The sequence below is a fragment of the Neomonachus schauinslandi genome, chromosome 9 (genome assembly GCF_002201575.2).
Source record: "Neomonachus schauinslandi chromosome 9, ASM220157v2, whole genome shotgun sequence".
Lineage (NCBI taxonomy): Eukaryota > Metazoa > Chordata > Mammalia > Carnivora > Phocidae > Neomonachus > Neomonachus schauinslandi.
This window is the reverse complement of record NC_058411.1, coordinates 132423791-132567969: the sequence shown is the minus strand read 5'-3', so window position 1 is coordinate 132567969 and position 144179 is coordinate 132423791. Positions and strand designations below refer to the sequence as shown.

The 144179-nt window shown below is 46.7% G+C and overlaps 1 protein-coding gene across 3 annotated transcripts; it reads left to right on the top strand.

Moving 5' to 3' along the window:
- The first annotated feature begins 74220 nt into the window (after window positions 1–74220).
- On the top strand, window positions 74221–137016 carry ST8SIA2 (ST8 alpha-N-acetyl-neuraminide alpha-2,8-sialyltransferase 2). Of its 3 annotated transcripts, XM_021680518.1 has the most exons (6): window positions 74221–74318; window positions 107304–107366; window positions 110780–110908; window positions 114684–114941; window positions 120996–121289; window positions 136469–137016. In XM_021680518.1, exons 1-6 carry the CDS (start codon window positions 74221–74223, stop codon window positions 136752–136754), a joined length of 1128 nt encoding a protein of 375 aa, XP_021536193.1. In that variant the 3' UTR covers window positions 136755–137016. The 3 variants fall into 3 exon arrangements, with proteins under 3 accessions (XP_021536193.1, XP_021536194.1, XP_021536195.1); XM_021680519.1 differs by lacking the exon at window positions 107304–107366 and having other exon boundaries at window positions 136469–136754; XM_021680520.1 differs by lacking the exon at window positions 110780–110908 and having other exon boundaries at window positions 136469–136754.
- The last annotated feature ends 7163 nt before the right edge of the window (window positions 137017–144179 follow it).

Here is a 144179-nt window from a genome sequence, read left to right as displayed (position 1 = left end):
TAATTGCCAATGTAAAACCTTCCAGTTCTCTTTCCCCCTGGCACAGTGACTGGCAACTTTAGGGATCAGAGCCTTCTACCAACCCATAATGGATATGTAGCATGAGTGGGAAATAAACCGTGTTTGTTTTTAATTTTGAGCCACTATTATGTGGGTTGTGGCTAGTGCAGCCTCTTCTATTCTGATTAAACACATATTCATAGGTTATTTCTGAAAAGATAAACAAAAATTTGGCAACAGAAAGGGAAGTAGAATCAGGAGTAGGAGGGGTTTTACACTTTTGTTTGTTGCACTATTGTTTTGTTTAGCAAGCCCATGTAAGAATGCCCTTCTCCCTCCACCACCCTGAAATGGAAACTAATGAATGAATAAAACATAGTGCGCAGGCACTCCGCTGGGCATCATGCTAGCTAATTGGGAGACAAAGTTTGAAGCCATGCTATTTTCCTGGCCGAGTTCTGCTAGGCTGATCTTCCTGAATCTTCTCTGGTCATCTACATCTTGCTTAAACAGGCCCTCCTCATAACATACAGGGCTTCTCTTCTACTCAGAGCCAGGGAGGTAGAGGGAGTGAAGCCAGAATCTCTCTGGCATGTCAGAGAGTCCTAATCAAGCCTCACCATTACCCTCACTGGCAGCTGGTGTGGAGAGAGCTCAGGAAAGGCTGAGAGGAGGCTGCGAGCCTCTCAGCTCACTGTGCAGACAAGCAGAGCTGCAGCTGGGCCACGGAAGGGACCACTTCCTGGCCACTGGATGTAAGCCTAAAGCAGGCTGTGTCCTGAAAAAGCTTCTGTTATGAGTGAGCCCGTATACCATCCTCCTTGCTGGAGGCTGAGGGTTCAGGTTCATTATTCAGCTACGGAAACCCAACCACAGTGGCTTAACCAAATAGGTTATTTTCCTGCATGAGCAGGAGCCCAGGGGAGGCTGTCCAGCAGTGATACAACAGTCCAAAGTGCCATCACTGTCCCAGGCTCCATCATCTGTGAAGTGTAGCTTTCATTCCTCATGCTTGACATTTCACACCTCCCATCAGTATCCCTGGCCAGAAGAAGAAACAAAGAGGAAGCAGGAAGGAGTTGACAGCTATGTCAAAAAAGCACAAATTCTCTCTGCAATCCAATTTATATTGGCTGGAGCCAGCCAACCCTAACAGTTAAGAGCACTGACTCTAAAAATTAATTGGGTTCAAATCCAGGATCCACCATTTAATAGGTGTGTTTTGTGGCTATTTACTTAACCTCTCTGTATCTCAGTTTTCTCATGAGTCAAAAGGAATAATAGTACCCAAATAATAGTACCTACCTCATACAAATGTTATGGTAACGTAAATTGCAAAGTGCTTATAATCATGCCTGGTTCATCGTAAGTGCAACAGGAGTGTTTGTTAAATAAACGCTTGACCACCCTCCTGCAGGGAATCTGGGAAGGCAAGTACTTTAGCTGGGTATATTACTGACATGAACAAAAGCAGGGCCCTGTTAACAAGTAGGAAAGGAAGAATGAGTCCTGGGGAGGTGCTCAGCCTATCTGCCACAGCCAACAAGATGGGCAGGGGCAGAATTGAGTCTAGACAGGTGAGGTGAGCAAGAGAAGGAAGAGTCAGAGAGCTCTCTGAACCAAAATCCTTCAGAAGGCTTGGGAGAGGGGGAGGCTGGGAAACAAAGAGCAGTTCATCAGTCCAGAGGCTTAGTCAGAACAGGGCCAGAAGCTACAGGAAGAAAAGAGGAATGTAATATAAGAGCTCCCACATATTGAACACCTCTATCTGCCAAGTACTTCACACATTAACTCATAGAAAACAGTTATCCCCATTTTACAGATCATATAACTGAGCTGTTAAGTTTTTCAATAAATTGCCCAATATCACCCAGCCTGTAGGTGGTAGTACCAGTCCTAGACCATATATCCATCAGCCACCCAAGGCTTGACATTGAGCTTCTGTCCCTGAGGTTTTCAAGGACAGTCTTGAGTGAAGGGCTGGTCCTCCGCACTGAGTAAAGATCTGCAGGTACCTGAGATCATCCTATGCAACACTGCATTTGTCTTCACCCAGTGGTGCTTGGCTTTAGGGGTATGCTGTGATTTTAGGCAGGGTCTGGATGGGGAGGTCAACCAGGAGACCAAAGTGTGATGTTCTGGAGGCCTGGCAAGAAAAGGTGCTCAGGAGGAAGGCGCTAACTAGGCCTACGCCACAATTTATATTTGTGATAACACAGAATAGGTAAATATAATAGTAGGTATATCTGGCAGTGATACTTGCAGAAGTTGGTTCTTTAAATTCAAAGCAAAATCCTATTTAGCAGGGGGAGCTGCGGGACAGGAGGTGGAGATTGGAAACAGAGCACAGATTCCAGAAAGAAGAGGCAAAGGGAGGGCTCGACAGGGGTCAGGCCTTGACTTCAAAGATGGCTCCTATCTACTGGGGACAAGGGGGCAAAAACAAGGCTATCAGAAGAAAGGTCTAGGGGCATCTGGGTGGCTCAGTCGGTTAAGCAGCCGACTCTTGATTTCAGCTCAAGTCATGATCTCAGGGTCCTAGGATCAAGCTCCATTGTGGGCTCCGTGCTCAGCGGGGAGTCTGCTTAAGGATTTGCTCTCCCTCTGCCCCTCCCCTCGCTCACATGCTATCTTTCTCTCTCAAATAAATAAATCTTTAAAAAAAGAAGAAGAGATGCCTAGGCTCATACACACAGGGTGATACTCAAGACATCACACAACCAGTAAGGTGGGCCACCTGAGCAGGTAACTTGCTAGACTAGAAGTCTGGAGACCCTGCTATGCCAGGAACACTGACCCTTTAGTTGCTGGATGGTAAAGAGGTCTGGGTGTCCAGGCGGATCCCAGGGAAGGGGGTGGGACAGCCAGGTAATGCAAAGCCATTTATGTGGTGGCAGCAAGTTTCCAATTCCTAAGGAAGCATTTCAGTATTTTAGCAAGTAGCATATCTGTACCAATGCCTTCTGGTGAAATGTCAGCCTGCACTTAAATTCCAGACACCATCCCCACCACTGTGGGCGTACATTGCCAGAGGACCCCTGTCCTGCTCAGAAGGGCTCAAGAAAGAGCAGGGCCTAATTCACAGGTACAGGGCCTCAGTGCCCACAGACCAAGAGGTAGGGCTGACCTCCTTCCTCTCTGTTCTTTCTTTAAATTTTCCAGTCTGTAAAGCAGAGGGTAGGAGTTGTCTGCTTTTTGTTTTCTGCTTTGAGATATGTGTGGGGATCCGGTAGCTGTTTGGGAGTCCCAACGAGGACTGAGAGGCAGGCCCAGGCGAGTTCCAGAGCCCCTGCCTTCCTGGCACAGCTAACATGGAAGCTACACCACTCGTGCTCTGCTAATTGCTTTATATCTTCAGGATTTTTCATAAAAACTCAATTCTGTTTCTCCTGAGTCACCCTCACCCCCACCCTCAGAAGCTGCTTTCCACCACCAACAATTTCAAAATTGATCTTTGCAATGACTCCTCACTTAAATCAGCTTCTGAGTTTTAAAGGGTGAGAAAATGTCTCTTACTCATTTAGACTAAAATAATGTGCCCATTAACCGTGTTAGAGGCATGCAAAGTCTACTGCCTAGAAATTATCCATTAGCCTCATTTCAAGCTCTCCCACGTGCCAGCCTTCCTCCCCCACTGCCTCGGGAATTCCTATCTCAGACTTCATCTTGGCGTTCCCCTCCTCCAAAGACTAACCTTCCAAGGTTCTCCACTGCCTTAAGGGTAAAATCCAAAATCCCCAGCTTCAGATCTGACCTTAATCTTTTCTCTTTCACTGTGTCACTCTCTTACTACCAGCTTGGGAACTCCAGACTCCAGTTCTACCAGACATTTCACAATTTGATCCCATTGATTCAGTGCTTTCCATCTGGAGAGATTTCACCCCTTCTCCACCTGTCAAATCCTAGCTGTCCTTCAAGGTAGGGACTTCACTCCAACTTTCTCTAAGCAGTCCTTCCAAATCCTCCCAGCCTGGAGGATTACATGCCCCATGCTCTCTCCTGCTGCACCTTGTTCTCATCTGTTACAGCAGCCCAGCACATCTCTCCTGGGCCCCAGCTAATCAGCTAATCCTTTATTTTCCAGCTATGTCTAATCTCTGTTATTCCTTGAAGGCCACTTTCTCTATTGTGTTTTTGGTGCCTCTGTATATGTTCATTCCTGGACTACCCTCTCTCCCCTAATCCATCTAGCAAACTCAAACTCCTCGTCCTAAAGCAGTGGTTCTTGGCTTTGGCTGCAAGTTAGAATCAAACAGAAATCATTCAAAAAGACTGATGCCCGGGCTTCACCCCACAGCAACTAAATCAGTACCTCTGGTGGTGAGATCCAGACATCAGCATTTTCAAAGCTCCTCCAGGTGATACCAGTGTGCCGCCAAAGTTGACAACACCTGTTCTGGAATCATCTTAAGGTTATACCTACTTCGTTCAGGTTATTATTTGTATCCTGAGAGCTTTAGCTTGATGCCTGTAACTAAGTTTTTGTTGAATGCCTAAATAAATAAGTGGATAGATGGATAAATGGATGGAATGAAGGAAAAGGGAAAGACGGACAGATGCTGTGCTACTCAGGAAAAATCCTAGGCTGCTTTCCACTGCTAAACTTAACCCCTGGAAGGAAAGTATTAACCCCACACCCCTAGCAACACAACTCCTCTTGGTTTGTAAACTGGCCCCATACACTCAAGGCTAGGTAAGAGAGATGAGGCAGCCCACTCCAGACTGGTATGTGGCAGGTTCAATAAATAAGGGAGTTTACAAATGAGGCTGGTCTTGGGAGTCCACAAGACAAAATCTCCACACCTGCCTACCAGAATCTTAAAAGTCTGTATAGAGGCCTTAATGGGATTCAGTCACACATACCATCCAGATGGTCTCAAAAGAACCTTACTCTCTCAAGGCTACGTCATTGAAAATGGTTCTCACGGTGTGAACAGTGGGCTGGGCAGACATTCCAAGAACAAAGGAGGATTTGAGGATCCCCCAGTTGCCTGGGTCTATCTCATGGGTCAACCAGTGGTGAGGTCCTCTCAATGACCAGCCCCAACACTCCTTTATACAACATAGGTGCTGAGTGAATATTTGTAGAATATTTACATTTTTATTTAAATTCCAGTTAGTTAACATACAGTGTAATATTAGGAATATTTGTAGACTTAACTTAAGCAGTGCCTTCACTTGGTTGCCAGGTTATCCATCGAGAATTATTCTCCATCTTTGCCTACAGAACACTCAGTCTTGACCTAAACCAAAACGGAGTATGACTAAAACTGAGGTCGATAAAAGTCAACCTTCTAATTTGCAGGGGAACTTGAAATTTTCTGTTTTAAATTTTTCCTTCAAAATGCTTTCTTAAAATTTGCCTCCCTGGGGGCGCCTGGGTGGTTCAGTCATTAAGCGTCTACCTTTGGCTCAGGTCATGATCCTGGGGTCCTGGGATCAAGCCCTGCATCGGGCTCCCTGTCCTGCAGGAAGCCTGCTTCTCCCTCTCCCACTCCCCCTGTTTGTGTTTCCTCTCTCACTGTATCTCTCTCTGTCAAATAAATAAATAAAATCTTTAAAAAAAAATTTGCCTCCCTACCACTGACTTCTTTTGCTAGCAAGTATCCATAAATCAATAGAATGATTGAACATAAGAGCAGACTAATAAAGGAAAATCTCTAAAATATGATCAGAAAATAACATCCAGAGACTGTTTCTTCTGGTTAAGTTAATCACCTTTCCTTACCTTCTGTCCTTCCTTCTTTCCTTCCTTTTTTCCACAGATATTTATTTAGCATGTACTAAATATTAGCATTATTTATTTAGATATTTATTTAGCATGCCAGGCACTGCTAAGATTAATGGTATAATACCGACACGGTCTTTTCCCACAGGAGATGTACTCTGAATATGTGAATATTCCATGATTTTCACAAGGTATGCTGTGACTTCTAAGACCCCAACTCTTTGACAAGGTGAACAACACTGACACATTAATATTTCACAGCCAGAGCTCAATTAAATATAATCCACACATTTAACTGTCAATTTAAGTGGCTCATGCTTGGTGAGTGAGAAGAGCCCCAGAAGGCAGGACCAGCTGGGCTGGGCTTGGACGTTCACCCTCAGAACCCTACAGTACCTTGGGAACCTACCAGCCTCCACAGTCAGGCCATCATATTCCCAGATCTTCCTGGGTTCTGTGCTGTTGGGCCCTCAGTCGTCATACCAGCAGAACCCCTAAGAGTTTCTATCTCTCTAACCATATCCATCTTGCTGTGGAAAGACACCCAAACCTTAAGGCTTATTAAGAGAAAAAACAAAAGACTGTCATGGAAAACCATGGATCAATCAAGTGAGCTGGACAGAATTGTGAGCAAGGAAAATCCTTCCTAAGCCCAGATTTCTCAACTATCCCAACAACCAACAAAGGTGGTGGTGCTCACTCAAATCTGGTAGGAAGCAGGTCTCTCCCAAACCTGCTTTCCATTCTTATTGGCGCCCCAGACTTGTACTTGTGGCCTCAGAAGTCCTAGCATTTCCACCAAGCTGCTCTGTCCACAGCATCCTTGTGCCTAAAGCCTGTTCCTATTTACCAACAAAGAACCCAATGCTGGGCTTCTGGTCTACCTGACACCTCCCTGCAAAGCCTCTGCCCTTCCTCCTGAGGTCTGTGTGCTACAACTTCCACTGCTAAGGACAGTCTTTTCCTCTCCATGGGACATTCAGTCAATGTATTTAGTTCTGTGAACTATTTACTGATCTGCTGCCAAATTCTAGCCTTGAACAAAGCTAGACTTCTTAATTTATTGATTTTACTGAGTGCTGAACCCCTCCCTCCAGTATCTGAGGAAACATCCATTTTACTTTGGGGCTCCTCGCCACTGTCTGAGGCACCATGGAAAGTCACTCCTGATCTCAAAGCCTGGATTTCACTGTGGTTCACCTAGCTAATTTCTGTGTTGCATACAAGAGACCTGGCTAACATCCAACTATGGTATGAAGCAGGGGGAAAAAGACCTACCGTCTGCTCACACTATGGTCAAGTCATTCTTGGAGGATTCATCATTCAAGTGGAGGAAGGAATGGAATTTTCCAGAGGCCACTTAATTGTACTCTTATAGACTATGGTATTTTAAACATTAATACTCTGTAATAAAAGAAATTAGGAGAAATTTGGATTAATCAAAGGCAGGAGTTGGAAGAAAGGACACATTATAAAGATTGATGATTTGGGTTAGATAATCACAGACTGCTATGCATTTGTTCAAGAAAGTAATTTTTAAACTGTAGTCCTAAGACACTAGGGTCCCAAGGGGGTGCTTCAGGTCATCAAGGATTCCATACAAGTTTATTCAGAAATTCTGTAGAGTTACCTGTTTCTCAAAAGGTCTAATAAAAACTTGCATATTCAAAGGTTACGTTTCAAAAATTTTGCTGTTATTGGGACCACTGGTGGTTTAATTTGTGTGCTAACTTGTCAACTTTACAGTGAGGATCATAAATATGAACATACAAACTAAATTTACTTGTGTTGAACACACAATACACACAATGCACGATATCAAGAATGTGTGGGAAAAAAATGTGGCCTAGAATATTTATTGTTTTCTCTTATGTATATGACACTGAATGAAATAATTATTTGTGAATCAAAAAAAAAAAGAATGTGTGAAAACGTTTTCTCATTTCCCTTATAGCCAGCACCCAGATTCCTCCTGGGTAGGGAGTTGTCTTTACTTGCTCATTTTTTCTTGCAAGCCCCACCATGTTTATATTTATTTGTTTGTTTTGTTAACAAGTTCCCTTTATTCTCAGAGCCCATTAGTCAAGTGGCTGCCATTGTCCCTCCACAATCACTCCTCTGGCACACTTCGGCATTCTTCCTTCTGTCCAAGAGGCAGACCTGAGTGGATGCACTAATGGCCTCCTGTGCCCTTTGGCTTTTTGTTGAGCTGGCCAATGGGGAAGCTCCAGCTAGAGCACCAGGGAGGGAAGAGCATGAGGTCCTGGTAATGCATCCCTGCTTCTCTCCAACTGGGTTGCCATGGCCAGCTGGGTCCTTCAGCTGCTGAAGACTACTGGCAAGCCTCCCTTTACAAATGTCTCCCCTCCAAGTCTCAGTAGCTCCTCCCTCCTCCAGTCCCTCCAGGCTGAGTTGAAATAACAGCTCGAGTTCCACTAACTCTGGGTTTCTGTACTACCTCATATGATTTCCCTGTACCCTCCCACACCTTTGTGAACAAACCTATCCTGAATTATCTTAATTTGGGTGTGCCATCTACTTCCTGCTGCAACCTTCACTGTACCTCCACTCCTCGTCCCCTTCCCATGATGGAAACCATCCATGTGCATTTACATGCTTCTGTTTATATGTGTTCTTGCAAAAACGGTGTTTTATATACACGTATTTGAACTTTCTCATAAATGTTATTGAGTTATAGATTTCATTCTGCTTCTTACCTTTCTCACTAATTACATTTTTAAAAGTTCATCCTTGTTGCTATGGCTACAGCTAATCTGTTGTCTCTAAAGTGCTATCCCCTGCTCTGCTATGTGCACCCTCTACATTTACCTATCCAATCTCTGGATGACAGATGGACACCCAGGTGGTCTCCAGCACCATAACCAATGCTGCAATGAAGAGTCTTATACATGCCCCTTGGGGACCTGTGTCAGAATTTCTTTGGACTACACAGAGAAAGGTGGAATTGCTGAGTCATTCTGTGTGCATCTACTTAAAATAAAAGTAACCAGCTATGCTCTTTGGCACATGTACACCATCTGCCCTCCTGACAGCAGTGCCAAAGAACTTCCATTCCAAAATCCCCACCAACACTAGGCATTATCCAGCTTTCTAGTTTTGCAAGCCTACTAGATATAAATATCTTATTTTACAATTTGCCTTTGATTATTAATAATTTAAGCATCTTCTCAGATATGTTTGGTTTCCTCATCCCCAAATTGTATGTTCACATTGCTTTGATTATTTTTCTATTTGGGTTGCTAGATTTCTTATTTATCCACAAAGAGTTCCTTATATATTATTTTTAATACACTATGGTTTCAGTTAGCTAATATTTTATGTAAGACTTCTTATACCTATATTAATAAATGAAATGGGAATATAAATTTCTTTTTTCCTATTGTCTTTGTTTGGAGTAATTTTAATAATACAGGAATTAATTGTTCCTTACAAGAATCTGATGGTTTCTCATCATTACACCCTGGTCCACATCACCACTATTCTGCACCTGGATTACCCATAAAAGATAACTCAATGCAGGGGAGTAGAAAGACACTGGGTTTTGGAATAGAGCCCCCACGTGAGGTGTGATAATTAACTATTTTCATATTCACCCTCCCTATTAAACTGTATTTCCTGTACCCGGCACATGTATGCATAAAATAAATACTTAATTCATTGGTGAGTTGGAGACCTGTCCTTCTGCTTACTAGCTTTGTGATTTGGGGAACTTAGGGAGCCTCATCTCTATCATCAGGATAATAAGACAAAACCATGTCCCACATTTGTGATAAGGGTTAAATAGAACAATGCATGTAGGGTGCCCAGCCCCAGGGTCTGATGTATGATGTGTGGGTGGAGGGCAGCTCAGCCTATTTAAAAATAGAGCTCAGGACAACCGCTGGTCAAAAGCAGGGCTGATGTTTCAGGGTAGAGGAAATCCACATGAACTAGTGCATCCGCCTACATAAGAGCACAGATCCAATAGGAGAGTACCCTCCCTAACTTTCAGGGATCCCAGTACTGATTAGCATGTGAACAGAGCCCTAATTAGAGAAGAGCCCCAAAGGGAAGGGAAGAGGGAGTCTCTCTTCTGGTCCATGGGCCTGCTCCCCACACCTCTTGCATCCATTTGTCTCCACTGATTAGTGCATGAATGGGGCATTGGTTACCAGGCCAAGCTATTGTGCAGCCTTTCAATGGAGTGGCTTCATGCAGGGATTTATTAGTAATTAAGCCTTGAATAAATGTTTTGTAAATGGGGTCTCTCCTGATGAATAGGAAAGGCTTTGAGAGTTGAGAAAACCTCAATGATGTGGTCACACATCAAGGCCTGCAATGTATGCTTGCACTTCCACATAATTGTATGTTTGTCCACTTCAAGGCTTCCAGAGCCCCAATGGGTAGATAACAACCAGTTACAAATGTAGGTCTGCCCTCCAGGTTGTGTCCTTTCCTGAAAGAAGTGGGTGTATTTTGTGGATTATTTATCTTAGCTGTTGCCGGTACAATGGTTCCCTCACTGTATCTTTCTAGAGAGAGAGATGCTGCACAGGCAGGTCATATACAAGAGTTCCAAGGTCATGGGAGAGATCCACTTCTCCAGGGTGCCTTGGAGTTACCTTCACACTTCACACTGGGCTTGGTCTGGTCCACAGTTCTCAAGGAGTGATGACTCTTAGCCTCCTGCAGTGTTCTCAACCTTGATATTATTAACATTTGGAGCCAGATAATTTCTTATTGTCAAGGGCTGTCCTTAGCATTGCAGATGTTTCACAGTATCCATATCTCTATCTACTAATGCCAAGAGTAATCAAAAAACCAAAAAGGCAACAGACATTGCCAAATGTCTCTGGAGGACAAAACTGCCCCCAGTTGAGACCTACTCCTTCTACTGGAAAGGATTTCCAAGTGATTTCAACAAAAATACTGGACTTGCTTAGGAAAAAAAGTCTGTGGATCAATAATTTTTAAGGTGATAAAGGGAAAGTTTGTTTTAAAAATCTATTAATTCATGCCTTTGTCTATTTATTCCACTCCTCATTGGGGTCCTCCCCTGTTCTGGCACTGTTCTGGGTGCTGGACATCAACAGAGAACAAGACACACAAGGTCCCTGCCCTCATGCAGCTTGCCTTCCAGATGGAGGGGCAGACTGACAATAAACAAGTCAACAGATGAACAATTTCAGGTTTAGGTGAGTACTATGTAGCTGATATGATCAAGAGTAACCTCAGTGATGGAGTGGGTCACTATTTTAGGTAGGAGGTCAGGGAAGGCTTGAATGATAAGATGGAGCCAGCCAAAGGACTCTTCAGTGGGGAAGAGTTTTCCAGGCAGACAGAACGGGGAGGGCAAAAAAAAAAAAAAAAGAAAACAATGGGGGAAGAGGGTCAGGCAGGTTGAAGGAAGAGTCTGGTGTGGCTGAGCTAAGGACTAAGCTGCAGTGTGGGAGGAGGTAGAGTTTGGAGAGGAAGTCAGGAGACGAATAATGATCTGGATTGTTCTTTATGGGAAATTACCCACCACCACCATTCCTGCCATTACTCCTCCTAATACTCCAATTCCAACTCTTCTTTGGTCACAAAAGAGCCTCCAACCCCACTCTCTTGCTATCCACTATTTGAAGTTCTTACTCTCCTTCTTTCTCAGCTTACATCAATGGCCTATCACTAGTAAAACTTCCTTTTATACATCTTCAACCCCCTTCCCTTCTTTCTGCCATTGCACTTATCTAGCAAATTCCAACCCTGCTTAAAAACATCATGTTTTCCTTGGGGTTGCTGAGTGTAACTGGAGAGAAACACTCAGGAAGACTTGTTTGACGTTAAAGTTATGCTCATAACCTCAAGGGAACCGTCAACACTACTGGTTTCCCTACCCCAGTTCCTTAGTCAACTCGTCATCCCTCTCCTCAAGACAACCATTCCATACCTTGTCTTCTCACCTTAAACCACCTACATCTTTCCCTCTGCCTCACTTTCAGCTAATGAGGGTGCTTTCTATTTCTCTGAAAGAACATAGCTTTCCAAGAGAGGGTCCTCATCTTGCCATTCCTAAATCCACCACCAATCTGCACCTGCACTCTTCTATCCTCCTATAACATAGAGCAGTTCAAGAGCTTGTCTATTTACCAGGAGGTAAGGATCTTTAATTATTGCTATATGCCCAAAGTGCAGAAACAGTGCCTTGCTTAATAAGTGCTCAGTAAAATTTTTTTAGTGAATTAATGATTTGGTTTTAAGCAGGAGAATGACAAAATACACTTTATGTTTTTAAAATTTCACTCTGGCTGCTGTGCAGAGGATGGGTTTTAAAACAACAGGTAGAAAAGCAAAGTGAGTTAAGAATTGCATTGCTCCCAGCCTGGATTAGGGTAATACTATTGGTAACAGAGGGAAGCATATTTTGGAAATAGAGCTGATTTACTGATGAAAAGATGTGGGGATTATAGGAAAGAATCCAGGAAGAATCTTAGGTTTTGGCCTTAACAATTGCAGGGATGATGATGCCACATACTGAGATGGACAAGACTGGAGAGGAGCAGGTTTGAGGAGGCAGAGAAGTAAGAATTTGGTTTTGGACACATGAACATGTTAAATTTAGGATGGCCTTTGGAGTTATCCAATTGGAGGACTAATTTATGCTGTTAAATATCAGGCTGGTGCTCCAGAAAGCCTTGAGGACTCTCTCTCTTGCTATGTGGCTCCATGTCCATTGCAGGTCAGCAAAGAATTCTGCTCACTGTACACAGTCGGGGGTCTAGACTAATAGAGACTTCACTCAACATGTTCCCCCACTACTGGGAAGTCAAAGAAGAGAGAGCATGACACACCACACACTTCTATTGTCTAATCCAAGCTGTGACGTTGTATCAAGAATTTGCCCATTTATTTTTATTTGTTGGCTGATTGTGAGGTGTTCATTTTATGTGCCAACCAGATATTTGGTCAAATATTATTTTAGGTGTGTCTGTGAGAGTGTTTCTGAATGAAATTAACATTTGAATTGCTAGACTGAGTAAAGCAGACTGCCCTCTCCAACATGGGTGAGCCTCATCCAATCAGTTGAAGACCAATAGAGCAAAAAGGCTGAGCAAGAGGGAACTCCTCCTGCCCGACTGAGCTGAGACACAAGTCTTTTCCAGTCTTTGGACCCAAATTGAAAAATTAGCTCTGCTTGGTTATTGATCTTGCTGACTTTTGGGCTAGAATTTATACCATCAGCTTTCTTGGTTCTCAGGTTTTGGACTGAGACTGGAACCATATATTGGCTCTCCTGGGCCTTCAACTTATTGATTGCAGATTTGGGACTTCTCAGCCTCCATAATCATGTGAACTAATTCCTTATAATAAATCCTTATAATAAATCTCTTGATATATATACATATATATATCCTATGGGTTCTATTTCTCTGCAGTACCCTAATACACTGATCCAAAGATGACAGTGCTTCCCAAGATGGATTTCTATTGTCCCTTGTGACATTCATGTAGATGATTGTCATGGTTCTTCTATGGGTGAGTAAATAATATTAGTACCCATTTATTGAGTGATTGTTATATACCAAGCCACAGGCTAACCTATTTACATGTAGTATTTTATTTAATCTGCAAAATAACTTTATAAAGTCAGTTTTATTAGCCCTATTTTACAAATGAGAATATTGACATTAATTAACTAGTCCCATGTCACAAAGCTGGAGAGCTGTGGAGCTAAGGTTTGAACCCCAGTGTCTCCAACCTGAAAGTCCATACTGTTAACCACTCTAAGAAAACAGAGCCATTGAAACTGAAAATGACCTATTGAAAGGCCTATGGTGAACAGTTTAGAAAGGTTCCAAACTGAGAAGATCATTTTCCATGGAACACATTTCTATTTCCTAACCCTTTCTTTGGAAGTGGAAGCTACCCTTGGCTATCACTCCGCCAAATCTGAGATTCATTCCTCAAGTTCCTGGAATGCAAAATGGCTCTGCAAACTGGTAACGTGGAATTGGCCTCTCTCAAATCCCCTCACACTTCATGATACATCATTAACATGTTCTACAGTGAGTTACTTTGATGCAAATGAACCTTCCTCACTGGTATGTCCTCCACTGGTAGGAGATCAGACCCACAAGAAATTATTCATTATAAGATCAGTAGCAAATGCAAGGTTGATGGTTGATATTTGTATTAGTTTACTATTGCTGCTATAACAAGTTAACACAGTCTCTGTGACTTAAAATAACACAAATGTATTCTCTTATAGCCCTGGAGGTCAAAAGTCTGAAATCGGTCTTACTGGACTAAAATCCAAGTATCTGCAGGACCAGTTACTCATGGAGTTTTTGAAAGGAGAATCTGTTTCATTGCTCTTTTCAGTGTCTAGTTGCCACCTGGAATCTCTGGCTTGTGGCTCCTTGTTACATCTTCAAAGGACACCACTCCAGTCTCTGCTCCCATCATAATGTCACCTTCTTTTCTGACTAGCTCTTCCTGCATCCCTCTTATAAGAGGACCATTGTGATTAGGTCAGGACCGCCCAGGTCATCCAGGATGATCTCCCCAGTTCAAGATCTTCAACTTGATCACAGCTACAAAGTCCCTTTTGCCATGGAAGGTAACATTCACAGGCTCCAGGGATTAGGACACAAACTTATTTGAGCAACTATTATTCACCCTACCCACAATGCTTGATCAGAGGGCATCTAAACTCAAGAATAGTATTTCTGAGGCACCTGGATGGCTCAGTCGATTAAGTGTCTGCCTTTGGCTCAGGTCATGATCTCAGGGTCCTGGAATCGAGCCCCACATCGGGTTACCTGCTCACAGGGAAACTGCTTCTTCCTCTCCTCCCTGCTTGTGCTCTCTCTCGCTATCTCTCCATAAAAAAAAAAAAGTACTTCTCCAATAATTTCCTTGCCTCCTTCTTCAGATTCTGTCACATTCAAAACACCCTTAACCAAGTCTCAGCTATCGGTCAGAAGATTATTAAATAGTCCTTTGTAACTTCTGTAAGTTACTACTCTTCACTGGTAAGACATGGCAATCAAGATTTGATTTTTGCCCCCTTCATTTTTGAAACTGAAAACTGTAAATAGCATTTTGTGAACTGGGTCTCAAAATAAATTAAAGAATATTTGTTCTAAGCACAATGCTTAAGTTAGGCCTTGATTTTCTGGACCCTCACTTTTATCACCTCTTTTCCCAATCAGCTCTGGCCACTGTAGCAATGACGAGAACAGAACAAAGATCAGCACTGTGTACAGCTGCACATCAGACATTCCAGCTCAGCTTACAGTGCTTATTTCCATACCAGGGCCGGAAACAGGTAAATCCCTTAAACCAGACAATATTGAACATGTCATGACTGACAATTCTCTGAAGCTGAGACACCCTTGAACCATAAGGGAGAGTAGTTAGTACTGTACCTTCTGAGTAGGCTACAGTATAATGAAGAAATCAACCCTAGAGAAAGTTAGGTTACACCTACTGAATCCAGGGATAGTAAATTCCATTCAATCAATCAATCAATCATTCATTCCTTACTAATTAAAAGCCTGATAACACCCACCACTGTGCCAGTGCTGGAGAAATAAGAGGCAATATTGTAGATATGAATTTATGGTCCCATGAGACTTACTACCTTTTATTTATAACTTTCTGTGGGCCAGTGACACAGAGGAATTATTTGGAATGCAGCTCTTGTACTTACAGTCCTCCAACCTATACCCCAGAGAGTTTATACCAGTCTTCTGATTCCAGAGGAACTGGTGGATGGAGTGAGCACGGAGAGGATTCAAGTCAAGAACAAGTCAAGTGAAACATGTGTTCCCCCACCCCCAGAACCTATATGAGGGCTTTGGGATACTTGGATTATATCACACCTTTTGGGGTTAGGCATGTGCTGATTCAAATCACTTACTGAGAGTGTAAAATTATCAGATTGAGTCCATCTGCAGAGCAGCTTCCCATTCAGTGTGTTTTGTACAATTGTTTCAGCAGAGCTCTGGACCCAGCTGTCCAGAGACAGGCCATCATCTGAGGATGGCCATTATCACAGGTCAAAACTCATGTCTCAGAAAATGTGGTGTTATCTCTCGAAGGCAGGAGGTAAAATACATTTTGTTCTCATCACAGGGACAGGAAAATTCCCTTTCTGAGAAGGCACTGCCAGGAGCTGCTGTATGCAAGGAGCACAGGGCTGACCCTTGTTGATTGTAGAGACAGGAGTGAAGACAGGGCTGGCTATTTTGAGCAGCAAAGTGTATGTAGTTATTTCCATGGATGGCCATTAATAATGGTAAATTAGACAAAAGCAAAATGCTTCATGATGTCTGGCTGAATTATATTTCTGATGTAATGAAATTCTTATGTCAACATCTTGAAGTCTAGAAAACAGACGGCAAAGCACACCCTACACTCATACCCTCAGCATCTAAGGACATAACGTGTATGGCAGACACTAAGTTCCCACTTTGAACTGTGGGTCCAGCTTTGATTCATGCCACCTCTTCTGAGTAAGGGAACCTAACCAGCACCACCCCCCAGCCCTAACCTTAGGATGGAGTCTCAGGGGCTTAACTTGGGGCAACTAGAATGTTTACCTGACGTGGCCAAAGGCAAGAAGATTTAGATTGTGTGCAAGATACACATGAGAAAAGCCATGAGTGAGGAAGATAATAGGTAGCCTTTTCATTCATTCATTCATTCATTCATTCAGCATTTCATAAATATACATTGAGCACCCGCTCTGGGCCAGGCTCTGCAATTGGTAATGGGAACTCAGTGATGAACAAAATGCTGTCTGCAAGCTCTTCCGAGCTGATAGGCAGGATGGTTTAGCAGGAAAAGCATGCACATTGTAGGCAGTCAGGCCCAGGCCACTGTCGGAGTAGTTGGTGGTTGCCCCGTCAGCACCCACCCTTCATACTCATAGCCCATACTCTATCCTGAACTCCACTTTACTCAGGCCTGGGGTTTGAGAGGGCGTGATAGTACTTTCATCTCTGGAGATGGACCCCATTTGCTGAGGCTAATCACAAAATCCAGAACCACAATCAGGCAACAGGGCCCCTTCCCTGGATCCCATGGTTCAGAAAGTCTAGCTCTGACACCTGCTTCAAGTATGCATTTCACTATAAGATGAGAGTCTGAGTGACTGAGGGGACAGACCCACAAGAAGTCTATACCTCCCATAAGAGACCACACACTCACTAACCACACCCAAACTCCACTCCCTAGGCCTGCACCAGCCTCTTTCCCAATTCTTCCTCCCACAGGCAGATTGTGCTGGCAGTGGGCACATACCTAGACCATATGTGGAATTTGGACACTAGAGCAGAGCTGTCCAACATGCGTGTGAGCCCTTTGCAGTGTGGGATGGAGCATGGGATGAACAAAAAAAAAAGGTGGACTATTGCCTAGAAGCCTCGGTATACTTGCCTGGAAGCCATAAAGGTTAGTGCAAGCCTAAGATACCCCATTGTCATCAACCCTGCAAATGACTCAGGAGTGGGCAAGGAAGTGAGGTTAGTTCAATCAGAGTGAACTTCAGGAATTTTGTGGATTGTGGAGGAAGGAACCATATAGGACTACTCTTGCCTAACACCAGCTCTACTCCTGAAGGTTTTAGGTTTTGGAAGTCAATCAGTTCCCTTTATTATTTAAGCCAGTTTAAATTGGATTTTCCATTTCTTACAACCAAAAACATCCCAATAGGGTCCCACTTCTATAAGCTACCAGCTGTGTTATTAGAAGTCAGCGAGTCATTTTCATCTCAACTAGGTTCAGTTTCCTCAAATGTACAATGAGGATGACAACCTAAATGTCACTGGGTGCCCTGGAGGAAAGAGTGAAATCATGAGTGGGAAAAATTGTCTAACATGGTAACTGGCATGTAGTAGGTGCTTAGTAAACATCACTTCCCCTTTGATCAATGTTGATGAAAGAATTCAGGCGAACCTTCTAGGGTAAAATCGTGGCATGCCACAAACCTTTACTAGACTCCTTTCAAGCATTAGGTTCCACATCAAGGGCTGATGATCCAAAGATGAAAGAGTCAGAGGCTCTGCCCTTAAACGGCAGACAAGCTCATGGAATGGCAGGCAAGAGAGACAAGTGCACAATCGTGCCAGCATGTAATGATGTAATGATCTCCAAGACCTACCCAGGGCCTGGCACAGAGTAGATGCCCCACTGTTTGTTAGATGGTTAACATGTAACCCCCTGGTAACAAACCAGGGGTTAAAGAACAGGTTGGATATGTATAAATAAAGAGAAATCTGGAAGGCATTTTGAGTTAAAAATTGTTTCAGGTTGTTATTAACAGAAACCTAATTTCCATGGCTTCTACACATGGAGATTTTCTCTCTCCTGTAAAACTCAGAGGTCAGATTCCAGGGCTTGCCATGATAGCTCCATGGGACCCTTGCTTTTTTTCTGTTTCTGCTTGGCTGTGTGTAACCTCCCTGTCAAGGTTATCCCAAAGGTCCTTGAAGGCTGCAAGAGCTCCACCCATTATATCCATATTCCAGGCAACAGTCAGGAGGAAGAAGAAAAGGTAGAAAGACAAAAGGGGGCTTACTCCAGCTGTCTGTCCTTCCTTCTCAGGACACTCCACTTAAAATCATTAGCTAGAATTTAACTCTGCAGCACACTTAGTTACAATGAAAAAAATGGTCAGCTAGGCACAATGATATCTCCATAATATAGATCCATTGGTAACAAAGAAGGGGAGGATGGAGGTTGGGGCAACAACCAGCTACTACTGTTGCCAGGGGCACCATAGGAGCAGAGATAAAGAGGCTAATAAACAGCCCATTACCAGGAGCAGGGAGAGGATCAACTTGGTTGGAGTGGAAGGTAACAAAGAGATGGCAAGTCAGGTTTTAGGATAGGCCAGAGGTTCTCAAACTTTAGCAAGAATCAGAACTACTGGTTGTTGCAAGTGTTGTTCCAACACAGATTGCCAGACCGCACACCCAGAGTTTCTGATTCCATAGGTCTGGAGTGGAGCCCAGAACATTTGCATTTCTAACAAGTTCTCAGGTGATATCAATGCTGCTGGTCTGGGGACCACACTTTGAGAAGCACTTTTGGATGAAATTAGGACTTTATCCTCTAAGCAACATAGAACCCCTTAAAGCTTTTGAGTTGGTAAAAATAATAATAATAATAATGGATGAACTGATTTGTGAAATCTCCATCTTTCAGAGGTCTGTGGGATAGGCTGGAGAACGTGGAGATGGAGGCTGAGGCAGTGGGAAGGTGGGAACGAGATCAGCATTTGGGATGTGCTTGAGCTGGCTTGACTGTATTATATACAGCAATCCCATCAAGATGCTGACCTCCAAGCCCATCTGGATCAGCTGTGAGCAAACCAATCAAGGTAGCTGCCTTATGCCCAGAACAACTCTAGTACTAAAGGAGTGTTGGTATTGACCGATTTAAAAAAAAAAGCAAAGATATGTGTCCCTGTCTCCTTACTATACCCAATTGCAGCCCAAAGCAGCTTAGACTAAGAAATGAGAAGCAGCTGAGGGACCCACAGACAAATGATGATCACGATTAGAAGTGATAAGATGGTACGAAGAAACGCGGTCACCGGATCCCCATTCCTTCCAGCATTGAGTCTCCCCCTACTTTCTGTTTGTTTTGCCCAAACCTGAGTTTGGACCTCCTTGGGGATACAGAATACCAGTTGAGGATTTGGACCAACCCAAGTGTAACCTGAGTTCTACCTGTGAAACAGGATAGTGGCCACTGTCTGGGAGACCTTTGTAAATTAGTAAATGCACCTCTGGGCACAGCTTGACAACCAGAGGGTGGCTAGATTTCAACCCCCATTTGTCCAGGTGGCCAAGCACCCTTGTGCAAGACACAGCTTGTAGAACTTAAGAGGTGGACCTTCTGTGAGAAGTGACTTACCTTCAGGAGCCCTGGGTTTCTCCTCTGTTTGATGGGATGGTAAGGCAGAGGCCCCAGATTTGTTGGACAGATTGAATGGAATAAACCAGATAAAGAATTGGGCATATAGTTGGTGCCCAACCAACACTGTTTTCCTTCCAGATTTCCCTTTGAATCAATGAGGGCAGCGGATGGGTTAAACCTCTTGGGCTGCCGGGGAATCATCTGCTCCTCCAAATCTTGGCACAGCTGCCCCTGCTTGGCATTTGCAGCACTGTGCCTGCTGCCTCTCCGCCAGCATCTCATTGTCTGGCACAAGGAAAGAGTGCCCAGCTCCCCCTGCGATGAGGAGACCAGCAAACGGAGACCAGCTGAGCTCCCGCAGTCGGCACATTAGCTCCCTTAATACTGCCAGCTTCAGGGGTCACAGAGCCCCTGATTGCAAGTCTAAAATCCCAGTGACTTCCCTCCCTTTTCATTAATTTTCTAAGCTCCCACGTAGCTGAGATAATGCCCTGCCAGGTGCAGGGACTTCTCTAAACCACTTTGCCCGCCAATCTAACCTATAGTGGGGTCCCTGGGCAGCTTGCTCAGGTGCTGGAGAGGCCAGGAAGTGCAGGGACGTCATTTCAGCAAGCCCTGTAGGTGTGAGTCGATGTGGAGAGCTTTCACCGCTGATGACTCTCTTTCTAAAGGGGTGAGCCAAGAGTCTGAAGTGCCAAATCCCAATTAAATCACAAAAGAAGTGGGAGCAGCCAGAGGATGACTGGGGAGGGGAGCCACTGTCACTGATTCTCCAAGGGCCACTTACCCCACTTGCCTGAGGCTGAGCAAGACTTGCTGGATGGGGACTTCTCTCAGTCCACACATTATTGTAACAAATGCAGAGAACCAGTCATGGGTTGGGCATAAGCAATCCAGAGATGAATGAGACCTAGTGAACAAGCTCACATTTTAGTCAGGAGGAGAGACCTGTAAATGAAGCATGGCCGTGCAATATGACAAATGCTCTAATAGAGATCAGTATGGGGTGTCATGAGTGCACAAGGGATGCCTAGCTCTGCCTTGTGGCAGTGTAGAAGCTTCAGAAGGGAAGGGGCATTGGGGCTGGTTCCTGATGGATGGGCAGGAATTTGCAAGACAGAGAAGATGGGATTAGCATGCCAGGTACAGGAACAGCACAGGACAAGCACAGAGTCCTGAAACATGGTATGGGTGGAGGAACATGTAGGGCAATGAGCCAGGGAAGTAGATAAGAAGGGTCTTTATGTCAATAGTCCTGGATGCAGGAGTGGGCAAATGAGAGAGAAGTCTTGCAGACCAACAAGTAAGAAGAAAAAAATCATTGAACAGCTCTGTCACACCACACACACACATACCCACACACACACACACACACTTTCCCCATCTCCATTTTGCAGGACTAAAGAAGGGCAGGCTGGTAGGATGATGAAGCTCTAGGCACTGCATGCTTGATACCATATCCAGGCTAGCAAGAGGCAGAGGATAAATCCTAAACTCTGAGATCAGTGCAGAGGGCAAGGAGCTGGAAATAGGAGTTCAAGTTGAAAGAGCTGCAAGGAGACAATGGATGGGAAAAAGAAGTTCAGCTGAGCAAGAGGTGAGAACATCTGGGACTTTACTACGCCCAGGGCTTTTTATCTACATGATCGCCTTATGCTGTATCAGTGAGATGGCCTGACGGTTCTCTAATTACCTATAACTAGATTGATTTGTTATCAAAGACCTCCCCATGCCCCTGACCCCTGCCTGCATGTAGTAGTTAGTGTGTGGAAAGGCAGCAGGCAGGAAGCTACCAGGGGCATACAGTCTGAATCTTATAGGTACAAGGTGGTCTGGGTTAATGGTTATGGATTTTATAGGGTCTGGCCCCACTCAAGGACTTTGAGTGGGGAGCGTGGGAACCAAATGCAGGGCTTGGAATAGATGTGGGATATTCTCCAGCCAATCAGAGGAAACCAACATCATGCCAATTTGATTTCTCCCAAAACCATGCGATGGAGAGAATACACAGGTGAGCCCCACCAGGGATGTGAAGAACCATGCACCTGGGGCTTCTAGGAAAAGGAGCTGATTTTTTACTGTGTACTAGTGATGTCTAAATAGTCCAAATGGTGTCCCTGAGACCCTAAGGGCAATAGGCTGGGGGACGGGCCATGGCAATTCAACCCAATACTTACTGCGTGATGCCTACTCTAAGATGGGCACTATGTGAGACATCAAGAAAGAGGAGAACAATACCAACATAAGCCTTCCCCCCCCCCCCACCAAGCCTACAGTCTAGTTGGGAAACAGAAAATTAAACCATAGTTACAACTGACCTGTGCCAGGTCTACAATTGAGAAAGCATGGGTAGCCAGGGAAACCTGTCCCAGGGACTTAGTATGGGGCTGTGCAGTATGAAGGCTGTCCCAGGCAGAGGAAAGCATATATAGGGCTCTGAGATCAGGGACTAGAACAGATGAGCAGTGAAAGAAGGGCCCAAGTTGGGCTGGGAAGTGGGTATGGGCCAGAATGGGGTCCTGAAGCTGCTGAAGGAGGTAAAGCAGGGGAACAGTGTCACTATCTGGGGTAATAATTTACCTTATGGAAAAGGGCTGGAGGATAACAAGATGGCAGACAGAACATTAGTGAAGGGATTACTATATAATTAGACCGGGAAGTACAGTGGCTTAAGAGACACCTAGGAAGTAGGATGGGCAGGATTTGGATATTAATCAGTGATGGAGGCATGCAGGTGAGGGAGCTTGTAGTAGGCTGGATAATGACCCACAATGATACCAAGTCCTAACCTCTGGAACCTATAACCTTATATAGCAAAACCTTTGCAGATGTGATTGAGTTAAGGATTTTAAAATGGGAGATTATCCTAGATTATCGGTTGGGTCCTAAATGCAATCACAAGTGTCCTTATAAGCAAGAGGCAGAGGGAAATTTGACACAGAGAAGGCAGTGGGACCAAGGAGCAGAGATCAGAGAGATGTGTCCACGAGCTAAGGAATGTTGACCAGAAGCTGAAAGAGTCAAGAAACAGGTTTTCCCCTAGAGCCTCCAGAGGAAGCATGACCCTGCAGACATCTTGGTTTCAGCTCAGTGAAACCAGATTTTGGACTTCTGGCTTCCAAATTATGACGGAAAAATTTTCTATTGTTCTAAACTACCACATTGTGGAAATTTGTTGCAGCAGCCACAGGAAACTAGTAGAGCACTGAAGAGTAAAATCTATCTACCAGTTTCCTAGCTTGGGCAGCTAGGGGGATGGTGGTGCCCTCCTTGGAAACAGCAAAGCCCAAAGGAAAGCAGGTAGGAAACGGGCTCAAATGACCATGTTGAATGTGAGGGTTCTGTGAGCCACTGGAGAGTAGGTGTCTAGTGGGTGGTTGGAAATATAGGTTGATGCTCATGACTAACGTCTGGGCTAAAGTCTACACTGCGTCAAGAATCACTGGTGTAGAGAAGAGAAGAAAGCTTAAACCAAACACCGTAGGCCACTGGCACCTACAGCAGTGGGTTTCTAAGGGTGGTCCCTGGACTAGCAGCATGAACATCACCTGGGAACTTAATAGAGATGTAAATTCAGGACCCACCCAAGACCTCCTGAGTCAGAACTTCTAGGGGTAGGGCCCAGGAGTCTCTGTTTTAACAAGCTTTCCAGGTGATTTGAATGCATGGGAACATTTTTGAGAACCACTCGTTTAAAGGACCACCTTCAGAGACAAGTTCTCCCCCCAAAAAAGAGATTGAGTAGAAGTAGCGAGCAAGTTATGTGGAGATCCAGGAAAATATGATGAACTGGCATCCAAAGGAGGCCATAAGTTTTGTAAAGAGACTAATACCACCAAAAGGTCAAAGAGATAAGGGCTGAAAATTACGTATAGGTTATAGTCACCAGTTGGTCTTTGTTGGCCTTGACAAGAGCACTGTGGGGTGAAGGATTGCAGAGACCTAAGAGTGGGTGAAAATGAGGATGTAGAAGCAAAGAGTCAAAAAGCACTATTAACAGAATATTGATGAGGCATAGGGGTGGAAGGGTGGGACCGATAGCTAGAAGGGAGATGTGGACCCAAGGGAGATTGTTTTCCATTTATTTTTATTTTTCAGGGTGGGAATGACTTCAGAATCTTTAAACATGGAGGGAAAGGAGGCAGGATTGAAGGAGAAGTTGAAGATTCAAGACAAAAGGAGGATAGAGCCAGAGTGCTGAGGAAGCAGGAGGGAATGAAGTCCAAAGCACAGGAGGTGGGGCAGGCCCGGATGCAAAGGAAAAGAAGAAAGTTATGTTCAGGTACAAATCCTTTTGCAGGTTTGCAGAAGCCTGAGGACATTTTGAGGACGTTTGCTTGTGGTGTAACTTTTCTCTGGAGGTAGTATTTAAGATCACCTGCTGAGACAGGGAGTAGGAATGTTCAGTAAAGGTCACTGTGAACAACAGGACAGGGAGCCAAGTGGAGAGAATAGTGCTAGTTCTGGGCCATGCCATAGCTCTGCATAGAGCTGAATGTTGGAAATTCATCAAGGTTCCAATTTGCAGGCTTGTGTGATTATCTTTGTCTTCCACAATGCTCAGCAGAAAAGGCTAAGAATGGAAGTGGCACAGGGTTCAGGTTTTATCAGAAGGGTAAGGTGGAAGGATTTGAGTTGGGGATGTTGGCAAGAGAGTGGCTGACACCATGGGTGGGTTCTGGACTGGAAACTGGGCAGGGCAGGCAGGAAGCATAGGAGCTGTATGGGACAGGGAACATAGATAAGTCAAGCATCAGGGAACAATGATGACTGTAACTAGTGACAAATGTGGACGAAGATGGGGATGGGGTTGTGATTCTAATGGAAGCAGACTGGAGTTACACTCAGAGGAAGTATTTGGTCAGGGCCATGCAGAGGAGCTGGGCTGTGGTCACTGAACTCAGAGGGGTATGGTATGATGCTGGAGAGACCCCTCTTGGGTGGGAACTATCAAGGCCCCGTGGTGCTGTGCTGCCCCCCTGCCATCTGATCCCTGCCAGATGTGGCGTTGAAGGCCAATGAAGTCAAGCTTGCTTTATTGTTGTTGCTCTTACTGATATGATAGTAGCTGGTGTGCTGGATCCAAACTACATACCATGAACTCAACATCTGGAACTGGCTTCATCTGAGCCCGCATTTTGGAGACAGTGGTGGGGAGTGGGGAGAAAGAAAATGTATCATCATCTATTAGAGGCAGCAATTTCTCTGTTCTTCTTCCACTCCCATTCCCCACTCCCTAACTGGCCCTTTATTCCCTTTCAAGGGGTTTCTTCACTCCCTTCTCCTTCCCAAGCTGGTGCTGAGCTGGGAGGGAAGCCAGCTTAACCTCGCAGCAGGGAGGAGCAGGACTTCTGGTCACCCACTGTCCTCTGGGTCCCCGTGCCCTCTGCTAGGCAGACCCTCCTCTCATCTCCTCTCTGGGTTTTTGTGCTAATGTTCTCTGAGGCGGACCTGTGACTGTTTCTTGGGGATCTTGTCGAGGTCCAGAGTGGTCTGAAGTCCTCTGCCTTCATTTAGGAGGCCCCCAGATGCTGGGACACTTCCTGGCAACATTCTGGACACTGGGATGTCTCAGGATTTTGTGTCCCCCACTGGGGCATGCAGAAACTTTCTGCAGCCCCAGATGCCACGGGTGGGCATAGGGGACTGGGCGCTATTTCAGGGGCAAACATCCCCACCACCAGTCTGCACCCTATGCCTCAGTGCCATCCTAGGAACAGGCCTTGTGTGAGAGACCTGCAGTTTTTCTGGGGGACACTCTGGGAAACAAGGAGCAAGCCCTCTTATTCTGGGACTCACTCAAATGATCTGGATGTTTCTACAAATCCTCCTCAGCCTCTCAGAGGAGTTGGGGAGGAGCAAGGACACTTCTCTGACCTCTTGCCCTTTGCATGCTCTCCCATTTCTCTGCCTCCCCAGCAACGGAGGGACCTTCTACTTCCCCTTTCTGTCTAGTACAAGCTCTCCTTCAGACAAATCTTCCCTCCTTTGCATCTTTGTTCTTCCCTTCCTCAGGCAATGAGGGCAGAAATGTTGAAGAAGAAAAAAACTGGATTACTGAGAAGAGAGATAACTTTGAGCGGTACTTTGAAAGTATTATTCCACTTGTACTAATAACTCATAAAGTTACTTACGCATACTGTTTCATAAAGCTGTATGAAGAGCCTACAAGGGAGTATTGTTATCACCATTCCACAAATGGGGAAACTGAGGCTGGGCAAGCCTAATAATATGCCCAGTATCACACAGCTCGTAAGTGAGGGAGGGAGGCCTCAACCCAGATCCATCTGATCCAGAGCTTGCGGTCTTCACTATGCTACCCTGCCTTGACTAGTCCACCCAGATTCTGTCTGTCTCCAAATCTGAGTAGACATGGGCCTAGTTTTTACTCTGTGTTTCTGGTGTCCCATCTTCAGCACTTCCCCCTAACAGCAATTGGAGGATGGAAAGGACTGGTTTACCATCTCTCCAGGGGTTGAACTATTGGGAAAGAGGACTGGGTTGATATTCATCCAGGTTACCCCAGATCAGTCATACCAATTATCAAAATATGGAAAATTGAATTGTTATAATATTTCTATTCCAACTGGTAAATAGCTGCTGTCCTCAAGCCCCATAAGCACCATCCTCCAATGCCTTCTGGTTGGTTGGTATCCAAGCCATACTCATGGATAAATATATTGAATATCACCCCTAGAAGGAGAAAAGAAAAGTTTCACTCTACCAGAAGTGGACATACATGTATAAATGCTCCCTTGAGCATTTATATCCCTTGGTTCCATAAAATAGTAGTCATTTTCTATAACATTAGTGAGACAACTTGTGTGAAAGCACAGAGCATACTGCCTACCACATAGCAGGTGTTCACTAAACATTAACTCCACTATAATCGAAGTTATGTTGCTAAACGACTCCCTTGAGGGAGAGTTTGGAGCCCAGCAATTCCCAGAGTTGATAGAACTGACACATTCTTTTAAGAGGCAACAATAGAGCCATGTTCATTTATGTCCCTGAAGTAGAGATATGAATCAGATGTGGCTAGAATTGGAGCAATTGCCTGGCCATCAGAACTGCTGGACCTGAATGGGCCCTAGCTGATAGGCAAAAGCAAAGTGAAAGAGGAGAGATTTGTGCCAATAGCACAAGCCAGTGTACTCTCACCAAGTCCTCCCCATGAACGGATATTGGGCGCTAACATTTACTGAGAGCTTTGTCCTCTTTGAATCCTCACACCTACTATAGAAAGAGTGATGGCATTCCCATTTTTTGATGTTTGGAAACTCAAGTGTAGAAACCATTGGAAGCTTGTCCAAAGCTTGTTACCTTGTACATAGGTATCAAGACATGAAGTCAGAAATCCCACCAATACTATCTGCTTCTAAAGCAGATAGTCTGACCCCTCCACTGCACACCCAGATATCCCCCACTGCTGTGGTTTAACAGACCTTTTACAAGGAGATCACAAAAGTAATGATCCAAATATTCACATATTTCAAATTGGACATGTTTTTAATAGAATCCACCTACAACCCAGAGAGTCCAGCAAGGTCTGTGATGATGGGAACAAAGCATAATGAGATGCAAAGAACAGCATGCACACCTACACCTGCCAAGGGAAACAAGGAAAGAAGGTATGGGTTGACAAGACCAGTGATAACCAAAGACCTCTCACTGCCTCAAGTGCTTCCACTGTGGGTGGAGAATTGTTTGGTGCCAAGGATATGCTTTCTCTATCAATGGCAGCCCTGGATGAGCAGGCTTGGCCTTGGCATGGAAGGGAGCTGTGAGTGATAAGGCAGGTGAATGCCCATGGTGAGGCTGGTGGCCAGATCAAGCAGTAGGAGCCCACATCCCTGGACCGTGCAATGTTTTCAACCAGCATTAACTCAGAGGGGGTGGGCAGAGGTGCACACACAGGAGGAACTGTAGCCTGGTGTCTGTCTACATGCTCACACAGCATCTCTAATATCCAGCCTTTGCTAATGTGTGCGTGTGTGTGTGTTTGGCTCTTCTTGGTTTTCATAGTGCTCTCTCAGACAGGATGGCTTTTCAATTGGATGAGGATTTTGAAGACATTCTGGTAATCCAGGTCAATGGAGTCTAGTCTTTTCACTATCCAATGAAAGAATGAGATTCCTTTTTCTTTTCTTTCTCCCTTACTAGAATTAGCTGCTAACTGGTCTCCCTGTCTCCAAGCTGGACCACTGCATCCAGCCTTGAATCTACTTCCTAAGATGCCTTCATAAATACAGATCTGTGTTTGCAGCATCCTGCTGCCTGCTGTAATATGTCCACAGATGGATGATGTTCTGAACATGGAAATGTGGCCAAATAAGTTTGAGGAAGTGCTGCAAACCAGACCTCTCTGTGTTTCACAAAGAACAGTGGTCTACTAAAGGGAGGAGAGATTTATTTTCCTGTGTTTTTTGGGTCTTCTCAATAAGTTGGACTACAGAAATATACTTAGCCCTCTTTAAATATCTGCTAAAATCTTAGACTACATCTTGTAGAACAAGCTTTGGAAAAGGTATGCCTGAAAGATAATACCCAGACTCTTTAATTTGATGTTCAAAACTTTCCAGAATTTTGACCTAATATTCTTTTCCAATAGTGGTAAGAGTTCAGGGCCATGAATCAGACAGATCCCAGTTCAGATTACAATGCTGGCATTTAATTGCATGTGACCTTGGCTTTAGTTACTCCTCTACTCTGTGCCACAGGATCCTTATCTATAAATGGCAGTGATTGCACTTACCTTGAAGGTTATATAAAGGACTGCAATGAGATCATCAATGTAAAGCCCATGGTAGGATATCTAGTCTATAGAAAAGGGTTCAATGAATGGAATTTCTATGGTTATGATGATCCTATACAGTCTCTTTGCCAACCTGCTGTGACTCACTCCAACCAATCTACTTGCCTTTTTCCAAATATTGCCCTGGAGTATCCAAATTTCTAAGTACCTTCCACACTTGATCTTAGCCAAAAGGCCGAGAAGCGATTTCTAAGTACTTTCCACATGGAAGGCTTCTCTCTCTTCCCCATCTCCATGAATCAAAACTCTTCCTATTATTCATAGCACAAGCAAATGGCAATCACACATTCAGCTTCCCTTCTTTGTAAATTAGTAGGGGCCTTTTTCATTCCTTTCACACCTAGTTTCTGTATCTATGAGGGCACTTAATCCTCCCAACCAGTGTGGCTTTAAGTCCATGCCTGCCTTGTGATGCAGTGAGATGGGCTTAATCTTTGTAGCTAGACAGCCTTGAACCCCATTTCCCCAGAAGGGTGGCCCTGTGACATTGGATAAGTGTGTTCCCTATCTACAAACTGGAATGAGGATTCTGATAGAATTGTTACAAGGACTTAGAGAGATAGCACATAAAGTATCTAGTGCTAGCATTAATTCATGTTCCCTCCTCTCAATATCTACCTTACCCCCATCATGCAATTAGGTACATAAACCAGCACATGTTAGGGACACAAGGAATAGTGAACTGACTGGTCAAGTAGCCTTGATAAATTGATAGTATCTTTTAAATCAACATTGATGGTCATACCTACTTACCTAGTCTCTAATTTACCTTGCTTTGATCCAAAAAAAGAGTGAGACCATTTCTGAGCGCACAGTACCTGGCTTTCCTCTAAAACTTCTACGGAATCAAAGAGCCCTGATCGTAACACAAGAAGTGAAATAACTGCCCAGGATACTGAATACATATGAAGACTTTTAGTGGTTTTCAGCACCAGAAAAACAACACTGCTATAAGACATAACTTACTATGAACATCACTGGTAGTGAAAGCCTGCATTTTGTGGTCCTGGCTCTACTCATAACTTGGTATGGGACCTTGAGCAATAGAGTCTTACCTTCTGAGGGACTCAGTTTCCCCTTCAGTAAGTGAGAATATTGGCTGGGAAGATGACAAAACTCCCTACCAACTACCAACTCTAAAGACAAGGGAAAACCGTGGGATCTCTTTCTAATGCTTCACTCTCAGATATGTGTTAATTAGTTCCCAGTGTGGCATTTGCTATGTCACTCTAGGAGCATCACACTGAGAGCATCAGATTAGCTGTGTTGCCTTACATCACAAAGGACCATGCTGGACCACCAGCTCAGTCTAGATCTGCCTGTGTGATGTGGGTCACAGCGGCAGGAAGCTTTCTCTGAACATGCTGGGAAGTCAAGAAGGAAGGCAAAAAGATAAGGTTTCTCCTCTGTACTGATCTGGTGACTTTGTCTTGTTTCTGGTTCACTCAGAGCCAATAAATTAATCCCCTAGGGTGACAATAATGATTAGGATTTTTGTTTTATGGTTTGACCACATGGTAATCTCTGTAGAGGAATGGTAGAAATCTAGTCACTAATGGGTGAGAGATGACAGATTATCTGATTTGTTGGTCTGTTAGACTAATTTTAAGTTCTGGTCAATTAAGAACTTCATGTACACAAGAAAGGAGATCAACTCTTTGAAATCTGGGCCAGCAAAGTCTTGTGTTTTGTATTTACTTTTTAACTTCTGGCTGAAGTTGTAGAACTGAAGCTACAAACCCTCTCTATATGACTGTCTATAACTGAGAAAGTCTTTGACATCTCACTGTAAGAATGTGAAAAGAGCTAAAATGCTCCTCCAGAATATTGATAAATTCAATTGTATTTCTTAATTTAAAGGAGCACTCTTCTGATTTGTTTATAAACATAAATAATCATATAAGTGGAATATTCCTAAAAATCCCACAAAATTAAAACACTGAATTTCTGATACTTTAATATGCTACACATGAAAAACAATCCTTCTTACACAAATTGTTAGCTCAGAAACATTCTGAGGATCTAAGCTCACATTATGGTAAATTTTGGCAAATCACATTACTTAAGAAAAATCAGCTATGTCTTTGCTTTGATTTAGCAGTGTTAAGTATAGTACAATAGTACATTTCATCTTACTTCAGTTTGTTTTTGCAAGAAAAAAATCTTAAGTCTAAATTTACACAGGGTTGCTAACCAAATAAGCTAACATTACAACCAATAATGTTTAAGATTACAAAAAAATGTAAATTTGTGTTCAAGTAAATTGAGTCATTATCTGACAAAGTTTTCATACCAACAGTAATTATATTTTATATTGAACCAGTTTGGATATAATTTCCAACATCTTTAGGTGAATTAAAACTTTAGAAAAATATCAAACTGAGCTAATTAGTGGATAGTTCTTAGATAACCTAGATATTTTCTAAAATAGAATACTGAAACATTAATTGCAAAGTATAACAAAGTTTATGTACTTTTGCTTATTTTTATATGCTATACAGTTATATATTCAGGTCATGTTAATAAATATATTCATCTTAATGTGTAAAAGTGATGTCTGTGGCTAAATAAAATTATATGTATCACAAGCTTTGTTAGTCTGCTAAATGTTCGTATATGATAGATAATTCTCAATTATCTACCCCTCCAATTTTCTCTGTAAAGTAGAAGTTACTTTATTTACAAGTCATAATTAATATGGACAGTTGACAGTTGAGACTATTTTAGAGGCCATAGTGAGAAGTGCCTCTGTGCTTTCATTTTTCAAACAAGTCTATTCCAGAATATGAAACAGGGTAAGTGAAGCACAAAACTTGGAAAGTGAATTCTATTTGCCTTGGTTTATAATACCTAAATCTGAAGAGAAGCCATGAAAATGTTAACATTTTGGCAAACTTCTCTTGTTTTGAAGGGGTAACTTCCATGGTTTATTGACCAATGTCGTTATCCATAATATAAAAGAATATTCTTTACATCTATGTAATCTGCCTAGACAGCAAAGGTACTTTATCTTATCAGAATAATTTTTATGCTTCTGCCTGTGCTTTATGTTTACTTTATTATGTCCTTGATTATTAAAAAAACAAAGGTTCCTGACTCATGAAAAATGTTTATGGTATTTTCTAGACCTCTTTGAAAATTCCCAGTTGGCCACTGAAAAATTACAAAGGTTTGCTCTTTCACCTTACAAAAAGACAGATGCTGAAAATAATTAGGTTTGTTTGGTGTGAATCATATTCTTTGATTGGATTCACTATTGTGAGAGATGCATTTGTAGAGTTGTCAGATGAGGAGGGCTGCCCAGCCTTCCCTGCCTGAGACAAGTTCCTGCTCCTCACACAGAGGAGGCCCTGACATGGCCCTGCCCTCTGGTCTACACAACAGTAAAAGTGGCCTGGTTTCCCTCTTCCATCTTAGTTTCTACAAGGTGAGAGGATGTAGGCATCCAAAAGATTTGGGGTAGGTAAGAGTCCAATGACTGAAGGGGATACAGAGAAGCTTCTCTTGAATGCTTTCCCTCCTCCCCATGCTCACAGGACCACCACCTTCCAGTTGCTTCCTTCTACAGTTGACGCTTGAACTGCAAGGGTCCACTTATGCATGCATTTTTTTCAATAAATACAGCATAGTATTACAAGTTATTTTCTCTTCCTTATGATTTTCTTAATAACATTTTCTTTTCTCTAGCTTACTTGATTATAAGAATATGGTATATAATACATGTAACATATATAAACAATGTGTTAATCAACTGTTTTGGTAAGGCTTCTGGTCAACAATAGGCTATTTGTAATTATGTTTTGGGGGAGTAAAAAGTTATATGCAGGTTTTCAACTTTGTGGGAGGTCAGCACCCCTACCCCCTTCATTGTTCAAGGGTGAACTGTATGTGTAATGAGAGTGACCTTTAGAAATCACAGAGAAGCAGAACCACTAGGGTGGGTAGGTGGATGGGGGGTGGGTAGGTAGTTGGGGGGTGGGTGGGTGGATGGATGGATAGATGCATAGGTGAGTGGGTGGATGGGTGGGTGGGTAGATGGGTGGATAGGTCTGCTACAGCAGGAATTTGGTCTTACACAACTTAAATCCCCGTAGGCTGTTGTCTTCTTATCTGATGCTGCACTTGAAGTCCTCAGGGCAGGCAGTTGGGAAGGGAAGATGGATGTAATGTGAGGGAGAGAATGGAAAAGCTGGAACTCACAGGATGGACTAAAATCTATGTCAACCCTGAAGAACAGGTGTCCTGCAGAAGCTGGCTTTAGGGCATGGGGAAAATACAGCTGTTTTTGCACACCATAAGAAACTGGATTTCTCAGGTTCTGTCTACCACATTTTCCAAGACATTTTTCTCCCCTGGTAGTTAGTCCTTAAATAGATCTAGGGGTTCTATCAAGTAGGCATCCCCCTACTCAGGCTGAAAGAACAGCTCACAGGGGCCTACTACCTCTCGCTTCCTCTCTGACTGTTCTCTCCTCCCCTCAGCCTGTGGAATTGTTATCAAGTCTGTGTTTACAGAAGAGAAAGAGCTGCTTGGCAAACAATCTTTCAGAATTTTTCCACCACACTCTTGGGCAGTGGCTCCTTAATCTTTAAAACCAACCATATGATGTCTTTTCCTCTGGCTCTGCTACGGTCATCACCTTGCAGGACTGAAGTGGGCTCACATCTGACTGCTGGGGCTGAGGGGCAAAGAGCAGGTGAGGAAAGGTGGAAACAGCAAAAAGATCTTGAGGAGCAAATGGGGAAATTCAAAGTAGAGGGGGACTTATCAGACTTATTCCAGAATTTTCCCCACCACCCAAATACTCAAAAACAAGGATTCCCTGGGCAATAATTTCAACAAATACTTTATTCCTTTTCAGTAAAGAAACAAACCTACTGCACACACTGCATTTGAATCCACTGAGACATTGCCTCTGACACTGAAAACAGCACATGGGCACTGTTGTTGGGAGAGGAAACCACCATGGACCCTGAACATCCCTGCATGTTCTTGCTAGGTGTGCCGGGAATCTAAGGCCCCAATAGTTATTTACCTGGGCTACTTCTCAGGGTTGTATCTGCAGCAAGTAACCTTGAGGGAGAGATAGCATCTCTTTCCACAAAGGAGGATTCTTCCCCTCACTATAAAAGCAATGACTCCTCCAAGCTCAGTGTTCCTTTCCTGTAACATGATCCACTGCCAATGAGGCATCCATCCAGACCCACCTCTGTCACTTTCCCCCAAAACCCATGGGACTGAAGGTCATGGTGAACTGGTACAAACATGAAGCAGTGGCACAGATTTTGCCATGAGTAATAAAGTCCTTTGTCTCTAACCCAGGAATCTCATGTCTTCTACCAGCATCCATAGAAAAATGATGTTAGCTTGTAAGTGGGGTAAAATCCCGGACACTGACAAGTTTTTTTCAAAGTTCCTTTCAATGCCTTCCCTCAAAGGATACATGGATCACTGTGACCACCATCTATGTGTCTTAGTGTGACACCCCCCCCCCATAAGATCCTGCTAAGTGACATAAAGAAAAGGAGAAGATACTGGTGATAATAAAAACTAAAGCCATGGTAGAAATCTACTGTCCACCTCCCACTAGCTGAGCTCATCTGTCACCCGTGCCTAGAAACCCAAAAGCATGAAGACAGAACGGACAGTTTGACGATGCACTGGTCCAGCATGGGTGGGGCCAAATCAACTGGCTGATATGGGCTGTATTCTTGGTGGTTTTAGAAAGAAGTCATCTACCCATCCAAACCAGCTTCTTAGCTTGCTGCTAGCAAATTGCTCGCCATTCCCAGACTCCTTGCAGCCTTTCCAGACGAGTTTTCAAACCTAATTAAGCTTAGCATTATCATTGTTTTTATCACATTAAGCTCCCACTTGGCCCTCAGCAGCAGAGACCACAAAGTCAGCACTGCATCTTTAAACAGAAACAACAGATTTTGGTTCAATTAAAAATTCATTAAAATGCAAATTAGTTTGTAAATTTTTTTCCCTCCTTCTGATTCCTCAACATGGCTTTTTAATCATAGCTGGTGGCGCTGGAGAGGTGAATCTGTAGCTAGGAAGGAATAGAGGGGGAGAGCCAAAACTCTGGAGCCCCTCTCACTGCTACAGGATGAAGGATTCTCTGAGAGCTTCACCCCCCTCTTCACTCCTCCATCACCCTATTTGTTCCCCAGAGGGGACTGGTTTCATCCTCACTGTCCCCCTGTACTTAACTGATAAACGCAATCATTTTTCTGATCTCAAGCTTACTGAACAATGTTATCTTAAGGGAAACACCAGGATAAAATGAATAACTAACCTTATCCACCTACATTCCCTGGCTGTCCTATAATATTTTGGTAATGCTTTCAGGGAGCCTTCTCCATTAATAGCACAATGAAGTTTGACTTGGACTCTACAACGACTTAAAATGACAGCTAACCTCCCCAGTGCTTAGCCAAGTAACGAAGTAACCTTTTTGCCCAAAACCTTCAAAATCACAGTGAAACATCTACAAACTAGTAACAATGTCTACTATACACAGGGCCTATAAGGCTTTACCTGCAATTTCTCACCAAGCTACCCAGCAACTTTAGTAAGCTCCCTATTTGCTATGCTCCGCCTAAGAATGGGGAAACTGAGGCTCAGAGATTTGGGGGATACTTGCCCAATGCTGAATCACTAGAAGGCATTAGTCAAGACCTGACCTCATGTGCCTTGGATTCCAATTACCGTTACACTAAATCCATGATCCTTTGTTTCCATTTTCACAGAACTTGTCCAGCTTATTGTTTTGCTCATTGACCAGCTGTTACATTCAATTGATCCTAAGAAAGGTTGGATGTGTACACGGATGCTGGCTTTCAAGAAGACAATGCCGTGCTGCCTCAGACGTGAGGAGGGATGTTCTCAGTACTCTGTATGCCGTAGGAAGCAGGCAACCACTGCAAGTTCATTAGATGCCCCTAATTGCTAAGAACACATTCAGGAAGTATGGTAAATGCAACTTAATTGAGAACTAATTAACTTGTTATAGTTATCTCGTTACATGCCAATTAAATGTCTAAATATTCTTTTCTTCTCAGATAAAGGAATTTAAAAAAAAGAAAATCAGTGAAGAAGCTGGATCCCCAAAACAAAGAATTCGGGTAGTAGGGCCTGGGTAGATATCAACCCTGAAGGGGCAGCAATGGGGCCTCCTGGTCCAGAAGAAGTCAAGGTCATTAACACCATTTTATTTATTTTATTTTTTTTTATTTTTAAGATTTTATTTATTTGCGAGAGAGAGAATGAGAGACAGAGAGCATGAGAGGGAGGAGGGTCAGAGGGAGAAGCAGACTCCCCGCCGAGCAGGGAGCTCGATGTGGGACTCGATCCCGGGACTCCAGGATCATGACCTGAGCCGAAGGCAGTCACTTAACCAACTGAGCCACCCAGGTGCCCCATTAACACCATTTTAAAGGAAGATGTTCAAAGGCAGTGGGCAGATCTTGACTTTGAGAAGAATTCTCCATTAAATCTGGTGTGAAATGGGATTTGGCCTCAAAGGCCCCAAGAGACAGGACCTGGCAAGGGCTGTTCCTACCACCCGGCTGCTGTCTAGCTATTTAAGGTTTGGGCTTCTTATCCCTTTGTTTGCTTTTAATCTGCCCTTTTCTGTGAAAATCCAAGGAGACCTTCCACGTAGCTGTATGCTGTTATCAGGAGCATATTGCCAGGGCAGGGCTCAGTTTCAGCTCAGCTCCCAAGTAATCATTCGCTCTTAATCTGTTTTCAATGGCAATGTCGTTTAAACATCTCCTCTACAGAGTTTCCAGAAACTCTTCCAAAGAGAATCAGCAGCGGTGAGGGAGTCGAGAGGAGCCTCGCCAGAGGGCCAAGAGAAAGAAGTCCACTCATAGCACTCTACCTTCAGCCCGGATGTTTCTTTCTAAAATGACATCCATTTAAATCATGGAGAAAAGTAAGTTCTGTTTTTTGTTTTTTGTTTTTCTTGTCCTGTCAGAATCTCAAATCAACATCCAGGTCCTGGCAAAGGAGGGAGGCAGATCCTGTTCTCACCGCCTCACCCCTGTCGGAACTGATGGGCAGTGAGTTGGGGCTGTCTTACTGAGATCGGCTGGCATCGCACGAGGAAAGTGCGTGTCTGGTTCTCCATCTTAATGAAAAGCAGGCATGGCTGCTCTGAAACGTTCCCCTTGACCCCCACAACCTCTCCAGTTTGACAATTAGCACCCGTTCCAGGGCTTTCTGGCTCCCCGTCTCGCTGAAGAACGTCCCAACTGCATCATCCCCACGGTTTTTCCATTCTTACTTTCTCACAGCCGGTGTTCATTCTCTCTTCTGGGGGCTGCTGGTGCTGACATAACTTGCAGCATTCTAGAGAGAAATTCCGATGCTGAAGGTCCATTCTCTAAGGGGAGCTACTCACCCAGTCTGCCCTCAGGCTGGCACTCCAAGCCCCACAGTCCAGGTGTGTTTCTGCAGAAGATCTTGATGGTGTTCCTTAGTTCTGGCCTTTCTGAAGACAACAACAGAAGAATTAATTGAAAACAGTGAGCCCACCCTACAGAATGAAAAATGATAATCCACATATTATATAGTCAGCTTAAGTGGTGGCACACACAGCCGACTATAAATAACACACAGTGAGATTCTGATATGAATTTCCAATTTCTTTTCACTACACAACGAGGGCAACCCCTTCTTAGTATCACCAGAAGCTTGACTGCCATCTGATTCATCTGGGTTTGAAATTTATTTTATTGCCTATGTCTGGCTACTTTGCTTTCACTGAGTCTCCAACTCCGTTCTTGTCTCACTTCAGTCTGTGCTGGGACATGGCTTCTTTGTGTGAAGCCCTTGCTTGATTCTCTTTGCAAAAAACACTCAGTCTCTGCTTATGCATTTGTTCAATGTTCACTTTAAGTACAGAGTGTTTATCAACTGTATTGCTCTGCAAAGCGCCTGCCGCCGGTTACTCATTACAGGGAATGGCTTCGCTTCCTATTTTGCATGGCCCTGCAGCTTTCTCTCTGTGTCTCTCTCATTTGAGCATTCTGTTTTCTTTGGCCAGCTGCCTCTGTGCTCAGTCTGCAACCTGATGATCGTGGCATATTTCAAACTCTACTCCTGGAGGGTGGGGAAGGTGACTACCAGTTTGGGACTGACATGAAAAGAGCTCTTCCATCACATGGCAACGTGGTGACTGTGTTAAAATCCTCCTGGTGGAAGCAGCACCCTGGTAACGGGTTTAACCAAAGTTCTGAGGATGGAGGTAAAGGTGGGGGTCAAAGAGAGGTGTGGTTTCTGCCAGAGAATGGTTTTCTCAATCCCAGCTGTATATTGCAGTCCCCTGGAGTGCATTTGAAAATTCTGACACCTCTGTCCCACCCCAGAGAGCCTAACTGAATTATAGGAAAGAGGGAGCCTGGATCCCAGTTGTTTTAAGTTCCCCAGGTGAGCCTGAGAACCACTGGACTGCAGGTTTGAGCCAAATCAGAGTCATCAAGTTCACATTCAGGGGAGAGCAAGGCTCAACCTCAAGTCCAAACAGCCAGCAACAGGATTGGAGTCCACAGCGCAAAGCCAAGAGTTCAAAGTGGGGCAGAAATGAAGCACAGTATTTTTAAAAAGCCAACCAGACAAGAGCCAAAAGGACCCACAGTGGCCTCTGCAAGAGCCATGGCCTGGTGGGGCCCACAGCTCAGCCTCAGAGGCCAAGGTGTCTGGAGCTCCAGTTGGTCAGCTTGGCTTAATATCTGAGGCAGGACCCATGGGGGTCTGTGAATTCTTACTTACACCTCTTAGGCACCATTCTGCCTGTGGTAGTTAAGGGTTGAACAACCACTTCATGCCACTGCTACACAGATTATGACAAATACAATGGCGTAAAGTCATAGCGTGTTAGAGCCCCAAGAAATAATGTAGTCTGTCTTCCTCTATTACATCAAAAGGAGATCAGAGCCTGTTTCTCCTCCCTGACAGCTCCATTATAAAGACTCAAAAGACTCAAGTCAGATGTTCATAGACAAGCATAATGGCTTAGAATATTAATAAGAAAGTTTCAGTTATCATCAACTCCGTTACTACAGGGTAGTGGGAAATGGGAGAGAATCCCGAAATCAACCTTTCCTGAACATCATTGTGTTTGAAAAGTGCCCAAGGGGGAGTGTGTTAAAAATGCAAAGTCCTGGTCCCACTGCAGAGAGTCCAATTCAGTAAGTCTGGGAAGGGGCCCAGGAATCTGCATTCTTACCATGTGAGATTCCTTACTACCTCAGGGATTTCTGGTGTATGTGGTTCTAGAGCCAGGTTTTAAGAGATCCCAGTTCAAGCAATGATATCATCACCTGATTCCTGAACAGAAAAAAGCAATATTCCAAATGAGCCGTCATCAACATGGTTGTACATTGGAGCCACCTGGGCAGCATTTTGAAAAATACTAATGCCTGGGCCTCAACCCAAACCAATTAAATCAGAATCTCTGAGGGCTGAGGCCTCGAATTAGTCAGACTTTGGTATAACGATGTTGTATATCAAACATCTCAAAACTCAGTGGCTTAAAACATTTACTTCTCTCTTGCAAGTCTGTGGCTAGACTGGAGTCAGCTCACCTAAGCTGGGCTCAGCTGGGCAAACCCCGCAGACTGCAGGTTGCATTCAGGTCAGCTCTAAGTATATTTCATTCTCTTTAGACCAGTGGCTACCTGGGATATGTTCTCGTGATAGATCACTGGAGTACGAGAGACAAGCCAAACTAAGCACAGGTAAGGTTTCTGCTCAGGTCATGTCTAGTAACACTCCATTGGCCAAAGCAAGTCCTATGGCCAAAAGTATTCTGCTCAATGGTCCAAACTACCACAGGGCTCTATCCCAGACAGATTAAATAAAAATTTCTGGGTGGAGTAGGGATAATGAAAAAGCCCCCTAAAGTGTGCAGCTGGGGTTGGATTCTTCCTTCTAAAGGATGATTCAGGTCCCAGGCCAACCCACAGATAGGCAGTTAACCCTGCATGAAGGAATGACAGGGCTATATAATTGGAATAAAACATGAGAAGTAACACCATGGCAATAGAATTATTAATAATAGAGAAAATAATAAAAATCAAGCAAAGTGCATTATTTGTCCATGTCAGCCCTTCATATATTTGGACACAGTGTTCTGCACTGCCAACCCCCTGCTCCTTCTCTGAGCTTTACGCTGCCTGTTCTACTGATCGTTGTCCATATGCCATGCTTTCAGTTTTCCACCATCTGACCTCACTCTTCTCCAAATGCACTCTATACATTATATGTGCATCCCTTAAATTCTGGATCCCCACCCCCAACACACACACATAATATCCCACAGTGCTCCTACTGTGGCCTTGATACAGAAATAAATTAGCCTCTCCCCTCGTCTTGAGACCAAATTCTTATTAATTCAGCCCAAGTGAGACCAGCAGGGAGGGGGCAGCAGCCACCCACACAGCTCAGGTGCAGCAACCCTGGCTCACTGTCAAGACCAATCCCTCAGCCAGTTGCCCTCGCCTTGGGGTCTACGCCCAGGTCTGCCTCTGACTCCCTGAGTTTCATTGGACAAGTCGCTTTCTCCCATCTCGATCCCAGTTCCCTCCTCTGGAAAAATGGGTGTCTGGAGATGGCCATGCCCTTCCTACTCTAACCTTGAGTATGGGCTTATGCAGACACAAGAGTGGCCTTCAGGGGCGCCTGGGTGGCTCGGTCGTTAAGCGTCTGCCTTCGGCTCGGGTCATGATCCCAGGGTCCTGGGATCGAGCCCCACATTGGGATCCCTGCTCATCGGGAAGCCTGCTTCTCCCTCTCCCACTCCCCCTGCTTGTGTTCCCTCTATCGCTGTGTCTCTGTCAAATACATAAATAAAATCTTAAAAAAAAAAAAAAGAGTGGCCTTCAGAAAATGACATGGAGATCATTCATCCAACTGCCTTTGCCCTAACCAACGAGGCCCTGTGTGGCCTGGCCCTGTCTCCCGCTCTGTCTCCCCTCTCCCCATGCTTTACCATGTGCCCATCATATTGGCCTCCTGGACATCCCTAGTACACACCACATTCTTCCCTCTCACCAGCCGTGACACCTCCTCTTTCCTCTGCCTGGGACACTTTTACTGGGGTCATCAACCATCTAGGTTTGCCTAAAACTGCCCTGCTTCCTAGGAAATGCCTCTGTCTCAGGCAAATAGGAGGGTTGGCCACCCTACTGTCCTAAATATTCATGTGGCTGGCTTTTCCATTTTCTTCAGGGTCTGCTCCAATGTTACATCTTTAGAGAAGCCTTCATAGACCACTGGTATAAAATGGTCCACCCAGCTTCTTTTCACTTTTTTTTGAGAGAGAGAGCATGTGTGAGCAGGGGATGGTGGGGAGGGGGCAGTGGGAGAGGGAGAGAGATAATCTTAAGCCAGCTCCACACCCGGCATGGAGCCCCACCTGGGGCTCAATCTCATGACCCTGAGATCATGACCTGAGCCGAAATCAAGAGTCAGATGCTTGGGGCGTCTGGGTGGCTCGGTTGGTTGGGTCTGCCTTCGGCTCAGGTCATGATCACAGGGTCCTGGGATCGAGCCCCACATCAGGCTCCTGCTCAGCAGGGAATCTGATTCTCCCTCTCCCTTTACAAAAAAAAAAAAAAAAAAAAGAGTCAGATGCTTAACCAACTAAGCCACCCAGGCACCCCTCTTTTCACTTCTTATCACTTACCGTATGCTGAACTTGACTGACATTTATTCTCTGTCTTCCCCTTCTATATAGAGATCAGAGGGCTAGTCTTATTCCCCATTTATAGGAAAGTCTGGCACATAGGAGGCATTCTGTAAGTATTTTCTGTTGGAGTGATTTTAGGTAAACTGAACTGGTGTCTTTTCTTCTCCAATCACAGATTGGAGTTCAGGGGTGTTGCTTTCAACACCACACTCTCCTGGAACATTTTAGGAGACCAACTGGTCCTTGAGTCCCAAGAGCTTGGACCTTTGCTCACATCATTACTTGTTTAACAACAGAACAAGCTGCCCAGAGATGCAATAGCTCAGGCAGCAAAGAGAATTCCATTAGCTCTTTAAACCTGCAGCAAAGTTTCATGGAGAAACATGGGACCTGCTAAGCACAAATTTAAAGAGGGGAGGTATGGTATGCCCAAGAATTGGAGAATAGCTCAGGAGCATACATCTGCTCTTTAATCGTAATGAACATGGCAACCAGGTATAAAGTGCCAATCCTCAGAGTCTTTTTCCTCATTGTATCCTCACACATCTATGAAAGTTAGATGACGTTACTTCATTTTAGAAATGAGGTAACCAAGAAACGGAGAGAGCAGGTAATTCACATCAATTGGTAAGTGGTAGCAGATATTTGAAGGAAAATCTGTCTGACCCTAGAGCCTTTTGTCTTCTCTCAAGACCAAGTTGCCCCCTTATTTCACTAGCTATGCAGAAACTTAAAACTGTAGTAGGACGTTTCCATAATAACTTGGAAAATACCATGTTGTAATGTTTCATTTAAAAAATAGGGTACAAACATATGTGTGCTTTCTTAACATTTATACTTTTAAATAGTATACATAGGAAAAAGTTTTAATCTAAACCAAAATGATACAGTGGTTGTCCTAAGTAATAGGTTTTTAAGTAACATTTAAAGTAGTTTCCAAATACGTGGTACTTTTACACTCTTAAGAAAATTGATGTGGTTATTCAAAGGGAAAGTTGCCAACACCTTGTTTACCTGTGATGAGGTGGGAGGAGAGCCCTGGAGATGTCTGATCTGTAACTTCATTCAGTTCTTCAGTGGCTGGAGGGCAAGAGGAGACTGGAGAATGAAAGCAGATTTTCAAGTAAGAAGTTGGACATAAAACAGAGAAAGGTTGGGGGGATGGGCAGTGTTTGGTTGTCATCAAAACTAAAGCAGGGTCTCACTGACAAGGGCCAAAGACCCCTGTGGTCTGACCACCCTGAGTTAGTGCCCCAGGATGAGGCCACTGGCAGGCAAGGGTCTTGAACCAAGATCATTCCAGAAAGAAGGTGGAGAATGAACTTGCTGCTCAGCCCCCTTTCACTCACAGGACAAAATATCAGGCATGTTTTCTGTTTGTCTTAGGTATTTTGGATCTGATGAGTTCCCTGAGAAGCTCTCAATATGGCTCAGCCATTAGATGCTCTGATGAAATGTATACTCAACCATGAACAAGCTTTGTGTGCACTTTCAACTCAGTCTATTTTTCAAAGGCTTAGAGAATAGTGAAAGAGGGAGAATAGTGAAAGAAGGACTTCTCTGTAAGGGGAAATTTTATTGTTTAGGATTTTTAAATAATTTCTATGAAATAGAGTTTTTTGAACCCAGGACCATGTATGATAAGTGGATTTCTATGGATGTCAGAATTACTGATTATAGATTTCTTTCTTTCAAAAGAAAGGAATTAAATGTCTCCCTTTGAACAGCATCCTTATGAGAGCAATCTCACTGAGGTCATTTCTTTTTTTTTCTTTTTTATTGTTATGTTAATCACCATACATCATTGGGTTTTGATGTAGTGTTCCATGATTCATTGTTTGTGTATAACACCCAGTGCTCCATGCAGAGTGTGCCCTCTTTAATACCCATCACCAGGCTAACCCATCCTCCCACCCCCCTCCCCTCTAGAACCCTCAGTTTGTTTTTCAGAGTCCATCATCTCTCATGGTTCATCTCCCCCTCCGATTTCCCCCCCTTCATTCTTCCCCTCCTGCTATCTTCTTTTTTTTTTTTAACATGTATTGCATTATTTGTTTTAGAGGTACAGATCTGTGATTCAACAGCCTTACACACTTCACAGCGCTCAACATAGCACACACCCTCCCCAATGTCTATCGCCCAGTCACCCCATCCCTCCCACCCCCCACCACTCCAGCAACCCTCAGTTTGTCCTGAGATTAAGAATTCCTCATATCAGTGAGGTCATATGATACATGTCTTTCTCTGTTTGACTTGTTTCGCTCAGCATAACGCCCTCCAGTTCCATCCACGTCGTTGTAAATGGCAAGATTTCATTCCTTTTGATGGCTGCATAATATTCCATTGTACATATATACCAAATCTTCGTCATCCATTCATGATGGACATCTTGGCTCTTTCCACAGTTTGGCTATTGTGGACATTGCTGCTATAAACATCGGGGTGTGCATACCCCTTCGCGTCCCTACATTTGTATCTTTGGGGTAAATACATAGCAGTGCAATTGCTGGATCGTATGATATCTCTACTTTCAACTTTTTGAGGAACCTCCATACTATTTTCCAGAGTGGTCGCACCATCTTGCGTTCCCACCAACAGTGTAGGAGGGTTCCCCTTTCTCCGCATCCCCGCCCACATCTGTCGTTTCCTGACTTGTTAATTTTAGCCATTCTGACTGGTGTGAGGTGGTATCTCATTGAGGTTTTGATTTGGATTTCCCTGATGCCAAGCGATGTTGAGCACTTTTTCATGTGTCTGTTGGCCATTTGGATGTCTTCTTTGGAAGAATGTCTTTTCCTGTCTTCTACCCATTTCTTGATTGGATCATTTGTTCTTTGGGTGTTGAGCTTAAGAAGTTCTTTATAGATTTTGAATACTAGCCCTTTATCTGATATGTCATTTGCAAATATCTTCTCCCAATCTGTCGGTTGTCTTTTGGTTTTGTTGACTGTTTCCTTTGCTGTGCAAAAGCTTTTTATCTTGATGAAGTCCCAATAGTTAATTTTTCCCTGGCTTCCCTTGCCTTTGGCAATGTTTCTAGGAAGAAGTTGCTGTGGCTGAGGTTGAAGAGGTTGCTCCCTGTGTTCTCCTTTAGGATTTGGATGGACTCCTGTCTCACACTTAGATCTTCCAACCATTTGGAGTCTATTTTTGTGTGTGGTGTAAGGAAATGGTCCAGTTTCATTCTTCTGCATGTGGCTATCCAATTTTCCCAACACCATTTGTTGAAGAGACTGTCTTTTTTCCATTGGACATTCTTTCCTGCTTTGTCAAAGATGAGTTGACCATAGAGTTGAGGGTCCATTTCTGGGCTCTCTATTCTGTTCCATTGATCTATGTGTCTGTTTTTGTGCCAGTACCATACTGTCTTGATGATGACAGCTTTGTAATAGAGCTGGAAGTCCGGAATTGTGATGCCGCCGGCTTTGCTTTTCTTTTTCAACATTCCTCTGGCTATGCGGGGTCTTTTCTGGTTCCATACAAACTTTAGGATTCTTTGTTCCATTTCTTTGAAAAAAGTGGATGGTATTTTGATGGGGATTGCATTGAATGTGTAGATTGCTCTAGGTAGCATTGACATCTTCACGATATTTGTTCTTCCAATCCATGAGCATGGAACGTTTTTCCATTTCTTTGTGTCTTCCTCAATTTCTTTCATGAGTATTTTCTAGTTTTCTGAGTACAGATCCTTTGCCTTTTTGGTTAGATTTATTCCTAGGTATCTTATGGTTTTGGGTGCAATTGTAAATGGGATCAACTCCTTAATTTCTCTTTCTTCTGTCTTGTTGTTGGTGTATAGGAATGCCACCGATTTCTGTGCATTGATTTTATATCCTGCCACTTTACTGAATTCCTGTATGAGTTCTAGCAGTTTTGGGGTGGAGTCTTTTGGGTTTTCCACATAAAGTATCATATCACCTGCAAAGAGTGAGAGTTTGACTTCTTCTTTGCCGATTTGGATGCCTTTGATTTCTTTTTGTTGTCTGATTTCTGTGGCTAGGACTGCTAATACTATGTTGAATGGAAGTGGTGATAGTGGACATCCCTGCCGCATTCCTGACCTTAGGGGGAAAGCTCTCAGTTTTTCCCCATTGAGAATGATATTCGTTGTAGGTTTTTCATAGATGGCTTTTATGATATTGAGGTATGTACCCTCTATCCCTATACTCTGAAGAGTTTTGATCAAGAAAGGATGCTGTACTTTGTCAAATGCTTTTTCTGCATCTATTGAGAGGATCATATGGTTCTTGTTCTTTCTTTTGTTAAGGTATTGTATCACGTTGATTGATTTGCGGATGTTGAACCAACCTTGCAGCCCAGGATTAAATCCCACTTGGTCGTGGTGAATAACCCTTTTAATGTACTGTTGGATCCTGTTGGCTAGTATTTTGGTGAGAATTTTTGCATCCATGTTCATCAAGGATATTGGTCTGCCAGATGTTGGTGGGGATGCGGAGAAAGGGGAACCCTCCTACCCTGTTGGTGGGAATGCAAGCTGGTGCAGCCACTCTGGAAAACTGTATGGAGGTTCCTCAAAAAGTTGAAAATAGAGCTACCATATGATCCAGCAATTGCACTACTGGGTATTTACCCCAAAGATACAAAAGTAGGGATCCGAAAGGGTACGTGCACCCCCACGTTTATAGCAGCAATGTCCACAATAGCCAAACTGTGGAAAGAGCCAAGATGTCCATCAACAGATGAATGGATGATGAAGATTTGGTATATATATACAATGGAATATTATGCAGCCATCAAAAGGAATGAGATCTTGCCATTTGCAACTACGTGGATGGAAATGGAGGGTATTATGTTGAGTGAAATAAGTCAAACAGAGAAAGACATGTATCATATGACCTCACTGATATGAGGAATTCTTAATTGCAGGAAACAAACTGAGGGTTGCTGGAGTGGGGGGTGGGGTGGGAGGGATGGGGTGACTGGGTGATAGACACTGGGGAGGGTATGTGCTCTGGTAAGCGCTGTGAATTGTGCAAGACTGTTGAATCTCAGATCTGTACCTCTGAAACAAATAATGCAATATATGTTAAGAAAAAAAAAAGAAGAAGAAGAAGGTAGCGGGAGGGGAAGAATGAAGCAGGGGAAATCGGAGGGGTAGACGAACCATGAGAGACGATGGACTCTGAAAAACAAACTGAGGGTTCTAGAGGGGAGGGGGTGGGAGGATGGGTTAGCCTGGTGGTGGGTATTGAGGAGGGCACATTCTGCATGGAGCACTGGGTGTTATGCACAAACAATGAATCATGGAACACTTTATCTAAAACTAATGATGTAATGTATGGGGATTAACATAAGAATAAAAAAAATTAAAAAAAAAAAAAAGGATATTGGTCTGCAATTCTCCTTTTTGATGGTGTCTTTGTCTGGTTTTGGGATCAAGGTAATGGTGGCCTCCTAAAACGGGTTTGGAAGTTTTCCTTCCATTTCTATTTTTTGGAACAGTTTCAGAAGAATAGGTATTAATTCTTCTTCAAATATTTGGTAGAATTCCCCTGGGAAGCCATCTGGCCCTGGGCTTTTGTTGTTGGGAGATTTTTGATGACTGCTTCAATTTCCTTAGTGGTTATAGGTCTGTTCACGTTTTCTATTTCTTCCTGGTTCAGTTTTGGTAGTTGATACATCTCTAAGAATGCATCCATTTCTTCCCAGTTATCTAATTTGCTGGCATAGAGTTTCTCATAATATGTTCTAATAATTGTTAGTATTTCTTTGGTGTTGCTTGTGATCTCTCCTCTTTCATTCATGATTTTGTTGATTTGGGTCATTTCTCTTTTCTTTTTGATAAGTCTGGCCAGGGGGTTATCAATCTTGTTCATTCTTTCAAAGAACCAGCTCCTAGTTTCGTTGATCTGTTCTACTGTTCTTTTAGTTTCTATTTCATTGATTTCTGCTCTGATCTTGATTATTTCTCTTCTCCTGCTGGATTTAGGCTTTATTTGCTGTTTTTTCTCTAGCTCCCTTAGGTGTAGGGTTAGGTTGTGTACTTGAGACCTTTCTTGTTTCTTGAGAAAGGCTTGTATTGCTATATACTTTCCTCTTAGGACTGCCTTTGCTGCAACCCAAAGATTTTGAATAGCTGTGTTTTCATTTTCATTGGTTTCCATGAATTTTTTTAATTCTTCTTTAATTTCCTGGTTGACCCATTCATTCTTCAGTAGGATGCTCTTTAGCCTCCATGTATTTGAGTTCTTTCCAACTTTCCTCTTGTGATTGAGTTCTAGTTTCAAAGCATTTTGGTCTGAAAATAGGCAGGGAATGATCCCAGTCTTTTGGTACCAGTTGAGACCTGATTTATGACCTAGGATGTGATCAATTCTGGAGAATGTTTCATGGGCACTAGAAAAGAATATGTATTCCATTGCTTTGGGATGGAATGTTCTGAATATGTCTATGAAGTCCATTTGGTCCAGTCTGTCATTTAAAGTCTTTATTTCCTTGTTGATCTTTTGCTTAGATGATCTGTCCATTTCACTGAGGGGGGTGTTAAAGTCCCCCACTATTATTGTATTGTTGTCGATGTGTTTCTTTGCTTTTGTTATTAATTGGCTTATATAAGTGGCTGCTCCCATGTTAGGGAAATAGATATTTACAATTGTTAGATCTTGTTGGATAGACCCTTTAAGTAGGATATAGTGTCCTTCCTCATCTCTTATTACAGTCTTTGGTTTAAAATCTAATTTGTCTGATATAAGGATTGCCACCCCAGCTTTCTTTTGGTGTCCATTAGCATGGTAAATGGTTTTCCACCCCCTCACTTTCAATCTGGGGGTGTCTTTGGGTCTAAAATGAGTCTCTTGCAGACGGCATATTGATGGGTCTTGTTTTTTAATCCAATCTGATAGCCTGTGTCTTTTGATTGGGACATTTAGCCCATTTACATTCAGGCTAACTATTGAAAGATAGGAATTTAGCGCCATTGTATTGCCTGTAAGGTGACTGTTACTGTATATTGTCTGTGTTCCTTTCTGGTCTATGTTGCTTTTAGGCTCTCTCTTGGCTTAGAGGACCCCTTTCAAGATTTCCTGTAGAGCTGGTTTTGTGTTTGCAAATTCCTTTAGTTTTTGTTTGTCCTGGAAGCTTTTGATCTCTCCTTCAATTTTCAATGACAGCCTAGCTGGATAGAGTATTCTTGGCTGCATATTTTTCTCATTTAGTGCTCTGAATATATCCTGCCAGTCCTTTGTGTCCTGCCAGGTCTCTGTGGATAGGTCTGTTGCCGATCTAATGTTTCTACCATTGTAGGTTACATATCTCTTCTCCCGAGCTGCTTTCAGGATTTTCTCTTTGTCTCTGAGACTCGTAAGTTTTACTATTAGATGTTGGGGTGTTGACCTATTTTTATTGATTTTGGAGGGGTTCTCTGTGCTTCCTGGATTTTGATGCCTGTTTCCTTCCCCAAATTAGGGAAGTTCTCTGCTATAATTTGCTCCATTATACCTTCTGCCCCTCTCTCTCTTTCTTCTTCCTTTGGGATCCCAATTATTCTAATGTTGTTTTGTCTTATGGTATCGCTTATCTCTCAAATTCTGCCCTCGTGATCCAGTAGTTGTTTATCTCTTTTTCTCAGCTTCTTTATTTTCCACCATTTGGTCTTCTATCTCAGTGATTCTCTCTTCTGCCTCATTTATCCTAGCAGTTAGTGCCCCCATTTTTTATTGCACCTCATTAATAGCCTTTTTGATTTTGACTTGGTTAGATTTCAGTTCTTTAATTTCTCCAGAAAGGGTTTCTCTAATAACTTCCATGCTTTTTTTTAAGCCCAGCTAGTATCTTTAAAGTGATGATTCTGAACTCTAGATCTGACATCGTACTAATGTTCGTATTGAGTAGGTCCCTGGCAGTCGGTACTACCTCTTGTTCTTTTTGTTGAGGTGATTTTTTCCGTCTTGTCATTTTGTCCAGAGGGGAATAGATTAATGAGAGAACAAAATGCTAACAGGGTAAAACGTCCCCAGAAAATATACTCTAAACAAATCAGAAAAGACCTGAAGCCAGGGGAAAAGAAGGGGAAAGAGAGAAAAAAGAAAAAGAAAAAAAAGATAAAGATAAAGATAAAAATAAAAACAAACAAAAACAGAACAAAACAAAAAAAAAACAGAATATGATCAAATATGATCAGGCTGGTACATAGATCAGTGCCACACACTAGATTTTGGGTGTATTTTGGTCTGTTAGAAGAAAGAGCCTCCCAAAATTTTAAAGAAAGAAAAACTTATATATCTACAAAAATAAGGTTTGATATGATGAAGGGATGGAATATGACTGTAAAGATGAAAATTATAAAAAATTTTATAAAAGGAATTGATAAGTTGTTTGGAAAAAGAAGAGGATTTAAAAAAAAGAGAGAGAGAATGTGAGCAGGCAGGGGAGTAGAAAAAAACCATACACTAGAGATTTAGGGTATATTTTGATCTGTTAGAAGAAATTATCTCAAAATTTTAAAGAGAGAACAACTTATATATATATGCCAAAAATATGGGTAACTACTATGAAGGGATAGAATATGACTCTAAAAATGAAAAATAAAAATGTTTTTTTAAAAAGGGATTGATAAGATGTTGGTTGAAAAAGGGAAAAAGAAAAATTCAAAAAAAAAGAAAAAGTTAAAAAAAATTAACTTTGAAAGACTAAAGAATCATGGTAAAAAAGCCATGGATTCTATGTGCATTATTCCCCTAGTGCTGGAGTTCTGCTGTTCTCATTGATCGGTAAACTTGGTCTTGGCTGGCTGTTCTTGCCGATCTTCTGGGGGAGGGGCCTGTTGCTTTGGTTCCCAAATGTCTTTGCTGGAGGCAGAATTGCCCCACCCTTGCCTGGTCCGGGCTAAGTAATCTGCTCGGGTTTGCTCTCGGGAGCTTTTGTTCCCTGCAAGCTTTCCGTGCAGCTTTGGAGGCTGAGAGTGAAAATGGTGGCCTCCCAATCTCCACCCCAGAGGAGCTGAGAATTCGGGGTCCCGCTCCTCAGTGAGCCCCCAGAGAAAAGCAGTCAGTCACTCGCATCTCCCCGGTCTCCAGCCACACTCCGTGCTCACCCGGCCTGTGACGGAGCGTTTCTATCTCTGGCACCCGACCCCGCGCGAGTCTCCAAACCCAGCAGATCCCTGCGGTGAGCTCCCGTGCCTCTCCTCCCAGGGGAGGAAGGGGAGTCTCCCCGGATCTGCAGCTTGTTGGATCCCTGCTGGAGGAGCAGTGGCCCGACTGTGCCGCGGATCACGGTTTATGGCAACCCCGAGCTGAGAGCCTGCGCCTCGGCTCCGTCTCTGCAGCTGGCTTCCCCGCTCCGATACCTGGGAGCTCTGCCGCACTCAGTCACCCCCAGTCTTCCTGCGACCCCGAGGGTCCTGAGACCACACTGTCCCGCGAGGGTTCCACCCCCCACTTAGCCACTGGAGCGACGTCCTTCAGTGGAGCAGACTTTTAAAAGTTCCGATTTTGTGCTCCGCGGCTCTATCACTTGCCAGAAGCGGCCGATGGAGGCCCCTCCCCCGCCGTCTATCCTCCCGAATATTGCCTCGGATTCACTTCTCCGCACGTCCTACCTTCCAGAAAGTGGTCGCTTTTCTGTTCAGAGAGTTGTTGCTATTCTTTTCTTCAATCTCCTGTTGAGTTTGTAGGTGTTCAGAATGGTTTGATCCCTATCCAGCTGAATTCCTGAGACCAGACGAAATCCAGGTCTCCTACTCCTCAGCCATCTTGCTCCATCTGATGTCACTTCTTATAAGAGTGCTAAGTCCATCATGAAGGTCCCTACCTTCATGACTTCATCCTAACCTAATTATCTCCCAATGGCCTCATTGCCAAATACCATTTTATTGGGGGTTGGGGCTTCAACCTATGAATTTGGGGGAGACACATTCATTCCATAACATTCGGGCTCACCACTCGGTAGCTAAGGGGTCTCAGGCAGGCTATGTAACCTTTCTGAGTCTCAATTTTGTCACCTGCCAAACTGGAAGAGTTGGACAGTTAAATGAAAACCTCAACATAGTTCATCCCACATATGTTATTGGTGGAGAATACTTTTTTCACAGACAGAAGCACCATATACACAAGTAACAAGGGCAGAATTGCTTCTGTTAAGGCAAACCTTCCATCTGGGTCTCACTTCTCTCTGGAAGCAACACTAGGACCCAGGACTTCAGAGAACATCATTTAAAAAACCGCTCATCTGGGGTGCCTGAGTGGCTCAGTCATTAAGCATCTGCCTTCGACTCAGGTCATGATCCCAGGGTCCTGGGATCGAGCCCCACATCGGGCTCCCTGCTCAGCTTGGACCCTGCTTCTCCAGCTCTCCCCTGCTTGTGTTCTCTCTCTCACTATCTCTCTCTGTCAAATAAATATATAAAATTCTTTAAATTAAAAAAAAAACGCTCATCTGGCACAAGTCCACCACACCTGTTGGGTGGTGATCCCACCCTCACTTCCAGGGTCCTAAATATACAATGCACATTCATGTGAAGACACTGTCATAACCCAGGCAAGCCTGGATTCCTGGGGCAACATCCATACTCTCAAGACAAGTCTCTTTCTCTGCACCACCATTTTATCCCAATGCCCTATATTCTCTCTTCAATGTCTGTACCATGCCTCCCTCTCCAAGAATGGACTTAGAGAGATTCTCAGCCCTTTTCAACTTGTGTTTAACCCTCACCCCTCCACAAAAAAGGAAAAGGAATCCAAAAGATTTATTTTTTTCACATTCCAGATTAAAAAATTTGGAACAGCACAGTGTCTGTATGTACCATGGGCCTCAGTGTAGACAAACTTACTAGATTTAGGAGTCTTATTTTCTCTTAAGGAGTTGTACAGCAGGTTAAAAAGTATATGATTCATAAGTTTTGCATTCATTAGTATCATTTCTATGCTGCCAAATGCATAATTCTGATTCACAGTCCCCACTGAACCTATAAGGAAGAGGATTCATTTTATCCTTTCATTTTATTCATTGCTTTTCCTTCCCTTTCAGTGTTTCCCTAGGACTGTGTCGTGGGCAAAATTTTGCCTGTGGTTAGATATGGGATTACAGCAGTGGGAGTTGGGAATCTGGGTATCAGTCTCCCATTGGCTGGTACCTACACCTGGGTGGGATAAGGATGTTTCTGAGGAGAGTTGTGGCCCCAGCCAAAATGTTTCTAGCCAAGGAGAGGAAGACTTAGCCCTAAGGTATTAGGACTTCCTCCTTAATGTTTTGTGTTTTTGCTCAGGAGCCTAGACAATGTATTTTCCCTTTAATCTGAGTATCCTGAAATTTGTAAGTAGTTTCCATCATGAATAGCAGTTCACAGAAGAAATGTAAGAAAAGATGTTCATTCTCACATATAATGAAATAATTTGCATTTAAAACATCAAAATACTAATTTTTTTCCACCTAGCAGATGGCAAAGATCAACAAGTGTGATACAATGCTATATTAACAGGTGTGAAGAAACATTTTGATGGAAGAGTATATTTGCATAGCTCTTTGGCAATGGCCACCAAAATATAAAGTGTGTATGATCCCTGATTCAGCAGTTCTGCTCCCAGGACTTCTTCGAACTCCAGTGGTCCATGTGAACATGGCTGGAGAAAACCCCATCCTTATACAGACTGGACTCCCATTAGGTTTACCCTCAAATCTTAAACAGGAACCCAGATCCTGCTCAGAGATTCTACCACTCTTTTCCTGGTCTCATGACTTCCTGCTTTTTGAGATGACTACATCATACGGGCACCTGACTTCTTAAACCTCCAACTTCTCTCAGCTGGAGACCCCTCCTCAGTCTTCATGGAGAAAGAGATGAAGATCCAAACTGGTTTTCCCAATTAAAAAATTGTGACAGTTCTATCATGGGAAGGGAAGACAGCATAGGATTTGCCAGTTAGTCTCAGAGGTAAATGGGTTTAAATATCACATATTAGCATGAGATTTTGGCCAAGTCATAAACTCTCTGAAATTCAGCTTCCTTGCCTAAATAGCCTAGATCCTGGCCATGCCCTTAAAGAAAAGAGAAGAATCAAGAATGACCAAAGTCTCATACAGATAGATGGCATTTAAATCCATTTACCCCTAAGGCTGACCCATCACCAGATCCTGTGCTGTCTTCCCTGCACAGACAGACCCTCCACAAATTTTCGGTATGTTTTTTTCCTCTGGGTTTGTTTTCTTACAGTTATGAGAAATAAACTAACTTCCCTAGTTACCCTCAAAGCCTCTTGTCAGGAAGTGCCTTTCTTTTATTAGAAAAGAGATCTTATTAGACAGAAACAGGGATGAGGCCCCAGGCAGGTCTTTGTATCTTCAAAAGCAAAGGCCTTCTACTAATTTCCTCCCATAAGTACTTTAACAGAAGGGGAACATTCAAAGACATAACAGGGAGAAGAAAGATCCACACTCCTTCCCCTTGGTTGTTTCAGGTTAATAAACCAGTATTTGTGCAAATGAATTGACTCTGATGACCACATGAATATGAGCCTGCCAAAAAAGATTACTCCAAAAATGAGCATAACATGGACAAGTCAATGCCACACTGGGATGGGGTCATGATCTGCCTGTCACTCACTGTCTTCCTAAAGACATCAGATAGCATTACCTCCTAGGGTCTGGGCCATCAGATGGGCAGTTAAATCTGAATTCATCCAGTGAGGATGCAAAATGCACTTGATTTAGTCAACTCAAGAGAGGCTGAAAGCCAATAGTAGGTTTCATAAAGGTTTTAAAATTATCTCCTGATCAAAGAGGCTGTGAGCCCCAGCCAGCATGCACCTGCAGGAACTGGGAGAATATCTGTGGGTGCTTGATCAAGGGAGCCAGACATAAGATTGGATTGGACTGAGCTCTGGGAGTCATTACTGTGTATGCTTGCCATGGTGTAGGGCCCTTCCTCCTGGGACTCAAGCACCTCTTCAATCTAAAACTGACTGAAACCAAGAATAATATTTTATTGAGGTGATTGCTCCCAGCCTTCTGCTCATCCATCCTTGATTTCTTCTGTCTGTACAGCTTAAGAGTACCCTGGTTGGATTCCATAAATTTCATCTCTAGTGCTATTGTGTTCTATTACCTGTCTCCATAAAGTTCTGAATTTTCTATGGGTCAAGCCTCTTGGATGCCACTCCTGCCCCAGTCCTCATCATAATAAATGTCCCCACCTTATCTTCATTGTTCCAGGGCCCTATCATCCCCGTTGTTCTCAATGTGCCCAGCTCAGTGACAGCTTCTCCTACCATCATCCCTGGCTTACAGAGGAGTGATACCACTGAACTTTTTAGTGATGCTGGTGCCCCCTCACCATTGGTCTTAGAAAATGGTATCTTCTTTGAGACTTCCTTAGAACATCTGTTAAATCTCCTGGCTTTATATGGTATATATCCACTCCAGTCCTTCCTAAGGGACCAACAGCTATTAACTTACATAGCTGTATACCAGGGGAAAGAGAATACTCAAATGTTTGGAGGACTGTTGGACACATGATTAAGTTAACACTGACACTCATAAACCTAAAGCATTTTAGTTCTCTCATTCTCTGCTAGGGTGGGGAGCATATGGGGGCCAGGTAATAAGTGGAGGTCTGGTCAAGTCCAGTAGATCCTCTGGGTCCATGGACACACCTACTAGTCACTTCTGGGCCCCAAATGCAGATTTAGGGTTTACATACTCAGGAATTGATGCACCCCTCATACTGGGTTCTTGGTCTATGGGGTGCGAACTATCATAGTGGGGAACTCCAAGTGGAAGCCTCTGGAATGGTATTCTTATTTGGAGGTAATTCTCCATAATTCTGGCATTTCTGTTCATCTTTTGAGCCAAAGGCCCTGAAAAAATGTTTCTATAGCAGACAGCCTTTGAAGCTAGAAAGAGTGTCTCCCTAAAGATAGAAATCCTAGGAAACATTCCAGGATAATAAAATCTCCCTCCTCCTAGGAGAGGATTTTCTTACCTTCCAGGATAATAAGCCTAATCTTTCTCTGGAGAGAAAGATGGGCATGTTTGCCAGCAACCTTTATAAGATTTGGCATTTCCTGAGCTCAATGTTTCTTGGCTGTGACACAGACCTGTGTGTGCAGCATCCACTAGGCCCAGTCCACATCACCCCATGGAACTTGGAGGGTAATGGGAATCCATGCACACAAGTTTTGCCATGACTAATAGTCTAAATTCATTTTGCCTCATTGTTCTCTTACCAAATTTACGGAAATGTCGAAAGCAAATTTTAGGAACTGCTTGACTGCTTGATTTGACACATCCTCCTCCTCCAAAACAAGATAGCAAATCTTTCCTTAGCATGGCAGAAATTAGTGACACTCTTAAAGACCTAAAGCTGGGATTGGCAAATTACAGCCCATAGGCCAAACCCAGCCTACCACCTGTTTCACTAAATAAAGTTTTATTGGAACACAGCCATGCTTATTTGTTTATATATTGTCTATGGCTGTTTTTGCACTGTAGCATTGTAGTAGTGTTAAACAGTTATAACAGAGATTATGTGGCCACAAAGCCTAAAATATTTATTATATGGTGCTTTAAAGGTTTGCTAAGCCCCCATCTAAGGATTGCAGGGTATGCAATCCCCATCATATGTCGAATGAATTCATCAATCTGGCCCCTGGAAAAAAACAAAGGGATCCTAAAAGATGACAATAAACTACCACAAACTCAACCAAGAAGTAGCTCTAATAGCAGCTGTCATGTCAGATGTATTGACTTTGTTAGGGCAAATTAACATGACCTCAGGTACATGGTGTGAAAAGAGAATCTGGAACAGTTTGCATTCACATGGAATGGGCAACAATATAATTTCATAGTTTTGTTCCAGGGATATAGGAACCCTCCTGATAAAAGAGATGTGGACGATTTGGACATCCTACAGAACATCACATCTATCTTCTACATTGATTACATTGTAATAAATGGGGCAGATAAGAAAGAGTTGGCTAGCACCCTGGATGAGTTGGTATGACACATGCTCTTGATGGTGGAAGGTAAACTATGCCTAAGCAGGGCCTGCTACATCAGTACAATTTTTAGGGTTACAGTGGTCAGGGGTATGCCAAGACATCTCCTTCCAAGTTGAAGATAAAATATTACATTTTATATCGCAGCCATGAAGAAGGAAGGAAACACAATGCCTGGTAGGCTTCATCAGGTTCTGGATGTTTCATATTCTACACCTTGCAGTACTGTTCCTCTCTATAGACTGGGTAAATTGAACACTGTATACTTTGAGTGGAGCCCAGAGACAAAAAGGACTTTGCAGCTGGCTGGGCTATAGTGAAAGCACATTGTTATTTCAGCCATATGACCCAGAAGAACCTATAATATTGAGTTATTGATGGTGGGGAAAGGTGCTGTGTGAAGCAAATGGTATGTTCCAGTTAAAGAACCATAGCGCAGATCTCTAGGATTCTGGCAAGGCCTTGGAATCTGCAGTGGAGAACTGTATACCTTTTGAAAACAGCTCCTAGTAGAAATGGAGCACCTGATCGTGTAAACATCACAGGTGACCATGAATCCAGAACATTCCATTATGATCTAAGTCTGTAAGACCCACCATGTCTTAAGGTTGGGTTGGCCCAGTAGCAGCCCATTATAAAATTGAAAAGGATAAGACTGCACAACAGTGTGCCCAGGGGGGGCACAAGAAAGCTGCATGAACAGAGAGCCCAGATGTCCATAACTTCTTCCTCAGCCCATGCCTGCAGCTGTATCAGAACCATGGATGACCAGCTAAAGGAAGAAAAAGCCAAACCTTGGGTTATAGATGGATCACTACTATGGGCTACATGCTTGTGTCCCCTCAAAATTCATATGTTGAAGCCTTAACCCCCAATATGATCATATGGCGGGGGGGTCTTTGGGAGGTAATTAGGTTTAGATGAGGTTGTGAGGGTAGGGCCATTGTGATGGGATAAGTGCCCTTATAAAAAGAGGAAGAAGCACCAAAACTCCCTCTCTCTGCCATGTGGGGATACAGAGTGAAGGCAGCTGTCTGCGAGCCAGGAAAAGAGCCCTTACCAAGAACTGAATCTGCGAGAAAATAAATGTCTATTGTTTAAGCTACACAGTTCACAGTATTTTGTTATAATAGCTTGAGCTAAGACAGCTTGGTATGTGAGTGCAAGCCAAAAATGGATGACAGGTACATGAGAGCCTAACTCGGGGGTGAGGGGTGGTGTGCCTTGAAAGACAGTGGTGAGGACAATTCTTCCAATGGGTGGCACTTCCAGCAGTGTAATTCATTGTACTTCGTACGGAAGGAGAAGTGGCCAAAGGTGAGAATATATATATATATGGCTCATGGGTAGTGTGACTAGTCTGGCTGGGTGGTCAGGAGTCTGGACAGAAAGATTTGGAGATTAAAAACAGAGAGATTTGGGTAGTGGCATATGGATGGACATATGGCAGTGGGCACAAGGTGTGAAGAGCTTTATATCAAATGTTAATATCTACCAGTGAGCATCCACCATGGATGAGGCACAAAATAACCACCAGGACAAAATGACTCAGCCATTTGAGTCATCCACCCTAGGTTACAGGTCACATGAATAGAGTGGCCACAGAGAGGGGTGAATGCTATGCATGGTCCCAACAGCATGGGATCCCACTTACCAAAGCTAGTAAACTGCTGCTGCTGCTGCTGAGGGTCCAAATGCCAGCCACAGAGAAAACCCTGAGTGCCTAATATGGCAACAAACTTAAAGGAATACAGCTGGCCACTTCAATTCTTCCCTTCTGGAAGAGCTAAAGATTCCTTTTAGGAGGAATAGATGTATATTTCAAGTATGAATTTGCCTTTCTTGCTTACATGGCCTTGGCCAGCACTACTTTCCGAGGGCTTAAAATTTTTGATCCACTAATATAAGATCTGATATAACATTGCATCATAAGAGACACACTTTGCAGCAAAGGAGGTGACGAAGTTGGCTTATATGGAATCTACTGGTCATATCACATAATGCACCACCCAGAAGCTGCCAGGCTTATAGAGTAATGGAATGGCTTGCTGAGGTTTCAGTCAAAGCACCCTTAGATGCAATACTCCACGAGGATGGGGTACCATTCTCCAGGATGCAGTATGCACATTGAATTAAAGACCTGTATATGGCACTGTGTGCCCAATGGGAAGAATGCATGGGTCTGGGAACCAAGAGGTAGAAGCAGGAATGACCTTATTTAACATCCCTCCCACTGGAGAAATTTGTGTTTTCCCTCCCTGTAACTGGGTTCTTCAGAGTTAGAAGTCCTGTTTCCCAATGGGGACACACTTTTGTCAGAGCCAGAGCAAGAATTTCATTGAATTATAAGCTGTGGTTGCCACAGGGGCACTTCAAACTCCTTCCATCCAGAAACAAACAGGTGAAACAAGGAATCACCATCTCAACAGAGAAAACTGTCCCTGAATGTGAGAAGAGGTAGAGCTCCAGGTGATCTACTTGGTTACTTTCAGTCAGTCCTCCCTTCCAAATGTGCAGGTGAGCAGATAAGTGCATGACTCTGGCCTGAGGAAGACACAGTGATGAAGGACTCAGACCTCTGTGTCACTTTAGCAGGTAAGCCACCGAGACTAACAGAGGTGCTAGCTGATGGTGAGGGAAATCTAGAGAACAATGAGTTCCAGATGGGCCCCAAGACCAGCTGCTATAGGTCCTTCTAATCTTCTCCTACATTTCCTACAGGAAGGGAGGAGCACACTGGGATCTTGAGAATGTATGTGAAGAAGTGGATCTGAGTGGTACAAATAGCAGACCATGGTCACAGAGGCATCCACCAAGATCTCTGTGGAAGAGAGGACCTGTCGCAGCTGTGGGGAGTACTGTCAGAGGATAATTTCCAGTTGTCAACTCCTCCAGGTTTTCTCAGCTGCAGAGAGTGACTTCACCCAAGGGCATGTCTTTCCTAGGGTAACACTTCCAATAACCCATTGTGGGGAATATAAATATCTGGCATTTTCCACCCAATGGGGAAAAACTCTGATTGGCCAAATATGATCAAGGGTTCTCCAGACAGTTGACCAAGCTTTTTGTTAGGCCCACATAGCAGTTCCACTCCCCCCACTACCAGCCCAGCCTTGCTTCCTTTCCCTCTTTTCCACTGTGGTTCACAGAGAAATGAGGTGCCCAAAACCCTGTTCAAGGAAGGACGTGGTGTCCAGTGTGGAAGATACAGTCAGCAGCCTCCAGTGTCAGCTCCTTCCAGGTCTGTGTCAGGGGCAGAGAGCCACCAAGTAGAAATCACCCTCCTCTTGGGGACAGCCTGCATCCAGCAGCTCAGCAAGCAGGGCTATAGAGGTTCTGCCATTTCAGCCCCATTCAAGACACATCTCCTGGACAATATTTGCTCCAGAGTCCCCCTGCCTCTGAACCGCCCCAGTTAGATTGAGGCTGTATTGACCTGCACTGCAGTTCAATTCGCTTTCTGCCCAATCCTGCTCCGTTCTCCTTCTTTCACAGGTGTTGATCCCTGATAAACATCTTTACAACCCAAACTGTGTTCCAGAGAACCCAACCTGTAACAAAGAGAAGGGGGAAATATGAATGAAAGTCACCCCAAATCATAGTTCCCACTATAACTATAGAGTATGTCTCAGAAACATGATAGCTCTGTCATAAGTATATGAAATCAGCCAAATAAATTGTAAACTGTTAAGTCACCCTTCTGTTTACTCAATGACAGTGTCAAAATCTCAATGTTTTCATCAGAATAAAATATAAAAGCCTGCCAGTACCTCATCTAAGTGATGTGTAGTCCCCAAACATTTTAAGATTGCTACATTTACACCATCCAGACATCCACTATTCTCCTATATATACCTCCAGATCTCTCACCCTGAGTATTAGTTATCTAGTGCTACAGAACAAATTACCACAAGCATGACAGCTCAAAACAACACACATTTATTATCTCACTGTTTCTGTGGGTCAGGAATCTAGGAATGGCTACACGGCTTAGTTGGATCCTCTTTTTTAGAGTCTCCCACAGGCTGCAATCAAAATGTTGTCCAGAGTGGGGTCTCAACTAGAGGCTCAATGGGAAAAGCTCGCTCGATGGTTGTTGGCAAGATTCATTTCCCTATGGGCTATTGGACTGAGGGCCTCAGTTCCCCACTGACTGTAAGCTAGGGGCCACCCTCCATTCCCTGCCAGGTGGGCCTTTCTGACATAGCTGGTTGCCTTCATCAACATAAGCAAGCCAAAAAAGCAACAGAGCCCAAAAGCAAGACAAAAGTCACAATCTTTTGTAACCTAATCATGGAACTGACATCCCCTCAGTGTTGCTGGATTCTGCTGCTTAGAAACAAGTTACTCACCTGAAGAGGGTTATACAAGGCTGTGAATACCAGGAGGCAGACCACACCATGCAAATTGTACATGTTAGTGTTTGCAAAAGCGGGATCATATGGTTTTATAATCTTCAACTTCCTAAAATGCAAACCAACTTCTATATACATAAATATCACCAAGTTATGATTGTTAATGACCACACAGTACTCCATTGAATAGCTCTCACATGATTTGTTCATGAAGGCCTACTGCTAGCCATTAGGTTGTTCTCAATATTTCATTTCTATAAATGACATCGTTATAAACATCTTTGTTTCTGGACATGTCCACACGCATTTATGTATTTCCTTAGGAAAAAATGTCTAAAGATGGGCGGAATTATTGGGTTGAGGGCATGTTCTTTTTAAAGATTTCTGTTACTTTATGAGATGTTTCCAACTCCAATTAATGGACTTGTTTGGCTAACGAGAGGCCTCCATTCTTCTCTGTAACTCATACCATTAACTGCTCCCAGACTGTGCAGGAAGAGCAGACCTCCCAGGGGTCTGCATACTTCTATTCTCACTGACCATCAATTCACCTTACAGAACAAGTGTCTCCTATAACAGGGCTTCTGCATATCACTAAATTGACCTCCAGCGAAGTTGTTCCAATTTACCCTCCTGTGAACAGGATATGGGATTCTCCCCGTTTATTGAAAATCTATTATATGAGAAGGTGAGGACCCATCATCAGTGAAGTATGCACATTCTGGGTTCTTTTTCCCAATAATGTGGGCTTCATGTTGATTCAGTTCCCAGATGCCCTTGGAGCCAGGCAGAGATCACAAGTGTATGAATCAGACTAGATCCAAAACAAGTGGTGGAGCCTATTGAGAGCTGGGAAGTCTGTGGTACCCTAAAGGTTTCCAGACTCAAAAACATTTTTAAACATTTTGCTGGTCCAAGAAAATATTTGGGAGGCTTAGATTAAACTTGGGCTATGAGTTTATGATCCATGATTTACACTTGAGAGAAAGTTGGTGGAGAACAGTTATTACATCTGAACATGGAAAAAAAAAAAAAGAAAGCATTGCCTAAGCAAAGCTAATTGCCTCATACAGGTGACCCAAAAGCAATAAATATATCCTTACTACCAAAAAAAAAAAAATCTCATCCAAAATGGGCCAGTAGGTACTGCAAGATGGACAAAGTGCACAAAAATTAATAAGCTTTCTCTTCTCGGGAAGCAAAACTAGGTGTCATAAAAAGCATAAATGAATGAACAAACGATGACAGCTTTTGGGTACAGCGTTCACTTCCTCCTTATCTGCCACAGGAGCAGAGCTCACCCGCTTTCAGAACCTGGGAGCAGTGGGAGACGCACTTATAAATACTCCCACACTTGCTGTGAATCGTAGTCGCTTCAACTCCGCATCCCTGGGGGACTGACTATACGAATCCATTAAGTTAATGAGGGGTTGGGTGCAGCTACATCTGTGCCACATGTGACAAGCGTCACCCCGTAAGTGAATCAGGGATCTTTTCCAAAGACTCTGGGGGGGGCGGAAAAGCCCTGGCGTCTATTTCTTCCCATCAAGGCACTGGGTACAGTGCTGGGCTCTTAAAGGGAAGATGCTGAATAGTGCCTCATGGCCGGTGCGTGAGCTGTGAGGACACAGACGCTGTACTAAGATCACCCTCTTCCTCCATGCCCAAAGAAGTGGATTTTCTATTTTATGTACCTGCCTTGGGGGAGGGGGAGATGCATGGAGAGAAAGGCTGATTCTTGGTCAGGATAACTGGGGAAGTGGAAACATTTCGTATTTTCTAACTCTCCGATTTAAACAGCTAGAAACGCACATCTACTGTAGTTGTGCCCAAATCAGGGACAGTGCAAGGTGTTGATCTATTACTGATTTTCACTGATAGTGTGATGTGTCCATCTATCATTGATCTCCATTATTGATTATCTGAAGAAGTGCTCAAATTTCATTTCCTCACCAAGGCTAGAAGGGACATTAAGAAAAGGACCCCTCTGCAGAGATAACTGGGATCATCCAACCAGTTTCTGGTGATTCATGTCCATCTCCCATTTCGTTTGTTTTGAATACTGATTTCCCGAGATAGTGTGTCTACTTCTTATCCCAGTTACATGCTTGAAACTGGCTGATGGAAACTGGCTTCTGTGGGTCTAACACAGGTCAATAAGCAAAATGCAAGATTTTTGTCCTCTGGGTGATTGTGTCCTTTCTCTGTTCGCATTCTCTCGATTTCTCTTTTGACCCTCCCTGGCCCAGCATCTACCCGACACAGGCTCAGCCCTGCAATGCCACTTCATTTTGGAGACCCTTGTCTAGCACCATGCCACCTGGTGGCCCCTCTCTGCTGTTGCAACAGGACAACAAAAGCCAGGAAAAGACCACCACATGCGTGAGCATGAATAAACCCAGGATTGACCCATGCAAGAAATCAAATGACTTGGGGGGGGGGGGGGGTGAGAGAGAGAGAGAGAAATTCCTCCTTTTGTGGAATGGCCCATAAATTCCTAAGTTGTATGAAAGCACAGGAAGAATTGATTCTGTGGAGACTGTTTTACAAACATCAAAACTATACTCCTCTCCACGCCTTCTCTCAAAATACCTTTTCTATTGTATTTTGTCAGCGGACAAGGATCACTTTTGAGTGGTTAACCACTCCCTATGGAAGCCTTCTCTTTACTGGCTTCTGAAAGCGAGACTGTAAAATGGTTTTCTATTATCTAGCAAATTATGATGAATCATCAATATTATTGATACTTAAGAGTTTATCCGTTCAAAGGACTGCAGCCACCTTGGAAGGGTAATTCCTGCTTCAGCGGGAGGGGACTGGCTCTCGCAATGGCTAGCTGTGCGTTACAGTCCCAGATCCCCGTGGGTCGTCTGCCCTGCAAGGAAAAAAAAAAAAAAAAGAATGAAGTGGCAATTATCCCTTTTTTTTTTTTTTGATTACGCTTTGGTAATGACAACAAAAATATGTGTTTGGTGTGATTTTTAAATTTCTCCACCTTTTAAAGTGGATGCTGCTGAGTGATTTCCACCCCATCATTATTTGTGGTCAATTCCATTCTAGAAACAGGGAAATAAAAGTTCTTTTCTTGCCAGTCTCACCTTTCCCATTGGTTTCCTCACGCCATGCGAGCCCCTAATGGATTTTGAAAGGAATGCAGCGTTGCTTTGGCTTCCCGGTTTGTGGAAGGGGCACAGCTGTGGTCTGAGTGGTGGGACCCCCATCCTGCAGGAAGGGCACGGGCCCCTCCCAAAAGCTGGCGGACAGGAGGGAAGGAAGGGGAGGGGAAGATGTGCTCCCCTTTGCTGGGCCTGGAACCATAAGAGAATATTGTCTTTTGACATGAGCCTCGCTACAGAACATAAAATCTTCCTGAAATACGTGAGTCAGGAAGTGAGCAATTCAGGTGGAAAGGGAGAAGGGCAATTCTGGAAATGGGAGTGGTCCTTAGAAAAGCCAGATGAAGTCCCTTATACCTTCCAAGTTTTTAAACTACAAAGTAAGTACTACAGGACCCATCTTAAATGGTCCAAACTGGGGATTATTCACACAGAGAACGAGAGAAAAGGAAGGACATTGTCAAGAAAGTCTTCTGAGTCCAGCCATCAGTGGTTCCTTTTTGACCTTCCCTGTGCACTCAAGAACCACACTCCACACACACAGCTGAATCAGTGGACTGGAGCCAGTGGGTCCCTCCGGTAAAATTTAGAGAGTTTGGCCGAGGATCTTATGGGCACTTAAAGAAGTATAATAACCCGCTATGGGGCCTTTCTGGATCTGAGACCCTGGCATTTTCCTTTTGGAATAAAACTGAAAGATCAAGCTTCCTAATCTCTCTTGGACATATGTTCTGCTGTATTGGGAAAATCACATAACATTTTTCTGACTCAGTATGTGAGTAACTTAAATGGTCATTGGGGTTGCTGTTATGTGCCCAATCTACCTCTAGTGATGTCACATGGCTGGAGGCCACTGCTGCTCCCAGGGCCACTCAAGAGAATTTATTAAACTGCTTTCCGACCGAAAGAGTGACCCAGAACTTATTTGTCATCTCGATGAATTTCCAGAAACCTGCAAAATGGACTGTTTCCTCCCTTGGATCAAGTCTATAACTGGGGTTCTGTTACTGATCAAGGTCTTGCAAGCAAATAAATCATGGCCATTACCAATAATATGTTGATCCAAAGGCCGGTACACAGCCGTAAATCTCCATAACCATTTGGAATTGTCAAAATTATCTCCCTGTTGGTAAACATTTACTCTAAGCTTTAGTTATTTTTTATTTTATTTTATTTAGAGAAGAGGAGAGAAGGAGGGGGAGGAGGGCAGAGGGAGAGGGAGAGAGAGACTCTTAAGCAGGCTCCACACCCAGCATGGAGCCCGACGCAGGGCTCGATCTCTCGATCCTGAGATCATGACCTGAGCTGAAATCAAGAGTCTGACACTTGACTGACTGAGCCACCCAGGCGCCCCCTAAGCTTTAGTTACATGCAGGATCTTAGGGCTCTCTGAAAAATACTTGTAACAAAAAAACATGCAACAACTGGGTCATAAAGATCATCTTTCCCTCCAAAAATGTTAACTATGATAAATGTTAGGTAGTAATAATGCCCTCTTAGAATCTGGAAGAATTTGAGACAATTTGGATTTTACAGTTTGGATTTAAAAATAAAAAAACTCTCTGGGGAAACTTATATTATTGCTTTCTTTTTCATCTCAATAAATTTCCTCCCACTGAAAAAAGGAGGGGAGCAGATATTCCAAAATATGAAGTAGTCACATAGCTGGCCTCAAGGTGAGGATCATTCTGCTCTCAAAGAGAGCTTTGCATAGTGAGATGACCTGATGGCCCAGCCAAGGACTTTATGTGATGACTTGAAGAAAAAGGATGTCTTGATTATGACCCTCTTATTTGTCTTTTCCCCTCTGCCCCTCATTTTAACATATCCTCAATATCGCTGCCTGCCCAAAACCATTGGCAGCAGAGTTTGAGCCATGGTGAGGTAGAGGGGAGAGTCCGTCTCTTCAGCCCCAGGAGCTGGGGGATTGGGGCGCCATGTGGGTGTGAAGTATTGCCCTACTGTCCCTGCACACAGCTCTCTGAGTCACCCCTTTGCTCCAGAAGCTGGGACTTGGCCGTGATGCAGAGCAATCTACAGAGAAGCCCAGGTTAGGTGATGATCAGGTGACATCAGGTAAGAAAATAGGAGAGAGACACATCTCCAGGGCTTTCTGATGCTAGTGGGCAAAGTTTTGTAAGACTGTGTATTCCTTCATCAGAAACGGCAGTATGAATATTAGTAGCTGCTCACGAAACATCAAAGGAAGGTTGGAAATTGTTTGCAAAACCAATTTTCTTTACTATGTGTGTTTCTATTGGGTTATTAAGAAAAAATATTAAACTCTGGCAGGACAAAAAATTCAGTGCGGAGCAAATAGGCACCACAAATTGTAATGACTTTTTTTCCTGATTACAGAGTAATTTATGGTCATCGTAGAAAATTTATAAAATGGAGAAAAATAAAGATCAACCCAAATTTCACCATCTGGAGATAACTGCTATTTGCATTTTATATATGTGTGTGTGTGTGTGTGTATCCTTTCTATTTTTGCATTATCCTAAATAATAAGCAGAAGTCCATATGTAATGAACACTTACTTTATGCCAACATGCTCCTAAGTACTTGAGTTATATGATCTTAGATCATTTTTACCAAAACTCATGAGTTAAGTGTTATTATCTTCTCCATTTAATATCGGGAAAACTGGAACTTAGATCCAAAAAAAGGAAAAAAGCTAAGTTCCGAACAGCAATCTGTGTGGTCTCAAAATCAGCTCAGAGCAAGAACCACTTGGAGTGTGGTCCAGGGACCAGTGTGTGAACTGGGCGTTCCTGGTCCACGCTGAGATGCGCACAGAAATTGAAGACAAGCCTTTAGAAACATTCACAGCAGTTTCACGTGTTGCGGCATCTGTGTGATCAGTGACTCCCCTCGATGAAGAGTGTGGAGGTGCTCGACGCACATGGTGAGAGGCCCATGATGTGAAATGCACACAGTTCCCATGGTAGGACACCTGTTGTTCTGCAGTTGATGAGATTTAAAAACAGAAAAACCCTGGTCCTGTACACAAAGAGTTTGCAAAGTTCTGCTCTAACCCGTGTTTTTAAATGCAGGTGTTGCTATAATTCAGCCGCGGGGAAGCCCATGATCAGGAGGCCGTGGCCATTGAAAAGATAATCTGTTACAGCTCCCAAGAGGAGGGCGCAGGCCATGCCACACGGGAACACACACACACACACACACACACAGAGGCTCCAGGGTCGGTCAGCAGGCAGAGGAGTGGGAAAAAAACGTGGGCAAGGAGCTTCCTGGTGGTCGTCATGGGAAGGAAGAGGCGAGTCAGGGTAAACAAGCTTAGGATTCACTCTTTGTAATTTTGGTGGGCCCTGGGGCACAGGGTGTGTCCCTCGTTGTCTTTTACGGGGCCTTGGGGTGATTAGGGTAGGGGGAATAGTGCCCCAGAGAGTGACAGCCTATACAGGAGGTGGATGGGGTGTGGGTTCTGGGTTGACTTGTTTGCAGATGAAAGGCACACTCCCAGACAAATCCCTTACTCTCTCTGGGATTGACCAGCCCCAGGAGAGTACTTTCCAGGGCCAGGGAAGGCCTAGATGTCAACTCATTAGAATAAAAGGATCTGCTTAGCACAGATCAAGCCTCCTAGGATACCTCCCTACGGTGGTAACGAAGAAAGAGTGTGGCAAAGTAGGGCACTAAGAAACAGGAAGCTAGGACAGTCTGAAACACGGCTTCAGGAACAGCTCTGTGGCCACAGACTCGGGTATTTCTGGTCAGGCCACACAATCATCTTAAGGCAGGGCTTATGCGGAGAGAAAAACCCTGCGGTGGTCTTTTCTGTCCCCCATTGTGGCAGAGCCCGCCAGGTGCTCCTCACATCTGCCCTTCCCCTTCTTCCACAGTGGGCTTCTCAGCTGAGTGTGCAGAAGGCCCAAATCCCCTGCAGCTAGGTGTGGCGGCAGGACAGTGTTCTGGACCAAGGGGAGTCAGCAGAAGCACTGTGCGGTAGGTTTCGGGAACTTTCCTTTCTTTTTATCTCTTCCTCCATTCTACCCCTGGGAATCTGGAGGTGATGAGCGGTGAGGCAGGGCCTCATCAAAGGGATGGCAGACAGGAAAGCTGGAAGGACCTGAATCCTAAAGACTTTAGGGAGCTCGATGGCCAAACCAGCCCTGGCTGTCTACTGGGGGCATTTGCACGTGAGAGAGAAAGAAACTTCTTTTGAAGAAGCCATTGGCATTTGGGGTTTACGTTGCTTAACCTAATCCAAATATACTCATGCAGCCAAAAACCACTGTCTCTTGATCTTCCTGCAGTTTTCCAGTCTGCTTTGTCAAACCAGACTGGGGGAACTGGGAAGAGAGGATAAACAACACAAAGACTCCGTGTGGGGTAGGGAGACGTAGAAGAGGACTCCCAAAGGGACATTTTACAAGAAACCTACTTGGGGCCCAGGGCACTCTCCTCTGGCCAGTGCACTGTGCCAAGATCCTAGCAGGTTCACATTCCACTGAATGCTGCCACGGTTCAGGAGACTCTCCCATCTGGAGTTTCCTTTAGAAATGGTATTTCGCCAAGCATGCTCACCAATTCATTGGGATTGTGCCAACCTCCTGTTGCTGCTGGTCACCAGTATCGTGCTAGAGGCAGTTCCTGCTGATTCTGAAACAGAGCCATTATTAGAAATTAAAGCCTGCAAACTTCCAACTACATAAATGTATTAAAAACAAAGGCCATGCATGCTCAGAACTCATCACTTCCAAACTTTATCTTCTAACTTTTACCATTATCCATGCCCTTGAGATTATTGCATCTATTGTTTGTATGTGGTGGGCATACCATATCATGGCCGGCCAGGGCATACCCTTCCCAATGTTGCCTTCAGTGACATAATGATGGTGGCTTGAAACTGGCCATGGTGGGAACACGTAGTCACTGGATAATGTGGGGCCAGAAGAGGAAGAAAGCTGCTTACTCCTTGGGAGTTTACAATCTCATTGAACTGTCATGGAAAATGACATGGGAGAGTGTAGGTACAGGAAACCTGGCACGGAGCTCAGCTCAGAGACAGGAGAGACAGAATTTTGCTCTCAGCTCTGAAACTAGCTAATGAAGTACTGTATGGTGACCGACATAACGTAAAAAAAATTGGGGGGGGGGGGCGCCTGGGTGGCTCAGTCATTAAGTGTCTGCCTTCGGCTCAGGTCATGATCCCAGGGTCCTGGGATCGAGCCCCGCATCGGGCTCCCTGCTCCGCGGGAAGCCTGTTTCTCCCCCTCCCACTCCCCCTGCTTGTGTTCCCTCTCTCGCTGTGTCTCTCTCTGTCAAATAAATAAATAAAATCTTTTTTAAAAAATTTTTTAATTAAAAAAATAAAATAAAATGAAACTAGCAATGGACCTGTGGGCCATCTCTTGATCTCTGGGTCCCAGGGTTTTCCATCTGTAAAAATCCCACAGGACTCCAAGCTCCATAAGGGCAGAAACTCTCCCTAGAGTTCACCACTGCATGCCAGGCTTCTAGCATAATTCCTGACACACCATAGTTGAATGAGTGAATGGACAGGGGTACACCCTCTCTACCAAACTGCCCAGCTCTGAGATGCAGAGGTCCATGATCCAAACAGAGGCTACAGAAAGTGACACAAGACAAGACGGAGAGCCAGGGATGGCTGACCAGGGCCAGCTTCCTTAGATGTTCCTGGGGAGGGGGTCATGCTGGAGTTTGGGCAAAGTTGGATGAGCTGATTCAGAGATCCCAGTTGTAATTTCGCTGAAGCACTGTTGAGAAACGTGAGAGGACATTCCTTTTCATTTATCTCTGCCACCTGGTCCTTGACTTCATGCTTTGGTTCAAAACCACCTTTAATCCTGACTGAAGAATTTGGAAAAATCCAGCAAAAAAAAATGAACCACTGCCCCCACCCCCCACTCTTCTATCACTTCCAGCTCCCTGTGGAGCTTATTCCCACGTCCCTCAAGGTCTCTTGCAGATAATCCCAGAAACATTTACAGCACTTGCCTGGGTATATTTCTTTTCTTTCTTCAGCTAATATACAATTTTGCTATTTACAAAAGCTACAAATGGAATGCAAATGTGCCCGTTTATTTTCCCATATTGTTATCACTGGATTCTGATTTTGAAGGGGGAAACGTTGCATTTGTGAGAACATTCAAATTTAGTGTAAATTTCAAAAGGGAAATCTGGTTCTCTCAGTTATGGGAGGTACAGGAATACAATAGCCTATTAGTCTATTCCAACTAAGATATTCTACGTCTTTACACACACCCCCACAGCCCCCCCCCACACACACTGAACAATTCATAGCTCCTCCTTCGGAGATGATGATAAAGAAGACTGTTACCACTCTAGTTTTTTCTTAAACATTCTAAATTGCTTTCTGAGCCAGTTCAAAGGTAGTTTGGTACTGGGTCAGAATTTTGGATAAGAAAAATTATTATTTATTATTGAGGTTTTTTTTTTTTAAAGATTGGATTAAAAAGACTGCTTTCTTCTGTGTGGAGAGATGAAAATTGAGATTTATGATTACGGTCTCACCAATGATGGAGGGTGTGCAGTGAGTGAAGATAAATTTGTTCCCTGAATCCTGACATACCAGAATGAAGGGCATTCGGTAAAAATCAAAGGTGGTGCCTATTTACAAATCCATTTAGAACTGCCCAATGGGCTGGAGAGGACCTTGGCATTCCCACAATCCCAGAAGTCACCGAGGCCCAGGCGAGGCCGGCTGCACTGAAATTCCCTTTCTGCCAACAGAGCTTATCTTGGGCAACTGAGCCCTGTCTGAGCCTCAGTTTCCTCCATTGTAAAATGAAGATGATGGTACCTGTGTAAAAGGATTGCCAAGAGAAGTCTTTATTACCCCCAAGACGTAGTTCAGATGAAAACTCTCCATATCTGGAGTGAAAGGCACAGAGAAGTTAGTTGATGTGTAAATGATACATATGGTTTTTGGGTTTTCAGGACCTTCAACTCTGGTTGGGGGTCCCCACTCTTGAGGTCAGCGCCTAGAAGGAGAAGCATGCCCTTAGTCAGAGTCGGAGACAAGGAAGAGCTGCTGATTGCTGCGTGTGATTCCAAGGGACCCCTTCTGGGCTCTGCAGAGCTCCCTGCTCCTCTATCCCTCATTCATATGAACTTCCCAGAACCCTATCAGTTGCCTGAATAGCTAATCTACTCCATTAATTTGAGTTAAAATGTTAGTGGGTGGTAATGACTTTTAATTTGCTGCCACTCCCATATAACTCTTGCGTTTTAACCCAAATATTCAATAACTTAACCTAAAGAAGTGAGTACTGTGAGTTCTCCCAGTTTCTTAGAAAGACCAACGCAGGAAAGGGGACTTGTTTAAACAGAGGGGTCAGGACAGCCGAGCCAAGTGTGTGCCCATGTGGCAGTTTATACCGCATGAGCAGACACGACACTTGATGCCAATCCACTCATCTTCCCTCTTTCCAGACCCCAGGAACAAACTCAGTTTTCAGAGACAGCCTCGAGGCAGTGAGCATGTACAGACCACCATAAAAGGAGCTGGCCCACGTCGATTCAGATGCAAGTGCTGCTTCCAGACAGCATTCTGTGGTCAGCTATGACCAGGGTGCCTACCACTCTCCAAGTAAAACCCCGTCTCAGTGACTCTCAGTGCAAGGATAGGCTCAACATTACAAAGCTAGCTCTTTCCCAGCAGGTGTACTTGATGGATGTTGCTCTGTGGCTCTCGTTATAAGGATTTCTCTAGAAGGGATGGAAGTGTTCAACAGTTTCCACGTTTCCTGTCCACTCATGATGACTCTTCTCAAGTGAGTCCAAAGAAGGGAGGCCCTGAGCCTTGGATGACAACTGGGTCACCTAATAGGAGATGGGTACACTCTGTTGTAACAGTTGCGATCTGGGTGAATTTAGGATCACAGCAATCTCTCCATGATGTTCAGCATAGTAGGAGTGTAGTTGGTTGAGAAGCAGAGAGCAGAGAAGAGGGAGGCCAGCCAGTTTCTTCTTGCTCTCTTGTGTGGTCTTATTAATCAATTATTTTTTTTAAAGATTTTATTTATTTATTTGTGTGAGAGAGAATGAGAGAGAGCACATGAGAGGGGGGAGGGTCAGAGGGAGAAGCAGACTCCCTGCCGAGCAGGGAGCCCAATGTGGGACTCGATCCAGGGACTCCGGGATCATGACCTGAGCCGAAGGCAGTCACTTAACCAACTGAGCCACCCAGGCGCCCCTTATTAATCAATTATAAGCTATGCAGGAGATCATAGCTGTACTGTAGCTTGCTCACATCCCACACCATAATTACAGCTGTCTTCCTCCTAAAGCATGAGCCACTAGAGGGCAGGAAATGCCTCTCTCTCTTTCTTTCCCTCTCTCCCTCTCCCTCTCTCCCTCTCTCCTCTCTTTGTAGCTCTAGCCCCAAGCACAGAGTGTCTAGCACAGGGTAAGTGCTCAATAAACATTGCTGAGTAATGAAGTCAATAAATGAGTGATTGAAATATGGAGCAGCATAACAGGTGCACCCTGTTTTTACCTCTCCCTGTTCAGATACCACAACCATTCATCTCAGAAAAACAAGACAAAACAACAACAAATACAATTCTACAACTCCTTAACCACCCATCAAGCAAGACAAGGGAAAGATCAAGGCACTCAGAAAAATTGGAGACATGATGGTTAAACCATGTGGTCAGCCACACTGATGGTAAACCCTCTTTTGATGACTGTTACCACCTCTAATGGACCGGGAGACTGACATCCTACATTGTACTCAATATCACAAAATCTCACTCCAGGAAAAATAGGTGGTATTCCAGAGGAGCTCACTGTAGGAGTGGAGGTACACAGATTTTGCAAGGGGCTAGGAAAGAAATGAAGTGCGGTCATGGGGATCAGTGCACCCCTCCTCTGGGGAAAAGACATCTGTTCCCCACACCTAGAGCTTTCCCCCTTTTTCTGGGCTGCTTCCCTCTTCTGCTCTCCAGGCAGGGTGATGGGAACTACTCTTGCAGGGGAGAACTTATCTTGGCTTCCAGGGTCAACAAGAGCTGTCCAGCAGCCCCCTAACTTGGAAGACTTCCTCCTGTCCCTCCTTCCTACACACAAAGAGGCAGAAGGACTCTGGGCACAGGCAGCCCTCTTACCCCACCCCCCCCCCAAGGGCTTCTAAAGGGACTTAGACACTGACATCCCCTCCCCAAACCCTGTGAGAACTGGTTCTGTGTGGGTGGTCCTGGGGGAAACAGCCAATCTGCACCTCTCCCCTTCATTCCTGAGTCCTTTCCAGGCAATTAGGATATTCCATATAGCTTCTTGAACAGGACCCTTTTCCCCAAACTCAGACCTCAAGGACCCTTTCATAAATCAGATGATCACTTCTGGGAAGTTACATTTCCTGATTTGAGGATTGTTACAATTAGTGCAAGAAAAAAAAAATAGGTAATTATCTAGTTCCAGTAAAACTTAATGGGGCCTTCCCAGGCTAATGGTTGGTGCAAAATGTCATTTGAGTTACATTGTCTAAGGCTGGGGAAGCGAAAAATATTAGGCTTGGGGGGCATTACCCCTTGTGGGAGCCATATTTTCTAGCAGGCCTTTAGATCAAGATAGGAACCCCGGGGCGGGAGGAGGGGGGCGCTACTGATTTTGCAAGGAGAGGGCAAGAGCTGGGGAGGCAAGCCCACCCCAGAGTCAGAAGGGCCAGGGCTGAGGCAGGGCAGGGCGGATGCTGAGTCTGCCATTGTGGGTACAGCAGCCACTCCAGAGTTCTAGCCAAGACTGCGTGACCTCAGGCAACTCGGGGAGCCTCTCCGGATCCAGTCTCGGTTCTGTCAGTGGTGACCAAGATGACCGCCCGGAGGGGGTGGTTTTTAGGGGGCTGAGCACCTCGCCCACAGATTGCAATCAGCATCTCCGCTGAAGTTGGCCTATCTTGGATATCTCTTCTCTCCTCCCCTTCCCCCACCACCCCTCCTAATTAGTCAACTGCCGAAACATCTGCCTGGTTGAAACCGCCTCCTCGCCGAGCGCCGGGGGCTGTCCCCAGGTGTAGGTCTTTGTGTCGCCAAAACTTTGCGAGAAAGCGAGGGCGCTGGACAAAGGGGAGCGCGGGAGGGCGTTTGCCAGCCGGCTGGGGACGCCGGGCGGTGCGCACTCTTCCCTGGGTTCAGCTCGCTACCCGGACGCCCGCGGTGCCCCGAGCCCAGCCTCCCTAGGCGGGGAGTGGCGGTTTCTGGCCACATCCTAGCGCCCTGGGGAGCTGAAAGAAGCCAGGCGGGAGGAGCAAAGGCGGATGGCTGGACCTAGGAGTTGACTAGGGTGGGAGGAGGCGAGCAGAGGCGCGGAGCAAAGCTGTCAAACTGCACTCTGAGCCCCGCGCGGGGCGGAGGAGGGAGGGGAGGGGAAAGGGAGGGGAGGAGGAGGGAGGGGAGGAGGAGGGAGGGGAGGAAGAGGGCGGGAGCGGAGAGGGAGCGAGCGAGCTCGCCGCGCCTGAGCAACCCCTATCTGCCGCTGTCGCCGCCGCCGCCGCTGGCCCGCACTCGCCCGGAGCGCAGGGTGTCTGCCCTGCTGCGCGCCGCGCGCGGAGGCTCCGGCGCCTGCCGCTGCGCCCTCCAGCCCCCGCTCCTCGCGCCGGCCCGCGCGGCTCCCGGCGGGCGCGAACCCACCATGCAGCTGCAGTTCCGGAGCTGGATGCTGGCTGCGCTCACGCTGCTCGTGGTCTTCCTCATTTTCGCAGACATCTCGGAGATCGAAGAAGAAATCGGGTAAATAGCTGCGCCCAGGCCCGTGCAGAGCCCTGGCGGGATCTCTCCCCCCCCCCGGTACTCCGCCCCCCACACCCGCTTTGTGTGCGCCGCGCCCCCCTATCGCTCAGCTGGAGAAGTGGGGGAAGGTTTTGGCCCGGGGAGGCGGTGCCGGGGGACCGGGACGCTTTGGGGAGCGGAGCATGGGGGCGCGGCTGCCGTGGAGTGTCCCCAAGCCGGGAGCACGGGCAGCCTCCAGCTGGCCCGCGTCAGGGAGCAGACTCGCCTACCCAACCCCCCCTTCCCTAGCGTGTCCGCGAGCGATGTCGCCGGGGTCGAGGGAGGGCGCCGGGGAGTGTCTGGGGTGGGCGGAGGGGCCGAGAGTGGAGGAGGCAGGAGTTTCTTTGTCTCCAGCTCGGCCGCTTTCTCGCCTTGGCAAAGTGGGCAGGGGGCGCGCGGGGATCTCTGCGCTGGGGGAGGGGATCCCCGGGTTGGAGCGGAGGGCGGTGTCTCTGCACTGGCTCGCGGTAAGGGGAGTGTCCCCAGTACCTACGGACTGGCACACGATCCTCCCGCCGGCCGGGGAGCCCGGCGTTAGGGCGCCGGCTGGTACCGCTAGCGGCGGAGCGCGCAGGGCTGGGCTGAGACTCTCTCCCTCGCCTGGCTTTGGACGCTCAGCTAACCCCACGGCGCCCCCTGCGCCCCCGGCTTCCCGTGCGCTCTCATTGCGGAGACGGAAACCTTTCGGGAAAGTCTGTATCGCCGCCGGGTGGTCTTCGGGGCCCCCAGGCGCGCTGTCTCGCCCGGGCTTCTCTCCCGATCTCTCCAGAGGTGGGGCGGGCCCGCGAGCCCCTGCCCTGGCGCGGGACTTCGAGGAGTGCGCGCTTGCGGCGCGGGACGCACCCGCCGTCGGTCCTGGAGGCTGGGACTCGTGCCCCGCCCGGCAGCCTCCAGTACGCTCGGCCGGGTCTCTCTGCTTCGGCGCCACAAAGAGCGTCCAATCCGCGGCGGGCAGGTGGGGAGGCAGCTAGGGTTCTGAGGGGCCCTGAGGAGAGCTTCCTGGCCCAGGGCAGGGAAAAGGTGAGGTCGCCGAGTGGGCAGAAGGTCCCCTCCTCCTTGGGGCTAGAGCCGAGCCTGGCGCCCTACTTGAGTCCCGCCCCGCGTGCGCCCCCTCCTTTGTCCCATTTGTTTCATTCATTATCAGCTCGAGTTGGAGGGCCCGCTACGCTGACAGGTCCCTCAAAGGGAAATGCCAGGATCCCGAGGCCCTAAGGACCCAAACCTGGGGCAGGCGCCAACTTCCTGCTTTCTTCTTTTCTCCCTGCCCCTTCCCATCTCAGAAACCCAGGAATTCCTTCTGTGAACTCCACCACACTTCAAGAACCCCTCCCTGTCTGCCTCCTCCTCTTCCTCATCCTCGGTTTCCCCAAAGCTCCGAAAACTTTCACAAATACGGTTCAGTTAATACGTGACGTGCTCCCATGCGGAAATAGAGAAATCCGTTACTTTCCATAGCTGTTCGCCTCAAAAACCAGGGTCGGAGAGGAAATCAGGAAAGCCAAGTCGTGGGTGATGGACGACCCGGTGGGGAGAGCCTTCCTCTTGGTTCTCCCTCTCTTCTCCCAGCTGTGGGCTCTGCTTGGCCCGGACTACTTGCTGACCTTGACAGGTGAGAGGGAAGGACCAGCAGCTGCCCATTGTTCTGCTATAGAAACGAAAGAAGTGTGGAGCTCATTCAGGGATCCCTAGCTTACCCATTCACTGAACTTTTACTGAATAGCTTCTACATGCCAGGGACTTTTAATTTTTAAAATGCAATCAGGAAATCATTTTGCACACAATGCTGCACTTTCCTGCCAAATGCTTTACAGAGCCCCCCACCCCCCACTCCACATCAGGTTATTCGAACAGGGTATCCAGGGATAAGCTCCTAGGCCAGAGCTAAGAAGGGCATTTACCTATATATTTAAAACCCAGAGCTCCTCTGCTATGGGTGTGCCCTGGGACCTGTTTCATTAGGGAGGGGAGTGTCTGTTTGGGCTGACCCTGGGAAAAATTGTCAGATGGGTCAAATGTGTAATCTTCTGTGGCATTATCCCTCCTTCTTGGTGTCCCTGTCCTCAGGCTGACCCCTGGCTAGACTAGTTTTGACCCAGGCTTGAGACATCTCCCCCAATCAATCCCTCCCCCAGTCCCACCCCCAGTCTGTCCCACACATGTTTAAGTGGAGTGGAGGCATATCTGGGATTTGCCAGGGCTGGAGGAAGAAGGACATCGGGCAGAGGACCAGAATCCCAACAGGTCTGATGTCTGCTTAGAAGCCAGGTTCCAAGCTCAGTCACTTTAATCCTTGGAACTACCCCAACTTTGAGTGGCCAGCCAGGGCTCAGTGGGTTAAGGGCCCTGGCACAGTGGCCAGTGAGGGGTGCCAGGAGTGGGGCTCTGTCTTTCTCATCTTATTCCTTCCTGGGAGACCTGGATGCATATTCAAGACCATGGTGCCTCTGAACCAGCCGTGCCCACCCTTCCCCAACTTGATCTCGACCTGCACCAGGGACGATTGCAAATTACCTGCCAGTGTCAGTCCCTGGAAGAAAACATTGGTTCTATAAACGGATGGCTGTTTCTGGAAGGGGGGACCCTATGGTGTTGTTAGGAAGGGAGGAAGGAAGACGTCTCTTTCTGGAGTAAGTGTTCAAGGATTAAGGAATGAGAAGTGAATGAAGAAAGAGAATTGCACACGCATTGTCTGGTGGAACAAAAGTGAAATACACTTTGCTTAAGCTCTTGATCCCCTTTCTTCTAAAAGGAAGCTTTTGGTATGGTAGTCTCAGAGGTCCTGTCTTGCCCAAGGGATCATACAATGGGTTGCGAGGGGCAGGTTTTTCTTCCTGAAGCTTTTTCTGAGAGACTCGTTTCTTTTCCTCAGTGATGATTTTCAACTTCTAACTTGCTTGCTTGTGGAAACGCCTCCCTGGGGCTGAAAGGGAAAAGGAAATGTAGAAAGATGAGTTCTCTGCAAAGCACTCAAAGAGCGAATTCAAATTCTGTATCAGACATTGGGTGGGGCTTTGATAAAACAGCCCCCATCAATTCATGCAGTGCCCCAATTTTTAGACCAAGTTATAAGCTAAAATGTTTTTTCTGATTGTCCCCTGAGCTTTAGTCTTGAGGGTAACTTACAAGAGAGGGGAGTGAAGCCTGACTCTCTTATCCACGGAGGTGTCCCCAGAACCCGGCGCACAGAGGCGTTCAATAAACTTCTATTGCACTGGCCCAGTGATGGGCACATATGGTATCTTTGGGCGAAGCAGACACCCACGCAGCCTTAGGATGGGAAGGAAGTGTGAGGTTCCTCCTAGGAAACCTCCTCTTTTTTTACAGTTAGTATAAATGTGACCCTGCGAAGCAGTTATCGCCTATCAAATATCACACCCTGACCTGGTAAAGAGAGGACAAGCCTGCACAAGTCTCCTTATTTGCAACCCAATGCCCTCATCCCCAAATGAGCTCCTTGAACATAGTCTCTGGTTTAAAAGAAGGTAACTAGTAATAATAGTAATAATAATGATAATGGTGAAGATGCAGGTGATGATGGTCATTAGCATTTATTGATTTATTGAGTGCTGGCTATGAGCCAGGAGCCATTCCAAGCACTTCATTGATCTTAACACATCTTTTCGTCATGGCAACCCAATAGTCACCTCCCCGGGGCAACAAGAGCTCCTACTGGTCGAGCTCTGTGTGCCAGACACTGGGCTAATGGCTTTAAAGTAGTACTTTGCTCAATCCTCTTGAACCTCTTTCAGCTAGGTACTGTGGCTATCTCCGGGTTGTCAGTGAGGAAACTGAGGCTCAGAGAGGTTTGGTGATCAAGCAAGGGACCCTAGTTCTGTGAGAAGCCAAAGACCGCCTTGCTAGACTGCCCTGTCCTTTGGGTTCTTTCGCCCTGCAATAATACTACGGAATGGGTCTCAGAACTTAACTCATTTCCCAGGGATGTTGCCCAGGCCCAGAGTTTTCCTAAGAGCGTGGCCTCAGCAGCTTGCAAAGAGGGAAGGAGAGTGAAGGAGACTGTGGGAAGGACGGAGGGCTCGTGTGTGTCCCTGAAATGCCCCTTTGGTCCCGTCAAGTTCAGTGTGATGCTAGAGGACAGTTTTTGGCACTATTTGGCCCCTGGCTTGCCAGACAAGCTCATGTGCCACAGGCAGGAGCATCCTAGACTCACAGGTGGGGCCTGGGGCTGAAGCTTCCGGAGAGAAGACTCCCATCCATTTGCAAATCTGATTCGGATGTCAATTGAAAGAGAATTCTGGCATCTACACACCATATGATTGGGCACCTGGGGGCCTGGAGCAGGTGTGATTGTAGAGATATTTCACAACGGGTCCCTGTGAACACTGGCCTATTGGCATGGACGTCTGACTGGTCAGGACAGATGCCATCCAGGCACCCTGGCCAGGGGTCCCTGTGCACCCCAGGCAGACATCAGGCCACGACTGGGGAGAGTTAAGACGGGGGGCAGGGCTAGCTCTGGTCCTTGGCTGTGACCAGGTCTGTGAGCAGGCAGCCGCTGTGGCCATCAGCCAGGAGTGAGGTGAGGTGCACCTTTTGGTGGTGGGTGAGTGCAGGCTGATGTGAAAGAAAATGAGCTCCTCTTTGAGCACTTGAAGTGCAGGCACCTTGTAAGGAGAATACATATTTGCTCAAGACGATGCAATCTTTTTTTTTTTTTTGGAAAAAGCTCATTCTTCTTCCCAATCCTGATGTACTTCCCTCTCGTATAAACATGACTGGAGGATAAAATAGGAGAGAGAAAACTCTGGTTTTTAACTCACTTGCTCCAAGTCCTGTTGCCAACTGTTCCTAGCACCAAATTTAAATTGTAAATAGATATCCATCTTAGAAACTGATTCACCACTCAAGGCCTCTTTCCCCTTATAAAGCAGGGTTGCTAGGTTTTAAAATTGTTTAGGTTTTACAAATTGGGGATATTGTAAATTGCAAATTATAAATACTTCTCAGAGAGAGTGGAATTCTAGAAAGGCTCCCATGCTTTGAGCGTGGTGTACAAGGTAATACATAATCTGGCCCCAGCCTCCTGTTTCAACCTCCTTGGGCTCCAGCCATTCTGTTTTGCTCACAGTTTCCTGGAGTGAGCCATGACTCCATGCCTCCATGCTTTTGAACGCATTCTTCCTCCTTTTGGGAAAAATCTCTTTGCACACCATTTCCCTCCTGACTCCCACCCCACGCTATCCTACCTTCCCCTGACTCCACCTTCAAGGCTAAGGTTGGTAGCAGTTCCTTTGTAAAGCATTCCCAGGGCCCAGACCCTCCCTGGACAGTCTGGGGTGGCCATCCCTCCTGTGGATTACCCTTAGCATGCTGTCATGCCAGTATCTACACCAATGGAGAGGGCCTCAACAATTCTGTTTTATTTCTCTCTGCCCCCGACCCCTGGTGATAAGCATATGGTTTAGTGCATGAAACGCATAATATAGTTTTCGGGCCTAGGATGCGGCCAAAATAAGCTTTCAGTCTTCTCCCAAAGGTCTATACTATTCTTTTTTTTAAAAGGTTTTATTTATTTATTTGACAGAGAGAGAGCATGCACAAGCACAAGCAGGGGGAGAGGCAGGCAGAGGGAGAGGGAGAAGCAGGCTCCTTGGGGAGCAGAGAGCCCGACACAGAGCTCAATCCCAGGACCCCGGGATCATGACCTGAGCCAAAGGCAGACGCTTCACTGACTGAGCCACCCAGGCACCCCTATACTATTCTAATAACAAGTAAACACCCTCTACTTACTGGGAAGGTCCTGCTTTTCCCACCTTAGGTATCCACCCAGTTAAGGGCGTTGTTCATCATCCTAGAAGGTTGGAGGCGGACCAGTGGAAAAGCCCTTTCTAGTTTGTAAAAGTAGAGGGCCCAGTGGTTAGGTTTCCAGCTGCCAGTTCAGATAAAAACCAAAGCTGTCGTACAAGGTAATACATAATCTTTTTTTCACCTCCACACCTCCACGCCTCTGTTTAGCCCTTGACTCTCCAGAGAGCAGGCTTAACTTAGAGCCAACTCTTTCCTTCCAAGGGCTGGTCCCCAGAAGGGATGCTGGAAGTTGTGTGTTTGAAACATTGAGAGAGTATGAAATGTGAGGTCAGGTCAGTGTGTGGGATCTCCAAGACTTTTCTTATTAAACATTTTTAAGTGGTACTTTGATTTGCAAACACTGATCAAACCAGGGAACCGTGATGGATGGGTCAACACTGTGGCAGCTGCGTGGACCCTAGAGAAGCTCCAGAACCTCCTATCTCTTAGCTCTCTCAAGCAAAAGTGAGTTCTGGAGACAAGATGGAACGATACCGGGAAAGGACTGTGGGAGGTGCAGAAACATAAACGATGCCATGGGGGAGGGGTGGAGCAGGAGGGGGTGCGCATCAGGTGGCTGTCTGTCTCCTGCAGGGGGTGGGGGTGGGGGAGGGGTGGAGCAGGAGGGGGTGCGCATCAGGTGGCTGTCTCCTGCGGGGGGCAGGGGGTGGGGTCGGTCCATTTCTCCAAGAGAAGCCCCCGGGGTGAGAGACACTTGGGTGCCATCTGCGTCCAGGAAAACCATCTCCTGTGTCTGAATGACTGCCGGTCTGGGGCTTGTCCTTAAGTGTTGAGATTAGTCACTCTCCTGGATGGCAGCTGGGCTGGTTTTAAATTCTCCCCAGTCGCCTGCAGTCAGTCACTCGGCTAGGAAGCCGCCCGGTGTCCTGACGGGACCTGTTTGTCCCAGCATTTTCTCAGCTTCAGCTGTCACAGACTTCACAGTGGCAAAGGGAACTGCTCCATCCGGGGAGATGGATACAAGCCATGTATCCGTGTTATACGCCAGGAGCAGCTCCTGACACTTGTCCACTTGGAATCCTGACTCGCTGCTCTTGGAGATCCAGCGTCCCGCCTTCCGATGTGTGTGTGTGTGGGGGGGGGTGTGGGTGGGTGTGTGTTCCTAAATTGCTCTGCAAGAAGGAGGCTCTCGCTTTGTCGGAGAGTTTCCCCAGCACCTTTTTTGTTCTGACTGGGGGAATACAGAGGCCCTCAGCCCTGCCTCCCAGCCCCTTTTCCATGCTCAAGGCGACAATTTTTCCTCCTCCTCTGGCCTCTTAGTCAGCGGCGGGGGAATCGAAATGACCCTGAGGTCAGCAGTCCCCAAGACTGATCTGCAGAAGACTGGGGATCCAAAAGGGAGAAGAAAAGAAAGAAGAAAAAGAAAAAGCACAACGTGTCCATGACAATTATGTTCGTTTCAGGTTGCTAACCACCAATCCTGAGAATGACTCTTCTTTGTTCTAAGATGATGTTCTTCTTTCCTTTGGGGTGTAAAGGTGTCCTCTCTTTCCTGAGAGAGGGCAGTGGTCTTCCGTGGCCGAGGAGGTTGGTGACCCTGTGACTCCCCGACCCCAATTTTGGGGAAATGTTACCGATCCCTGAAATCTAACAGTCTGGGGTCTGAGTGTGCCTTGAAGGGTAAACAGAGGGGATGGCTTCTGGAAGCACAGCTTCACTCCTCACACATCTTTTCCTCTCAGAGGTGGACGCCGCAGAGAATAACGCATCACTCTGGGGTGTCTGCTCTGCGCTGAATGATACTTGAAGCCCGTTAGCCTTCTTCACAACCTGTCCTCTCAGCAATCCTGTGAGGGCTGTGCTACTCTTACCTCCATTTCACAGATGAGGAAACTGAGGCACGGAGCAGTTAAGGAATGGGACCAAAGTCACACAGCTAGTAAGCTGCAGAGCTGGTATTTGAACCCAGGCTGCGGGAAGCAAGGAGAACTACCCAGAAATGATGTACTAAATGGCATCTGGTGGCACATCTGGGAAATCTGCACACGCCTCCTTCCAGAGGCTAAAGCTGGGAAACATGAAGGTCTGTGGGGAGCAGCGGTACTGAGAGAGAGCTCCAGGGCAGTGGAAGAAAGCTGGCTGGGAGGGGACAGGCAGGTGCAGGGAGGTGGCATGTGCCCAGGGAGCCCCGTTTTCCAGGGACTGACACGTGTGCACCGTTCCACTCCCTTAAACCCCACAACCACCCCATTTGCCCATTTGCAGATGAGGAAGGGGAGGCCTGGAGAGGTACCAGGATTTGCTAAGGTCACACAGGTGGGAAACTGAGGCACTGGAATCCCAGGCAGGCTTGCCTGACGCCACAGCCCATGCAGGCCTTAGCTACTTTTGGGTACTGGAATTACGGGGCTGCTGCCCTATTCCAACAGCTCCCTCTGTCCCACACAGAGAGTTTGTAAAGGGAAGCTGGGGACATCTGAGACATCAGGAAGGGCTCATGGCAGGTCAGAGGAGCCCCCCAGACGCAGTGCTGGCTGCTGCCGTCGAGCACCCCATTTCAGCGGATGCTGAGGAAGGGGCAGCCACACTTGCACTCTGCCCAGGGAGGTGTAGGCGTGTGTTGTTAGCTCCCCAGCTCCGATTTCCAGAATAAGAACATTGGCTGTGCTTGGAGGAGCGATATCCAGGATTAATTCACACCTTCTTTCTCGGTAAATGCCAGCGTGGCTTAAATAATGAAGGGAGGAGGCATAAGATCTCCAGAGAAAATGAGTTGGTAAATTGATAGGGTTGGTGACTTTCAGTTGCTATTCTCCTGTAAGAAGCAAAGCCTCTCCAGGGCGCCTGGGTGGCTCAGTTGGTTAAGCGTCTGCCTTCGGCTCAGGTTGTGATCTCAGGGTCCTGGGATGGAGCCCCTCATCGGGCTCCCTGCTCAGCGGGGAGCCTGCTTCTCCCTCCCCCTCTGCCGCTCCCCCTGCTCATGCACTCCCTCATGCTCTCTGTCAAGTAGATAAATAAAAGCTTAAAAAAGAAGAAGAATGGGGCGCCTGGGTGGCTCAGTTGGTTAAGCGACTGCCTTCGGCTCAGGTCATGATCCTGGAGTCCCTGGATCGAGTCCCGCATCGGGCTCCCTGCTCAGCAAGGAGCTTGCTTCTCCCTCTGACCCTCCCCCTTCTCATGTGTTCTCTCTCTCATTCTCTCTGTCTCAAATAAATAAATAAAATCTTTAAAAAAAAAAAAAAGAAGAAGAAGAAGAAGAAGCAAAGCCTCTCTGACTGTACCTCCATGGTTCCCAAAACTTGGGATTTGACCCTCAGAGGACTCTGTGTGATGTCTGACTGTACCCGGATCAATAGGTTGAGTTCCGAGGAGAAGCAAAGAGAAGGGCAAGACAGAAACCCCCAGGGCTGTATCCATCCTGGCCTGCTCAGGATGCCTCTTAGGCCGTGGAACGCAAGGACAGCGTGCTGGCAAATGGCCTTGTCAGATCCGCGGTGGTCCAGCCTTGGGCGTGGAAGCAGCCAAGACTCTGAAGCCCCTTCCCCAGCCTGCCTGGTGCCCCCCACTAAAGCTCTAACCTCCAGCAGTGTCAGAATAACTCGCTTAGGTCTTCACTGTAAATTTCTCCCAGCTGCCGATGTGAGGATAACTATGGGAAGATTGAGGCTCTCATCTCTGGAGAAACACTCCCTGTGTGACCTCAGGCAGGTGACCTCACCTCTCAGAGCCCCAGCTTCCTAATCTAAATAACGGGGTTAATAATATCCAACTCACAGTGTTCTGAGGTTTAAATAAAACACACACCATGGGAATGAAAAATGGTGCAGCCGTGATGGAAATCAGTGTGGCGGTTCCTCAAAAAATTAAAACTAGAATTACCATAGGCTCTAGCACTCCCACTTCTGGGTGTGGACCCAGAAGAACTGAAAGCAGGGGCTCGAACAGGTATTTGTATACCCATGTTCATAGCAGTAGTATTTGCAGTAGCCAAAAGATGCCCAAGGATGGATGAAAGGATAAGTAAAATGTGGCGTATAGGTATGAGGGGATGTTACTCAGCCTTAAAAAGGAGGAACATTCTCACACAGGCTACACTATGACATGGATGGACCTTGAGGACATTATGCTAAGTGCAATAAACCGGTCACAGAAGGACAAATACTGTCTGATGCCATCTCCATGAGGTGCCGAGGGTCATCAAATTCCCAGAGACAGAAAGATGAATGGTGGTTGCTGGGGGCTAGGGGAGGAGGGAGTTATTATTTAATATGTACGGAGTTTCAGTTTTGCGAGATGAGAAGAACTCTGGAGATGGGTTATACAAGATCGTGAATGTCCTTAACACGACTGAACCGTACAGTTAAAAATGGTTAAGATGGGAAATTTTATGTTATGTGTATTTTAACCACAATTAAAAACACACATATGGATGCGAACCGCCAAAAAGAACACCTGGTAGGTGCTCAAGACACACTGATTTATTTTAAGAGGGTGGTTATGCTTCTAACCAAGCAACATCAATGGGAGTGCTATTTAATTCAAAAAACAAGAGAGTACCAAAAAGCATGGTGGGGAAGAAGTAGAAGGAGAAAAAGGAAGAAGGAATATAGACCTAGATTTACAGAAATACAAACTACTTGCTGGAGGTGGCCAAATACCCAACACTTGAGATTTAGGATTGTGGAAAGTGCAAGCACAGGATTTCTTTGTTGTGCTCTGTGAATACTTGTTGGCCTGCCTGCCCGTCTAAGTTCAGTGGAGGGGCCCCTGAGGTCTCATAAAAGCCCAAGCTGCATGGAAGGCACAGAATGGTGGGGGGAGTAGGTAGGTGAGGGGATAGACAGCCCAAACCACCCTCCCACCCAGATCTAGGTCCTTATGGCTGCCTCTTGCCGTAGCACCTGCAACAGGATAGCCTCGGTAAGTGTTTTTGAGTCAATGGTCAATCTGAAAAAAGAAGAGAGCCCCCAAATGCTAGCCCCCAGAGATTTAGCTCTCTCTGGCCTGGGAAGGGCTGAGATACAGCTGCATCTCTCTCTTTTAGGCTCAAGCCACACAGTTCCCCTAACACAGGAGGAATGAGCAAGTGCCGTGGATTCCAGCGGCAGGAAGTGCCAAAGCTATGGCTCAGCATCCCATGAGGGTTGTAAGAAAGAGTGCTAGCCCCACCCCAGGGTTTCTGATTCAGCAGGTCTGGAGTGCGGTCTGAGAGTCCAAATCTCAAATGAATAAGTTCCAGGTGATGCTGTTACCCTTGGTGCCTCCAAGGACCACACTCAGAGAACCACGGGGCTAGAGCCTTGTCACTCAAAGGGTGGTCCTCAGACCAGCCACATGGCATCATCTGGAGTTTTGGTGGAAATGCAAAATCTCAGGCCTCACCCTAGACCCTAATGAAATTGAATCTGCATCATTATAAGACCCCAGGTGATTTGTATGAACACTCCCTCCACTGGTGGGAATAGCTGGTTTCCTGGCCTTCTGCAGAGCCCCAGCCCAAGTCAGTGAGGTTGGCCCATCAGACCAGGGGAAACTTGTCCAAGGATCCCTGTTACCCATCACAGAGTTGGCCTAGAGTTACTCTCAAATGTCAGAAAAACTTATGAATAGTTATTATTATAGCCACTCACTGGATGCCTATATATGCACCAGGAGCTTTTCATACATTATTTCACACATTTATTATAAAACGTCTACAAAACCCACTTTATGGAGAGGTAAACTGAGACTCAGGCAAAGTAACTGCTTCCTAAACACAGAAAAAGAGAACTGAATTTTCTCAAGGTCTAGATGGCCATTTCCCAGGTGCTGGAGATTCAGCCCCAGGGATTAGCCTGCTTCTCTCTCTCTGCCCCTCCCCAGATGAGGCCCAAGACATGAGGCAAGGCAAGGAGAAATCCCAGCCAAGGGTGGAACTGATTTATGAAATCAGTTTTTTAAGGAGGCTGCAGTCAGTGTGTCTATACCAGAAACAACCCCAACCCAGAGCTACAGCACATGGTTGAAATTTCCGGAGAAGCTGGACAGCAAAGCACTCGTTGGCTGGATCATTAAGCCCTCTCATGAGCTTGGCTGGGATGTGGTCATTCACACAGGAAATGGCCCCCCTTCCCTGCTGGTATACGCAGTAACAGTACCCTGGAGTTCCTGAGGTTCCTGGGTGGTTTTGGTGGCTTACCCAGCCTGCAGTCTCATCCCAAACTCTGCTCTGTTACAGAAAGCAGAGGAATTGAGGTGGGGGAAGACTCTGGGGGTGATCAGAGACAGGTATAAGGGAGCCCTTAGAACCAACCTGCTCCTTCAGGTAAAGACAGCCTCTGGGCAGGCTGGTAGCCAAGAATTTAATTGTATTTATTTTTGCCATTACTTTCTATTTAGGGCAGGGGATATTGGTATTCTGTTTATAGCAGTGATATAAGGATTCCTTTTATGATAAATTCATTTATGCTTTTAAATGAGTCATTGTAAAGAAAAGTATTAAGTCAATAAAGTGGAGTTAGCAAAACCCGAAGGTAGATCCAGGAAAAGACTGATGTCTACGCAGTGATGATGGGCTAGCCTTACTTCCTCCCCGTGATCGTTATCTGCCCCTTTGGTAGCAAAGCTGTGACAATCCTTGCAAAACTTCTATAGAGAGGAAGTGAGTTAATCTTCCCAGAAAGTAACTAGTTACAGAGACACTTGCTCACTGGACCTGGGAAATTGCCCAGGGTACAAATAAGGAATTGGCCAATGAAACAGTCTTGTGAATGCCTCGAAAGGGAAGGGCTATTTAGGCCCGAGAGGCGCCTCACCCCCAGCAACGCCACGAGGTTAGACCCCTATCTCACAGTCTCCTGACACACTCTACTTCTCTTTTGCGCTGCACCTTATGCTTTGTGTGTCTTGCGTGGTACCTTTCTTGCCTGCGAGATGGTAGCCCTAGGAGGGCTGGGGCCATTGCAGACCTGTGCTTTTTGTGGTTCCAGCTCCTTGCATGGTGCCTCTCAGACACTAAGTGCTGGTTTGGAGAACAAAGGAAGGAAAGGAGAGGGGGCAGGAAAGGGGGGGAATTCGTTCCTTGAGGCTCAGAAAGGCCCCTGCTGCCTACATCCTGAGATGGAGTCTACGTTTCTCTCCATGGCCAAAGGAGAGAAAATGTGAATTATACGAGCCCCCCATAGAACTGTCTGATTTGAAATCCATTAAGTGCCATCCTATTTACAGAGGAAGCCCTCTTTCCTTTTTCCTGGTTCCATGAAGAAAGACGAGCCTCCCGATAACATAAATATCGCTCGCAGGGTAACTCACGGTTCTATACAGTCTCCGTGACCTGGTACACAGAAGCCAGAGGACTGGAGAGATGTGGCCAGAATCAGGAATCAGGGGAGCTGGTTCCTGGCAGGCTGAGATCAAGCTGATAACAAGGAGATTAATAAGGGTCTGCAACCTCCTCCATCCTGTAGCAGCAAGGAGGGTTTTTAAATCAAGGCTGGTCTGGCTGGCTTAATGGTACCTAATCTTACCTTTTGAAACTGGAACGTTTGGGAGTTGAGATCAATTGAGAGAAAATAAAGTAAAATGTGTTGACTTTTGGATTTTTTAGTCTTCATCAGAGTGCCATTGTGTAGCGTTGTTTTTATTTTCTGTCTTGGAAATTGGCGGAGATTAGCTGCTGAGACGATTGTTCAGCCTGGACTAGGCGGTGGTGTATTTACTTTTGTTCTTATTGTTTTCATCCACCACAAGACAATCTCCATGAGAGAAAGGTCCATTTCCGCCCTGTTCACCAATGTGTCCCCAGTGCATGGCACGTGGTAAATGCTCAGTAACGGTTTCTCAAATGTCACATTTTGGCATAACCAGCGCATACTATCTGCCATGGGCCAGTCCGCTGGAAAAGTCTGCTCCTGATAAGGTGTAGAAACAGCATGGTGCCCCTGGAGAAAAACTTCCCTGATACCTAGATTCTGTGACAGTTACCACAAGCTTTATGCGCTCATCACAAAGCCGCACCCAACTCATTGTACACAGATGCTCACAAGCCCTGTGTTGGATGCTGACGCCCTGCAAAGCTGAACCCAGTATAGAGAGAAGGCTCAAGGCGTTTGTGGTCTGACCGGGCAGAGACTTCTTAGGGGTTGATGACAGATGTGTCTGGAGTGAGCAACAATTTGGGGATCTTGGCTTTGGTTGTGGATTCGCCACCACCAGGCCATTCACCTTAAGGGCAGGCCTGAAGCTCTCTGGGCCTCAGTTTCCCTATCTGTAGAATGAATGGGTCTTCTCTGGCTCCAACGCATCACAACTGGGTGCCTCCCTCGATGCGTTTCCCAGTTGGAGGGAGTCCAGACTCACTGGAAATAGCAAATCCTTTTGTTATGCCTCTGAATTCCTTGCCCTGAAATTTTAGAGCAGGGCAATAAATAGGTGCTGGTCTATTTTCACCCACCACCTGCTCTATATTAAACAGAAAAAAATGGCCACCATCAGAGAAGGCAAACTTACATACTGAGCACCTGTTACATGCCAGGCATTGCAATAGACACTCTCACATCTCAATGAAGCGCCTTGATAAACTTGCAAGAGAGGTTCAGTAGCATCACTGTTTCCTGTCTTCCACTACCACTTGGAGAATCATTATATTACAGCAGGATTGGTGTTCCAGATAAGTTATGCTCAATATTCCATGTGTTAGAAAAGCACCTGAGTGTGTGTAATAAAATATAAAAAAGCTGTTATCAAATATAGCTAAGTTGGGGAGTTTTGGAAGCCTTCTTCCTTTGGTTATCAGGAAGATTCATGTCACCAACAAACCACTCGTGTGTGCAATGGCAGTGCCTGTCCTCAGCGGTGAGCCCTGCCTTGTAATAAAAATGAAAGTGACATTGTTGTGCTAATGGCATTGATTATTCATATTATAGGAGCTCCAAAGAGGGCTGAGGACAAGAAAGATATTTTCCAGAGGAGGCAGGATCAGGGTGGGACTTGCATCCAAGGAAGGGTCCAAGGACTTAGCCAGAAAAAGAATGAAGGTGGTGATCCAGATGGGGAGAATGGCCTAAGGCAAAGAAGGTATGAGTGACAGCAAGGAGCTTGGCTGGAGTGGAGGCTTCAGGAGTGCCTGGAGGTGGATGGAAATATGGCAGGACAGAGGGCTCAGAGCCAAGCTGTCAGCGCTGAGGATATCACACTTGGTTCTTTTGGGAGCCACTTTGGTTTAAGCTGGGATCCAAAGACCTCTAAAGAGTCTGTGATGGATCTTAGGAGATCCATGAACCTCTTGAAATTCTAGGCATTTTTCTGGGCAAAGGATCCACATATTTAAAGGATTCTCAAAGGGATCCACAAAGCTGAAGAGAAGATGCTATGGACAATAGGGACACTTGAAGGGTTTTGAACAGGATTGTGCAGAGAATATGGGAGTTGCTTAGAGGAGGATGAGCTGGGGAGACCACTCAGGTCATTCACAGGAGGAGCATGAAGGGTATGGGCTGCAGTTGTGTCGATGGAAAGGAAGAGAGAGTTAGGGCATCGTGGTACAGAGAAGAAGTGACAGCACTCTGGGGACCATCAGTGGTGGCTAGTACAATGGTTTGGTCTTAAACATGATGATTATAAAAGATGCAGTTTATTTATGTGGAGATGAAGACATTTAAAAATCACTGACTGAATCACTAATTATCGGAGCATAGGGACAAAAGGTCAGCTGGCTCATTCCCCTTTATTCTTCAAGTGTGACAACAAAGGGCCCTGAGATGAGAAGAGATTGTCCATGGTCACGTAGATGGTGGGCAACCAGGGACCAAGCCATAAGAGAATAATATTTAGGAGGGAGGTTGTTGGAGATGGAGATTGGAAGCCATTTGTAGGGAGAAGTTGAAGCCAGGAGTGGAGACAAAATCCCTAAAGAAGCAGAGACCCCAGGATTAAGCCTTGGTCATCGCCCTCATTTAGAGGGTGCGAAGGAGAAGCCAAGGTAGCAAAGTCCATGGAGAAGGGTGGACAAAGATGAGAGGGGAACCAAGGGACCAAAGCAGTGAGCAAGAGAGATGAGTGCTCCTGGCAGGAGGACCTTAGGTTTGAGGGTGCTCAGGGGCCACTGGGCTTGGCCATCAGCAGGTCCCTGGTGACATTTGGGAGAATGTTGGGGTGAAAGAAGATTTCAAAGAGAGGTCCCTGATCAAAGGGGCAGCGATTACAGTCTGGCCGCACAAGAGGCTTAAGAAGGAAGGAGAAGCAGGTCAGGGGTGTGGAGACCAGGCAGGAGGAGAATCGTTTACAAAGGAAAGAGTATGCATTTCTAAAAGTAAGGTAGAGAAACAAAGATGAGTGGGAGAAGGACAGGAGAGGTTATATGATAAAGCCACAATGTTGAGGTGAAAATGGGACCAATAACCAGAGTTGGGGAGAGGAAGAGTGGGATGAAGGCTCAGAGACCATATTCTAGAGTGGGGAGGCTCCAGAAACATGAATTTTAAAGGAGGGAAGATCTGGGATCCACCAACCCATCAGGCTCTTCTTACCTGAGCAGACCCATCTGCCTGGGGCTCTTTTCACAGCCCTTTGTGAGTCTGGCTCCTGCTCAGATTTCAGGATTCTGATGGAATGCCGGCTCCTTCGGCAGCTCCTCCCTGTCCCTCCCTGTCCCCTACGGAGCTTGCCTCCAGTCCCTACACCCCCATCACCATTCCTCCTACTTTCTTCTTAGTGCCACCGAGTACATGTTTACAACTCTGTTCCTTTGCTGGGGTATTTGCCTTTCTTGTATGTGTATGTGTGTGCTTCCTGTCTCCAAAAATTCGATTTTTTTTAGAGATTTTATTTATTTACTTGAGAGAGAGAGAGCACAAGCAGGGGGAGTGGCAGAGGGAGAGGGAGAAACAGGCTTTCCACTGAGCAGGGAGCCCGATGCGGGGCTCAATCCCAGGACCCCGGGATCATGACCTGAGCCAAAGGCAGACGCTTAACTGACTGAGCCACCCAGGCGCCCCTCCAAATTTAGATTTTAAGCACCTTCAAACCTGGGGGGGTGCTATCTGTCTATCCCCACTGTGCCCCCAGCACCCAGCTCAGGGCCTGTCGCATAGTAGGTGCCCAATAAGTACATGCTAATTGGGAGAAAATGACGGGAAGACAAAGGAATCCAGCCATGACCTATCTCTCTTCTCAGAAGATTTTAAATGAGAAAAATAATAAAAATAAAGTAAAAATAGCATCTGCCAAGCTGTTTGTATATATTCATTACCTCATTTACTCTTCAAAGTTTACTCACTTTAAGAAGGGAAGAGGCTCAGCTTTAAATACTCTGCTCGTGAAGGCGGAGCTAGGGATCACACCAAAGCTTGTGTTCTTCTGCCACTCTTTTTTTTGACAGTATTGGATCAAAGAGGCATCTCTGTCAAAAAAATAAAACAAAATAAAAATACAGAGAGGCTAGATCCCTTTCTGCCATCCCTCTGCCAGGGGGTGGGGAGGTCCTGGGCATCCTCTCCTCACTCCTCCCCATTCTGAATGTGCCCATGCAAAGCCCTTCACATGCCAGGGTGTTTTACAAGAGCCTAAGAAGGGTTAAATTTCCCATCCACTTATCCAGTCCACTGTGGGCACATGGAGAAGTCAGCTGGTGAAGAATTCTCTTTGCCTCTGGATTTTTCTAAAGTCCAGGGAGGGGCAGACTAGCCCTCACTTCACCCTAGCTTCTTCCCTGGCATTTTCTAGGTGAATTCAGTGGCAGAAGTGAGGGAAGGGGTAAGGCTGAGGAAGCCCCAGTCCAAAGCCAGAAATTCTACCTTGAGCCATTGTCCCCAGAGCACCATGCAGAGCCACCAACCCAGACCCTGGAGGCAGACAGGCAGAACCCCCCTGGGAGTCCAGACTGATGCTCAGGGCAAGAGGAAAAGCAGAGGAGGGGCTACTTGTCCAGTCCATCTTTGCGCCTCTCACTTTTGCGTGTTCACAACAGAAACCAGGCTCCCTGAAAAGCTTCTAGAAACATTTGAAGCATTAGGGCCAAACCCTCCTAGAATGAGAAGTCAGGAATCCAGTCAATGGACAACCCCTGGCCCCTGCACACACACCCCCTAGAGGACTTGGCTTCCTGCTTCCTCCTCTTGGCTCTGCCAGGGGACGTTTTGGGCATCTGTCTGGAGTCTAGTGTAGTGTCCCAGGTACAATGGCCATCTGGCCCTGCTCTCTGGCTTCTCTTCTGGGTTTGCTCCAGTTTTGACTCCACTCGGACTTTGACCACCCCCACCCCCAACCCCTTGCACCATGTTCCCAATTTGGAGACAATCTGTTAGACAAAGCCAGCTTCAGATCTTGCCTCTAGCCCCTCCTTGCTGTAAATCCTTGGATTCAATGCTTAACGTCTCTAATTGAATGGGAATACTAAAATTGCCCACCTCATAGGGTTGTGATAGAGATGAAAGGAGAAAATCCACAGTGAGGGCATGGACTGTGATGCTGGATGCTGTGCTCAGGCAGTAAGAACTCAGGATGATCACTCCTCTGGGCTCTGTCATCCAAGCACAGTCCTTCTCAAGTCCCCACCCAGACACCTGTTTCTAGCATCAACCTGACACACGCTTGGGTGCCACCATCCTCTACGCCCATCCTCACTCCACCCCCACCTGCTACAAGCTACAGACATTTGTTGAGTGACGTCATTTTCTAGACCCTAACTCAACATGGCTGGAGGTCATGTTTTCCACCCTGAGCACCACCTCTGGGCTTTTCTCCAAGGCAATCAGGAATTGGCTCACAGGGAGGACCCAACTGGCAGAACGCCTCCACCATTCCTCCCCAGAGCCCCAGACTCTTACAGAACACAGGGTGGGTGTGGGGATGGAGGCCTCGGCTGACACCTGAAGACATCAGGGCTGAGTATCCTTCCAGAGCTCGGGCTGGTTTCCTCTTACTAGTCTATGGGTTGGCAATTCAATCAGTGAGCCTTGGGGAGCAGCCTCTCACTGTATGATAGGAAGAAGGAAGCTCCCAGATTTTCCTTTCTAGCAGCTTTGTTTCTACACATTGCAGGGGGCAAAGGACTAGGCCTCTGGGTGTTCTTCTTCTGCTTATGGTTGACTTTATCAGTAAGCACTTTGTCAGTTGTCACTGAGAAGGAACAAGAAACTAGTACCCCCTGCCGCTCCCCGCACACCCTCAGGTCCAGCAGGCTTGCTATACCTGGCATAAGAGGGGCTTCTGAGTCAGGGGAGTTAATGGAGAAGGTGGCATGCACTGTTCTGCTACCTGAGTAGCAAAGAGTCGGTCCAGGTAGAAGTAAGTTCAACTACAGAGCCCAGGTAGAACACATACATAAGTGAGGAGTCTCAGTGTAAGACAAGAGGAAGTGGTGAGGACTGTGGGTAAATGGAACCTATTCCCCCCAGCCCCCAATCCCACCAACCTGAGGCACAGCTGCTTCTCAACTCAACCAATTACTATGGCTCAGTGTGGCCAGATCTTCTGATTGTTCAAAAGAGCCAGAAATTAGCATGCTTTACAATAACTATTCCCTTGAGTTTAAAAATATTGGCCTCTGATTTTTAAAATGTTTAGCATATGCAAGCTACCCCCACCCAGACAGGTATTTAGGCCAGATATGACCTGGGGCTGGCACTTCATAAACTCTGAATTAAGTGAATACATATAGAATAAAGGATTCCTGAGGGAGAGCCTGATGTTCAAGGACACAACCTTGGATCCGACCCACACATTCCAGAAACTTCCCTCTGCTTGGTGGAGTTAGCAAGTGGCTATGTGGGAAAATGGAATACAAAGACAGAGAGGACCAGCTCAGAAAGTGTCTCCTGTGCTCTGCTAAGGACTCTGAACTTTATTTTGAAAGCTGTGGGGGTCTGTGAGGGAACCCTGAAGAGTTTCAAGGAGGGACTACCAGACTGTACTTTGCATCTCAGAAAGCTGGGTCCAGTGTGGGAGGGCCTGGCAGAGAATGACTCTCCAAGACAGAGAGGCAGAGAAGATGGAGACCAAGCAGGGATCCAGGGTGAGGCCATGAAGGTCGGCACCTGCTCCCCTCAGGTGTACAATCTGAAGGCTGGGTGGTCTTGGAAGGGGGAATGTGGTGAGGGCGTGTGGGGAGTGTAGATGCCACCTTCATTCTGAATGACCTAGGTAGGCTGTCATCCTGGTCAGGTTTGAGTTCTGTGTGGAGGTATCCAGGATGCCCATGATTCTGGAAGCAGCAGTGAGGTGTGCCTGCCGGGAATCAGGCAGTCATGGCATAGAGACAAGCAATGAAGTTGGGGTTTGGACAAGTGACCCATGCTCAGCAGGGCTCTGAGCTACCCCAGCATGGAGGGGAGGGAAGGCAGGTGGGGAGGAGCTGGGAGAAAGTAGTGCGAAAGGTTCAAGGAACACTTGAAGAAGTGAGGCCACTCGATGGAGGACAGTGTCCATGGCTCGTGGCATATTTCGGGTCTTGCTCAGTTCACCAGCAGAGCAGAGAGAACCGACGTGTGGTCGGACCCGCTCAAGGACCAGGTGGCACTTCGAGAGTTTCTGCAAGAGAGTCCTCCTGAGAGCTCAGTCCAGCACAGCCTGGTAGCCAGTGGATACACCGCGCTCAGCTCTCAACAACGTAACCTCCAGTGATGCCTCCTGCTATTTAGCTGAGAGTTTCTTTGCTGAAGAAAAGGAAGGGCACTACTTCAGTCTCCGGCACACCATCAGTGAGAGTGACGGCAGCCGGTACCACGGCTCTGCCATGGTGAGCACACGCCTTTTCTTCCACCTGCTGGTCCTTATTTCTCCCTCGTGGGCTGCACTGCTGAAAGGCAGCTTCCCTGAGGACAGCTGTCCCACGGGGGCTCAGCAGAGTCCACGCCCAACCATGGTTTGCTCTGATCCAGAGGGCGGAAGCTGTCACCTTAATACTGCAACTGACGTCCCTGTCCGTCCTGTGCTTCTCACTCAGTCCCACAACAGGACCTTGCTTTACCGAGAAGGACATCAAGACCTAGAGGGGTCTAGAGCTGCAAAGCCAGAACCATCAGGAGACAGAGCCCTAGTCCCCTAGCTGATGGTCCTGGCCGTCCTCCTTCATGACACCAACTCTCTGTGCATGGCAACCGCTGGAAAGGCAGGCTGGGGACACATCTGACACCCAGAAGAAACAGGACTTCAAAGTCCTCTCCAACATTGGTGCCCTCGGGGGGTTTCCTCGGGGAAAGGCTGCAGGTGACATTAACGGGGATGCTGTTTCTGAATGCGGCTCCATCAAGAGGTGAACAAAAGAGAGGGAAGAAAGGCTGGCTTAAGGTAGAGGCCTTTCAAGTGGCTGGCGAGGCGAGGCAGTTTCAAGAGCAAAGCATGGCACGCTGGACAGGCATTCTGCTTCTTTTTAAAGAGCACAGATTTATCCATAGCAGTCCACATGAATGAAATGAGAGGTTTTCAGAGCTGCCAAGCTCCCGCTCGGGTTTTTTGCAGGAATATATTTCTAATGCAACGCAAGAGGCAAAGATGACAGCCCCAGAGGCCCAGGGGCTGCCGATAAATGGACACTAAGTAATTGGCCAGTGGAGGTGCTATGGTCTAAATGCTTGTGTCCCCCCAGATTCAGATGTTGGAACCCTAACCCTCAATGTGAAGCTGTTAGGGAGTGGAGCCCTCTGGGAAGTGATTCGGTCATGCGGGTGGGGCCCTCGTGATGGGATGAGTGCCCTGTTCAAGAGACCCCACAAAGCTCCCTCGCTTCCTCCACCACACGAGGTTAGGACAAGAAGTCAGACCTGGATTGGGGTTGGGAGGAAGGGGCTCACCCGACCATGCTGGCTCTCTAATCTCAAACTCCAGGACTGGATCATGTTCTATCCTTACTGGTGTGGTGCAGGTGAAGAATCTAACTTGAATATTTCTCCAGTCAGCTCACCAACTGTCTCACAACCACTTGTTGAGTTCATCTTTGCTTCCTCTTAACTCCCTGGCATCTCCCTGACAGTATATTAAATCCTTACCTGCAGCAGGTGAAGGGTGGGGTGCGGGCTTTCTGCAGGCACAGGAGACCCCCGTTCCTGCTCTGCCACTGTTTTCACTGGACAAATCACTTAACCTTTTGGGACGTGTGTGTTTTATTTTTAAAACTACAATATGGAAATTAACAGGTCCCTGTTATAGAGCCCAGCAAATGAGGTTATTAATATTTTTCACTGATCTCTTTGGAATCTGCATCCCCTTCCTAGAAATATGTTTTATTAACATGTCCATCTGGGACAGGGATTGTCACCTGGGTTGGTAAAGGCATCATTCTTAGGAAGTAAATTTTGCTGGGAAAAGAGAGGTTACTTCATTTAAAAATATATATATTCCAGTATATTTCGTATTTGAAAATTTCATAAAACTAATATTTTGTAAGAAGAACTATAAAAAGTAATGCTGAACAAAATCTTGTTGAGTGTGAATATAAAGAAAAATCAAGACTTTTAACTGAGGACACCCTCTGTCTGGGGAGTAGTGAGAATCCAGCAGGGATTTTATGTCGTTGTAAGTGGAACCTTAAAGTGTTAAGCGGTGATGATTTAATATAACAATGGATTTTCTGAGCCAGAAGGAATCTTAACCATGCCCTGAGGACTCTAACCCATCTCTTCGGTGGGGATCATTCATCATGTCCCTTCCTAGTAGCATATTTCCTCTAGAGGGAGGTCTGTCCCATAGCAGACCCAGGAAGCCCCGACTTTACCTATCCAGGAGGGAAGAAGTAGCCACTGTCATCACACAAGGATGGGGTTCAAATAAGATGGGGAATGAGTAGCATCCATTGCAAGACGTTCACACAAGAGCTCCTCGTTTTGATAGTGTGACGGGGACATAGACCAGATTGGAGGGGTGCCAAGAAAGGGTAGAATGAGGAACACAGACGATTAGTGTAGACAATGCTTTAAGGAGTTTGCAAAGGGCTGGCAAGACATAGAGAAGGTGCTGAGAGGAATATCGAATTAAGGTTGGGTTGTTTATTTAAGACGAGAAAAGCAAAGATATATGTAAATGATAGTGGGTATGAGCCAGTGACATGGCAGAGGAATCAGGAGCTGGGCTCCTGAGCCAGTCTCCTGGGTCCAAATCCTGGTGTCCCAACTTAGTCCCTATGCTGCTCTAGGAAGTATTTCACCTTCTCTGTGCCTGTGTCTTCTCACATGGAATGGATAAGCAGTTCTGCCTCACGGGGCTATTGTGAGGTCCAGGATAAGTATCAGAAGTATGACAGAGCTGAAAGGACATTGTTAAATCTATGGAAGAGAGAAGTAGTTGATAGAACAAGAGTCTCAAAAGGCAGGAAGGGATGCAATTCAGAGCACAGGCAGGTTTGGGTAAGAGAACAGCTAGCTTCTACAGGGTTCCTGGGTTTGGATAAGAGAACAGCTAGCTCCTCTCTTGGAACAAAGGAAGGGAGGAGGCAGACTCCTTCTATTTACAAATATTCATTGAGCCCTTATGATGTCCAGGCACTGTGCCCAACACCGGGGGTGCAGCTGTCAACAAGACAGACACAGCGTTTCCATCACGGAGCTTACATTCCAGGGGCAGAATCAGATACTGCATTTAATACATGACTATGGTGATAAGAAGACAAAAGGAGATGGGAGCGGGGAGGGCCATGATGGGGGGTATAGCAAAGCAGACGCTATTTTAAATGGGGTGGTCAGAAAAGGTCTCTCTGAGAAAGTGACATCTGAGCCCAGGTTTGAAGGAACGGGGAGTGAGTCATGGAGATATCTACAGGAAGAGTGTTCCAAGGAGGGGGGACAGCCATTGCAAAAGCCCTGAGGCTGGAGCAACCCCCTAGAGGGACATGGGTAGGTGGGCAGTGGTGGTGGAAGTGAGGCTAGGATTTCCCTTCTTCCTCCCCAAGCCATGCTTCTGGGAGGCTGAGTCCTCTTCTCTGCAGTGGAGGGACACCTTCAGCTTTCCTGACTCATCTATTTATTCAGCAGCTCTCTCCCCAGCATGTTTGATGTGCAGGAGAAACACACCCCACCCCCCACAACACGGAGATGAGCAGGACCCTGTCCTATGCTTGGTGGCAGTCTGGCAAAGCCACGTGCTAGGTGACGCTGCAGGGGTAGGGAGCACCTTGATGCAGGTAGGACCAGGACACAGAAGTAGGACAAGTGCTCTGGCTCGCTGTAAAGCAGAGCCCTCAGGATGGGGGCAGGGGGCTCTCAGAAAAATCTCTATAGCCTTGAATGGCTTACAGAAGTCTTTTCTGCTGACAGCTTCACTGTCTCCAGCTCAAGTCACAGAATAAATATGTCTCACATCTGAGATTTAACTGCCTTGGTTTCTGGGTTTTTGAGTGTTTTCAGGGTTTTGGAATGCAGCATTCTCTTAGAAGTCTTTCTTTTATAAAGTCCATCTCCTTTATAAAATGGGTATGGATTAGAGGATGGTGAGTCCCACGTGGATGGTAATCAGTGCCTCAGTTTACTCCAAAAAGGCTCTGGTTTGGATGATAAATCATATGGTCTCCCTCTCCCTCACCCCGTTAGAGGTGACAGTTTCATGATGAGAAAGGATCAGCAGTAAACAGGGTACAAAATGTTTGGCATCCAAGTGACTTGTTTACTTGAATTTTGATGTGCAGATGCCTATCTGTACTTTTATACGAAGACTAGAGAAATTCGCTGGAACATAATCAAAGCCCTAAGTTCACATGGATGTTTTCTGAACTTGAGCAAAGGGAAGAGCCAGGAGTGAGCTGGTTCCTTTTTGTACACCGATGGAAGCTGATTAACAAGCAAAAGTTTGCTGAAATCAAAGCAAATGGGTAATATTTAATAATATGCTAATATTTAAAGTGAAAGAAGGGAGGACAGCAGAGAAAGGAGCTGAGCGGCCGATGAGGAGAGCTCAGGGGCATAAGAGACACACCTGTGAGCTCGCTGACTTCACCCTCATCCCTGGCACCGACAGCAGAGATCACAATCGTCATGGAAACACCATTGTCAGGGTCGAACCCCACCCAGGTCTCTTCAGAGCTCTGTGCCCTGCATGTTTCAGTATCTGGGAGGTCCAAGAGCTTCTGTACAATAAGACTCATTGTACAGGAAAGGGTGTCAAAGAGACTTTTGAGTGCATCAGTAGAGCTTGAGGCTGACCTGATGAGCAAGAAGCTGAGTTCATGGAACCAGAGGAGAGAGACAAGCTGGTGACAAGCATGGGTGGCACTGGGAATAAGTCTGAATCTGATGGCACTACCAAGCCAGAAGTGTCATTTGCTGCCCATAAAACTGAAGCTGCAGTGACCTTTACAGTCATGCCATGTCCTGGCTGGCGACCCAGAAGTGACCGGCTGGTTCCAGCTTCCAGTGCGATCCACGGTCACGTGGTAAAGAGCTGGCAGTGCAGGAGTTCATGGTCCTCCTTGGGAGCTGTGACTTCAGGAAAGCTGTGCTTGATCAGAAGGATGTCATCAAAAAGAAATATGGCAAAGACGCCTCCCACGAGGGGGATGAGAGGCATTTTGCTCTTAACTCCTTAGAGCAGAGGTCAGCAAAATGTGGCTCACAGGTCATATCCAGCCAGCCACCTATTATCATGTGGCCCTCAAGCCAAGAATGTTTTGACATTTTTAAAAGGTTGGGGGAAAAAAAATTAAAGGAAGTGTAATGCTAATATCGAGTGCTTTATAATACGTCCTGTGGTGTTCTAAAGCCTTGCATTCATTAGCTCATGCGATCCTTACTAAAACCCCATGAAGTGGATACTGTTACTCATTCTGTAGACCAGGAAACAAACAGAAGCTTCTAGATCAGTTAAATAATAGTCAAAGATCACACAGCTAACAGTTAGTTCAGCTAGAACTCAGACTCAGGGAGTCTTATCACAGAGCCTTGTGCTCTTAACCTGCACCCCCATATGAAAGGTTCTCCAACCCTGTAAGTGTAGATAGAGTAGAAGTCCAAAATAGAGACTCAAGACACACGTTCTGATGAGTTCACAGGAAGGAAGAAGGAAGGGAAGGCTTTATAGAAGAATGACGCCACCTTTCTATCATGATGACAGGACTACTAACTTTGAATCTCAATTAAGCAAACTCCAATCTCCCCCCCAAAAGAATTGCATTCTTCTCATTGTAAAACCTTCAATTTTTCCTCTTGGTCCACAAAGCCTAAAATATTTGCTGTCTCTGGCCCTTTAAAGGAAAAGTTTGCTGACTCGTATCCTGCAGAATACAGAACCTTGGAGTTGCTATGGAATGTGACCAGAAAGGCTGGCTACACTTACAAGGTGGCGAATGGCATGAATGCAGTAGCCTCTAGTTCTTAGAGTTTGGAAAGTACGACCTCAAACTTCAGGTCTCCTCATGAACCCAGCCATTGCATTGCATTACTCCTGACTAGCTGGTGACTGGGTACAAGTCCTTCATCAAGGACTACGCAGTGGTATCTACTGAAGATGCCCTAGATCAGGATGACTAGAAAGCTGGGAAGAAGTTCCCACAAATGCAAGTAATATACAGGTGGTAGGGGGTGGTCTCACAGTGATCAACCCAAAACGAATTACTAAGCCTATGGACAACACCACATGTAACTGCCTTCTGTTCAGAGTGAATCAGAGACCAGTGACAGAGTCTCTTCAGGAATGCAAATTGGCCTGGTCCAAAGGATGGGGTGCCATGTTTCCCACTGTGCTAGGGCAACTGAAAATACTTTTATTGCCAGCCTCATGGTGAGGATCTGCACTGGATCAACAAGGCTGGGCCCCTTGCCCATCTGAGCACTTGGCCAAGTACAACCAGCTCCATGGAGGAGGAGATGGACAGCAAAGCTTAATTTTCTGGCAACAAATTCAGGAAGCTGCTTGCCAAGTAAGTCCTGGGCAGGAGAGCCCCTGACCCATCCAAGCACTGGTCAGCTGGTAGAATCTCTGTTCCTGTTCTAATCACAGGTGCTCAAGGATCAAGACACAAACACTTTGGAGGGGTCTTTCCCTCTCTTGTCTCTGTGATATTCTGCCTCCTTAGAACAGCCACATCAAAAGCTAGGTTTCCGATGCATATTACTACATGAAAGAATCTTTAAAAAATTATACTAAGTGAAAGAAACCAGACACAAAGGTCAACTATTGTATGATTCCACTTATATAAAATATCTAGAATAGACAAATTCATGAAGATAGGAAGTAGAATAGAGGTTACCAGGGGCTGGGGGAAAAAGGGATCAGGAAGATATTGTTTAATGGGTACAGAGTTTCTGTTTCGGTGATTAAAAAAATTTTCTGGAGCTACATAGTGGTAATGGCTACCCAACACTGTGAATATATTTATGCCATTGAATTGCACACTTTAAAAGGGTTAAAATGGGGATTTTATGTTAAGTATATTTTGCCATAATAAAAAAAAGAAAAAACCCACACTTGAACCCTGAACCCAGGAGCCCTAGCTCTGTCCATGTGGCTAACCCCAAATGAATCATCCCTTTCCTTACAGTCCTCTCCACCATGCATCTCTGGGGCCATCTACTTATAGTGTGTCCTTTGGATGTCAACAGGTAGGAACCCCAAGTGGTTTATACAAAAATTGAAGGGAAAAAAATGCATTCAGTATCCTCCCAAAACTCTGAAGGAAGAACCATCTGCAAATTCATGATTTGTGCTTTGGTTTAATCTTTTATTCTCAAAACTAGTCAGTTGTTTAAATTGGGTCTAGACTCTTAATTAAAGCTGACAGTTTGTCTACCGAGCCTGACTCTCCAGTGAGAAACAGAGAACACAGGAGATTCTAAACAGCTACAAGACCCCAACGCGCTAGATGTTACCTTACTCATAAACAACTGGGCTTGGGTGAAGAGGCAACACAGAAACGCAGCTTTTAGGTTTGCTAATTGCTTTTCACTAAAAACAGAGCTAACTGTACATGATGTGTGTTTTGTTTTTTTTTAACATACCATTTTTACGTATTGTCTTAGTTTACCAAGTACACTCTACTTGGAGGGAGTATTGGGTCACTGGTGGAAAGGAGATCACTGTCCTAAAATGCAGGGCTCTAAAGCAATCTCTATCATCACTGTGGCTAAGAATATTCAGCCGCGCCAAATGCACAGTGGTTATTACTAGTATTATACCTTGTTTTATAGAGTTCTTTATGTGTGCAAAGTGCTTTCCCATATGTTTTCTCCTTTGGATGATAAGTGCCTTTGTTTCTATGACTTCAGCACACTGTGAATTATCTTTAGCAACTTTTTTTTACCTGATCATCTTCTTAAGTCACTCAACCAAGCAGGTATCAGCATTCCTCCATTGTAAGGAAGGTAAGCTTAGTTTAATAACAGTGAAGGCAAAACCTAATCAGAAAAAAAAAAAAAAAATCCCTTGTCAATTCATGTGATTCTTGTTGAGCGAAACATCTGCAATCTATTTCTTTGAATGATGGTCTGCCCCATTCTATGGATATCTGAGAGGTGAAACTGTATCTTGTACAGGTGTAAATAATATGCAGGAACACGGCATGCTCACTGGAAGGGAAGACTTTGAAAGAAAAGTCCCACTTAACCTTGAAGTTAGATTTGATTCACTAAGCCATAGTTGGGGAAGGCTGTGAAGGTGAACAAGACAGGGTCCCCCCCCTGTTTTAATATAAGTCTTATTATTATATAGGTATGGTCAGGCCAACAGATCAGGGGATGATTGCCATTAAAAAGGTAGTTCATTATACTCCCAAATCCCAGGTCACTCAGGAGGCAGAGAGATGGGGAAAACCGTGGGCAAGAGCCTTTATTATTGTTCTCACAGGCAGGACAAGCAGGCTGAGGTTGGCTAGTTTGAATAAATCCAGCAGGCTGTAGGACATAGGGTCTGCCCCTAGCTGTCTAATACTTGGCTCTGGGGTGATTAGGGCAAGGGGATAGTAGCCCAGAGTGTGAGACCCCAGTAAGGGAGGTGGCAGGGGTTGGTTGGTTTGCCTTTGAAAGGTGCACTCCCAAGTGAGTTGTTTACTGTCTCTAGGAGTTGGCTAATCCTAGGAGGGGCAGTCCCTCCAGAGTCCACAAGGCTTCAGAATACAGAAAATATCCATTCATCTGGATAAAGAAATGTGGTATATATATACAATGGAATATTATGCAGCCATCAAAAGGAATGAAATCTTGCCATTTGCAACGACGTGGATGGAACTGGAGGGTGTTATGCTGAGCGAAATAAGTCAATCAGAGAAAGACATGTATCATATGACCTCACTGATATGAGGAATTCTTAATCTCAGGAAACAAACTGAGGGTTGCTGGAGTGGTGGGGATGGGAGGGATGGGGTGGCTGGATGATAGACATTGGAGAGGGTATATGCTATGGTGAGTGCTGTGAATTGTGCAAGACTGTTGAATCACAGACCTGTACCTCTGAAACAAATAATACATTATACGTTAAAAAAAAAAAAAGAAGAAGAAGAAGAAGAAGATAGCAGGAGGGGAAGAATGAAGGGAGGGAAATCGGAAGGGGAGACGAACCATGAGAGACGATGGACTCTGAAAAACAAACTGAGGGTTCTAGAGGGGAGGGGGGTGGGAGGATGGGTTAGCCTGGTGATGGGTATTAAAGAGGGCACGTTCTGCATGGAGCACTGGGTGTTATGCACAAACAATGAATCATGGAACACTATATCAAAAACTAGTTGTAATGTATGGTGATTAACATAACAATAAAAAATTAAAAAAACTAATGATGTAATGTATGGTGATTAACATAAGAATAATAATAAAAAAGAATACAGAAAATAAAAGACCTGGTTAATGCATACCCTCCAGGGGCTGACATTCTAGTGTAGTGAGCAGCTGAGGAAACTGCAACCAGGACCAAATCTCCAGGCCCTGGTTTCAACTCTAAGAAGAGGAGTTTGGACTATGCACATGAGATTTCTTTAAAGCTCCCCCCAATTCGTGAGTTCATAAAATAGTTGAAATAATTAAATACACCAGGAAGGTGACAAATGCTGTAAGACAATTGAATGCTCTGGGAGGAGAAGGAAAAGATGGCAGAGAAATGAAAATGGGATGGTTTGGAAGGGAGGCACAGATGTTGGCTCAGGGTTCAGCTCAGGAAGGTGACACGGATGGGCTGGCTGGTGGGAGATCCATTTTCCCGGGGGCACTGGGCAGAAACAAGAGCTAGAGCAGAGATTCTGAATGGAGACAATTTGGCCCCTGCCCCAGGGGACATTTGGTGATGTCTAGACATATTTTTGGTTGTCATAACTTGGGGGGTGAGGAAGGGCTCCTACTGGCATAAAGTGATAGAGGCCAAGATGCTGCTCAACGCCCTACCCCCAACCCCACCAACAAAGAAATATCCCACCCAAATGTCAACAGTGCTGAAGCTGGGTAGTCCTGAGGTAGAGGAAGTATTGGTATGAAAAAGGACCTGGATTTGTGGTGCCCACGTCAGTAGGTCTTGGTGCCACCCAGGACCTGGCCTGGAGGCAGAAGAGAAAGACCTGGGACAGCTGTAGTCAGGCACGTAGTTCTCTCCAAACCCCTGGTCACCTTAAACCAGAGGGCTGCTCTCTCTTCTGATGCCTGCTTCAATTTCATGAAAGCCACTGTGCCCAGGATTTGTTGAGGATTGCTTTTTTGTATAAGCAGAGTTTTAAATTTTTTTTTTTAGATTTTTTTTTAATTTATTTATTTGACAGAGAGAGAGAGAGAGACAGCTAGAGAGGGAACACAAGCAGGGGGAGTGGGAGAGGAGAAGCAGACTCCTGGCCGAGCAGAGAGCCTGATGTGGGGCTCGGTCCCAGGACCCTGGGATCATGACCTGAGCCGAAGGCAGACGCTTAACGACTGAGCCACCCAGGCGCCCCGAGTTTTAAATTTTTATAAAGTCAAATCTGTCTTATATTTTCTGTTATGATTCTTCTTACCCTTCTGAATTTTAAAAAAGTCCTTCACACACACTCTTCATACCTCATCAAAGATTTGATAAATATTCTCTTCCATTTTCTCACCAATTTCTTATGGGATCCCTTCCTTAAATGGGTACCTCTTCAATTCAGTCTTTTCCAGAGGGTGCTAGAAGTATTCTTGGGGATAATAAGACTTTAGGAATTCCAATGATAAATATTTTTGTGTTCATGACTTTGTGTTCTTTTCAAATGCGTATATAATCACAATATCAACTGGTATTTTCACAGATGGCATTGCTTAGGATCAGGAGTTTTTAAAGATGAGTCAGTTTTAAAACTTAAGTAGGTAATGGTGTGAGTGCTAAACAGAAAATGGCAAACTGGTGATAGGAGTATGAGAATGGCTGGCGTTTAGGAAACACTAGTTAAATCACTTGAAATTTATTTTGCTGTGTACTCTAGAGTAACACTCAACTCATTCCCCTCCACCTCACCTCCAGGTTGTTAACCAACTACTCCTAACCATTTATTGAATTTCTCATTGATCATGATTTTTTAAAGTCATACATCAATTCTTATATGCAATCTTTCTGGATGATCTTTTTTGTTCCGTTAACCTTTCATTAGCCTTCAGCTATTACCACACTATTAATTACTGCACTTAATATCTAGCCCTGCAGGTCTTCCTTCCCCGTGAAGAGTACTGATTTTGAGGAGGGGGGTCAGGTTGGGGGGATGTGAAAGGTCAGTGACATGTGGACAGGGGTACAAACAGGAAAGCCCTTGGGGTTTGATCTGAGTAGATAATAGTTATAGGGTCAGAGCTGGCCGATATTCCCAGACCCCTGAGTTAAAAGTGCCAGAACAGAGCTCTGTTCCCAGGGAGGAACAAGGAGGAACAAAAAGGAAATAGTAGGCATTGATTTAAAATGTGAAGAACCAATGATACTCCATGCAATCAAGAATTAGATGGGGAAGGATGGAAATTTGAGACCTGAGGAAAAACCTGAGGGAGGAAGCTCTCGGCAGGACGTAGCATACTTCCTGTTGTTGGGTTGTCTGGCTGTGAAGTGGGAGAATGTTGCCTGTTGCCAAATAATGCTGAAAAGACATTTCAGTCCATTAGGAAAAGGCATGTATGTTTTCACACACATGTATACACAAAATGCACACACAGTGTTATAACTACAGATATGATAACCCTAAAGAAAGCAGACAGAAAAATCCAGACTTATATCCAGTGTAGAGATAAGCATTCACTTCCCCCAAAGAGTTCTCATTAAATCACAGGATCCCTTGAAACACACAGCTTTGCCAGTGATTTAATTGTTTCTTTGGAGTGTTCCAACACCCTGACTGAAAGGCTAGATGGAAATTTTAAAAATGAGAAAAGTATGAAGAAAGAGCTCCTCAACCACACATCCTTATAAATCAGTGGTAGAAAAAAGTATTTAATTTAATAAAAATAATTAGTCTCACAACTTTTTTTTAAAAACACACACAGGGAACAGAGTGGACTAGGTACTGAGGATGGATGGATTCATCTATTCCCTTGGCCCAGTGTGCTAGCAAAGCAGGATGAAACTTCATGGCCCTAGAGGCCCCCTTCAGAATGGAATTTTCCAGAATTGAATGGATGGTGGTGCTGGAAAGAGACCTAGAAGGCTTTTACTCCAAAAACCTATATTCCAGAGGAAGAAGCAAAGGACCCCATTATTAGGACCCCAAACAGCATCTCCCACTTCCCACCCCCCAAAAAGTTACACCACTTATTATTTTTCCTGCCACCAGAAAGCAAATCATTATCGCATTTGGTTGGAGGCAATGATTGAGTCAATCATTGCTGCCTCTGTTGAACTTCTGGTGTCTCAGGTTTGGAATGTGATGGACAACATCCTAACACATGTGAGTGAGAGCAAGAGAAGACCAGGGGCAGATTCTGAATCATGCTAGAGTAAATGCCAAGTCATGCTAAGTCATGCTAGAGCAGATGCTATGTCATGCTGAGTCATGCTGAGGTGTACTATCCTCTGGGATTAACTAGGGGAGATTAATCCCAAAGAAGTTTGCCTCAAGACTCAAATGAAAATCTCAAGTGGAAACCCTGGTACGAATTGAAACAGTGTTCAAGTGGGAAGCCGGAAGGATCTGGAGGCCTACTCCCCTGTAAAATGCTTGGGTCTGTGGCTGGGCCAGGATGTTGCCCATTCTGGAGAAGCCAGAGTGAGATCTCATCCTCCCTCTGTAGTTCTCCAGGCGGGCTGCAGGATCTCCTGGTGATTGAAGAGGGCTTTGCGAAGAAGAGCTGGGTTTATAAATAATGCATTTCCTTTGTCTTGCAGGGATTCTGGAGGCAGAGGTACAATCAGATCAGCTGTGAACAGCTTACATAGCAAATCTAATAGGTTTGTAAATTAGATTTTGTGTTCATTTGTTTTTGCTGTAAGGCAGCTATTAATCTGCTTCTCCTCTTTGCTGGATAGTGCCCTTCTTACTTAGCAAATAGATCCGTTTCGTTTCACTTTGGCTTTGCATTTCCCTGATCACTTTTGGGGAGGAGCTGTCGATAGAAGAGCCCATGAAATGGCCCAAGGTCTAGAGGCTGCAGAGATGGAAAACTCAGATGGGTAAGGCTACTTTCTGGAAAAGAGCCCACATACTTAGAAGCACTTGAGCCACCAATGTGCTTATTCATAACTTGCGTTTTTGCTGAGCAGTGGAAGCTCTAAAGAGAATCGGGTCTTTCACTCGATTTCATTGTGGTAGGTGGCTTATCCAGGAGATTAAGACAGAAAATAAAACATTCAGGAACTTCACAAAGACCTCTTAAAAATATTTAGGGAGTCAACTCAGTAATGTTAATCTTGATTGTTGAATGTACAATCTAAGTTCTGAAAGAGTGTTTTTTCCTGTGATGATCCTTGGCTAGGGGCTGCTCAATACAGAGAAGCAAGCAAATGCTTTGCAAGCCAACAGACCCACACTTGCCACTGGCTGTGGTTGGACCATACCTCTGAGTTCCCATTCTCCACTGATGACAACTGCCCCATAGCTATGACCTACAGTCTATGAGCCTGAGCTTAAGGAACATTGGAAGGAAGAAAGAATGCCACATTATTTGATGTAAATAGCCGCTACTGAAAACGAAGACCTTGTTTTACTTTCTAAATATCCTATTGTGGTCAGTCTGGGAATGAGAGATCCAAATTATTTGGAGTAGGGTCATTATTTGCCCTTCCATAGACTTTTTTTAGGTCTCTTGACCATAAGACCTATTCAATATGTCCATTCCTGACCCCACATGATTCAGGAAAGTGACCCTCTCTCCCTGACGTCATTGCTTCTAGCTATCTAATGACCTCTTAACCACCTGGGAGCTACAAATGAAGATTGCACTCTCTCTTCTACTGTGGAAAAAATGTCCCCTTTTGGAGAAACAAGATCTTGACCCTTGATCTTGCCACAGCTGTGCCCCATGGTAACTTGAGGGTGGAAGAGTCTTACTCAAAATCAAGTATGAGAAGCAGGAAGAAAAAGTCTTGGGAGCTAAGCAGACCTGGATTCAGTCCCTGTGCTTCTTAGCTGGGGCCATGGGCAAATTATTTCTCCCCTCTGAACCTGTTTCCTCATTGAATTAGAACAACCCACCAGTCCAGCTGAGTTTGTGCAACGTAGAGCATGTAAAAACCAGTGACCTGAGGTGGTTCCTGGGTGACCTAATCCATCCCCTCAGTGTTACAGAGAAGAAGGCAGAGGCCAGATATGCAAGGTGACTTGACCAAGTCCCCCAGCTCGACAGCCACAGAGCCAGGTTTAACTCCAGGAAGACCATGGCTGGCAGTGCAGGGTCTCCGCCAAGGTTTCACTAGGAAGTGGAGACAGAAATGGAATTTTACCACTAGTCATGCCAGCGTTTATCTATTTCCCTTCCTCACCTCCACCACTCTGTGTCCCAGAGAAGCCTGGAAACTCCTTCTGGAGTTTTCCAAGAAAATCCCCTGGGCAAGCATCCAGGATAAATACCTCTGCAGATCTTTCTGGCCTGAGAGGGCCTGGGGTCACCCAATGTGCCCCAGTTTCTGGGAAGCTTCACCTTAAGACCGAATCCACCTTAAGCCATAAGATGCCAGGTTCTGGTCACTTATTACCGATGAGAGCGTCAGCTACCCTGTTAGGAAGACAATTTCCCATCACAAGAAGTCAAGTGTTTCTATCACATATACCATCTGATGTAAGCTACAGTGAAGTTCGGGTTCTTGGGGTGGTCCCGAGTGTCACCGCTCCTGCCTGTGGCCTGTGCAGGAGGCAGTGCCAAAGGGTTATAGCCACAAGCAGCTCCCCCTGGAGCCTCACAAGAGGGCAGTCAGTGAGAGGTGCAGGAGACCTCAGGGTCCTTACAGAATTCTAGATCCTTAATGCTGGATATCTTCCTTTCTCCACCCTCTTTCTATAAATGGGGAAACTGAATCTCAGAGAGGTAAAATGATTTACCCACAGTCACACAGCTTGTGAAATCTTTCCATGACACCTTCTGCTTCCTTTCATGAAAGCAACAAAATTTCCAAGGGTCTTCTGTTTCCTCTTCTAGTCCTCTGCAAAAGTTGCATATGTTTGAATCCAAGACCAGTGATATCAGCCAGAGGAGTCATGAATATTGAGCAATGGAGGTGTGTGGGGAGAATGTGCAGAGACAATTTGCCACCCCCAGCTGTATTTCTTCTCTACTTACAAAAAGCAAAATAGAGCATTGGCTGTAGACCTCGTTAAAAGAATTGCATCTTTTTTAACTTGGCTGTTTCAAGATAAATGCCGAGGACATAGATGTTTGGTTTGAATTCTTTAGAGCTCCAAAGTTTGGCATCACAAATCCACTTATCACTCGAAGTGGGAGAATCTGCTTTCAGCACAGACAAAAGCAACACCTGATGTGACCCACACGCATCTGTGCACGTCTGACAGAGGCAGGCTAGCTACTACACTGCCTTTAGAGATGTAATTGTAACCTAGTTTCTTAGAAACCTACTAGCATAGATTTCAAACCTCAGAATTCAAGCGGGTCCTGAATGCTCAGTGTTCCTGAGTCAGGTGGAGAGACGGTGTGCCACCAGAATTGTGATTTGCCCTGGGCATACAGGGCCAACCAGCTCCTTCATCCATCCAGGCTCCCCCAGGGTGAAATTCAAATTCAAATTCAAATTCAAATTCAAATTCTACAAACATTTATTGAGCACCTGCTATGTTAGACCTTTGGGGAATGAAGAAATGAATGAGGGAGCTCTCCTGCTTACAGCCTAGTGGGAGAGGGAGACTGAGAACCGAGAGCTGTGGAACGAGGTGTGAGGTGTCATCTGAGAGTACAAACGGGGCATTGACAGGGTAAGGGGGAGGAGGGGGAAGCTGCAGGCTGCTTCACTTTCCCCTGGTATGAGCTTTTGTTTTCTCTTTATTAAGCTTGTAGACCATCTGATGACACCCAGCTGCTAATGCAACTGCAGAGTTTTGCAAAAGTAACTTGAAGATGTATTACTATTCCAATGGTGACAGCTAGATTTCACTGGGAGGAGACGTTGGGGTGGGGGGTGGGGCGAAAGAAAGTTCTACCACCCCCTTCCCCATCTCCAAACTGGATGTAGCGTATACCTGAGGGAGAGAATTTGTGCATTCTAGAGGATAGACTTCCTTCCCTTCTCGGGTAATAACTGCAATTTTGCTCTCCCGAAGTTTACATCCAAGCCTGTGCAAAAACAAAACTATTAGACTTGTCATTGGCGTGCTAACAGATCATGTCTACCCTCTTTCTCTTTTTTTTCCCTTCCAGAGCTGAAGTTGTAATAAATGGCTCCTCATCACCAGCTGTTGTTGACAGAAGTAATGAAAGCATTAAGCACAACATCCAGCCAGCCTCGGCCAAATGGAGACACAACCAGACGCTTTCTCTGAGGATCAGGTAGTGGTAATCACCTATAGGACAAGAGACAGCCTCGGCCTTCTTCAGCACAAGCTGGCAAATTGCCGCTCTCCATCACCTAAAGAAGTCAGGATAGAAATAAAATGTTTACCTCCCACTGAGGCAGGTTTCATCTGTAAGCGATCAAATGGAAATAAAAACCTGAGACAAGCCCAGCGGCCCAACACACGTGTGCAGTGACTGGGGCTGGGGAGGTGGGCAGGAGCACCCTGCCAAGGTCCTGGGTTCTGGAAGGAGTGAGGCTCTTGGGTCAGCAGCAGCAGGAGCCTGGGAGGTGGAGACCACAGGTGGCTTCTTCCAGGGGATCCAAAGCAAGAGTCCTTCTCGGGCGGGAGACATCCCCTGCTTGCACCAGCCTGGCATCTGTGCCGCCAACTGTGGGTGACCCAGGAGCTGGTATGAAGAGGAGAGGTGTGCTTAGCCAGAGAGCAGCTCTTGTCCTGAGCTTCGAGGGTGATGTCTCAGAGCTCTGCGGTCACTGCGGGGTGGCAGGGATGGAGAGCTGTAAAGAAGGAATTACAACATCAGCATTTTGAGTACTTGACGTTGATATAGTCATGACTGACCCAACAAAGCTTGGTCAGTAGAACCCTGGCATTGTGCTGGGGGCCCGGGGTGCTAACATGAAACAGACATGCTAGCAGGGAGACGCAGATGTAAGACAGGACAGTGCCACGTGATGCACACATTATGAGATGTATTGCATCTCATAAATAGGTGGAAATACAGAGATCACACTGAGGAGAGAACACTTCATTTTGTAAGGGGACGAAGCAGGATAGTCAGGAAAGGAGCAGTGGGATTTGAAAGGTAATTAGGAGTTTGCCAGGCATGCCAAGCTTCGTCCCGCTTGTGCACAGCCTGATGTCTGCTGTTTGTTCTCCGTGCTGCTGGAGCACAAAGTAGGAGGTAAGGCATGTGGATGGGGAGGTTGGCGAGGTAGCTGGACCAGATGGAGAAAGCCTTGACAATGGCGGCCAACCTTCCCTGGCCTTCCACCATGGGGAGGGAGAACAGGGGGCCCAGACCTACCGAAAGTGTCACCGCATGGAGCAGGGAGCTACCCCCGTAGGGTAAGCTCACTGTCAAAATGGAAATGCCCCCACCCCCCAGTTCTCAAGGCTTGGTTTGGGGACATGAGGGGGTGTGGGGGGTGGGGGCTAGAGAGGCATGAGACCCAGGACCCAGCAGCTGAGAAGCCATCTGAAGGAACTGACTCCTGGCACCACCATTCTGCCATCCTCACCAGTGTGCCTTCTGAGGCCCCCTGGGTAGACAGTTGCAGGCCTACGTCACTCACCCTTGGATCAGCAGCACCCTTGGATCGGTCAGTGAGAACACATGCAATAGTCTCCCAGGGTTGCGTTGCTCTTAACCAATTCCCACCCACGTGGTGGCTTAGGACAACAGAAACGTATTCTCTCCCAGCTCTGGGGCCCAAGTTCCAGTTGCTCCCTCTGCAGGGCCGGGAGGGGCGGGGGTTGTTCCTCCAGCCCCTCCTCAGCCCTGTGGCCTCATCGCTCCAATCCCTGCCCCCATCTCTTCTCTGTGTCTGAGTATTTCCCTCTCCCACTTCTTGTAAAGACACTTTTCATTGGCTCTAGGGCCCACCGGATAATCCAGGACCAATTCAAGAGCCTTAATTTCATTACGTCTTCAAAGGTGCTATTTCCAAATTAAGCCACATGACAGGTTATGAGGCTTAGGAAGTAGACATCTATTTGGTGGGGGGACCACCCTGCCACACCATCTGTGAGAGAAATCTTCTCATCAGCACACGCCCACCTGCATCCCCCTGGCCCTTCCTCTGCCTCTGGGTAGACAAGTGGACACTTCACACACACACACACACACACACACTTTCAGAGAAGACCAGGCCATGAGGGCCTGCAAACACACAACCACTCTAGCAGAAACAATGTGCCTTCACCCAGGGGGAAGAAAGAATTCCCTTCAACTTCCTTCAATTAATCACCAAAATTATTATTAATAAAAGATGCTGTAAGTGATTTGGAATGATGTTTAATAATTGATAGTAATTTCTTGTAATTAGTTATAAATCAATTCACTCACAGAGGTGTTTATTTATGGACTTTCTGGGAGACTGTCCTTACTTTTAAACACTTTGGGGTAAGTAATTGCAGAGGTTTTAGCAATTTCCATGCTGTATCAGTTTGTCAAGTTGTATAATTCTTGGTAAAGGGCAGTAAATAAATATAATGCCTCTTTTCCCATCAAGAGATACAAATTATTAAGCAAGGGGTGTCTCCCCTGCACGATGGCAAGAGATCCAGGTCATTAATAAGAAAAGACTAGTGGAAGAAGAGCCTCGTGCCCTGCCGAGCATTCTAGCTACCCCCTGGCTTTGCCAGTCTCCCAAATCTGGGCGCACGTTAGAGCCACCTGCTGAGCTTTAGAAGCATGCAGACACTGAGCCACTCTCAGAGTCAGGATTTCTCAGGTGTGAGCCCAAAGCTTCTGAATTCTTTATAGTTCCCTGAGAGCTTGAATGGGCACCTTACTAGGACACACCGCTGGTGGTTAACATCTCCAGTCCTACAGGCTCTCAAGCATCCGTGTTACCATCTGCACAATGGGGCAACCATCTTGCAAATTCGCCCATTGGCAAAGTGCAGGAAGAAGTGTTGTCCCTCCAGGCTCTGTGGAAAATAAGACTGGCATCATTTTATCTATGCTCGATAGGGGCTTGCTGCAGGAAATGAAGTTCATGTAGGCTAATGTGGGAACCAAATTTCTTTCTCTCTCTGACTTGAATCATTTCTCAAGATCTCTTAGGAGATTCAGACAGTAAACATCCCCACCCCTGGCTAGGATCCCCCAGCTAGGCCTGAGTGGTTTGAGTAAATCTCCCCAGCTGATTCTAAGAAGACACCAGTCCTTTTTCTGACCACACCCCATTCCCTCTGTGTACTTTGCTAGATGATTCTAGAGCATTCCCGCTAAATCAAAGTCATCCTGGAGCCTAGGGAGCTGTCCTTTGCTCACCTTTGTTCTGAAACAGCACAAAGGAATTTCTCTGAGGGACCAGAGAGGATCAATTTTTACAAACCCCAAACTAGACAGCAGCGGGGGGCAGGACAGCACACTCCACGGAATGGACCAGCTCAGGGACAGCAGGCTATGTTCTCCGTCTCTCAAAGGGAGAGTTGACACACCTCACAGTGGAGACTGTGGGATATCCCTTTGCCCAGAGAAGATTTTTGTGGAAGAAAATAGACCACTGGGGAGTGAGAGACAGGTGTCATCCTGGCTTCCTAATCCTGGTCCAGGACCCCCTGTCAGATGCTGGCCCCGAATCCCACTGAGAGGGGAGTGTGATGTATGGTGACCACTGTTTGGAAATGTCCAAGACAGGGGTTCCCTGGGACGTGGGATTTTCAGTACCAAAAGCAGGCTGTCCTGGGCAAACCAGAATGGTGGATCACCCTTCCTTCCAGGGCCTTCTGTGATGAGTTCACACTATGTCCTAAAGGTGTCATTTCCCTGGGCAGTTATCAGCTCTCATAGGAAGAGGCTGTAACCACAAAAACCAGACTGGCCCCACCTTAGTTGCCTCTGGGCTGTTTCTGATACGCCCCACCTAGAACCCATTCTCAGAGGGCACCTGAACTCAGCTTCACCTGTGTGCTGTCTGCATCGGGCCACAGGGGGACAGAGGACAGGAAAAGCTGGTTTGCCAAAAGGCAGTTGGCAACAGGGAGACTTTTTCCTCATGTGCGTTTGGTTTCTGTAGGAAGCAAATCTTGAAGTTCTTGGATGCCGAAAAAGACATCTCTGTCCTCAAGGGGACCCTGAAGCCCGGAGACATCATTCATTACATCTTCGACCGTGACAGCACAATGAACGTGTCCCAGAACCTCTACGATCTCCTCCCCAGAAGCTCTCCCCTGAAGAACAAGCACTTCGGGACTTGTGCCATCGTGGGCAACTCGGGGGTCTTGCTGAACAGCGGCTGTGGGCCGGAGATTGACACGCACAGCTTTGTCATAAGGTAATCGTAGCAGGGACTCTGGGCCCAAAGGGACAGGTAGACTTAAGTGGAGCATGGCCAGTCGTCCCGAGAGGTTGAAACAAGAGACACTGCTTAGGTTAGTCCCCGTTCTCAGCTTTGTGCATTAGAATTTCTTGAGGTGCCTGTAAAAGTCCCAGTGTCCAGACTGTACCCCAGACCAGTTAAGTCAATCTGAGGGGTCAGCAGGATGTAGCCCAGGGAACCCAAACCCTTCTGGTGTACAGCCAAGGTTGAGAATCCCTAACCTGGCACAGAGGTAGGCAGACAATGGCCCACAGCCTGTTTTTATCAATAAAGTTTTATTGGAACATAGTCATGCCCATTCATTTTCATATCCTCAATGGCTAAATTAGTAGGGCAGAGTTGAAGTGTTGCAAGAGAGAGAGCATATGCCAGAATCTGAAAATGGTATCTAGCCCTTTACGGAAAAAGCTTGCCAACCCCTAGATAAAGTCTAGGCCAGCCAGTTGTCAGTTCAAGTTTGCAAACCTCTTATAAGTGTTCTCGAAGGTGGCTCTCTGCTAGTAACTATTATCCTGTAGTCAAAATCTGGGCAGTGAGGGGGTGGCAGAGAAACTTGGACTTGACCATCATTCTCCCTGAAATATCAGCTCTTTGTTCAGTCTCCTGGGACCCATTTGGACTCAGTTACCAACGGCCCTGATACCTGACCCCCAATCCAGACAGACTGGGAACAAGGCCTTGCTGTCCCCTGGTCAGAAGTAGGGCACACAGAGCCTCGAGTTTCATCCCAAACAGTGCCCCAGCCCTGGCAGAAGGGCATACCACATCTCACGTTTCCTCCGGGGCTGTCCTGATGCAAAGAGAGCCTCGTCCTGGGGCTTTGGGAAGCGGCCTGCTCACAGAGCACCCTGAACCTCAGGACGTGGGATTAGACGCTGTGTTTACTCTTTTTTTTTTTTAAGATTTTATTTATTTGACAGAGGGAGACACAGCAAGAGAGGGAACACAAGCAGGGGGAGTGGGAGAGGGAGAAGCAGGCTTCCCGTGGAGCAGGGAGCCCCATGTGGGGCTCGATCCCAGGACCCTGAGATCATGACCTGAGCCGAAGGCAGACGCTTAACGACTGAGCCACCCAGGCACCCCAGATGCTGTGTTTACTCCTGCATCCACCGTGACGGAAGCAGCGGAACTTGGTTTAGCTTGTTAGCCTTTGCCAGATTCTGCCTGTGCCTGGCGTAGCCCGTGGCTCAGCCCCCATTGTCAAAGCCCTCCAGTCTACAGACTCAGGGACAGAGGGGGGATGCAAGGGGGAAGGAAGCAGGGCAGGTGTCTGATGGAAGCCAGAGCAGGGGTGAGGGTGCGGTGGTGGGGGGGTTAAGGGTGCCGGCAGAGGGTAAGAGTAGGGGGTGCCAGGCAGCATGGAGCCGGAGGCCTTCCTGGCTTGGTGTCACACGTATAAGCCATGCCTCTTCCTTGTTTGCATGCTCCACCCTGCCCTGCCCTAGCACTTTCCAGAGGCAAGGACACATTCCAGCCAGTGGTTTCCCTCTGGGGGCACTGACAGCGAGATGAGCAATGTGGTGTGAGAGTCCGGTCTTGGCTCAGCTGCTCATTTGTCACATGACTTGGGAGTGTGTCACTCCCCTTTCTGGACCTCAGTTTAACCACCTGTAGACCGAGCGGGCTGGACTAGCCGTGTTTGAGGTCCTTCCGTTAGGAATACCGTCTGTGCTCTGGCCCAGGGCCCGCAAACCCTGACCAGCCCAGGAGTCAGCGGGAGCGCATTCAAGGGTGGAGTCATCAGGGGTGGGGCCGGAGACTCTGCATTCCTAATGTCCGGCCAGCTGTGGTGCGGCCTGCACTTGGAGAAGCACGGCCACAGCATGCTTTCCTTCCCCCGGGGGTCGTGTCCATACCTGTCCACGGGTGCTTAGTAAAGAGGGCCCTGACGCCAAGGAGAGAGCTCCCCAGAACAACACGTGGTTGTCCTCTGACCTTTAGGTCTGTCTCTGTGTATGGCTCGCACACAGCTGCATGTTTTGGGGGGTGGACTTGAGTGATCTTTTAGGACAAAATTACAAAGGCGCACTGTGACAGACGCCTCGTGATGCCGAGTGGCAGCCCTGGCCCCACCCCCACCCCACCAGGGGCCACTCCTCTGGGCTCTTCCCACCTTGGGGGGGATCACCCACCTCAGCCCGGGGGATCCTACAGGCCACAGCCCCCACGGAGAGGAAATGGGGTGCGATGCTGTGGCCACTGCCTGAGTCGGCATGTGTGAGTGTGCCTGGCCGGTGTCTCCCACGATAGAGCACACTATTCATTCCCTGCCCTGCCTTTCCCTGGGGTGCAGGGAGGTCACCCCACGATTCCACATCACCTCCCCTGTAGCATTTGCCTGTCTGAATGAGAGCTCTCCATGAACCCTGTGTCTCCACCCCACCCACCTCACGCTGACCATGAGCTCCCCCAAAGCAGGCTGCTCCTGTCCATCTCTGGACGCCAGTCCAAGCCTGTGCCTGGCACAGATGAGGGGCTCTGAGCTCGGGCTCTGGGCTCTATGGGATAACAGACACCAGGAGGGTCCTGATGGGATGTTCTCGGTCTCTGTCAATTGAAGTCTTCATCACTTTGCCTTGCTCCATGTTAATTGGGCCCCTCCTCTGTGTGGGAGACCTTGCCCCCTCTCAGAACACTCTACCCTGAACAGTGGGAAGATGCCCTGCATGCAAAATGCAATGAGCTTGCAAAACGCTCAGCCTTCCTGGGGGAGTTCAGGGCAGGCTTCTGGAAGAAGTGGCATTCGAGTTGGCCGACGTTGGCAAATGAAAAAGGTGAGCAGGAGGAAGGAGCATGAGGAAAGGCACGGAAGTGAGAATAACTAGATTCATGGATCGTGGAGGCTGGGGCTTGACTGAGCCTGCTGCCAACATATGGTGCTGCTGGGAACTGGGGCGGGATGGGAGGGCTGGTCCCTGCAGCATCCACGTGAGCCTGCAATGGCAGGTTGAGGAGACTGCCTGACTTGGGGTCATCTATGTACAGAATAAATTCCCAGATGTTTGCGGATGAAAACTTCATTGTGTGCTCACCCTCACACACTCACTCACACAAACACATACACACATGCACACTCACCTTCAATAGGGAGAACCTAATGAACCAATGCCCCTTCACAGACCAATCACCACCCTCATCATGCTCATTAGGCACTTAGCATGTACCAGGTATAATTCGATGCACTTCGTGTTTATTGCCTTAGGTAATTCTTGCAACAACCCTATCAGGAATGTTCCATTTTGGGCTGGTTTCTGAGATGCAGAGAGCCACAGGTCCACAGCACGCACTCGGGTGACCAGGCTCAGGCTGTGGGTCTAGGCAGTCTGGCTCAGAGCCAAACATGAGCCGCCTCTCTCCCCGGCAGATTGCCCCTACCCCGTACCTGTGGCCCTGCCTGTTTCTGGAAGGGACAGATTCCTTTCCAGCCCAGAGTCATGCCTATCAAAGCAGTGCAGCCTACCTACAGAACCCCCACCCAGAATTTGCTCTGGGAGGCCTGGCTTGCTGTTAGATCAAGCTTACTCCCAACCTGATTCCCCCCTACCACCACCCCCATAAGGAAAATTGCCCTGTGAGGGAGGGGCACAGCAGGACAGAGCTGCCCCCATCATCTTCACTCAGGAAGTGACCCTGAGACATGATCATGGGACTAGCCTGGCCCTTACAGCCCTCTCCTGCCTGGAACACCTGCCATGAGCTGGGTCCCATGTTGAATGAGGTGGGGAGCCTGCCTCAGGTTGCTCGCAGCCCCAGGGCTCCTCCAGAGTCTGCAGTAGGGCACTTGGACGACACCCCGACCGACCAGTATTGTAGCTGGGCATGCACTTGCCCGTTTCTTCTCCCCTGGAGAACCTGGAAGCCTACTAGGGGCAGGCTCCACATCACTTCCTTCTCTGCCTCTCCTGCAGCCCCCACTGGTCCATGATAGACTCAGTAGATCTGAACCACATTGAATCCACTCCCCTCTGCTCTCAGGACCTGGAGGTTGGCCCCGGAGGAGGCCCCAGGCTCTCAGGAAGGTCTTGGAAGCCTGGTTTAGCCAGGCTTCAGGACAGTAGGGATAATTGTCCCAAACTGGTGGCCATGATAATGATACCTCATTTCTCTGGCATCTGAGGCAGGGGCCCCTGAAGGTGTCCCAAAGCATTTCCTCCCCCTTGTAGAGTGTAGCCACAGTCAGAGATAGCAAGGTCAGGGTGGGGATGGGGACAGTGGATATTTTAGGGGGTCTAGTCTGAGCACAAACAGGCTTTTGAGTCAGACACATCAGAGACCGAATCCTGGAGGTTCTCTTACTAGCTCTGGACCTCTGAGCAAGTTATGTTGCACATTCTGGCCTTGGTTTCCTCATCTGTAAAGTGAGGGTGATTAATACTGAGTCTGAATAAAATGAGCCGACCTATGTTAAAGGACCAGGGGCTGGCACACACCAGGAGCGCAAGGATGTTAGTTTTCTTTCTGATCATGCTACTTTTTCTCCCCAAATGTTAAAGGAAGAAAGTCCTGGCTTGCAAGGAGGGTGAGTGGTGTCTCTCTGGATCTCATCATTTGGCAATGACCTGTGCCCCTGGTCTTCATGTCTCTAGCCTCTGTTCTATAAACACTTATTCTAGTTGCTCAGACTTAATTCCATTAGTCAAAAGGCTCTTCCACCATCAAATCCTCCATGCAGGAAGCAGCCAGGTGTCCCCTGTGGCCACCCCAGGGTGCACACCCAAGCTGGACCCATGAAGGTGGGAAGGTTCCCCACAAAGCAGGCCTCTGGTGAGATATCAAAGGTTGCCCACCCAGGGTCCCTGTCGAGTTCAGCACGAAATTGCAATGGCCTTTTATAGTTTGTCCTCCCAGACCCAATTCCATCCAACCCAATACGTACTACAACTTCATCTTATTGTTGTCTATCTGTTGCCTAAAATGCAAATTTGTCATGTTACTCTCCTGTTCAAGAATCTTCTGTGGCTCCCTTTTGCCCTTGGAACCACATCTGTGACATGCAGTCTCTGCTTGCTTCTCCAGCTTTGTCTCCTCCACACACTATGCCCCAGGCAGAGCAAATCACTTGCCCCGCCCCCAGATACCCACACTGTTTGCCACCTCTATGCCCTTAGATACATTTCTTGTGCCTACAATGCACAGTGTTCCCTAAACTGCCTGGTCATAAGAATTACCTGACGGGCTTGTAAAAGTATCAGTTCCTCAGCTCACCTGTTGAATCTGGGTCCCCAGGTTAGAGACCTCAGGAATCTGTATTTTTAACTACCGCCTGAGGTGATTCTTCCGCTCTGCAAGCTGGAGAAACACTCTTCTCATAGCCTCATCCACAAAGGGACTAATGCTCATCCATCCTTCTAGATTTCCCTCAGTGGTCACCGCCTCTGAGAATACCACCTAATGCTCCTCCTTCCCGTAATAACATGACACTAGTTCACACTGAGATCTTCGTGTGGTCCAGCAGTGTTCTGAGTACTGGGTACGTAGTGACTCCTTTAATCCCTGGGAGGGGGTGCTCTTGTGATCTCCGTTGCAGCTAAAGAAACCATTGTGCATATTCCTGAGCTGTAGGGAAGCTCTTAGGAAGCACAGAGAGGTTGAGCGGGTTGCCCAGAATCACACAGGTAGAAAGTAGCAGAGGTGGATTCTGAACCTGGGAGTGTGCCTTCAGAGCCCTCACTGTTACCTAACGTGGCCAGGTCACACCTGCCTGTAGCATGGTCGCCTTGTGGGCTGAGGGCTGGCTTGCTTGCCTCCTTCCTCCTTGACTAGATCTGGAACTCCAGAAGGCACGCATTGTACAGCCCCAGGGACTAGCGAAGTTCTATGTGTGTGGTAAGAGCCTAGTAAATGTGTGTGTCAGGGAAGAAGAAGCAGGGATGACTGGAGCGGGGAGCAAGGGGGGCAGTGCTGGAAGATGAGGAGGAGGGGACAGGAGGTAAAGGTTGGATAAAATGAACTACAGGCAGCAGCATCTCATCTTCCCCAAAAGAACTGTGACGCCTTTCTCTCTGGCAGGTGCAACCTGGCCCCAGTGCAGGAGTACGCGCGGGATGTGGGGCTCAAGACTGACCTGGTGACCATGAACCCCTCGGTCATCCAACGGGCCTTTGAGGACTTGGTCAACGCCACCTGGCGGGAGAAGCTGCTCCAGCGGCTGCACAGTCTCAATGGCAGCATCCTGTGGATTCCAGCCTTCATGGCCAGGGGCGGCAAGGAGCGCGTTGAGTGGGTCAACGAGCTCATCCTGAAGCATCGCGTCAACGTGCGTACTGCATACCCCTCTCTGCGCCTGCTGCACGCCGTCCGCGGGTGAGCGGCCTCTCCACGGGGCAGGGGGCAGTCAGGGAGTCTGGGAGGGGCTTGGTGGGCAATATTCCTCTCCCGGATGTACCTGCAGCCCAGCTTACCACTCAGCAAGCCCCCAGGCCCTTCTGCACTTCCCTTCCTGGAGAAAGGAGGGGGGCTGGCAAGTGGGTTTCCTCCGGCATGCCAGTTTTGCCCAATCCGTAGTGCCCGCCCAGAGAGCTGTGTTGAGAACAGTCCTCCCATTGTGGCTCAGGGGGAATAAACCATGAGGGGCAAGGATGGAAGGAGGAAAATGTGCTGGAAGCTCTTGCAATAGTCTGCGTCAGGACTGATTGTGGCTTAGACTGGGGTAATGGTAGCAGACAGGCAACAGGTGGCTCAGAGCAGCTGGAAACTTTGGAGTAGAGGCCTCAGGATTCGCTGATGGGTTCTATTTAAGGACCTCAAGGAGGGCGAGAAAGAGAAACATCCAGGATGGCTGTTAGGATTAGAGCTTGAGCATATGGGTGTGCATGTTTGGGGCTATTACGTTTGGGCATATTAAGTTTGAGACGCCTGTTACAAATACACCTCTCCACACTCCTGACCTTGCAGCTTGGGATCAGGCCTTGCATCCATTTTGCTCATCCAACCACATGGCAGTTCACCGTCCTGCGTCCTAGCACACTACACGGACCCCCACTGACATTGAAAGGCTCTTTTTTTTTTTTTTTTTTTTTTTTTTTTTTTTTTAAAGATTTTATTTATTTATTTGAGACAGAGAGAATGAGAGACAGAGAGCATGAGAGGGAGGAGGGTCAACAGGAGAAGCAGACTCCCTGCCGAGCAGGTAGCCCGATGCGGGACTCGATCCCGGGACTCCAGGATCATGACCTGAGCTGAAGGCAGTCGCTTAACCAACTGAGCCACCCAGGCGCCCCGAAAGGCTCTTTACTGGGGCCCGACCATAACTCAGTGTGACCCTGGGAAGCTCTCTGACCAACCCACAAAGGGGGTTGTCCTCACAAAGGTAACCCCCGAGTCCCCCGAGCCTGTGACCAGCCCTGGTCTCATTAGGGTGGGTTGCCAGCACAGAAACCCATTACCCCCAAGAAAAGCCGAGCAAGACATTCAGTAAGAAGTGGCCACACTTGTGACTGATGGAGCAGAGTGACACCTGATGGACACAGGGCTCACTGGGCCACATCCCTTATCCTGGAGTTTGACCTGTGAGGCCTGCCTTGAGCATCCCCTTCATCCCTGCTGTCTGTCATAGCAACCCCTATCTCACAGAATCTAGGCTCCATGCCTTAATTGTTGTCTCTGCCTGGAAGGAGCAAAGTCTTTGCATGGTTTGGGGGTCAGAGGGGATGAGAGAAGGAGAAGGACTAGCCCATGGTAAAGAGAAATAGTCCCTCGGACAGGGAATGGGCTACTACCTAGAAGAAATGTATGCAGCCAGAGCTATTTCCAGCTATAATTGACTCACTTTCATCTGTCAAAATAGCATTAAGCACCAGTAATAAGCCCTTTAAACAAACAGGCTGTTAATCCTGGGATGGCAACATCTTCCCTTGCAGGAACTCCCAGGAGGAAATACTGCAGGAGAGAATGGGGCTGGTTTCTGCTTTTAGCAAGGGGAGGAGGTGGTGGGGAAGAGGGTTTCGGGGGCCTTGGAATGGATTTCCACCAATGGCCCTCTCCCTCTGCAGGGTGCGGGGTCCAGTTGGGCATTACAGGAAAGGTGGGCAGCGTCTATAGTGAGAGCGAGGGCTTGCCCAGGCTTGGTGGGAACTTCCCCGGTGTTTGCTACAAGAGAAGGAACGGGCTGGGGGGATGGGGGAGGCACGCAGAACAAAGCTACGGAAGAAAAGACCAAGACCAAGCGTTCGTAAAAAAAATGGCTGAGGAGGAATCTGGCCCAGAGGCAGTCTGGCCTAGCATGACAATCATGGGCTTTGGAGTTAGGGACACCTGGGTTCAAATCCCACCTCCATTACTCAGGTGGTGGAACAGGTCCCTTGTCTCCCTGAGCCCTGTTTTCTCTGTCTCTTGCTGAGGAACACTGCCTACATCCGAATGTGTGTCCTGTGCTGGCCAAGAGAGACACATAGTCAGTCATGGCTACTGCCACCAACCACCCAGCAAGGGATTAGACTTGTCCTATAGACTTAAGAGGTAGAAGTAGGACCAGAGGGTGAAACCACAGGAAGGAGCATATATTTAGGCTCAGCTTGGTAAAGGATTTCATAGTAGAACGGTGGACAAAGTCAAATTCATCTGTCAGGAGTTCTTCACCTCAGAGTTCCAGTGTGGTCTATAGCTTACAGAATAATCTTGTTTCCATATTTAAAAACCTATCATTCAATAAACCCTCTATTTATGAGGTGGAGGGGATAAACTTTTTTACTGCGGTAAAATATACACAACATAAAATTTACCATTTTGACCACTGTTAGCTGTGCACTTCAGTAGTGTTAAGTACATTCACAGTGTTGTGAAACAAATCTCCAGAACTTTTTTATCTTGCAAATCTGAAACTCTATACCCATTAAACAACAAGTCCCCTTTTCCCCAACCCTCCCTTCCTCCAGACCCTGATACGGTAAACTTTCTACTTCGGTTTCCGTGAATGTGGCTACTTTATATTCCTCATACAAGGAGATTCATACTGCATTTGCCTTTCTGTGACTGACTGATTCCACTTAACATGATGTCCTCAAGGTTCATCCATGCTGTAGCCTGTGTCAGAATGGCCTTCCTTTCGAAGACCTGAATAATATTCTGTTGTACATATATAACAGATTTTGCTTGTCCCTTCATCCGTCGGTGGACATTCAGGTTGCTTTCACGTCTTGACTATTGTGAATAGTGCTGTGTCAAATTGGGTGTGCAGATATCTCTTCGAGACTCTGTTTTCAATGGCTGGATCATATGGTAGTCCTGTTTTTAATTTTTTAAAGAACCTCCATCCTGCTTTCCATGGTGGCTGCACCATTTTATGATCCACCAGCAGGAGCACGAGGGTTTCAGTTTTTCCACATTTTCCCTGACACGTGTTATCCCATTTCACCACATCTTTGCCAACACTTGTTATTTGGTAATAGCCCACTTTCACCACTTACAAGTGTACAATTTGATTAGAAGAAATTGGCTGTTAGAGGAAAATGTAGTGGAAAATTTTTATAACCTTGGGTTTAGCAATGGTTTAAGTATCAAAACACAGGCAACGAAAGAAAAAAGAGATAAAAGGGACTTCATCAAAACTAAAACTTTTCATGCACTAAAAAGCCAACATATTCTGAGAGGGAAAAAAACCCACCCACAGAATAGGGGGAAATAGTTGCAAATCATGTATCTGATAAGGGATAAATATCCGGAGTATATGTGGAACTCCTACAACTCAACAATACCACAAATAAATCAAACAACCCAATTTTTAAATGGGCAAAGGACTTGGATGGACTTTTTTACAGAGAAGATACACAGATGGTCAATAAGCACATGAAAAATGCTCGACATCACTCATCACTGGGAAATCGTAAATCAAAACCACAGTGAGTTACCACTTTCCACCCCCTGGGATGGCGGCTATCAGAAAAGTGGGAAATAACATGTGTCGGTGAGGATGTGAGGAAATAGGAATCTTTGTGCCTGCTGGTGGGAATGTCAAGTGGGAATCACTTTTGAGGCATCTTAGTGTGTTCGTTCTGCAAAGGAGGAAGTTGATGCCCAGATGAGTTGGGTGATTTGTAGGAGGCCACCAAGCCAGTGAGGAGCACAACCAGGAACTGAAGCAGAGCACCTCACTCTGGCCAGGGCACCAGAGGCAGCAAATTCACACCCAGACAGTTCTGGATTTGGGGACCCCATCAGCTCAGTGGGCCGGGTGCTGTCACACCAGAGAAGTAGTGTTAGGAGACCAGAGAGGGTAGCGGTGTATCAAGACTCCCTGGGTACATGGCAGTTCTTCTGAGTCTGGGACAGCGTTCCCACCAGGCAGAACAAGCTGAAAGGTCAGAACACCTCAGGGTCCCACCAAACACCAGCGGGCATCTGAGGCTTGACACAGTCTTGTGGAACCGCCTATCAAGGCTCACAGTGTTGTTCGCCCCTTGACCTCGTCTTGGCCTTTGCCTCCCTCATTCGCTTGACTGCTCCTTCACATCCAAGCCATCTTTCCAAAGGAAAACAGCTGTCCTCAGATAGCAGCTGTGCATCCACACACTCTGAATGCAGCTGGGTGGCTTGAAATACCCAGACATGTCCATATACAAGTCATTGTGCTCCTAGGGCTGGTTTGTGTCCCCAGTCCATCCATTCGTGGGGAAAAATCTGTGAGATGCTCTAGTAACAGCAAATAGGCTTGCCACGAAGACCAAATGAAATCGTTTATATAAATCACTTTAGAGCCCAGGGCTGGTCATATTACGTCCATCTAGCACTACAAGCTGGCACATGGTAGAGCCAGGCTTCATGTGAAGAGACCACATGACCACGGTTTCAGTTCTCCTGGTTAAACAATCTCCTCCTACACTTTTGTGATTATTAGCCTACTTCTTATTATTAATTGTTTAAGTTGACAGTGCCTTGAGGTCAGGATAATGGCACTTCATACTGCATCCCTGACCCCTGCATAGTGCCTGATACTGAGAGAGCATCTGGTGACTGGTCAGGGGGTCCCCAGTGACCTCAGATTGAAGAAGGACATGTAGGAGAATAGATGAGGGGCACAAATAACCATCCCTAACACTGCTGTGCTAGATACCATGCTAAGAATTATGTCATGTAATGAGAGAACTAGAACCAACATCCTATTTTAAAGACAACAAATTGAGCCTCAGGTGGTAAGTAACTTGTACGAGGTTGCATGGCTGGTAAGAGACAGATCAGGACTCCTCCCTTGCTCCTGATCACCACCCATTTGCCCCTGTGAACAATAACCAGGAAATAATGACAGGGACCCTAGAAGAATAATGTGGGGAAGGCCAAAGCCAGAGTTTGAGCTTATGAAAATATTAAGAAAAACAGAAAGGGGGCTCCTGGGTGGCTCAGTCAGTTGAGCCTCTGACTCTTGATTTCAGCTCAGGTCATAATCTCAGAGTGGTGAGATGGAGCCCTGTGTCAGCCTCCGCGCTGGGCATGGAGCCTGTTTAAGATTCTCTCTCTCTCCATCCAATCCTCTCCATCCACCCCTCCCCACCCTCCCCCCACTTAAAAAAAAAAGGAAAGAAAAACAGAAAGTGAATTTTATGTTTCAAGTAAAAAGAACCGAAAAGTTAAGGACAGGCAGTGTAGAGGCTATGAAAGACAGATGGGAACTGGACTCTTGGTTCCTCTTCTACACCTATCTTCTCAGCAAAGGAGAGCTGTCTTTTACCTGGATAGCATAATGAATGAAGCCTTTGGTATCACTTACAATCCCACTTCACTGCCCTAAACCAGGGGTTCTCAACAATGGTCCCTGAACCAGCGGCATCAGCATCACCTGGGTAGTTGGTAGAAATGCAAATTCTCAGGCCCAGCCCAGGCTTACTGAATCCAAAATCGTAGTTCTGAGGCCCAGAAATCTGCATATTAACAAACCCTACAGGTGATTCTGAGGCACAGTGTAAGTTTGAGAACCTCTACTCTCAACAAAACCAAGACCTATTAACATCCCAGGAGATATCATGCACCAAGACAACTGAGCAGCTGGCCCTGATCTTCCCCAAATCATACAAAATTGGAAAAGGACAATCTGGAATTGGCCATCCCTACCCCAATTTTCTAAACATGGGGAAACAATGGACTCCAGTGAGCTTGTTGTCAACCCCAAGCCAGAGCTTCAAAATGGTTATCAGTGCAATGGCTCAGGAACACCTGAAGATGAAGAAGCAAATATCAAGACCAGATGTCCTCATGGGAAAACAGCAAGGCACACTGCCCCAGTCTGCTCTTCTGAAGGAAGGCAGTAGACAGGTACCAGGATCAGGGTAGTCATTTCATATCTTGGGTTAAGTCAGATACTTTGACAAAATATTTCTTGAGCAGCATGGAGAACTGTGACATTTCAGGGAGTAAAAGGGAGCAAATGTTAAGTCTCTTCTTAGAGAAACTTTGTAAGATAGATACTATTTTCATCCCCATTTTACTCACAAGGAAACAGGCTCAGAGATGTTAACTGAATTGCTCCAGGTCACTCAGATGAGGAGGAGGGAGACTAGAACCCATGTGTATGGGTTTCAGTTGTGTCTACTGCCATCCCCCTTCTCATGTCCTTGACAGACTGACCACAGTCTGTTGACCACAGACACCCAAAAGACTAATTAATTAAAGGTTGACTTCGTGGGGATCTCTAAGAACACACCACCGGCCTCCTGTACTGCCAACTGTCCCCATTTTTACCAATGACTTAAATGAAGGCATCAAATGTCTCCTTAGCCAGTTCACAGAAGACACGACTTTGGGGGGATTACTAATAATTGGGACCTCAGAGTTGAATCCGAACTTCTTTTGATGGGCTGAAACAATGAGCCAATCTAAGAGGGAGAGATTTAATACGGACAAATGCAAGATTCTGTACTTAGGTTCTAAACAATTGTACAGGTACAATGAGCAGTACCAACCAGCAGCAGGCGTGTGGCTGCTCAAAGGGTAAGATGATCTTAGATCACAGTGACGGATGTATAATGGTTTGAGAGTCAAGGAGGTCAGCGATGACCTTGGTCGAATCCCACTTGGAGAGGTTTTGGGTCCCAGTCTGGAGATGGACCACAGTGGCAGAGAAATTCAAAAGTCAAAAGGTTTAGGGAGAGAAGTATCCAAGGAGCATGAGAGCAATCTTTCTTCAGTTAGCAAACATTTACTTGCTATAATCTAGAAGGCTCCAGGCCTGTGCTGGGGGAACATAAAAATCAATGAAACAAGGCTTCTGACCTTGAGGGGCTCACAAATTTGGACTGCAAGGCTCCAGGTGTAGAACTAGGGTTGAGAAGTCATCTACACAGAGTCAGGTTTCATCTGGGCCCTGGGAAGAGCATTCCAACAAACAGAGGTCATCTGAAATGAGCTTGGTTGCCTCTTGTTCCGGCAGCAGTGAATGCCCCTTGCTGGGCCATGACTTGGAAAATCCGCATCCTACAGACTTAGTGGATGAGTCTGCCAGCACTGCTGTAACAAAGGACCACGGGCCAGGTGGCCTAAACTGGCAAGAGAAAGTTACTGTCTTGTAGATCTGGAGGCTGGAGGTCCTTCTGAGAGCTCTGAGAGAAGAATCTGTTCTAGGCCTTTCTCTTGTGGAGGACCATCTCCATCATTATCTCTGTGTGCCTGTGTATCTCCAAATCCCCCCTGCTTATAAGGCCATCAGTTGGATTGGAATAAGGGCTACCCTAACAACCTCATTTTAACTTGCTTACCTCTGTAAAGACCCTTATCTCTAAATAAAGTCCCATTATGATGTACTGGAGGTTGAGCTCCACAGATGAATTCTGAGGGAATATAATTCAACCCATAACGGTTGGGCTAGAAGGTCACCCTTTCCACGCAGAGATTCTTTGATTCATCAGACCTGTACCAGGAGAATCTCTAACCACCGGGTACTGTGGACATTCCTGCCCATCTGAGGCAGTTACTGGGCCTGGGCATCTCAGGGAGGGGGCAGTGTGGTACAGAGAAGGCCTGCTCTTTAACTCTTACTGGCCCTGCGCCAGACTGAGCAGCTCTTCCAGGGGGCTTTGGGCTCTGCCAGCCTGCAAGAGTGGCACAGTGCCCTGGCTGGCTGTTGGCAAGGGAGGTGAACAGCCCAGGGGAAGGACACCCAGGCAGCTGAATATGGCTGCAGGAAGGCGAAAACTCTGGTCCGCAGATGGTAGTGAATGGCCCAGATTCAATTACAACAATGAGGAAGGCTGTGACCCACAGAGAGGGTGGCCCTCGGGCAGGAAAGCAGCCCATTGCCTGGCCCCATTTAGCCACCCAGACCACAGGCCTGATGCAGAGGAAGCCTGTGAATTGGTGCTTAGTTAGGCACCCAAAGTGCTGAACATCAGCCCTAGGATGGCAGGGACCCAGCAGGCATCCCTGCCAGGGCTGGAGCAGTGGGTCAGCAGAGTGAGCATTGCTGCCTGGCAGCAGGGAGCAGAAACCTGCACGCTGGACAGGCAAGGGAGTAAGCATGGTGCAGAGAATGAGGCGAGACCAACGCAGGTTGGAGGTGTCCCCTCCCAGGCATGCCCATCGCCGTCCCAAGAGCATGTCCCCAGGGCCAGTCCAGCAGCTGGGTTCCGGTCTCCTTCAGGGGACACGGAGTGTGGAAGTATATTCCACGGCAGTGATACATAGAGAAAAAGAGAGAGGTCTGTGGTATGAAGGCACAGATGGCATTTCGTCATTTTTCATAGATTATCTCTATTTTTTTCAAATAGCAATGCACATAGTAAAAAGAAAAATCCAAACAGTATAAAAGGATTTAAAGTGAAAAGCGAGTGAGCCCTCCTCCACAGAGGCGGCCTGTTACACTGGTTTTCTGTGTGTATTCTCCCAGAAATATCCACTTTTACACATAAGAGAGCATGTTTTAAGCATGGTACCTTGCTAAATTCTGGAAACTATTCCACATCAATACACACCACCTTGCTCTCCTTCACAGTGTCTGTACCATAATTTATGGGAGCAGAAGCCATTGGTGGGCATCGCGGGTTTTTCCAATCTTTGGCTAGTATAATCGGTGCTACGGTGATCATCTTATACCAACATCTGCACACGTATGTACATCTAGAGGCTCGCTCTTTAGGCGTGCCATCGCTAAAAAGAGACGCATGTAAGTGTTGTTAGTTTTTATAGCGGTTACCAAATTGCCCTTCCTGGAGGCAGGTACCGATTTACACTCCCACCTACGATGATTGAAAATGCCTGCTTTTCCATAACCTCACCAGCGTGGTAGATTACCGACACTTGTTCTCTTTGCCAATCCAGTGGAAAATGCCATCTGATTGTTGTGTGAAATTGGATTCCTTTAATTATGAATGAGGTTAATTATAATTTTTTTTTCGCATTTGGAGTTTAGATACCAGAATCCAGCCAGGAGTTTTCACCCCCAAGATGTGGTCTTTCTGGATCCCTGCTGGGCCAGAGGTGATCCCTGTGGGTGAGCCACAGTCTCTCAACTCCCCTGGGGACCCCCCCATGTAGCAGGAGGAAGCTCTGAAATAATCAGCGTCATGATTTTTCCTCCTTTCTTTTGGCAACAAATGGTCTAGGGCACCACCAGCCTGCCTTTTGCATGTGCAGACCTGTGGGTTTGCAGGAAAGCCAACCTCCTTGGCTTCTGCCAGTGCCCCCCACCCCCCCCCCCCGCAAGGGAGACACTAGCCTCTGCTTGCTCGTTTTCACTCCTGGCTTCATTAAGTAGAGATTTGTGGCGCACCCACTTTGCACGTGAGCTATGCTAGGATCTGGGGTTATATAGGAGCAGGAAGTCAGTCCACTGGCTCACAGAATTGTAACTTGTAGGGGAGGAGAAAGTCAAGTAAATGAATAATGATAGCATAGAGTGATAAATGCTATAATCAGAAAAGAGCAATGTACAGGGCATAAACCCATCCGGGAAAGTCCGGGAAGTAACATTGAAGCTGAGACCATAAGGAGGAGTTGCCAGCCAGGAGAACGGGGAATTGGTGGTGTCCTGGTAGGAATGAAGAGGGTCCTTACAGCCGTGTGGCTGTGCAGGCCAGGTGGTGGGAGGGATCTCAGGCCCAGGTCACAAGGACTTCACAAGCCCTGCTGAGGCCACTGGATGTTGTCCTGGGGACTCTGAGAGTCTCTGGGGAGTGTTTGGTGGCATGGTCATCCTTGAAGTTAACCTTGCTTACTTGAGTGAAGGGCACTGGCTTGGATAAGCATTGAGGCCTGGGGACCAGGAATCTGCCTCAAGCATACATAGGACTTGGTCAGCTCTGCATTCCAGCCCCAGATTTTGAGACAAAACCCCCAGCTCTCCATGCTCTCAAAGCTGGGCAGCCTCATCCTGAGATGTTCCCCAGGATACCAGAGCCCTAGGCAGTGTTCCCAAGGAAAAGACGGCAATGGGCTATGGGCCCCCAGACCAGGGCCCAGGCTGCTGATGTGGATAATTGGAGACCAGGGGTCTGAGGGCCCTGTCCCATTTTGCTGCTCATCTCACACAAAACATCCCCAAGTGTCCCACGGCAACCACCTGTAAGGCATTCCTGATCCTTAAGGGACAATATGAGCTATGTTCCACAAAGTGCTTTTAGCATCTTAGAGAAAGCCCTTTTGGTCCCTTTTTCCAACAGTGGCAGCCACTGTGCTTGCCACATACTGAGCCCAGGAATCCAAAAGGACAAATGTGCTTTGGAGATGATTTTGGCAATCCTCATCTATAGCTGTCCATGCTCATAAAATACGGTGCTTAATCGTCTTGGCAATTGGGGTAACCAATTAGAAAAATAATTACTGCCTTCTTTGAGATTACTTTGCCTTCTAATTAAAATCTCAAGACTGGGATATTAAAGGTGCATTGTCAATACAACGTTCCGGGATGCACCCAGCTAACCTCATTTGGAAAGGCAAAATTAATTAGTTTGTGTTTTAACACCCAGCTGTTATCCTGAGGAAGGAAATCGTCTACAAGTCGGCCACACACACAGTCTCTAAATTGGCCAGAGCGACTGAGGGGGATAGAAAGGAAATCAAGGGTGATTTGTTCCCGCATAACTCAGTCAGCTCCTATTACAAGCTGCTCATTAAACGGCAACCCCGCGTCCCTGTCAGACATGGCTCAGGAGTGTTCTTGTTCACCCGTGGAGGCAGAATGGGAAATAAGTGGGTCCCTCCGTGCCACTGAGCTCCCCCTTCATTCTGGAGCCTCCTTTGCTGTTAACACCTCTCCCAGTGATTGATTCTTGGGGGAAAGCCGGCAGCGGATCTGAGAGGGTGGGCACCTCTCTCCCTGTCCCCGACGGCCGCAGGTACAAAGCTGCCTGCCCTGCTGGTTTCCCTCTTCCTCCTTTTCGCCTTCTTCCTATTTTCCAATTCCATTTGAGTCAGACATTTGCTGAGCACCATGGAAGCCAGGATAATAATGGTTCTAGGCTGTGCGACAGTCACGACCCCCCAGCCCCTCGTGGTTTGGCACAACAGAAGCTGATTTCTCGTTCATGCAAAGTGTGAGAGGCAGAAGAGAAGGTTGGCCCCCAAGGGACACACTTCCTGTCACAGCCTATTGGCCAGAACTGGTCACGTGACCCCAGCCCCATTGCAAGGGATGCTGGGAGGTGTAGGCGGGCACATGGAGTGTTTGTTGAGCGCTTCTGTCCCTGCCACAGTGCCCTGGCTGCCCCGTGCATGGAGCCAGGTGCCTCTGAACCCCCTCCAGGAGTGTGAGGCACGGCTCCTGCTCCCCGGGAAATGCCCGCTCTGTTCTGTGTGGGAGGCCAACCCGTACAATCGTGAATTATCAGGCAGGATTGATAAGCACAACAGGAGAAGTGGAAGCAAATTTCATGATAATGGGTAGAAGTGATTACCTCAGCATGAACTAGGAAGAAGAGGATGGAACAAAAGGAACATTTCCAGGAAGATGTAATGCATGTGCTTAGTTTTGCGGGGGAAGGGGAAGACAGTTCACGGGGACATGAGGAGGAAAGTCACATCTGCAGGCAGGGCACAGCCCGCGTCCGTGTAACCTCAGACCTCCTACAGATCAAATTCTTCCCTCCCCGTCTCTGAGCACAGCACTGATGTCCTGAAAAGAAATTCATTTCCGAAAGCCTTCTCACGCTAAGGCCTTACAATCAGAAAATAAACAAACCACAAATCCCTAATATGGCATTTGTGACCGGTGTTAGGACATGAATTTGCTCAGGGAGCAAATAGCGCTATGCTCTCGGGCAGGGACACTGCGGTGGCTTGCACTTCCCTGGGGAGGGTCAACAGCCGCTAAAGCCGGCTCATGCCGGGCGCGACCCTCCCAGAATCGCCATGGGGTAGAAAAGGCCCAAGAACCAGGAGTGGGGAGGCTGGGCTGCGTTTTATCTAAGCCCTGTCTAACCAGCTGCGGGAGGAGCGCCTCTACTTGGCCTGTCTGCCTGGACTCCCACGTTTTCCTCTGGAACCTGAAACAAGAGGACACGTTCAACCTAGGAGGCCCATGGATCACCCACAGATATGGTCTGTTGACTCACACAACAGGGCCTCAGATGATGTTTTAAAACTTTTTTTAATTAGTTGCCAACATTCAAAAATGTGGAGAAATTGCATAAAAATCCCGATCTCTGATACACACTTTGGCGCTACTATACTGGACAGTAATAAAACTGGCTACCCCTTTAGATGCCACAGTCCCACCACTCCCTGTTGCCTTGGCAACCCTGAGGCCAGGCATGGGTTTTCCCTACACACATCCCAGCTCTCAGCTCACTCAGTTACATCCCCTGCCAGGCCACTGGGCTAGACAAGTTCCCCGGGCACAATAATCTTTAAAACTTGACAACTATTCCTGAGGCTTACTCTTTTCCCTTATTTTCTCTAAATATACCTCATTCTTAGCAGAACCACCCACCAGTGAGAGCAGGGCTTCTTAGCCTTGGCTACACATTTGAACAACTGGGGGAGGTTTTAAAAATCCCAGTGTCCAGCCTGCACCCGGAGGTTGCACTCAGGATCGGTCCTCTTAAAGCTCCAGGTGGTTCAGTGTACAGCCTAGGCCAAGAAGCATCGAGTCAGAACCAAAAATACAATGGACTAGCTTAGGAGGGGGGTGAGCTCCCCATTATCGGAGGTGGTTAAGCCAAGGTGGATGAGCACTTTGCAAGGATGTGTGGGGCAATTCAAACATCAGCTGCTACTCTCCTGGGGTTCTTCCCTCCTTCCACTTCCCGGCCTTTGCCCCTCAGCACCCTCCCAAGCTCAGCTCAGCCCCATTGAACCTACAGTGTGCACGTGATCTAAGAAGGGCACCTTATCTCTTGAGCCTCATCCTCAGCACCACGCACCCCCCAGGCTTTTCCCTATTACTTCCCAATTGTGTTTGTGGTTAATGGAGCCATTGTCTAGCTCCCTGCCTTTGTCCCCTCCATCTGATTCTGGGTTGAAAAATTCAGCCACAGGGAAGTTTCTTGGCCCAGACAGGATGAAATAGGAGGAGATGCAAGCAAAGTGGTCTTCAGCGGACAGGCTTACGACAAAAGACTGGTTGTCTAGAGGCTCTCCTGGAGGTCGGCACAGTGCCCCCGAGAATCATGTTCATAGGATGGGGTGGGGGTCCTTGAAATATGTTTCATTATATCAAATATTACATTATTTACTAAAATTATATGGGTTACTAGGAATCTGTAACCTTGTCTGTTTCAAAGGCTAACACCTCCTCCAAAAAAAAAAAAAAAGGATTTAAAGTTAACTTTCTGGAATGTCTTGGGGTTTCCTTTTTGGGTCTGCAGAAAGAACCACTTGCAAAAGGAAGGGCATGCTTGATCTTCTAGAAAATCTTCCCCCTGCCCACCCAACATTTCCCTAAAAGCACTGCGAAGAATATGAAACAGTTTCAACTTTCAGCAATGTGTAAATGTTTTGCCTGGCATACTTTTGCTTCTGGCGTGAACGTAATTGGTTCGTTTGACTATATAGTCACACCTGTCACTGTGCTAAGGTGTCATCAGGAGCCGAGCTGGGCTTGGGGAGTGGATGTTTCTCACAATGGCAGGTGGAGCAGGTGCGATGAGGTGCACAGAGTTTGAGGACAGAAAAGCATGGCCAATGTCTGGTATGGACCACAGTAGTGAGGAGTTGGTGGTAAGGAATTCCCTCTTTCCACCAAGGTGTACGCATTGCATTTAAAGGGATTCAGCTTTTTATGAGAAATAAAGAGGTTAAACCACACATCCCAGTGAGTTCTAAATCCAAGCAGAAGAACCACTGTGGAAAGCCAAAATGGTGGCAAAGAGAATGGACGTTTTCCCGCTTCTGGAGAAACGTCTAGATTGTGTTGAAACTTGGAGATGCCCTGGTCTGTGGCCCATCATCATATAGATGTGAAAAATTAGGTCCAGCAGGGAGAAGTAACCTGCCCAAAAGCATGCAGGTAGCTGTTGACAGAACTTTCACTTGAAACTCAGGTCTAAAAAGTTGGTAGCTCCCCAGACCTCTGCTTCCTAGTCTGTGGAATGGAGACGGGTTCTTCATCACTGCTGTCTTGGTTAAGGTAAACTGAGACCCTCTATGTGCAGAGGTAGCTCAGTGCCTCGCCCAGCACTGGGGTCCGTTAGCCCAACGCCATGCTCTTCCCAATTCTCCGTAGCTCCTTTCATTACCCCTGCCAGATTCCTAGGTAGGAAGCCAAGGTGGATGAGCAGATTCCTAGGTAGGAAGCGGGAACTCCCATTTCAGAAGGGCATATGCCAAATGCCATGACAGGCCTTGAGAAGAGATCATGGCAGAACCCGGCTTCACTGGGCAGAGCACCGTCTGGTGTCCCCTCAGCTCTCAGGGAAGCCACCCAAGGTCAGAGGTGGGCAACCCGCATCAGAGGGGTGGGGGTCCTGCGGGCAGGGATGGGAAGGAAATCGGATGATGCTCAAGGGACAAGGAAGTCAGTCTCTGCTGGAGTCAGGAATGGTGACATGCAAAGGGAAGCACCATGGGACCCTCCACAAGGGGAAGATGGGGGCACCATGCAAGAGCCACCCCTTTACGGGAGGTCTGCATGCGGCAGCCCAAGCAGCAGGCTGCCACACCCACGTGTGTCATCTGTGGCTCTCTCTCTCGTGCTCCCACAGCAGAGGCCAGGAGCATGGCTGCAAAGCCAAAAATATCTACCAGCTGGCTCGTTATAGAAAAAGTTTGCCCGCCCCCACTTTAGATTTCAACAGGCCTGAGCCCAGGTCAAGGTCCTGCCCTTTCTACCTAGGTGACCTCGGGCAAGCCACTTTTGTATCTGAGCCTCATTTCTGCATCTGTACCTACTACCAAGCTCGTCATGTTTCCATAAAAATCATATATGTGAAAATTCACAATGTAGGGAACAGTTCTGTTGCTTAATAAAGGTTGTAGTCAGTCCCCTGAGAAGGGAACCGGGAATCAGTGGCTGGATTGGTCTCCACCGCTCCTGGAGTGGCAGGAGGCAGGCTGCTGGACAGGTTAACATTGTCCTCTTCCTGGAAAGGATGATTCACAAACTCATATTTCTTTTTTTTTTTTTCCAGATACTGGCTGACCAACAAAGTCCACATCAAAAGACCCACCACTGGTCTCTTGATGTACACACTGGCCACACGTTTCTGCAATCAGATCTACCTCTATGGCTTCTGGCCCTTTCCACTAGATCAGAACCAGAACCCCGTCAAGTACCACTATTACGACAGCCTCAAGTACGGCTACACCTCCCAGGCCAGCCCCCACACCATGCCCTTGGAGTTCAAGGCCCTCAAGAGCCTGCATGAGCAGGGGGCTTTGAAACTGACTGTTGGCCAGTGTGATGGGGCCACGTAAGGTGGGCTCCCTGTGGGACTCAGTGGCTCACATTTCCTGCCAGCTACACCATAGGCAGATGGGAGTCGGGGTGGCACAAACTGTAGAACAAGCAGGCTAGTGGTTTTCTTTGTTAAAGTGTAAAACAGTGACCAGAATATATATATCTATACCTGCATATATATATTGACCTGAGTATTTATAACTGTGTGGTGTTCATCTAGCATTAGGCAGATAAGCCACAGGAAGAAGGTGTGGAGAACCCACCCAAACTGGATTGAGACTCAATCCATCTTTAGGGGCAGAAGGACTCGACATGAAAAGAAGCCAGTCCCATGACTTTGGATGACAAACTGCCTCCCTGGGTTGGACAGATCTTTGGGCTCATGGATGAATGGAGAGCCACCTCTTGGCAGCGAACCTGAGCCTCTGAGACACCTGGATTCTGGGTGAGCCAAGACCCAGAGGGGACAACTTGACCCAAGTCTAAAATGGTGCTGTTGACAGAGGAGAGGAGGTTGAGGGGTTCAGCCTGGCAAAGAAGTACAAGGACCTCAAGAAGCAGAGGCCACTTCAGAGGCGTGGGCCTTGTTCCACAAACTTAGAGTTTAACTGTCCGAGGGACGATCCCCGGTGGACCCACCTGTCCCAGACAGGCTTCCACAGCTATGAAGAGAAGGCTAGAGAAGTAACCATGAGCAGTCTATACTCTGGCTTTGCAAGAACCACCAAGAACCTGGACAGAGCAGGCAGATGACCCTAAAGAGCTGGGGTGTTCCCCTGGCATTTTGGAAAAATTGAGATCTCCCGCTCGGGGGCAGCACTCCACCCCACAATAAGGCAGAAGAGTGTCCAAAACGTGGTGGTTTGGTGGGTGTTCTTTAAAGCGACTAGAGTCCACCAAGGAGGAAGGGACCCTGGGATTTTACCCGCTTGGTTACCCCCTTCCTGCTTTCTTAGAATGTCACATGAGGGACCATACCGTCCCCTTCTGCCACCAGAGAAGCCACAGCAAAAGCTTGAAAGGGCCCCGTCAAGATAAATGTCATCCTTTTTTAAATACATATGATTGCCTTTCTGGGTGCCTCACAGAGCCCCAGAGTGTGAGACCTGAAAGGGTGTTAAGCACCTCGCTTCATTTCTCTGTGACCCCTCTGTTTCCTTTCTGCGTTGTGCACTCGAGGGGCCTCTGCAGCCATTTCTCATCATCTTCCTATCCTGATGGTCACACTAGCCGGCACTGAGCTCCAACACGGAGCTTCTCCAGTCTGCAGGGAGAGGCTCCAATGTCCACCCCCACCCCCACCTACCCATCCTCCACGCAAAGGCAATGATTTTAGAATTTCACAAAATCCTTTTTGCCCCCTATGAAGATTAATAGTGAAGACTTTTTTTTTTTTTTTAACCCAAAGCCAAATGCAGTATCCAAATACTGGGCATAATCTCCCTGGGGAAATCTGGGCTCCATGCCAATCACTTAGGGGCTGGAATCAGAGGTCACATATAGACAAGCATTAGGCGGCTTGATTTGTTGGATGTATTCCCTTGCCTGATAAATAACACTGTTTTAAAACATATTTGAAAGATAAGTAAAAAACCATTATCTTGAAGGTGAAGGAAGTTAAGAAAAGTAACCGAGATCTGCTCCCAAGCACACGAGACCGGACATAATTAATCAGCGGCAATTCAGACCAGGACGTTTGCTCTAAATTAATGGCTGGCGGGCAGCAAACGGAGGCAGTGGGAGGATGCTCAGAACCATTCACCCCGCACGTGGGTGCTCCAGCTCCAAACCCCAGCTGCGACTGCTACCCTGCATCTCTTGTGTTTCTTCCCTTGTTGTCCTTGCTGTTGATGCTTCAAGTCTGAGATTTGGGATTTGCATCATAAAATGAATATTTAAAAAAGCAACAGCCCTAACAGCCTCTGTGGGAACTGCGTGGTTTGCACTCCCTCGCAAGAAGTGGAAATAATTAGTATCATATTTTACACTTCTCCAGAGCCTTTCATCTTGAGGATCTCACAGGCCTTGGAAGACATTTAATGTCTGAAGCTGGCAGTGCCCTGGGGAGCAGGTAGAACTGCCTGGGCCTCCGTGGATTAACCAGGGCTTTGGACTCCAGAAAGTTCCAGTGGTGAGTCCTGAGGGGAGCTGGGATGGCAGGTCCTGGGGTTGGCCCCACGCTCCGTGCACCGGCCGGCAGCCCGCCCTGTGGGGCAGTTCAAGGCCAGAGCTCCATGGAAGAGCTAGTTTTCCTTCTGTCCCATATTGGTCTTGGTTCCTTAAGCAGACACCAGTGGCTGTTGAAGTAGAAGGAGCCCTGAGAACCTGCCCTGGGAAGCCAGGACCATCCGCACCCCTCCGTTCCCCAACTCACAGGTCCTGCGCTGCCCAAATGCACTGACCACCTGATGACAGGGGCAGAAGGACTCGACCCACCCCGTCCTGCTCCTCCACCTGGGCGCACAATCAGGAGGCAGCCTGTCCCCTCTGCCTGTTTAGGGCAGCTAAATGCACAGGCCAGCTAGCCTGGGTGGCCCCGAGGAGTCCCAGCCTGCCCCTTGTCCCTGCCATCCTGGTCCACTGCCCTGTAACTGCAGTGGTCACGGCCATCCTGGGAGCAGGAGACCCTTCCAGTCCCGTTAATCAATTGACCGTTAATCAGTCCCCAATCACCCTGCCATCACCCACCCTGGAGCCTCTCAGACCTGCAAGCTCCTCAAGCCCCCAAATAACCACTCCCCTCCATCGGCCACCTCCTTGGCTGAAGAGAAGGAGCCATCTGAAACACCAGCTCCCCTCCAGATCTCCTGATCCCTTTCCTCCCCACGCCTCTCCTTCCTCCCATTTCTGAGGACGTGACATCCGTCCTCTGGGCAGTGACATTTTCCCACACACCCCAGCCACTCTTCTGCCACCTCTGTCTGTCCTCACTTCCACCAGCACACACTCTTCTCCCCATCCCGGCTCCTGCAGCCTCTTCCCTCCCTTTCCCTGCACCACCAGCCCTGGGAAGGGGTCTCCGATGCTTGCGCTGCCGTCCCCCATGACCTATCTAGCCTCCATGCTCCAGGGACCTGCGATTCAGCGCCCTCCATGTTGCCACATCAAAAGACCCCTTGTCGTCACCAAGCTCCCCACATCGCTGGGCTCCACAGCGACCCCTGCTGGACACCCGTCCCCATCGTGCCCAGGATGCCACGTATTCACAGTGTTTCTCCTCTCTTCCAACGTCTCTTCATCACTTATTTATGTATTTATTTATTTATGTATTTATGATTTATTTATTTCCACCCTTCCCTTGATCTAAAAAGGACCCGAGGTGGGTCAGACCATTATTTCCCTCCCTCCGCCTTGCCCCACTGCACGGAGACTACCTACATTAGTGCCTTCCATTGAGTCCCCACCCCACCTGCTCTAGACTCCATACATCCGAAGCCAAGTTTATCATCTCTGCTTCCCCTTCCTCCACGATCCCCCGTCTTCTTGATAGAATCCCCGTGAGCCTCTCAACCACCCAAGTCTGAGACCCTAAAGTCATCTTCGACTCTTCTCTATGGGTTCCCTTGTCACCCTTCCCCACCAGTGCTGCCCTTGCTTCCCTCGTTTGCACAATTTTAGCAGCGTTCTCTTCCCTACCACTCCCCGTTTCCCCTCTGGGCATGCTTGCACATCCCCGTCTGTCCTGCACATTCATAGTGATTTTTATCTCTAGCCATTCAGAAAACTTTAAAAGTTCCTGGCCCACAAAATAAGGTACAAATCTCCACCCTGACATTACAGATCACCCAGTAAGGCCCCTTCCTTCTTTACACCCTGCACTGGTCCCTAGAGAATCATCATTTTTGGAAGAGGTGCCTGGTTTTCCTGTCTCTGTGCCTTTGGTCTTGCTGTTCTCATCTCCTGGGACCCTCTCTTCTGTTCCCTTCAAGGCCCATGCAGAAACCACATCTTCCATGAAGCCCTCCCTGATCTACCAACCACTGGGATTTCTCCCTCCGCTGAACCACCGTAGCACTTTATTTGTACCTTTCTCATGGCACTTACCATATTCTGCCTTGTATTATAGTTATTGTGCACTTGTCCTATGACCGTTCTTAGATTGTAAGCTCGCCAAGGGCAGGGACTGTGTTTTATTCATCTGTGTCCATCACAGCACCAGGAGTGGTGCAAAGCACACAGCAGTTGCTTAATAAATGTTTGTTGGATTAAATCCTTAATGCCTGTGGAGGGCTATATAATTAATGAGGTCATTTTGCATCTGTAATGTCATAAGAACCTCCAAAAAAATCACATGAGTTGGGCAGACGCAGAAATCATTATTCCTATTGGATGGGTCATAAAATTGAAGCAAAAAAAAAACCTGTGTGAAGCCCCATAGCTCACTAGCAAAATTCACACGCCGGTCTTATCCCCACTCCATGGCATCTTCTATTAATGCCTGTGGCTGGGTCACTGTAAATTGGAAACTGACCCCAAGTCTTGGCTGCCATGGGTCTGGGATCACCTTCACAGAGTCAGACAGACCTCAACATGAACCCCAGCTTGTGTGTGCCCATCAACAAAGGCAAAGTTTCCCTCCTTTTGGGGGAGGACAAAAGCCATTCAGGTTTTACCAGGCCCAGGGGGTGGAGCTGTGAGACCTCATAAATCATTCGCCTTGCTGTTGTCACGGGGTACGAAGCCATCCGTCCAGATGGCAAAGAGACCAACAGCTCCAAGGGGCTGTTGTTTGATAAATCTCTTCATGCCTAATTAAAGCTCCCCTTCCAGAATGAATGGAACAGGGGCATTTGTTGATGCCGGTCAGATGGGACTCCAGACGTGCGTGCTGCCTCATGAATGCCCTTAATAGCATCCCCAATGACACTGACAGCCTGCCCTAGCCCGCCTGTCTCTCAGCAGCACTGCTGGATGTCATCATTCCTTCCTGTCTTCATTCCCATCCTTCTGCTTCCCCTCCCCAGGGCTCTTCCCTTTGGCATCCACCAGGAGCCCGGTGAGCCTAGGGACCTAGGTGGCAGCTCTTCTTGGGAACCTAAGCCTTGACTGGGGTAATGTGGTGGGATGGCAGGAAGGGAGAGGGTGGGGAGAACTCTGTGCCATCTCTCCAAAAAGCAAAAACACCAGGGTGCTCTGTTCCAGTGGCAGGTTATCCACAACAGAGGGCGGCTGGAGGGGTTTCCATGATTACTATGTGGAAGCAATGTTTTTGTTGCCCTTGGGCTTCATGGAGATTCATATCCATCCTTAGTGATCCAGGTGGTGGAGCCAGTTTCCACATACTGTGCATCAAGCCATCCAGCCCGGGATCATCCAGTTTCCAGAATCACCCCGGTTGTGGGTAGCCACAGCCCCACGAAACCACCCAGCGAGATCACTAAATGTCCCTTGTGGCCCTTCTTAGTCTTTCTCACAACATCCCTCCCTTCCCTAGAACCTGGGGTGTGAAATGGGTCACCCGGGGGTTCCAAGGGCTGTGTCAGGAAGGACCCAAATGCTCCAGCCATGACCAGATATTCTAATATTAAAGAGGTTTCTCCAAAACTGACCCAGCAACAGCTGCGAGCAGCCAGTCCTTGGGGAATTAATAGAAAATGAGAGCCCAAAGCCAAGCAGTGGGACCGCTGCCCAGAGGCCTGCATGGACCCCAGCAGTGAAGACCCCAGTGCCAAACACTGAGGTGAGTCACTTCGGAGTTGGCTCCACAAAACACCCCTTCGATTTGGTGCAAAGCACCTTCATTTCTTAAAATGAGGTTGTCCCAGTAGAGCTGCTCGTCCGAGTCCATGAAGGCACGGCTAGCAAGCAGAATAATTAGCTCTTCATGGAAGTTGGGCTTTGCAATGAAGACCACTCTGCGGGGAGCTGTTTTGCTCAAGGAGAGCCAGCATCGTGTGTTTTCCTTCCAACCAGGGCTTGGCAAGAATGTAACTCACTGTAGTAACAACTGTGGGTACTGGTGCTCAGCAGCAAACTGTCTCCCCACAGGAGCTCTAGGACAGGCACCAGATGATCTAGAAACCAGTCGACATTGGTGCCATCTCATCTGTAACACGGAGAGGACACCTACCCACCTCCTTCACAGAGTTACCGTGAAAATGCAGATAAAGAATGGGGGAGAGAGAGAGACGCTGGGTGGGAAGAAGGTTCAGGGCCAGAAAGCAAATCAAGCGCATACAGCTGTGAGTTTGCAGGACTGTCCCCATGTCATTGCCCTGCCTAAACATATTAGTGGCTTTCCTTTGCTCTTGGAAGAAAATGTTTACGTTTGCTTGAAAGCTCCTCCCCTCTGGTTCACTACATTCCAGCCCCACCGGCCCTTTTGCTTTTCCTCAAACTTTCTAGCCTCATTCTAGTCTCAGGGCCTTTGCACGTGCTGTTCCCTCTGCCTGGAAAGCTGCTTCTCCTGCTCCTTGCAAGCTGCCTCCTGCTCATTGTTCAAGTTTCATATTGCATGGCACCTCCTGGGGAGTCCATCCGTGGTCTCCCTGAGCTAATTACTCTCTATTACCTTTCACATGATCCTGCTAGCTGGCCTATATAAACTATCTGAATTATCTCATTTATTTTGTAGTTCTCAGCCCTGTTTTGCTCAAGGAGAGCCAGCCTTGTGCTTTTTCCTTCCAACAAGGGCTTGGCAAGAATGTAACTCACTGTAGTAACAACTGTGGGTACTGGCGCTCAGCAGCAACCTGTCTCCCCGCAGGAGCTCTGGGACAGGCACCAGATGATCCAGAAGCCTGCACTCAGGAGCAGCAACACATGAAAGACCCCGATGCCCAGGCCACACTCCCTGCACCTCTTCCTTCCAGGCAGCTTCCCTCGGGCCTCTGGTTGGAGGTCGTTCCTTTGTTTACAGCTTCTGGGGTTTTCCTTCTTTGATTTCAAGCTTGGCTCTGTTTCATCCGATTGGTTCTGCTGATGCTGCTGATGGGTCAGTCACCTCCAGGATTTGGGCTTTTTCTGTGTGCTTGCAACAGGAGAAAAGGCCTGGCATTGCCTGCCTCCCCTTCCAAAACGTAAGCTCCTGGAGGATCGGGCCCCACCTGGCAGGTTCGCTGAAGCACCCCCAGCCCCTGGAATGGTGCCTGGCACACAGTAGGCACTTAATAAACTCCTGATGCCTGAATGAAAGTACGGGCATGGGTGCTTTAAGGGAGACATGCACCCCATTGACCCCCAGAGTGGGGAGGACTCCTATCTCATGGAAAGAACACCTCCTGAAGAGGGGCAGGGGTTGCTCCCTTGTGCTCTGCTAAGCCCTGCATTCTGGGCCCCGTGCTTCCTGGAACATTTATCCTTACAACAGCCCTGTGAGCTTCGTTGCCCCCATTTTTATAGATCAGAATACCTAGGTTCTCAGAGGCTCAAAATTTGCTCAAGATGCCAAAGTTCATGAGCGGTTGGTTTGATGCCCAAGCCAACACTTAGCACCAGTCCCC

Excerpts from the sequence above, each read along its gene's own strand:
- ST8SIA2 (XM_021680518.1), top strand. The coding sequence starts at position 74,221 with ATGCAGCTGCAGTTCCGGAGCTGGATGCTGGCTGCGCTCACGCTGCTC. Across the intron at positions 107,367-110,779 it reads TTACATAGCAAATCTAATAG|AGCTGAAGTTGTAATAAATG; the intron begins GTTTGTAAATTA and ends TTTCCCTTCCAG. Across the intron at positions 121,290-136,468 it reads CTGCTGCACGCCGTCCGCGG|ATACTGGCTGACCAACAAAG; the intron begins GTGAGCGGCCTC and ends TTTTTTTTCCAG.